This window comes from Salmo salar, chromosome 16 (genome assembly GCF_965601325.2).
Source record: "Salmo salar chromosome 16, fSalSal1, whole genome shotgun sequence".
In the NCBI taxonomy this organism is placed as follows: domain Eukaryota; kingdom Metazoa; phylum Chordata; class Actinopteri; order Salmoniformes; family Salmonidae; genus Salmo; species Salmo salar.
Window position 1 is genome coordinate 3481497 of NC_138306.1, and position 144179 is coordinate 3625675.

At 42.2% G+C, this 144179-nt stretch overlaps 1 protein-coding gene and 1 long non-coding RNA gene across 2 annotated transcripts; both read left to right on the forward strand.

Annotated features, from left to right (window-relative positions):
• Window positions 1–677: 677 nt before the first annotated feature.
• LOC123727752 (uncharacterized) lies at window positions 678–2422 on the forward strand. The gene is made up of 4 exons (XR_006759628.2): window positions 678–942; window positions 1267–1442; window positions 1693–1747; window positions 1922–2422. It is a non-coding gene; the product is annotated as an uncharacterized LOC123727752 (long non-coding RNA).
• A 32953-nt stretch (window positions 2423–35375) lies between these two features.
• Window positions 35376–92568, forward strand: pf21a (PHD finger protein 21A). Its single transcript, NM_001140956.2, is given in 6 exon segments — window positions 35376–35607; window positions 53572–53624; window positions 58236–58334; window positions 63820–63852; window positions 74156–74221; window positions 92184–92568. Coding segments are annotated over 5 exon segments (351 nt in total). The 5' UTR covers window positions 35376–35607; window positions 53572–53582; the 3' UTR covers window positions 92295–92568.
• The last annotated feature ends 51611 nt before the right edge of the window (window positions 92569–144179 follow it).

Consider the following 144179-nt stretch of genomic DNA (forward strand, 5'->3'; position numbering starts at 1 on the left):
AGAACCGTCATTGACGGTGGCCACCCTCCCTTCCCTCCCTTTAGTTTGGGGTTATTGTTTTGTGAGTTTTTGTTTCAGGTGCATTCGCAGTCTGCACCTTTGGGGGTGGGGGGGGGGGGGGGGGTACTGTCACATCCTGACCAGTAAAGGGGGTTATTTGTTGTTGTAGTTTGGTCAGGGCGTGGCAGGGGGTGTTTTGGGGTTTTATTCTATGTCCTTTTTTCTATGTTTTGTATTTCTTTGTTTTGGCCTGGTATGGCTCTCAATCAGGGACAGCTGTACTTCGTTGTCGCTTATTGGGAGCCATACTGAGGTAGCCTGTTTTCCTTTGGGTTTTGTGGGTGGTTCATTTCTGTTTAGTATTGTTACCTGACAGAACTGTTTTGGCTGTCATTCGTTTCTTGTTTTGTTTAAAGTGTTACATTAAAATATTATGATGAGCACTAACCACGCTGCGCCTTGGTCTACTCCAATCAACAGCCGTTACATCTCAACAAATCATCTGAGGGTGATTCGTCAACCAACCATCATTATCGTAGAGCACTCAATTGATTCACTTTATATGTGTGTGCTGTATTGACCTGCTCCCTTATTAATAAGTGGGCCACTATGCACGGAACGGGTTCTACATGGAACCAAAAAGGGTTCTCCTATGGGGAGCATGAAGAATCCTTTTAGGTTGTATCTCAACAATGTTCTAAATCCTATTTGTTTTATTTTCTATGAACAAAGGCTCAGCTTAGTTCAGGTGGTTATAGTAAATATTGGATGTCTTGATAAAATGTGTTAGTGTTAATATTTGTATGAAAATAGCATTTAACAGTTCGCTAGCTTGATGCTTTGCAAAGTTAGATCTCTTTTCACACAACAGCAGCATCCAGGCCTCCAGAGTACTCACCCTATCACCTTCTGTAGGGACGGGAGCCGCAGCTGTTTACTGAGGTAAACAATGCAATTGTATATCCAATTATTGCATATACTGTAGTATTAAACATTTGTGATTGACTTAGTGTTGTCTATTGCTATTTTTGTATAATGTACTTTGAGATCACTGAAACGCCTCCTGATGTCGTGGAAGTTGTCGAACCAGATCAGAACGCTTTCGAGGACCACCTTCAGGCATGGGCTGAGAAGGATTTGGAGGAATTTGACCAGGAAAAATGATTGTCCGCTGTTAATTTATTTTCAGGCCCTCCAAGAGATATGTAACAGATGTATTTGTAATAAGATGAAATATAATTGTATTTATTTCTATTGTCAATGAAGGTGAGCCTGAACATGGACAAGGTTCAGGAGAAACATAAGGAAAACCACCAGAGGAGAATCAAGAAGGGGACCAAGTGCTTCGACATCCGGTCGAATTACTTGGCTTGGAAGAAGGATGAAAGGAAGTCGAGACCTTGCTGCTCTTTCGCTCCTAGCTGGGGCCACGATCCGTTCAGGTGAATATAGAAAATCTCAGATGATAACTATTCGCATTTGCCTCCTCGTTTGTGGGTGGCATCGCCATGTTGTCAGCAGTACCAACACTGGCCCAGGAGTTTCTCCAAATAGTAAATCTTAAAGCTAACCACTGTGTCATGTTAAGTAACCTCCTCTTCCAGGTAGGTGCTGTTAAGGTGTATGACTCCAGTGGTCATAACACCACCCTGGAGTTTCTCTCACAACTCACCTCTCTCTTATCTTTTCCAGGGACCATCCCTCACCTCCCTCATCAACTCCACTGACATAAAAAAAATACAGACAGGTATCCTTTTTTTTCTGTCTGCCGTTAACATTATTGCATGTCTAATCAAACATTTTAAATTCAATAATTAAATAACTGTATTTTTACATATCTGATCAACCTGTAACCTGTGTGTTTGCTTGTTTACATCTCTGTCTCCTACCCTGTTCCCTTTACTCTGCTCCGGTTCTCCAGGACCTAGGGGTACTGCCTAACACCCAGATGTGGATCTACCTGATGTCCTCCATTACCAACCACCCTCCAACTTTTCATTACATCATCTACAGCTACTGTTACTGTCATGTTGTCATTATCTGCTAAGAAAGAGCAAGAAAACTATCATACTGGGAACATAATGTGAGATACAATGATTATCTAAAAACACTAGCACTCAGAACAAAGAGAGCAGCAGTGCATGGACTTCAGTCTCCCTCTTCCAGTCCCCCTTCCGAGACTGACTGTTTGTTGAGAACAGTGACAGACAGAACCTCCCAACCACATAGCACCCACCTCCTCTCTATTCCACACACCAGAATTCAGTATTTCAGTCTATGATTGCCATGTGAGGACAAAAAAGCTAAGTTTTAAATATATAATCGTAAATATTGCCAGGTTGGTTTTCATAGCTTGTTCATTGTTGAAAATATTAATGTATCCCTTGATGATATTTGTTAGGTCAACATTATTCATTGTTGTATCATAGGACCTATAATAGATAAACATTCAACCACAATGAGCTATATAAACTCAGCAAAAAAATAAACGTCCTCTCACTCTCAACTGCGTTTATTTTCAGCAAACTTAACGTGTAAATATTTGTATGAACATAACAAGATTCAACAACTGAGACATAAACTGAACAAGTTCCACAGACATGTGACTAATAGAACTGGAACAATGTGTCCCTGAACAAAGGGGGGTTCAAAATCAAAAGTAACAGTCAGTATCTGGTCTGGCCACCAGCTGCATTAAGTACTGCAGTGCATCTCCTCCTCGTGGACTGCACCAGATTTGCCAGTTCTTGCTGTGAGATGTTACCCCACTCTTCCACCAAGGCACCTGCAAGTTCCCTGACATTTCTGGAGGGAATGGCCCTAGCCCCCACCCTCTGATCATACAGGTCCCAGACGTGCTCAATGGGATTGAGATCCGGGCTCATCGCTGGCCATGGTAGAACACTGACATTCCTGTCTTGCAGGAAATCACACACAGAACGAGCAGTATGGCTAGTGTCATTGTCATGCTGGAGGGTCATGTCAGGATGAGCCTGCAGGAAGGATACCACATGAGGGAGGAGAATGTCTTCCTTGTAACGCACAGCGTTGAGAATTCCTGCAATGACAACAAGCTCAGTCTGATGATGCTGTGACACACCACCCCAGACCATGATGGACCCTCCACATCGATCCCGCTCCAGAGTACAGGCCTCGGTGTAAAGCTCATTCCTTCAACGTGAACGCAAATCCGACCATCACGCCTGGTGAGACAAAACTGCAACTCGTCAGTGAAGAGCACTTTTAGCCAGTCCTGTCTGGTCCAGCGACGGTGGGTTTGTGCCCATAGGCAACGTTGTTGCCGGGGATGTCTGGTGAGCCCTCAGTCCAGCCTCTCTCAGCCTATTGCGGACAGTCTGAGCACTGATGGAGGGATTGTGCATTCCTGGTGTAACTCGGGCAGTTGTTGTTGCCATCCTGTACCTGTCCCGCAGGTGTGATGTTCTGATGTACCGATCCTGTGCAGGTGTTGTTACACGTGGTCTGCCACTGCGAGGACAATCAGCTGTCCGCCCTGTCTCCCTGTAGTGCTGTCTTAGGCGACTCACAGTACGGACATTGTGTAAATCAGCTAGAAAGATGTGTCGGCATCAAGTAATTGTCTCTGGCCCCCTCCCAGTTAGGGGGAGTGATGAGCTCTACAGCAGAGTCTCAAAACTCAATCACTGGTTGAAAACTGTTTTCTGCCCCTACCAAAAGATAGAATTTGTAGATAATTGGTCCTCTTTCTGGGACTCACCCACAAACAGGACCAAGCCTGGCCTGTTGATGAGTGACTGACTCCATCCTAGCTGGAGGGGTGCTCTCATCTTATCTAAGAACATAGACAGGGCTCTAACTTCCCTAGCTCCACAATGAGATAGGGTGCAGGCCAGGCAGCAGGCTGTTAGCCAGCCTGCCAGCCTGCCAGCTTAGTGGAGCCTGCCAGTCAGTGTAGTCAGTTCAGCAATCCCCATTGAGACCGTGTCTGTGCCTCGATCTACGATGGGCAAAACAAAAAATGGCGGTGGTTGGTTTAGCAATCTCACTGGTATAAAGACCTCCTCCATTCCTGCCATTATTGAAAGAGATTGTGATATCTCACATCTCAAAATAGGGCTACTTAATGTTAGATCCCTCAATTCCAAGGCAGTTACAGTCAATGAACTAATCACTGATCATAATCTTGATCTGATTGGCCTGACTGAAACATGGCTTAAGCCTGATGAATTTACTGTGTTAAATGAGGCCTCACCTCCTGGTTACACTAGTGACCATATCGCGCATCCCGCGAAGATGGATGTGTTGCTAACATTTACGATAGCAAATTTCAATTTACAAAAAGAAAAACGACTACGTTTTTGTCTTTTGAGCTTCTAGTCATGAAATCTATGCAGCCTACTCAATCACTTTTTTTAGCTACTGTTTACAGGCCACCTGGGCCTTATACAGCGTTCCTCACTGAGTTCCCTGAATTCCTATCGGACCTTGTAGTCACGGCAGATAATATTCAAATTTTTGGTGACTTTAATATTACATGGAAAGGTCCAAAGACCCACTCCAAAAGGCTTTCAGAGTCATCATCGACTCAGTGGGTTTTGTCCAATATGTCTCTGGACTTACTCACTGCCACAGTCATACTCTAGACCTAGTTTTGTCCCGTGGAATAAATGTTGTGGATCTTAATGTTTTTCCTCATAATCCTGGATTATTGGACCACCAGTTTATTACGTTTACAATCGCAACAAATAATCTGCTCAGACCCCAACCAAGGATCATCAAAAGCGGTGCTATAAATTCTCGAACCAACCAAAGATTCCTAGATGCCCTTCCAGACTCCCTCCACCTACCCGAGGACAGAGTACAAAAATCAGTTAACCACCTAACTGAGGAACTCAATTTAACCTTGCGCAATACCCTAGATGCAGTCGCACTCCTAAAACAAAAAACATTTGTCATAAGAAACTAGCTCCCTGGTATAGAGAAAATACCCAAGCTCTGAAGCAAGCTTCCAGAAAATTGGAACGGAAATGGCGCTACACCAAACTGGAAGTCTTCCGACTAGCTTGGAAAGACAGTACCGTGCAGTATCGAAGAGCCCTCACTGCTGCTTGATCATCCTATTTTCCCAACTTATTTGAGGAAAATAAGAACAATCCAAAATGTATTTTGGATTCTGTCGCAAAGCAAACAAAAAAGCAGCATTCCCCAAGAGAGGATGGTTTTCACTTCAGCAGTGATAAATTCATGACCTTATTTGAGGAAAAGATCATGATCATTAGAAAGCAAATTATGGACTCCTCTAAATCTGTGTATTCCTCCAAAGCTCAGTTGTCCTGAGTCTGCACAATTCTGCCAGGACCTAGGATCAAGGGAGACACTCAAGTTTTTTAATACTATATCCCTTGACCCATTGATGAAAATAATCATGGCCTCTAAACCTTCAAGCTGAATACTGGACCCTATTCCAACTAAACTACTGAAAGAGCTGCTTCCTGTGCTGGGCCCTCCTATGTTGAACACAATAAACGGCTCTCTATCCACCGGATGTGTACCAAACTCACTAAAAGTGGCAGTAATAAAGCTTCTCTTGAAAAAGCCAAACCTTGACCCAGAAAATATAAAAAACTAAATTATCGGCCTATATTGAATCTCCCATTCCTCTCAAAAATTTTAGAAAAAGCTGTTGCGCGGCAACTCACTGACGTCCTGAAGACAAACAATGTATATGAAACGCTTCAGTCTGGTTTTAGACCCTATCATAGCACTGAAACTGCACATGTGAAGGTGGTAAATTACCTTTTAATGGTGTCAGACAGAGGCTCTGCATCTGTCCTCGTGCTCCTAGACCTTAGTGCTGCTTTTGATACCATCGATCACCACATTCTTTTGGAGGGATTGGAAACCCAAATTGGTATACACGGGCAAGTTCTGGCCTGGTTTAGAGCTTATCTATTGGAAAGATATCAGTTTGTCTCTGTGGATGGTTTATCTTCTGACAAATCAACTGTACATTTCGGTGTTCATCAAGGCTCCGTTTTAGGACCACTATTGTTTTCACTATATATTTTACCTCTTGGTGATGTCATTCGGAAACATAATGTTAACTTTCATTGCTATGCGGACGACACACAGCTGTACATTTTGATGAAACATGGTGAAGCCCCAAAATTGCCCTACCTGGAAGCCTGGGTTTCAGACATAAGGAAGTGGATGGCGGCAAATGTTCTACTTTTAAACTCGGACAAAACAGAGATGCTAGTTCTAGGTCCCAACAAATAAATAGATCTTCTGTTGAATGTGACAATTAATCTTGATGGTTGTACAGTCGTCTCAAATAAAACTGAAGGACCTCGGTGTTACTCTGGACCCTGATCTCTCTTTTGACGAACATATCAAGACTGTTTCAAGGACAGCTTTTTTCCATCAACGTAACATTGCAAAAATCAGAAACTTTCTGTCCAAAAATGATGCAGACACATATATCCATGCTTTTGGCACTTCTAGGTTAGACTACTGCAAAGCTCTACTTTCCGGCTACCCGGATAAAGCAATAAATAAACTTCAGTTAGTGCTAAACACGGCTGCTAGAATCTTGACTAGAACCAAAACATTTGATCATATTACTCCAATGCTAGCCTCTCTACATCAGCTTCCTGTTAAGGCAAGGGCTGATTTCAAGGTTCTACTGCTAACCTACAAAGCATTACATGGGCTTGCTCCTACCTCTCTTTCCGATTTGGTCCTGCTGTATATACCTACATGTACGCTACGGTCACAAGACACAGGCCTCCTTACTGTCCCTAGAATTTCTAAGCAAACAGCTGGAGGCAGGGCTTTCTCCTATAGAGCTCAATTTTTATGGAATGGTCTGCCTACCCATGTGAGAGACGCAGACTCGGTCTCAACTTTTAAGTCTTTATTAAAGACTCATCTCTTCAGTTGGTCCTATGATTGAGTGTGAAGGTGAACCAGGAGTGTGGCCCAGGAGTGTGAAGGTGAACGGAAAGGCACTGGAGCAACAAATCGCCCTTCCTGTCTCTGCCTGGCCGGTTCCCCTCTCGCCACTGGGATTCTCTGCCTCAAACCTTATTACAGGGGCTGCGTCACTGGCTTACTGGTGCTCTTCCATGCCATCCCTAGGAGGGGTGCGTCACTTGAGTGGGTTGAGTCACTGACGTGATCTTCCTGTCCGGGTTGGCGTCCCCCCTTGGGTTGTGCCGTGGGGGAGATCTTTGTGGGCTATACTCGGCCTTGTCTCAGGATGGTAAGTTGTTTGGTTGAAGATATCCCTCTAGTGGTGTTGGGGTTGTGCTTTGGCAAAGTGGGTGGGGTTATATCCTGCCTGTTTGGCCCTGTCCGGGGGTATCGTCAGACGGGGCCACAGTGTCTCCCGACCCCTCCTGTCTCAGCATCCAGTATTTATGCTGCAATAGTTTATGTGTCGGGGGCTAGGGTCAGTCTGTTATATCTGGAGTATTTCTCCTATCTTATCCAGTGTCCTGTGTGACTTTAAGTATGCTCTCTCTAATTCTCTCTTTAAAGGGAACACTTGAACAACACATCCTAGATCTGAATGAAATAAATAATCTTATTAAAATCTTTTTTCTTTACATAGTTGAATGTGCTGAGAACAAAATCACACAAAAATAATCAATGGAAATCCAATTTATCAACCCATGGAGGTCTGGATTTGGAGTCACACTCAAAATTAAAGTGGAAAACCATACTACAGGCTGATCCAACTTTGATGTAATGTCCTTAAAACAAGTCAAAATGAGGCTCAGTAGTGTGTGTGGCCTCCACGTGCCTGTATGACCTCCCTACAATGCCTGGGCATGCTCCTGATGAGGTGGCGGATGGTCTCCTGTGGGATCTCCTCCCAGACCTGGACTAAAGCATCTGCCAACTCCTGGACAGTCTGTGGTGCAGCGTGGCATTGGTGGATGGAGCGAGACATGATGTCCCAGATGTGCTCAATTGGATTCAGGTCTGGGGAACGGGCGGGCCAGTCCATAGCATCAATGCCTTCCTCTTGCAGGAACTGCTGACACACTCCAGCCACATGAGGTCTAGCATTGTCTTGCATTAGGAGGAACCCAGGGCCAACCGCACCAGCATATGGTCTCACAAGGGGTCTGAGGATCTCATCTCGGTACCTAATGGCAGTCAGGCTACCTCTGGCGAGCACATGGAGGGCTGTGCGGCCCCCCAAAGAAATGCCACCCCACACCATGACTGACCCACCGTCAAACCGGTCATGCTGGAGGATGTTGCAGGCAGCAGAATGTTCTCCACGGCGTCTCCAGACTCTGTCACGTCTGTCACATGTGCTCAGTGTGAACCTGCTTTCATTTGTGAAGAGCACAGGGCGCCAGTGGCGAATTTGCCAATCTTGGTGTTATCTGGCAAATGCCAAACGTCCTGCACGGTGTTGGGCTGTAAGTACAACCCCCACCTGTGGACGTCGGGCCCTCATACCACCCTCATGGAGTCTGTTTCTGACCGTTTGAGCAGACACATGCACATTTGTGGCCTGCTGGAGGTCATTTTGCAGGGCTCTGGCAGTGCTTCTCCTGCTCCTCCTTGCACAAAGGCGGAGGTAGCGGTCCTGCTGCTGGGTTGTTGCCCTCCTACGGCCTCCTCCACGTCTCCTGATGTACTGGCCTGTCTCCTGGTAGCGCCTCCATGCTCTGGACACTACGATGACAGACACAGCAAACCTTCTTGCCTGAGCTCGCATTGATGTGCCATCCTGGATGAGCTGCACTACCTGAGCCACTTGTGTGGGTTGTAGACTCCGTCTCATGCTACCACTAGAGTGAAAGCACCGCCAGCATTCAAAAGTGACCAAAACATCAGCCAGGAAGCATAGGAACTGAGAAGTGGTCTGGGTCCACACCTGCAGAACCACTCCTTTAATGGGGGTGTCTTGCTAATTGCCTATCATTTCCACCTGTTGTCTATTCCATTTGCACAACAGCATGTGAAATGTATTGTCAATCAGTGTTGCTTCCTAAGTAGACAGTTTGATTTCACAGAAGTGTGATTGACTTGGAGTTACATTGTGTTGTTTAAGTGTTCCCTTTATTTTTTTGAGCAGTGTATATATATATATATATATTTCTCTCTCTCTCTGAGGACCTGAGCCCTAGGACCATGCCTCAGGACTACCTGGCCGGATGATTCCTTGCTGTGCCCAATCCACCTGGTCGGGCTGCTGCTCCAGTTTCAACTGTTCTGCCTGCGGCAGACCTGCTGGGACAGGTAGTACATTTGGTGCCATTGGGATTTTTACGAATTATCTTTGAAAGACAGTGTCCTTAAAAAGGAACATTTATTTTTTTGCTGAGTTTATATATATATATATCAAATCAAATGTATTTATATAGCCCTTACATCAGCTGATATCTCAAAGTGCTGTACAGAAACCCAGCCTAAAACCCCAAACAGCAAGCAATGCAGGTGTAGAAGCACGGTGGCTAGGAAACACTCCCTAGAAAGGCCAAAACCTAGGAAGAAACCTAGAGAGGAACCAGGCTATGAGGGGTGGCCAGTCCTCTTCTGGCTGTGCCGGGTGGAGATCATAACAGCACATGGCCTAAATGTTCAAATGTTCATAAATGACCAGCATTGTCAAATAATAATAATCATAGTAGTTGTCGAGGGTGCAACAAGTCAGTAAGACAAGAGTAAGTGTCAGTTGGCTTTTTCATAGCCGATCTTTGAGAGTATCTCTACCGCTCCTGCTGTCTCTAGAAAGTTGAAAACAGCAGGTCTGGGACAGGTAGCATGTCTGGTGAATAGGTCAGGGTTCCAGCAGGTCTGGGACAACAGGTCTGGGACAACAGGTCTGGGACAGGTACCACGTCCAGTGAACAGGTCAGGGTTCCATAGCTGCAGGCAGAACAGTTGGAACTGGAGCAGCAGCACGGCCAGGTGAACTGGGGACAGCAAGGAGTCATCAAGCAAGGTAGTCCTGAGGCATGGTCCTAGGGCTCAGGTCCTCCGAGAGAGAGAAAGAAAGAAAGAGAAAGAGAGAATTAGAGAGAGCATATTTAAATTCACACAGGACACCGGAAAAGACAAGAGAAATACTCCAGATGTGACAGACTGACCCTAGCCCCCTGACACATAAACTACTGCAGCATAAATACTGGAGGCTGAGACAGGAGGGGTCAGGAGACACTGTGGCCCCATCCGATGAAACCCCCGGACAGGGCCAAACAGGTAGAATATAACCCCACCCACTTTGCCAAAGCACAGCCTCCACACCACTGGAGGGATATCTCCAACCACCAACATATATATATATATATTTTTTTTCTTCATCATAATAGTGGACTTAATGAAATAATATTATTTCAGTGTAGATAAGGGAAGGCCAGCTAAAAATTAAAACATGCCAGCCAGACAAGCCAGTGTATGAATCAAATGTATTTGCAGATTAATGGAATGGAAATTAGCTGACTTTGTGATCTGTAAGGTAAGTAACATTAATGTGTGTGGGGAGTGATTTTTAATTTTTTTACCCCGATACCTGTTTATTCTTAAAGCAGAATATAGTAAATAGCCTATGCAAATGAATAGGAAAACATTAAAAGCTTATTAATAGGACTATATTTAGCCTAAACGGGAACAAATATAACTTGGGGAAAAGTCAAAGGATCCTAGTTGGACTATTGTTTGTCAAATCCAGATTAAATATAGGTCTTCATGTGTATCAAATCTGTAGGCGATTGTGAGCTAAATCAATGACCAATATAGCTGAAATGTTCAGGCTTCATCATGATCTGTGATCAAAACAGGTTGGGGTGTTTTCGGTTCCGTTTAGGCAAATTTTAAGAATGCAACTGCACTGACATTTTTGGTCTTTTGCCTTAGGCATAGCCTACCACTAATATTTTAAATATGCTGAGCATTTAATAAAAGTTCGGCAGAGTGCAACTATGATGTGGGGGACCGGGAGTTGTTAGCGGTGGTAAAAGCCCTGAGGGTGTGGAGACACTGGCTTGAGGGGGCTAAGCACCCTTTTCTCATCTGGACCGACCACCAGAATCTGGAGTATATCCGGGCAGCTAGTAGACTGAATCCGCATCAGGAATGGTGGGCCATGTTCTTCACCTGTTTCAGGTTCACTATTTCCTATAGACCAGGCTCCCTGAGCACGAGGGTCGACGCGTTGTCTCGCCTTTATGACACTGAGGACCGGCCCATCGATCCTACTCCCATCATTCCAGCTTCTAGGCTGGTGGCACCGGTGGTATGGGAGGTGGACTCAGACATTGAGCAGGTGTTAAGGGTGGAACCTGCGCCTTCAGCGTCCCGCGGGTCGCATGTACGTGCCGCTTGATGTCTGTGATCAATTGATTCAGTGGGCCCACACACTACCCTCTTCGGGTCATCCTGGTGTGGCGAGGACAGTGCGGGGTCTCAGGGGGAAGTACTGGTGGCCCACCTTGGCTAAGGACGTGAGGTTCTACGTCTCTTCCTGTTCGGTATGCGCCCAGAGTAAGGCTCCTAGGCATCTCCCGAGAGGGAAGTTACAGCCCCTTCCCGTTCCACAACGGCCATTGTCTCACCTGTCAGTGGACTTCCTGACCGATCTCCCCCCGTCTCAGGGGAGCACTACGGTCCTGGTTGTTGTGGATCGGTTTTCGAAGTCCTGCCGTCTCCTCCCGTTGCCGGTCTCCCTACGGCCCTGCAGACTGTGGAGGCCCTATTTACCCACGTCTTCCAGCACTACGGGGTGCCGGAAGACATTGTCTCTGATCGAGGTTCCCAGTTCACGTCCAGGGTATGGAAGGCGTTTATGGAGCGTCTGGGGGTCTCGGTCAGCTTGACCTCTGGTTATCACCCCGAGAGTAATGGGCAGGCGGAGAGGGTGAACCAGGAGGTGGGCAGGTTTCTGCGGTCGTATTGCCAAGACCGGCCCGGGGAGTGGGCGAGGTACATTCCATGGGCGGAGTTGGCCCAGAACTCACTTCGTCACTCCTCCACTAACCTGTCACCCTTTCAGTGTGTTTTGGGTTACCAGCCGGTCCTGGCACCATGGCACCAGATCCAGAGCCGTCCAGGAATCCCTGAAGCAAGCCAGTGGACGGCAGAAGAGGAGTGCTGACCACCACCGCAGTGAGGCCCCCGTGTTTGTACCGGGGGACAGGGACTGGCTCTCGACCTGGAACCTGCCCCTCCGTTTGCCCTGCCGGAAGCTGGGGCCGCAGTGTGTGGGGCCCTTCAAAGTCCTGAGGAGGATAAACGAGGAGTGTTATAGGTTACAACTCCCTTCCTATTACCGTATTAACCCCTCATTTCATGTGTCTCTCCTCAGACCGGTGGTAGCTGGTCCCCTGCAGGAAGGTGAGGTGCCGGAGGTCCCTCCGCTGCCTCTGGACATCGGAGGGTCCCCGGCATACACCATACGGGCCATTCTGGACTCGAGATGCCGGGTGAGGGGCCTGCAGTACCTCGTGGACTGGGAGGGGTACGGCCCGGAGGAGAGATGCTGGGTACCAGTGGAGGACGTCTTGGACCCGTCCCTGTTGAGGGATTTCCATCGCCTCCACCCGGATCGCCCTGCGCCTCGCCCTCCGGGTTGCCCTTGTTGGCGCGCTGCGGGAGCCGCGCGTCGGGGGGGGGGGGGGGGGGATTGTTACTCTGTATTTTTGCTTGTGTACACGCTGATTGTGTTTTGCTCTAGTGCGTGGTTTTGCGCCGACTGTTTTCGGTCCCCTGTGTTTGGGGCAATTTGTTTTGTGTGCTCTCTGATCGCTGTTGGGGTGGCTTGTGTTTCGCCGTTGTGCTCATTAAAAGCCACTACCCTGTATCGCTGCTTCCTGCGCTTGATTCCTCAACCACTACGCCCAAGCCTTACAGGCTCCCAGGTGTCTTTTATACAGGTAACGAGCTGAGATTAGGGGCACACTCTTAAAGGGAGTGCTCCTAATCTCAGTTTGTTACCTGTATAAAAAGACACATGTCCACAGAAGCAATCAATCAATCAATCAATCAGATTCCAAACTTTCCACCATGGCCAAGACCAAAGAGCTCTCCAATGATGTCAGGGACAAGATTGTAGACCTACACAAGGCTGGAATGGGCTACAAGACCATCGCCAAGCAGCTTGGTGAGAAGGTGACAACAGTTGGTGCGATTATTCGCAAATGGAAGAAACACAAAAGAGCTGTCAATCTCCCTCGGCCTGGGGCTCCATGCAAGATCTCACCTCGTGGAGTTGCAATGATCATGAGAACGGTGAGGAATCAGCCCAGAACTACACGGGAGGATCTTGTCAATTATCTCAAGGCAGCTGGGACCATAGTCACCAAGAAAACAATTGGTAACACACTACGCCGTGAAGGACTGAAATCCTGCAGTGCCCGCAAGGTCCCCCTGCTCAAGAAAGCACATATACATGCCCGTCTGAAGTTTGCCATTGAACATCTGAATGATTCAGAGGACAACTGGGTGAAAGTGTTGCGGTCAGATGAGACTAAAAGGGAGCTCTTTGGCATCAACTCAACTCGCCGTGTTTGGAGGAGGAGGAATGCTGCCTATGACCCCAAGAACACCATCCCCACCGTCAAACATGGAGGTGGAAACATTATGCTTTGGGGGTGTTTTTCTGCTAAGGGGACAGGACAACTTCACCGCATCAAAGAGACGATGGACGGGGCCATGTACCGTCAAATCTTGGGTGAGAACCTCCTTCGCTCAGCCAGGGCATTGAAAATGGGTCGTGGATGGGTATTCCAGCATGACAATGACCCAAAACACACGGCCAAGGCAACAAAGGAGTGGCTGAAGAAGAAGCACATTAAGGTCCTGGAGTGGCCTAGCCAGTCTCCAGACCTTAATCCCATAGAAAATCTGTGGAGGGAGCTGAAGGTTCGAGTTGCCAAACGTCAGCCTCGAAACCTTAATGACTTGGAGAAGATCTGCAAAGAGGAGTGGGACAAAATCCCTCCTGAGATGTGTGCAAACCTGTTGGCCAACTACAAGAAACGTCTGACCTCTGTGATTGCCAACAAGGGTTTTGCCACCAAGTACTAAGCCATGTTTTGCAGAGGGGTCAAATACTTATTTCCCTCATTAAAATGCAAATCATTTTATAACATTTTTGACATGCGTTTCTTTCTGGATTTTTTGTTGTTGTTATTCTGTCTCTCACTGTTCAAATAAACCTACCATTAAAATTATAGACTGATCATTTCTTTGTCAGTGGGCAAACGTACAAAATCAGCAGGGGATCAAATACCTTTTTTCCCTCACTGTATGCCTATTTTAGATAAATCAACAAATAAAATTGATTAGATTACTCTGGCAATGAAAAATATGTTTCACAAAATCATGTACAGTGCCTCCGGCATGATTTTTCAGACCCCTTGACTTTTTCCACATTTTGTTACGTTACAGCCTTATTCTAAAATGGATTAAATTAATACACATTTCTCAGCAATCTACACACAATACCCCATAATGACAAAGCAAAAAAAATGTTTTATATATTTTAGCAAATGTATAAAAAAAAATACAAAATTGAAATGCCTTATTTACGTAAGTATTCAGACCCTTTGCTATGAGTAGAAATTGAGCTCAGGTGCATCCTGTTTCCATTGACCATATTTGAGTTGTTTCTACAACTTGATTGGAATCCACATGTGTTAAATTCAACTGATTGGACATGTTTTGGAAAGGCACACACCTGTCCATATAAAGGTCCCACAGTTGACAGTGAATGTCAGAGCAAAAACCAAACCATTAGGTCGAAGGAACTGTCCGTAGAGTTACGAGAAAGGATTGTGTTGAGGCACAGATCTGGGGAAGGGTACCAAAAATGTCTGCAGGAATGAAGGTCCCCAAGAACACAGTGGCCTCCATCATTCTTAAATGGAAGAAGTTTGGAACCACCAAGGCTCTTCCTAGAGCTGGCCGCCCGGCCAAACTGAGCAATCGGGGGAGAATGGCCTTGGTCAGGGAGGTGACCAAGAACCCAATGGTCACCCTGACAGAGCTCTAGAGTTCCTCTGTGGATATTGGAGAAACCTCCAGAAGGACAACCATCTCTGCAGCACTTCTCCAATCAGGCCTTTATTGTAGAGTGGCCAGACGGAAGCCACTCCTCAGTAAAAGTCTGATGAAACCAAGATTTAACTCTTTGGCCTGAATGCCAAGCTTCACATCTGGAGGAATCCTGGCACCATCCCTACAGTGAAGCATGGTGGTGGCAGCATCATGCTGTGGGGATGTTTTTCAGCGGCAGGGACTGGGAGACTAGTCGGGATCGAGGCAAAGATGAACGGGGAAAAGTACAGAGAGATCCTTGATGAAAACTTGCTCCAGAGCACGCAGGACCTCCTACTGGGGTGAAGGTTCACCTTCCAGAAGGACAACGATCCTAAGAACACAGCCAAAACAATGCAGGAGTGGCTTCTGGACAACTCTCTGAATGTCCTTGAGTGGCCCGGCCAGAGCCCGATCAAACATCTCTGGAGAGACCTGAAAATAGCTGTGCAGCAACTCTCCCCATCCAACCTGACAGAGCTAGAGAGGACCTGCTGAGAAGAATGGGAGAAAGTCACCGAATACCGGTGTGCCTAGCTGGTAGCGTCCTACCCAAGAAGACTCAATGCTGTAATCGCTGTCAAAGGTGCTTCAACAAAGTACTGAGAAAAGGATCTGAATACTTGTGTAAATGTGATATTTCAGTTTTCTATTTGTAATACATTTGCAAAACAATCTAAAAACCCTTTGTTGCTTTGTCATTATGTGGTATTATGTGTAGGTTGATGAGGGAAAAAACTATTTAATCCATTTTAGAATAAGGCTGTAACGTAACAAAATGTCAAAAAAGTCAAGGGGTCTGAATACTTTCCGAAGGCACTGTACATGTAGACGTCAAGGCGTTCATGGTGATATCTTTCATAATAAATAGACACGTGAACAGTTTTTTAAAACTTTAACCTTTATTTAACTTGTCAAGTTAGGGCACGGTGTCCCGTCAGCGGTCCCAGCTACAACATGCATGGTCGTTTTGTTAGAGAAAATCCTTCTTTATATCCCAAAAAGTCAGTTTGGTTGGCGCCATTGATTTCAGTAATCCACTCGTTCAACATGCAGACAAAGGAATCCAAAAAGCTACAGATAAAGTTTGTTAAAACAAGTCAAACTACATTTCTATTAAATCCGCAGGTACCCTAAAATGTAAATAAACTATAATATTTCATAAGGAAAGAAGTATGTTCAATGGAAAAGTAAAATTAGCAATTGCACATCCTCTTCGTCACGCGCCCACAGACTGATTTCCAACTGTGACTCCCGGTATCAAAACTCAAAATTCTTCCTCGTTTTGGAAGAAAGAAGCCTGAAACCTTGAACAAAGACTGTTGACATCTAGTGGAAGCCATAGGAATTGTAATCTGGGAGCTGAAATTCTATAGGACCCATAGCTTTCCATTGAAAGAGCATGGGATCTAAAAAAAAAAGATTCTGGTTTGTTTTTCTATTTTCAGTTAGTTAAATCTAGAATCCTTAGTCGCTACATAAATTTTTGGACATAACTTATAAACTAATGAACGCCTCATGAGCTTAGTTAAACTGTTGTACCCCATCAGAACCCAAAATATAAATGTTTTACAACAATGTTTGTAAACAAGGTAAATGTAAACACTGCATCATTTTTATATCATCGATGGTCAGTCCTTGCGTCGATAGCTCTGTCTATGAATTTGAGAGTGATTACATTTCTCCCGGCCCGTACCTCAGCTTTTGACCAAAACAGAGGTGGGTGCCGCTTTGTTGTTGTTTCACCTGCGGATTATAGCTCTAAGTTAGTTTTGGTCCTCTGTGGCTCAGTTGGTAAAGCATTTTGCTTACAATGCCAGGATTATAGGTTTGATTCCTGCTGGGGCCACCCATACCAAAATATACAGTGCCGTGCGAAAGTACATTTACATTTACATTTAAGTCATTGAGCAGACGCTCTTATCCAGAGCGACTTACAAATTGGTGCATTCACCTTATATCCAGTGGAACAACCACTTTACAATAGTGCATCTAAATCTTTTAAGGGGGGGGGGGGGTTAGAAGGATTACTTTATCCTATCTTAGGTATTCCTTAAAGAGGTGGGGTTTCAGGTGTCTCCGGAAGGTGGTGATTGACTCCGCTGTCCTGGCGTCGTGAGGGAGCTTGTTCCACCATTGGGGTGCCAGAGCAGCGAACAGTTTTGACTGGGCTGAGCGGGAACTGTGCTTCCTCAGAGGTAGGGAGGCGAGCAGGCCAGAGGTGGATGAACGCAGTGCCCTTGTTTGGGTGTAGGGCCTGATCAGAGCCTGAAGGTATGGAGGTGCTGTTCCCCTCACAGCTCCATAGGCAAGCACCATGGTCTTGTAGTGGATGCGAGCTTCAACTAGAAGCCAGTGGAGAGAGAGGAGGAGCGGGGTGACGTGAGAGAACTTGGGAAGGTTGAACACCAGACAGGCTGCGGCGTTCTGGATGAGTTGTAGGGGTTTAATGGCACAGGCAGGGAGCCCAGCCAACAGCGAGTTGCAGTAATCCAGACGGGAGATGACAAGTGCCTGGATTACAACCTGCGCCGCTTCCTGTGTGAGGCAGGGTCGTACTCTGCGAATGTTGTAGAGCATGAACCTACAGGATCGGGTCACCGCCTTGATGTTAGTGGAGAACGACAGGGTGTTGTCCAGGATCACGCCAAGGTTCTTAGCACTCTGGGAGGAGGACACAATGGAGTTGTCAACCGTGATGGCGAGATCATGGAAAGGGCAGTCCTTCCCCGGGAGGAAGAGCAGCTCCGTCTTGCCGAGGTTCAGCTTGAGGTGGTGATCCGTCATCCACACTGATATGTATGCCAGACATGCAGAGATGCGATTCGCCACCTGGTTATCAGAAGGGGGAAAGGAGAAGATTAATTGTGTGTCGTCTGCATAGCAATGATAGGAGAGACCATGTGAGGATATGACAGAGCCAAGTGACTTGGTGTATAGCGAGAATAGGAGAAGGCCTAGAACAGAGCCCTGGGGGACACCAGTGGTGAGAGCACGTGGTGCGGAGACAGATTCTCGCTTCGCCACCTGGTAGGAGCGACCTGTCAGGTAGGATGCAATCCAGGCGTGGGCCGCGCCGGAGATGCCCAACTCGGAGAGGGTGGAGAGGAGGATCTGATGGTTCACAGTATCAAAGGCAGCCGATAGGTCTAGAAGGATGAGAGCAGAGGAGAGAGAGTTAGCTTTAGCAGTGCAGAGTGCCTCCGTGACACAGAGAAGAGCAGTCTCAGTTGAATGACCAGTCTTGAAACCTGACTGATTTTGGATCAAGAAGGTCATTCTGAGAGAGATAGCAGGAGAGCTGGCCAAGGACGGCACGTTCAAGAGTTTTGGAGAGAAAAGAAAGAAGGGATACTGGTCTGTAGTTGTTGACATCGGAGGGATCGAGTGTAGGTTTTTTCAGAAGGGGTGCAACTCTCGCTCTCTTGAAGATGGAAGGGACGTATCCAGCGGTCAAGGATGAGTTGATGAGCGAGGTGAGGTAAGGGAGAAGGTCTCCGGAAATGGTCTGGAGAAGAGAGGAGGGGATAAGGTCAAGCGGGCAGGTTGTTGGGCGGCCGGCCGTCACAAGATGCGAGATTTCATCTGGAGAGAGAGGGGAGAAAGAGGTCAAAGCACAGGGTAGGGGAGTGTGAGCAGAACCAGCGGTGTCGTTTGACTTAGCAAATGAGGATCGGATGTCGTCGACCTTCTTTTCAAAATGGTTGACAAAGTCATCCGCAGAGAGGGAGGAGGGGGGGAGGGGGAGGAGGATTCAGGAGGGAGGAGAAGGTGGCAAAGAGCTTCCTAGGGTTAGAGGCAGATGCTTGGAATTTAGGGTGGTAGAAAGTGGCTTTAGCAGCAGAGACAGAAGAGGAAAATGTAGAGAGGACGGAGTGAAAGGATGCCAGGTCCGCAGGGAGGCGAGTTTTCCTCCATTTCCGCTCGGCTGCCCGGAGCCCTGTTCTGTGAGCTGCAATGAGTCGTCGAGCCACGGAGCAGGAGGGGAGGACCAAGCCGGCCTGGAGGATAGGGGACATAGAGAGTCAAAGGATGCAGAAAGGGAGGAGAGGAGGGTTGAGGAGGCAGAATCAGGAGATAGGTTGGAGAAGGTTTGAGCAGAGGGAAGAGATGATAGGATGGAAGAGGAGAGAGTAGTGGGGGAGAGAGAGCGCAGGTTGGGACGGCGCAATACCATCTGAGTAGGGGCAGAGTGAGAAGTGTTGGATGAGAGCGAGAGGGAAAAGGATACAAGGTAGTGGTCGGAGACTTGGAGGGGAGTTGCAATGAGATTAGTGGAAGAACAGCATCTAGTAAAGATGAGGTCAAGCGTATTGCCTGCCTTGTGAGTAGGGGGGGAAGGTGAGAGGGTGAGGTCAAAAGAGGAGAGGAGTGGAAAGAAGGAGGCAGAGAGGAATGAGTCAAAGGTAGACGTGGGGAGGTTAAAGTCACCCAGAACTGTGAGAGGTGAGCCATCCTCAGGAAAGGAACTTATCAAGGCGTCAAGCTCATTGATGAACTCTCCAAGGGAACCTGGAGGGCGATAAATGATAAGGATGTTAAGCTTGAAAGGACTGGTAACTGTGACAGCATGGAATTCAAAGGAGGCGATAGACAGATGGGTCAGGGGAGAAAGAGAGAATGTCCACTTGGGAGAGATGAGGATCCCAGTGCCACCACCCCGCTGACCAGAAGCTCTCGGGGTGTGCGAGAACACGTGGGCAGACGAGGAGAGAGCAGTAGGAGTAGCAGTGTTATCTGTGGTAATCCATGTTTCCGTCAGCGCCAAGAAGTTGAGGGACTGGAGGGTAGCATAGGCTGAGATGAACTCTGCCTTGTTGGCCGCAGACCGGCAGTTCCAGAGGCTGCCGGAGACCTGGAACTCCACGTGTGTCGTGCGCGCTGGGACCACCAGGTTAGAGTGGCAGCGGCCACGCGGTGTGAAGCGTTTGTATGGCCTGTGCAGAGAGGAGAGAACAGGGATAGACAGACACATAGTTGACAGGCTACAGAAGAGGCTACGCTAATACAAAGGAGATTGGAATGACAAGTGGACTACACGTCTCGAATGTTCAGAAAGTTAAGCTTACGTTGCAAAAATCTTATTGACTAAAATGATTAAAATGATACAGTACTGCTGGCTGGTGAAGTAGGCTAGCTAGCAGTGGCTGCGTTGTTGACTTTGTTTGAAAGTGTAGCTGGCTAGGTAACCTCGATAGTTTCAGTACTACACCTTATCATGATACAAAGGCAACTATGTAGCTAGCTAACATAACACTAATCAAGACGTTCCTTTGTAATGTATTTAGTTTCTACAATGCTGCTCGTCGGTAATAGTTGGCTAGGTTTGGAAATGGCGTCGCGGGGGACGAAAATAGCTGGCCAGCTAACCTCGATAATTACTCGAAACTACACAATTATCAAGCTATGACAAACTATGACAAAGACAACTTATTGACTAAAATGACTAAAATTATACAGTACTGTTGGCTGGTAAAGTAGGCTAGCTAGCAGTGGCTGCGTTGTTGACTTTGTTTGAAAGTGTAGCTGGCTAGGTAACCTCGATAGTTTCAGTACTACACCTCATCATGATACAAAGGCAACTATGTAGCTAGCTAACACTAGCTAACCTGGCTAGCTAACCTCGATAATTACTCTAAACTACACAATTATCTTAGATACAAAGACAGCAAAGACAACTATGTAGCTAGCTAACACTACAATAATCAAATCGTTCCGTTGTAATGTATTAGTTTCTACAGTGCTGCTAGTCGGTAGAAGTTGGCTAGCTAGCTAGCAGTTGTTGACTAAGTAGGAGAACGGTGGCGCGGCGCGGCGGACGAAAATAGCTGGCTAGCTAACCTCGATAATTACTCTAAACTACACAATTATCTTAGATACAAAGACAGCAAAGACAACTATGTAGCTAGCTAACACTACACTAATCAAATCGTTCCGTTGTAATGTATTAGTTTCTACAGTGCTGCTAGTCGGTAAAAGTTGGCTAGCTAGCTAGCAGTTGTTGACTAAGTAGGAGAACGGTGGCGTGGCGTGGCGGACAAAAATAGCTGGCTAGCTAACCTCGATAATTACTCTAAACTACACAATTATCTTTGATACAAAGACAGCTAAGAAGCTAGCTAAAAAATTGCTCAGATCAAACAAATCAAACCGTTGTAATGTAATGAGATGTAATATTACCTGCGGAGCGGAGTGCAGCACGACTACTCGCTCCAAACCCGGAAGAGTATTCACCCCCTTGGCATTTTTCCTATTTTGTTAGGAAAAATGGGGGGTTGTATCATTTGATTTACACAACATGCCTACCACTTTGGTAGATGCTAAATATTTTTTATTGTGAGACAAACAAGACAAAAAAAACAGAACTTGAGTGTGCATAACTATTCACTCCCCCAAAGTCAATACTTTGTAGAGCAACCTTTTGCAGCAATTACAGCTGTCTCTTGAGGTACGTCTCTATAAGCTTGGCATTCGAGGTCGACCGATTATTGGAGGGCCAAAAAATCCGATACCGATTAATCGGACAATTTCTTTTTATTTATTTGTAATAATGACAATTACAACAATACTGAATGAACACTTATTTTAACTTAATATAATAAATACATCAATAAAATCAATTTAGCCTCAAATAAATAATGAAACTTGTTCAATTTGGTTTAAATAATGCAAAAACAAAGTGTTTGAGAATAAAGTAAAAGTGCCATGTGCCATGTAAAAAAGCTAACGTTTAAGTTCCTTGCTCAGAACATGAGAACATATGAAAGCTGTTGGAGGTTCTTATAGGCACTTTAGTATTGCCAGTGTAACAGTATAGCTTCCGTCCCTCTCCTCGCCCCTACCTCAAATCACATTTATTTTTATATAGCCCTTCGTACATCAGCTGATATTCTCAAAGTGCTGTACAGAAACCCAGCCTAAAACCCCAAACAGCAAGCAAAGCATGTGAAAGAAGCACGGTGGCTAGGAAAAACTCCCTAGGAAAAACTCCCTAGAAAGGCCAAAAACCTTGGAAGAAACCTAGAGAGGAACCAGGCTATGAGGGGTGGCCAGTCCTCTTCTGGCTGTGCAGGGTGGATATTATAACAGAACATGGTCAAGATGTTAAAATGTTAAAATGTTCATAAATGACCAGCATGGTCAAATAATAATAATCATAGTAGTTGTCGAGGGTGCAACAAGCACGTCCGGTGAACAGGTCATGGTTCCATAGCCGCAGGCAGAACAGTTGAAACTGGAGCAGCAGCACGGCCAGGTGGACTGGGGACAGCAAGGAGTCATCATACCAGGTAGTCCTGAGGCATGGTCCTAGGGCTCAGGTCCTCCGAGAGAAAGACAGAAAGAGAGAAAGAGAGAATTAGAGAGAGCATATTTAAATACACACAGGACACCGGATAAGACAAGAGAAATACTCCAGATGTAACAGACTGACCCTAGCCCCCCGACACATAAACTACTGCAGCATAAATACTGAAGGCTGAGACAGGAGGGATCAGAAGACACTGTGGCCCCATCCGATGATACCCCCGGACAGGGCCAAACAGGCAGGATATAACCCCACCCACTTTGCCAAAGCACAGCCCCCACACCACTAGAGGGATGTCTCCAACCACCAACTTACCGTCCTAAGACAAGGCCGAGTATAGCCCACAACGATCTCCGCCATGGCACAACCCAAGGGGGGGGCGCCAACCCAGACAGGAAGACCACGTCAGTGACTCAACCCACTCAAGTGACGCACCCCTCCCATGGACGGCATGGAAGAACACCAGTAGGCCAGTGACTCAGCCCCTGTAAAAGGGTTAGAGGCAGAGAATCCCATTGGAAAGAGGGGAACCGGCAAGGCAGAGACAGCAAGGGCGGTTCGTTGCTCCAGCCTTTCCGTTCACCTTCACACTCCTGGGCCAGACTATACTTAATCATAGGACCTACTGAAGAGATAAGTCTTCAGTAAAGACTTAAAGGTTGAGACTGAGTCTGCGTCTCTCACATTGGTAGGCAGACCATTCTATAAAAATGGAGCTCTATAGGAGAAAGCCCTACCTCCAGCCGTTTGCTTAGAAATTCTAGGGACAATTAGGAGGCCTGCGTCTTGTGACCGTAGCGTACGTGTAGGTATGTACGGCAGGACCAAATCGGAAAGATAGGTAGGAGCAAGCCCATGTGATGCTTTGTAGGTTAGCAGTAAAATCTTGAAATCAGCCCTTGCCTTAACAGGAAGCCAGTGTAGGGAGGCTAGCACTGGAGTAATATGATCACATTCTTTGGTTCTAGTCAGGATTCTAGCAGCCGTATTTAGCACTAACTGAAGTTTATTTAGTGCTTTATCCGGGTAGCCGGAAAGTAGAGCATTGCAATAGTCCAGCCTAGAAGTAACAAAAGCATGGATTAATTTTTCTGCGTCAGTTTTGGACAGAAAATGTCTGATTTTTGCAATGTTACGTAGATGGAAAAAAGCTGTCCTTGAAACAGTCTTGATATGTTCTTCAAAAGAGAGATCAGGGTCCAGAGTAACGCCGAGGTCCTTCACAGTTTTATTTGAGACGACTGTACAACCATCCAGATTAATTGTCAGATTCAACAGAAGATCTCTTTGTTTCTTGGGATCTAGAACAAGCATCTCTGTTTTGTCCGAGTTTAAAAGTAGAAAGTTTGCAGCCATCCACTTCTTTATGTCTGAAACACAGGTTTCTAGCGAGGGCAATTTTGGGGCTTCACCATGTTTCATTGAAATGTACAGCTGTGTGTCGTCCTCATAGCAGTGAAATTTAACATTTTGTTTTCGAATGACATCCCCAAGAGGTAAAATATATAGTGAAAACAATAGTGATCCTAAAACGGAACCTTGAGAAACACCGAAATTTACAATTGATTTGTCAGAGGACAAACCATTCACAGAGACAAACTGATATCTTTCCGACAGATAAGATCTAAACCAGGCCCGAACTTGTCCATGTAGACCAATTTTGGGTTTCCAATCTCTCCAAAAGAATGTGGTGATCGATGGTATCAAAAGCGGCACTAAGATCTAGGAGCACGAGGACAGATGCAGAGCCTCGGTCTGACGTCATTAAAAGGTCATTTACCACCTTCACAAGTGCAGTCTCAGTGCTATGATGGGGTCTAAAACCAGACTGAAGCGTTTCGTATACATTGTTTGTCTTCAGGAAGGCAGTGAGTTGCTGTGCAACAGCTTTTTCTAAAATTTTTGAGAGGAATGGAAGATTCGATATAGGCCGATAGTTTTTTATAATTTCTGGATCAAGATTCGGCTTTTTCAAGAGAGGCTTTATTACTGCCACTTTTAGTGAGCTTGGTACACATCCGGTGGATAGAGAGCCGTTTATTATGTTCAACATAGGAGGGCCAAGCACAGGAAGCAGCTCTTTCAGTAGTTTAGTTGGAATAGGGTCTAGTATGCAGCTTGAGGGTTTGGAGGCCATGATTATTTTCATCATTGCGTCAAGAGATATAGTACTAAAACACTTTAGTATCTCCCTTGATCCTAGGTCCTGGCAGAGTTGTGTAGACTCAGGACAATGGAGCTTTGGAGGAATACCCAGATTTAAAGAGGAGTCTGTAATTTGCTTTCTAATGATCATGATCTTTTCCTCAAAGAAGTTCATAAATTTATTACTGCTGAAGTGAAAGCCATCCTCCATTTGCGAAGGCTGCTTTTTAGTTAGCTTTGCGACAGTATCAAAAAGAAATTTCGGATTGTTCTTATTTTCCTCAATTAAGTTGGAAAAATAGGATGATCGAGCAGCAGTAAGGGCTCTTCGATACTGCACGGTACTGTCTTTCCAAGCTAGTCGGAAGACTTCCAGTTTGGTGTGGCGCCATTTCCGTTCCAATTTTCTGGAAGCTTGCTTCAGAGCTCGTGTATTTTCTGTATACCAGGGAGCTAGTTTCTTATGACAGATGTTTTTAGTTTTTAGGGGTGCAACTGCATCTAGGGTATTGCGCAAGGTTAAATTGAGTTCCTCGGTTAGGTGGTTAACTGATTTTTGTCCTCTGACGTCCTTGGGTAGGCAGAGGCAGTCTGGAAGGGCATCAAGGAATCTTTGGGTTGTCTGAGAATTTATAGCACGAGTTTTAATGCTCCTTGGTTGGGGTCTGAGCAGATTATTTGTTGCAATTGCAAACGTAATAAAATGGTGGTCCGATAGTCCAGGATTATGAGGAAAAACATTTAGATCCACAACATTTATTCCATGGGACAAAACTAGGTCCAGAGTATGACTGTGGCAGTGACTAGGTCCAGAGACATGTTGGACAAAACCCACTGAGTCGATGATGGCTCCGAAAGCCTTTTGGAGTGGGTCTGTGGACTTTTCCATGTGAATGTTAAAGTCACCAAAAATTAGAATATTATCTGCTATGACTACAAGATGCGATAGGAATTCAGGGAACTCAGTGAGGAACACTGCATATGGCCCAGGAGGCCTGTAAACAGTAGCTATAAAAAGTGAGTGAGTAGGCTGCATAGATTTCATGACTAGAAGCTCAAAAGACGAAAACGTCATTGTTTTTTTTTTTGTAAATTGAAATTTGCTATCGTAAATGTTAGCAACACCTCCGCCTTTGCCGGATGCACGGGGGGTATGGTCACTAGTGTAACCAGGGGGTGAGGCCTCATTTAACACAGTAAATTCATCAGGCTTAAGCCATGTTTCAGTCAGGCCAATCACATCAAGATTATTATCAGTGATTAGTTCATTGACTATAACTGCCTTGGAAGTGAGGGATCTAACATTAAGTAACCCAATTTTGAGATGTGAGGTATCACAATCTCTTTCAATAATGGCAGGAATGGAGGAGGTCTTTATACTAGTGAGATTGCTAAAGCGAACACCGCCATTTTTAATTTTGCCCAACCTAGATCGAGGCACAGACACGGTCTCAATGGGGAAAGCTGAGCTGACTACGCTGACTGTGCTAGTGGCAGACTCCACTAAGCTGGCAGGCTGGCTAACAGCCTGCTGCCTGGCCTGCACCCTATTTCATTGTGGAGCTAGAGGAGTTAGAGCCCTGTCTATGTTCGTAGATAAGATGAGAGCACCCCTCCAGCTAGGATGGAGTCCGTCACTCCTCAACAGGCCAGGCTTGGTCCTGTTTGTGGGTGAGTCCCAGAAAGAGGGCCAATTATCTACAAATTCTATCTTTTGGGAGGGGCAGAAAACAGTTTTCAACCAGCGATTGAGTTGTGAGACTCTGCTGTAGAGCTCATCACTCCCCCTAACTGGGAGGGGGCCAGAGACAATTAATCGATGCCGACACATCTTTCTAGCTGATTTACACGCTGAAGCTATGTTGCGCTTGGTGACCTCTGACTGTTTCATCCTAACATCGTTGGTGCCGACGTGGATAACAATATCTCTATACTCTCTACACTCGCCAGTTTTAGCTTTAGCCAGCACCGTCTTTAGATTAGCCTTAACGTCGGTAGCCCTGCCCCCTGGTAAACAGTGTATGATCGCTGGATGATTAGTTTTAAGTCTAATACTGCGGGTAATGGAGTCGCCAATGACTAGGGTTTTCAATTTGTAAGAGCTAATGGTGGGAGCCGTCGGCGTCTCAGACCCCACAACGGGAGGAGTAGAGACCAGAGAAGTCTCGGCCTCCGACTCCGACTCGCTTAATGGGGAGAACCGGTTGAAAGTTTCTGTCGGCTGAATAAGTGACACCGGTTGAGCATTCCTACAGCGTTTCCCTCCAGAAGCCATGAGAAAGATGTCCGGCTGCGGGGACCGTGCGAGGGGGTTTATACTAACGTTACTATCTGTACTTACTGGTGGCACAGACGCTGTTTCATCCTTTCCTACACTGAAATTACCCTTGCCTAACGATCGCCTCTGAAGCTGGGCTTGCAGCACAGCTATCCTTGCCGTAAGGCGATCGTTCTCCTGTATATTATAAGTACAACGACTGCAATTAGAAGGCATCATGTTAATGTTACTTAGCTTCGGCTGTTTGAAGTCCTGACGAACCATGTCCAGATAAAACCTCCGGGGTGAAAAAGTTGAATGAAAAAAGTTGAGTGAGGGAAAAAGTAAAAATATACGGTAATGAAAAAGTAAAAAACCGTCAGGTAGCAAAGTAAGATCGGCAACAAAACGCACAGCAGCGTAAACAAGTCTGCAAGTTGTGACCGGAAACAGGAAACAGGAAACTCATGTGGACCTGGGCTCAAACCAGGAACACGTCGACAACAGGCACCCTCGAAGCATCATTAATCATCGCTCCACAAAAGCAGCGGCCCTTGCAGAGCAAGGGGAACAACTACTCCAAGTCTCAGAGCGAGTGACGTCACCAATTGAAACACTATTAGCGTGCACCCCGCTAACTAGCTAGCCATTTCCCAACGGTTACACCATCCTAATCTCGGGAGTTAGGCTTGAAGTCATAAACAGCTCAATGCTTGAAGCACAGCGAAGAGCTGCTGGCAAACGCACAAAAGTGCTGTTTGAATGAATGCTTACGAGCCTGCTGCTTCCTACAATTGCTCAGTCAGACTGCTCTATCAAATCATAGACTTAATTATAACATAATAACACACAGAAATGCGAGCCTTTGGTCATTAATATGGTCGAATCCGGAAACTATAATTTCGAAAACAAAACGTTTATTCTTTCAGTGAAATACGGAACCGTTCCGTATTTTGGCATCCCTAAGTCTAAATATTGCTATTACATTGTACAACCTTCAATGTTATGTCATAATTATGTACAATTCTGGCAAATTAATTATGGTCTTTGTTAGGAATAAATGGACTTCACACAGTTCGCAACGAGCCAGGCGGCCCAAACTGCTGCATATACCCTGACTCCTTGCACGGAACGCAAGAGAAGTGACACAATTTCCCTAGTTATAAGAAATTCATGTTAGCAGGCAATATTAATTAAATATGCAGGTTTAAAAATATATACTTGTGTATTGATTTTAAAGAAAGACATTGATATTTATGGTTAGGTACAAATAGGTGCAACGACAGTGCTTTTTTCGCAAATGCGCTTGTTAAATCATCACCCGTTTGTCAAAGTAGGCTGTGATTCAATGAGAAATTAACAGGCACCGCATCAATAATATGCAACGCAGGACACGCTAGATAAACTAGTAATATCATCAACCATGTGTAGTTAACTAGTGATTATGTTAAGATTGATTGTTTTTTATAAGATAATGCTAGCTAGCAACTTACCTTGGCTTCTTGCTGCCCTCGCGTAACAGGTAGTTACGCAGGCTCCTTGTGGAGTGCAATGTAAGGCAGGTGGTTAGACTGTTGAACTAGTAACCGGAAGGTTGCAAAAACAAATCCCCAAGCTGACAAGGTAAAAATCTGTTCTGCCCCTGAACAAGGCAGTTAACCCACCGTTCCTAGGCCATCATTGAAAATAAGAATGTGTTCTTAACTGACTTGCCTAGTTAAATAAAGGTGTACATTTAAAATATATATATATATATATATATATATATATATATATATATATATATATATATATATATAAAAAAACAATCGGCAACAATTGCTGTCCAAAAATACCGATTACCGATTGTTATGGAAACTTGAAATCGTCCCTAATTAATCGGCCATTCCGATTAATCGGTTGACCTCTACTTGGCACATCTAGCCACTGGAATTTTTGCCCATTCTTCAAGGCAAAACTGCTCCAGCTCCTTGAAGTAGGATGGGTTCCACTGGTGTACAGCAATCTTTAAGTCATACCACAGATTCTCAACTGGATAGAGGTCTAGCCTTTGGCTAGGCCATTCCAATACATTTAAATGTTTTCCTTTCACCTGTATGAGTGTGTTCGTATTGTGTGGTTGTTGTTTGGTCCCGTGTGCGAGAGGTCTCATTTCCAGGGTTCTGGCGAGATCGATAACGGAGCAGATGGTGTGATTCAGACCGATTCCAAGTTCAAACCAGTGGGACGACAAATACCTACCACCGAGTCTGGTGGAGGATTCATTCAATTACGAGGAGCCCATGTTAAATGAGACCATCTTTAATGTTTAGGAAGACTGTATCTTTAAATGAAGATCATAACGAAAATCCTAATCCGAAGTGTTATGATTGGAGATAGGCTTAGAACAGTCATCGATAAGTATGTGTTGACAGTATATGCATTTGTTTTCTTTGATGTCCTGAATTATTTTGATTTTGTGTGACATTTCTGAATTAGTTTGATTCTGTGTGACATTTCTGAATTAGTTTGATTTTGTGTGACATTTCTGAATTAGTTTGATTTTGTGTGAAATTTCTGAATCCAATAAAAATAGATGTATTGTAGTGTATGTGAAATATTTAGCCAATCGGGTGGATTGTAATGGAAATTATATGATTAAAGGTTTGACTAAATGATTTCACTCAGAAACCATATAACCTGTTGAAATGTATTAGTAATTATAAGGCTATAATAATATGTTAAAAACTATAATCCAATACTGTGTGTGAGGAGACTGTTTAAGACTAAGACACTTTTACCACTTCAAAATTAGCAGGGCAGAGTTGATAAGATGACCTTGGGAAAGGAACAGGAGAAGAGGCCTCCCTAAATTAGGGAGAGAAACAACGGCCTGGGAACGGCTTAGTTGGCAGGAGATTAGAAGACAGATGGCAAGGTTTGATAAGGAATGTATGTGTACTGTGGAAAAATACAGCCGCCTAAAGCGGGGTGTAGTTCTCTACTGATGCGAGTTCATTTGGGTGTGTGTGTGTTAAACCTGTTGGGGATAGGGGGCAGTATTTGCACGGCCGGATAAAAAACGTACCCGATTTAATCTGGTTACTACTCCTGCCCAGTAACTAGAATATGCATATAATTAGTAGATTTGGATAGAAAACACTCTAAAGTTTCGAAAACTGTTTGAATGGTGTCTGTGAGTATAACAGAACTCATATGGCATGCCAAAACCTGAGAAGATTCCAAGCAGGAAGTGGAAATCTGATTGTGGAATCACCTTCAACACTTTGCCTATGTAACACACCGTGAGTTAGGATTCATTTAGCACTTCCTAAGGCTTCCACTAGATGTCAACAGTCTTTACAAAGTGGTTTGAGTGTTCTCCTGTAAAAACTGACCGAACAAGAAGCCTGGAAATTTGGTCATAGGCGGATGGCCATGTCTACTATGACGCGCATGCGTGTGGGACCCTTTCTTTCCAAAACGTTTTATAAGACAATGCAATCGTCCGCCTTGAATATTATTGAAGTTCTGATTGAAAAAGGCCCTAAAGACTTATGCTGTACAACGTTTGACATGTTTGAACGAACGTAAATATATTTTTTTTGCTCTTTCGTGGCGACAAGTCCCGCGGGCTTCGGTACATTTTGAGTAGCCTACAGCCTGGTAAACTGGTCGAGATACATTAGGCAAGCTAATGCGCTTAGATCTAAAGGATAACTGATCTAGAGTATATTAGCAGGGAGGGTAGTCGAGATCTAACAGTGCGCAAAAAATGGTCTGACTATTCTATGGAAGAAGGGAAACTTAATATAGCGGAGTGAGATACGGGATATTAAAGTCAACAGTTACAAGGAGTAACAGATAAATAGGCCGTTAAGTAGGGCTTTACGACCCCTGGAAAATAGCTTATAGTTACAGACGTATGCGACCTAATGTCCGATCAACAGACACCTCTATAGAAAAAGTTTTGAGAGAGATAGAATTGGAAGATAATTAGTCGCGTGTGAGATGAATATATTGTTCAGTCAACAGTCACGAGAAAAGACAGGTATTGGTTCGTCTACGCGTGAGATATAAACAATGTGTCAGGGTCCATACGAATAATTATTCTAAAATTCTAGATTGTGAGAAGAAGACACATAGATTGTGAGACACATAGAAGGTTTAAATTGAAACAGAGTAAAAGTACACACACACAGATTAAGGATAATAACAGATTATAGAAACACACGCATAGATTGTGCAACCTAATAACAAATAGTTATTGAATAACCATGGGTGGCAAATCCTCAAAGGAGGTGCAGGAATTAACTGGAGATGAGCGGTATATGGATTTAAAAGTTCTAAAATAAATATTTATTTCGGTCCAATGTGGAGAAGGAAGTATGAATTTGATGGAAGTTTGGACGTAGAAAAGTTGGGACTAATGGTAAGAAAGATACATAAGGTATGTGGGGACAAGACAGGAAAACAGCATGTCGAGGGTTAGACATAGCCAGGGTGTGGCTGTCTGAAGCCCGGAGAAGAAGTCAAGAAGGCAAGCGTAGAGAAAGAGAGAGAGAAGGTTTGAAGAAGGATATCAGCAGGGGAAAAAAATGATGTGCGTGTGAGATAGGGTTATTGACCAGTTAAAACACTTGAGTGTTGCTTTAGCAGTATGCTTAGGGTCATTGTCCTGCTGGAAGGTGAACCTCCGTCCCAGTCTCAAATCTCTGGAAGACTGAAACAGGTTTCCCTCAAGAATTTCCCTGTATTTAGCGCCATCCATCATTCCTTCAATTCTGACCAGTTTCCCAGTCCCTGCCGATGAAAAACATCCCCACAGCATGATGCTGCCACCGCCATTCTTCACTGTGGGGATGGTGTTCTCGAGGTGATGAGAAGTATTGGTTTTGCGCCAGACATAGCATTTTTCTTGATGGCCAAAAAGCTACATTTTAGTCTCATCTGACCAGAGTACCTTCCATATGTTTGGGGAGTCTCCCACATGCCTTTTGGCGAACACCAAACGTGTTTGCTTATTTTTTTCTTTAAGCAATGGCTTTTTTCTGGCGACTCTTCCGTAAAGCCCAGCTCTGTGGAGTGTACGGCTTAAAGTGGTCCTATGGACAGATACTCCGATCTCCGCTGTGGAGCTTTGCAGCTCCTTCAGGGTTATCTTTGGTCTCTTTGTTGCCTCTGATTAATTCTGATTATCTGATTAATTCCCTCCTTGCCTGGTCCGTGAGTTTTGGTGGGCGGCCCTCTCTTGGTAGGTTTGTTGTGGTGCCATGCACTAGCGATTCTGGGGGGGGGGGGGGGGCAGTGCCCCTGTGACAACAATTTTGGACCCCCTTGTGGCCCCCCTAAATGTGGAGTATGAAATCATTTTTACATAACACATTTTTGCTATCGTTCTTTATTTACATCTGTTATTAGACAGTGGCAACGCGGAACATGGTATTTTGCCTGCTAATGCCTGCAATGCAGTGAAGAAAACGATATGACAACAATAACGTCTAATGTAACTGGCCCCTCTAACAGTACAACTGGCCCCAGCTTGGCCCCCCCAGTTGAAATGGTCTAGAACCGCCACTGGTGCCATATTCTTTCAATTTTTTAGTAATGGATTTAATGGTGCTCTGTGGGATGTTCAAAGTAAAAAAAAAGTTATAACCAAACCCTGATCTGTACTTCTCCACAACTTTGTCCCTGACCTGTTTGGAAAGCTTCTTGGTCTTCATGGTGCTGCTTGCTTGGTGGTGCCCCTTGCTTAGTGGTGTTACAGACTCTGGGGCCTTTCAGAACAGGTGTATATATACTGAGATCATGTGACAGATCATGTGAAACTTAGATTGCACACAGGTGGACTTTATTTAACTAATTATGTGACTTCTGAAGGTAACTGGTTGCACCAGATCTTATTTAGGGGCTTCATAGTAAAGGGGGTGAATACATATGCACGCACCATTTTTCTGTTTTTTATTTTTTCGAATTTTTTCAACAAGTAATTTTTTTCATTTCACTTCACCAATTTTGACTATTTTATGTATGTCCATTACATGAAATCCAAATAAAAATCAATTTAAATTACAGGTTGTAATTTAACAATATAGGAAAAACGCCAAGGGGGATGAATACTTTTGCAAGGCAAAAGTATGTCGCTTTGGATAGAACAGAAGCGTCTGCTAAATGGCATATATTATTATTAGTTAAGTGATTTTATTGTTTAGAACACAAAATGCACCAAATGCACATTAGCAAATGTACTTTATATGTAGTTTTACAATAATTTGTTTTTAGTTACTAGTGTGCCATTCAATTACAACTGTATTATTTTGGAGAGCCTTCATGCATGCATTGTAACAAATGGAAATGTTTTTCCTGAATGAGGTACCGTTAGCTTTTGTTCAAAGGTTACTATGAAGTAAAGGTTACTACCTGCTCTTGGAATCTTTTGGGCGTGTTTAAAAAGTAAATTAGCAATGGTGCGTCATTATTTGCCCAATTCAAACCAATCAATATGACACAGTATTATCCCTACAACCACATTGCCCATGATGGTGAAAATAATTTGAACACTTGACTAGCAACTTGTAGCCTCATTAATTTATCATTCAATGTTTTTATTTACAAAACAGGTGACACTAAGTCTATATATTAGTCTATTGAAAGAGAATGTCCTGTGTTTTACTCTCCATAATAATCTAATTTCCCATTAGTATGGTCAAGTAAACGCTGCAGTCCAATTTTGTTGGATTGTGGCTCTGAGATTTTCATTTTAGGTTAATGACAAATTAGATTTCAGAGCGCACAGAATTATTTTACGGTCCAGAGACAATAATGGCCAAAGGGACAAGACGCTTGCTATAGCATGTTTTAAAGTTTGATTATTGTAGTCTAAAGCATTCAGGCCAGGGGGTAGCCCGAACAGGCCTCGAACCTGGGTCCTCACGGCTGTCAGCCCAATACATTTGCCATTACACCAAGCGGTTCAAACCTTTTGCAATATTACAGTTGTATAGATATTTTAACTCATGCAGGGACAAACAAATCAAATTACATGCATGAGAGGATATAAAAGAGATTTATGTTATATCAGTTTGTTTTTACTGTAACTTGTAAGTACAGGGTAGTATGTTTAGCCTTGTAGCGTGCTTAGCCTGCAGTGGTGGAAAAAGTACCCAACTGTCATACTTGAGTAAAAGTAAAGATACCTTAATAGGAAATGGCTCAAGGAAAAGTCACCCAGTAAAATACTACATGAGTAAAAGTCTAAAAGTATTTGGTTTTAAATATACTTAAGTATCAAAAGTAAATGTAATTGGTAAAATATACATAACTATCAAAAGTAAAAGTATAAATCATTTGAAATTACTTATACTAAGCAAACCAGACGGCACAATTTTTGTTTATTTATTTATCGATAGCCAGGGGGACACTCCAACACTCAGACATAATTTACAAACCAAGCATTTGTGTTTAGTGAGTCTGCCAGATCAGAGGCAGTAGGGATTAGCAGGGTTGTTCTCTAGATAAGTACTTGAATTGGACCATTTTCCTGTCCTGCTAAGCATTCAAAATGTAACGGGTACTTTTGGGTGTCAGGTAAAATGTATGGAGTAGTGGTTTACACCATTGTTAGCCTGTTATGCACTATGTCTTGTATCATAAACCTGTGTATTGTATAGGCCTATTATGGAATCCATCGGTTTTTGTAACATCAGTATTATTTTTGACAATTTACATTAGTTATCTATAATAATAATAGTATGTCGTTCTACAATACTTAATAAATATAGATGATATGACATATCATAAACAACTATTTTCTAATTATAATAAAATCATGGCGCACTTGTAAAGTGTCGCTTGCCCACGCCTCACATCAACAGCCAGCCATCACCAGAAAGCATGTACAGTGCAGCGGTTCTGCATAAACGTTTGATACTTGGCATGACCGTTTTATTATGTCGAGCGCCCCTTCAATACTAAAACTGAATTCAGAATGGCTGGCTAGTAAAAGATATGAAAGTAAGTGGTGCTTTTTCATCCATCGACAGTGAGGCGCAGGATATGGGCCGTGGCAAGTCTAAGCAGCAACAAATTGCACCGCGTATTTCTTTGCATCGAGTGCTAGGTTTGCATTAGATAGCACAGTCACAAAGTCAAAATTGGCTGTATCGTACAATTTAACGAAAACATACATTTGCTCCTTTTGGTCGTAATTTAAGGTCAGGGTTAGGCATAGTGCATGGTTAAGTTTTAAATCACATTTTAAGAAGATAGTTATCTGTAGAAATAGGCGGAGTTTATGACTTTGTGACTGTGATAACTAGTGACGACCCGAGTGCTACTTCTCTCCAGATGAGTTTCACCGAGTTTACATCCGGGGTTTTTCCCTAGGCAATGGAAGGCGTAGTGCCCCTGTTCCTTAGGCAAAGTGAAATAAATTCGCCGCACCATGACAAAAAATAGTTCGCTTTTCAAACACATTTTCGTTTCACCTTGCGACGACCCTCGACTCAAAATGTATAACTAACCATATACTATTAATTAATGAATCAATCTGGGATACAACGGCTACAATTGTCACCTTTTAGAAATAGTTTTCCTACCCCTTTCTTATCGCTCCTCATGAGCGCATGGATAACTGTTGTGCTCAGGCTGTGGTGAATGAGATTGAAGAAGAGTTCTTGTTTTGTATCTCAGTTTCTCTCTTTTTGGACAAATTGAATTTAAACAAATACTACGGAGATCTCAGACTAATCAATGGAGGATATTTGAATATTCACATCAATTGTATCGGTGATTTGGTAGAGAGTATTGGGTTGTTTGTAAATATTTCATTAATATCTGAGGAGAGGAGGACTGCTGCTGTTCATGTGAGTGAAGGGTAAGTACACATAGGGATTTAAAAATATATATTATTATTATCATTATTATAAGTTTAATTTTCATTGTTTAGAAACTTTGGTTGTTTTCACATGCGTTTGATCCCTATACCCGCAATTAATCGTGTGTTAGGATAGGCAGGACGGTTTGAAGGATACCGTTTTTGTTCATAGCTATTTCTTATAGGAGTTGGATGATATTCTCTTGCTCAGTGGTTCCCTACCCTTTTCGGTTACTGTACCACCAACTGAATTTTGCTCTGCACGGAGTACCTCTGAAATACTCTCTCATGTGCATTTTTACCAGTAGGCCTATGGTCTCATGAGTCTTCAAGTACCCCCGGGGGTCCTAGTACTCCTGGTTGGGAACACTAGTCTAGCTAGCGAAGTGCACTGCGATTGAAGCCATCCCCAAAATATTGTTCTTATGTTATGCTATTGTTTTATTTTATAAGTTACTTCTCTAGATTGACAGCTAGCTTGTTTGCTACAGTTTTGTGCCCGATGTAGTTAGCTATCGCTAACTATTTTAGAGCTAGCTTGCTCTCTAGTGACTGGTGCACTGTGAAAACTCTCCCTGTGTTAGCTAGCCTCGCAAACTGAAATTACCGGCTAACGTCGTTAGTTGTAGTTGACGAGGATGTCAAGGTATATCAACTGTAGTGATATCTTATTTTAAAAGGAGTTTTAAACTGTGAAATGGAACTGAAGTCTGACTCCTTGCCATTAGCTAGCAAATCATCTGATGATTTTCATTAGCTTGCACCAAATATGTAACAAGAATTTACTAGCTACCTGGCTAACGAACGCGAATTGAACGTGTGCGCGCGGCTGAACTGCGCAACATGGCGATTTGTGCTCTTGTAAATGAAAGTTATAAAACACTCGTTCATGCTGAAATAATATGCATTTTCAGACAAAGACAATGCATCTGGTAGCATGGCATTGTGCAAAGGAGGTCCAAATAGTGCTAAATATGAGTTGTGGCCCTTATGTTAGGAGAACGAATCAATGTTTATGCTCATAGTCATTTTATAGACTGCACGCTAGCCAGCAGATCCAACCGGCTTGCTTACAGCTGCACTAGGGTCAGACAGCAGAGGAGCCGGTTCAAATCAAATTTTAGTTGACACGTGCCGAATACAGTAGGTGTAGATCTTACAGTGAAATGCTTACTTACAAGCCCTTAACCAACGATGCAGTTAAAATAAATAAATTAACATAATTAAAGAGCAGCAGTAAAATAACAATAGCGACGCTATATACAGGGGGTACAGAGTCAATGTGCGGGGGCACTGGTTAGTCGAGGTAATTGAGGTAATATAAACATATGGGTAGAGTTATTAAAGTGACTTATGCATAGATAATAACAGAGAGTAGCAGCAGTGTAAAAGATGGGGGGGGGGGAAGCCTCTTGGACCTAGACTTGACGCTCTGGTACTGCTTGCCATGCGGTAACAGAAAGAACAGTCTGACTAGGGTGGCTGGAGTCTTTTTTTTTTATGGCCTTCCTCTGACACCGCCTGGTATAGAGGTCCTGGATGGCAGTAAGCTTGGCCCCAGTGATGTGCTGAGCCGTATGCACGACCCTCTGTAGTGCCTTGCGGTCGGATGCTGAGCAGTTGCCATACCAGGCAGTGATGCAACCAGTCAGAATGTTCTCGATGGTGCAGCAGTAGAACCTTTTTGAAGATCTGAGGACCCATGCCAAATCTTTTCAGTCAAAGAGGGAGTGGGTCGGGTAGAAGCCTCTTGGACCTAGACTTGGCACTCTAGTACCGCTTGCCTTGCGGTAACAGAGAGAACAGTCTGATTAGGGTGGCTGGAGTCTTTGACAATTTTTATGGCCTTCCTCTGACACCGCCTGGTATAGAGGTCCTGGATGGCAGGAAGCTTGGCCCCAGTGATGTACTGGGCCGTACGCACTACCCTCTGTAGTACCTTGCGTTCGGATGCCGAGCAGTTGCCATTCCAGGCAGTGATTCAACCAGTCAGGATGTTCTCGATGGTGCAGCTGAAGAACCTTTTGAGGATCTGAGGACCCATGCCAAATCTTTTCAGTCTCTTGAGGGGGAATAGGTTTTGTCGTGCCCTCTTCACTACTGTTTTGGTGTGCTTGGACCATGTTAGTTTGGTGATGTGGATACCAAGGAACTTGAAGTTCTCAAACATGCTCCACTACAGCCCCGTCGATGAGAATGGGGGTGTGCTTGGTCCTCCGTAGTCTCGGCCCGTTTGCTCCTCCCCCATTGTTTTCCAAGCAGAGCAGGCAGGCCCGTTGCCTTACGACGCCAGACTCCACACAGATAGTGTGTACACATGCTGCTTCAGAGACAATTTTTTTTTTTTTAATTTAAAATGTATTTAACCAGGTAGGCCAGTTGAGAACAAGTTCTCATTTACAACTGCGACATGGCCAAGATGAAGCAAAGCAGTGCGACACAAACACAGAGTTACACATGGGATAAACAAACGTACAGTCAATAACACAATACAAAAGTCTATATACAGTGTGTGCAAATGTAGTAAGATTAGGGAGGTAAGGCAATAAATAGGCCATAGTGGAGAAATAATTACAATTTAGCAATTAAACACTGGAGTGATAGATGTGCAGAAGATGAATGCGCAAGTAGAGATACTGGGGTGCAAAGGAGCAACAAAAAAAATAACAATATGGGAATGAGGTAGTTGGGTGGGCTATTTACAGATGGGCTGTGTACAGGTGCAATGATCGGTAAGCTGCTCTGACAGCTGATGCTTAAAGTTAATGAGGGAGATGTACGACTCCAGCTTAACCTGTTATGGCTAGGGGGCAGTATTTTCACGGCTGGATAAAAAACGTACCCGATTTAATCTGGTTACTACTCCTGCCCAGTAACTAGAATATGCATATAATTATTGGCTTTGGATATAAAACACTCCAACGTTTCTAAAATTGTTTGAATGGTGTCTGTGAGTATAACAGAACTCAAATGGCAGGTCAAAACCTGAGAGATTCCTTTACAGGAAGTGGCCTGTCTGACCATTTCTTGAACTTCTTTGCCATCTCTATCTTTTACAAAGGATTTCTGCTCTAACGTGACACTTCCTACGTCTTCCATGGGCGCTCAGAGCCCGGGAAAAACCTGAATGTCGTCATCCCAGCACCAGGCTGAAACGCATTATCGCCTTTCTCAAGTGGCCGATCAAGGGACTGTGGGCTTAGGCGTGTGCCCTGGCCGCCCCCGTCTTTGTGATTTTTTTCCCTCTGTTTGCTGAAAAGGAGATTCCCGGTCGGAATATTATCGCTTTTTTACGAGATAAATTGCATAAAAATTGATTTTAAACAGCGGTTGACATGCTTCGAAGTACGGTAATGGAATATTTAGAATTTTTTTGTCACGAATTGCGCCATTCGCGCGAACCTGATTTACCATTTCGGATAGTGTCTGGGACGCACGAACAAAACGCCGCTATTCGGATATAACGATGGATTATTTTGGACCAAACCAACATTTGTTATTGAAGTAGCAGTCCTGGGAGTGCATTCTGACGAAGATAACAAAAGGTAATCAAACTTTTATAATAGTAAATCTGATTTTGGTGAAGGCTAAACTTGCCGGGTGTCTAAATAGCTAGCCCGTGATGGCTGGGCTATGTACTTAGAATATTGCAAAATGTGCTTTCACCAAAAAGCTATTTTAAAATCGGACATATCGAGTGCATAGAGGAGTTCTGTATCTATAATTCTTAAAATAATTGTTATGCTTTTTGTGAACGTTTATCGTGAGTAATTTAGTAAATTGTTAGCAAATTCCCCGAACTAGTATGCTAGTTCTGAACGTCACATGCTAATGTAAAAAGCTGTTTTTTGATATAAATATGAACTTGATTGAACAAAACATGCATGTATTGTATAACATAATGTCCTAGGTGTGTCATCTGATGAAGATCATCAAAGGTTAGTGCTGCATTTAGCTGTCTTCTGGATTTTTGTGACATTATATGCTAGCTTGAAAAATGGGTGTCTGATTATTTCTGGCTTGGTACTCTGCTGACATAATCTAATGTTTTGCTTTCGTTGTAAAGCCTTTTTGAAATCGGACAGTGTGGTTAGATTAACGCGAGTCTTGTCTTTAAATAGCTGTGAAATAGTCATATGTTTGAAAAATTGAAGTTTTTGTTATTTTGAGGAATTTGTAATTCGCGCCATGCCTATCATTGGATATTGGAGCAGGTGTTCCGCTAGCGGAACGTCTAGATGTAAGAGGTTAAGTGATTTTTGCAATTCGTTCCAGTCATTGGCAGCAGAGAACTGGAAGGAAAGGGGATGACCAGTGAAATGTACCTGCTGGAGCGCTTGCTACGGATGGGTGTTGCTGTGGTGACCAGTGAGCTGAGATGAGGTGGAGCTTTACCTAGCAAAGACTTATACATGACCTGGAGCCAGTGGGTCTGGCGACAAATATGTAGCGAGGACCAGCCAACGAGAGCATACAGGTCGCAATGGTGGGTAGTATATGGGGATTTGGTGACAAAACGGATGGCACTGTGATAGACTGCATCCAATTTGTAGAGTATAGTGTTGGAGGCTATTTTGTATATTATTTTGGTATTTTATTAGGATCCTCATTAGCTGTTGCAAAAGCAGCAGCTACTCTTCCTGGGGTCCACGTGAAACATGACATAATACAGAACATCAATAGACAAGAACAGCTACATTATGGTGCATCTTTAGAAGTTTGTGAGAGTCTTATGGGCCAAGCCAAATTTCTTCAGCCTCCTTAGGTTAGAGGCGCTGTTGCGCCTTCTTCAACACGCTGTTAGTGTGAATTTCAGGTCTTCAGTGACGTGCACGCAGAGGAACTTGAAGCTTTTTACCCTCTTCACTGCAGCCCGTCGATGTGGATGGGGGCGTGCTCTCTCTGCTGCGTCCTGTAGTCCACGATCAGCTCCTTTGTTTTGTTGACGCTGAGGGTGAGGTTATTTTCCTGGCACCACTCCGCCAAGGCACTCACCTCATCCCTGTTTTTTTAATTTAATTTATTTTTTATTTCACCTTTATTTAACCAGGTAGGCTAGTTGAGAACAAGTTCTCATTTACAACTGCAACCTGGCCAAGATAAAGCAAAGCAGTGCGACAAAAACAACAACACAGTCTCACTTGTGATAAACAAACGTACAGTCAATAACACAATAGAAAATCTGTATACAGTGTGTGCAAATGAAGTAAGGAAGTAAGGCAATTAATAGGCCGTAGTGGCGAAGTAATTACAATTTAGAAATTAACCCAAATCCAGTCAGCTGATATTCTGAAAGAGCTGCAAAATCGGGACCCCCACAAATCAGCCGGGCTAGATAATCTGGACCCTTTATTTCTAAAATGATCTGCCGAAATTGTTGCAACCCCTATTACTAGCCTGTTCAACCTCTCTTTCGTGTCATCTGAGATTCCCAAAGATTGGAAAGCAGCTGTGGTCATCCCCTTCTTCAAAGGGGGGACACTCTTGACCCAAACTGCTTCAGACCTATATCTATCCTACCCTGCCTTTCTAAGGACTTCGAAAGCCAAGTTAACAAACAGATCACCGACCATTTCGAATCCCGCCGTACCTTCTCCGCTATGCAATCTGGTTTCAGAGCTGGTCATGCACCTCAGCCACGCTCAAGGTCCTAAACGATATCTTAACCGCCATCGATAAGAAACAGTACCGTGCAGCCATATTCATTGACCTGGCCAAGGCTTTCGACTCTGTTAATCACCACATCCTCATCAGCAGACTCAACAGCCTTGGTTTATCAAATGATTGCCTCGACTGGTTCACCAACTACTTCTCCGACAGAGTTCAGTGTGTCAAATCTGAGGGCTTGTTGTCCAGGCCTCTGGCAGTCTCTATGGGGGTGCCACAGGGTTCAATTTTTGGGCCGCCTCTCTTCTCTATATATATCAATGATGTCGCTCTTGCTGTTGGTGAGTCTCTACGCAGATTACACCATTCTGTATACTTCTGGCCCTTCTTTGGACACTGTGTTAACAACCCTCCAGACAAGGTTCAATGCCATACAATTCTCCTTCCGTGGCCTACAACTGCTCTTAAATTCAAGTAAAACTAAATGCATGCTCTTCAACCGACCGTTGTCTGTACCTGCCCGCCCGTCCAGCATCACTACTCTGGACGGTTCTGACTTAGAATATGTGGACAACTACAAATACCTAGGTGTCTGGCTAGACTGTAAACTCTCCTTCCAGACTCACATAAAACATCTCCAATCCAAAGTTAAATCTAGAATTGGCTTCCTGTTTTGCAACAAAGCATCCTTCACTCATGCTGCCAAACATACCCTCGTAAAACTGACCATCTTACCGATCCTCGACTTTGGCGATGTCATTTACAAAATAGCCTCCAACACCCTACTCAACAAATTGGATGCAGTCTATCACAGTGCCATCCGTTTTGTCACCAAAACCCCATATACTACCCACCACTGCGACCTGTACGCGCTTGTTGGCTGGCCTTCGCTTCATACTCGTCTCCAAACCCACTGGTTCCAGGTCATCTACAAGACCCTGCTAGGTAAAGTCCCGCCTTATCTCTGCTCGCTGGTCACCATAGCTGCACCCACCCGTAGCACGCGTTCCAGCAGGTATATTTCACTTGTCACCCCCAAAGCCAATTCCTCCTTTGGCCGCCTCTCCTTCCAGTTCTCTGCTGCCAATGATTGGAACGAACTACAAAAATCTCTGACACTGGAAACACTTATCTCCCTCACTAGCTTTAAGCACCTGCTGTCAGAGCAGCTCACAGATTACTGCACCTGTACATAGCCCATCTATAAATAGCCCAAACAACTACTTCTTCCCCTACTGTATTTATTTATTTATTTTGCTCCTTTGCACCCCAGTATTTCTACTTTGCACACTCATCTACTGTCAAATCTACCATTCCAGTGTTTTAATTGCTATATTGTATTTACTTCGCCACCATGGCCTATTTATTGCCTTTACCTCCCTTATCTCACCTCATTTGCTCACATTGTATATAGACTTATTTTTCTACTGTATTATTGACTGTATGTTTGTTTTACTCCATGTGTAACTTTGTGTTGTTATATGTGTCGAACTACTTTGCTTTATCGTCCCACCGACGCAACAGCCAGTTGAATCCCGTGGCGCGATTTTCAAATACCTTAGAAATGCTATTACTTCAATTTCTCAAACATATGACTATTTTACAGCATTTTAACCTCTTACATCTAGACGTTCCGCTAGCGGAACACCTGCTCCAATATCCAATGATGGGCGTGGCGCGAAATACAAATTCCTCTAAAATCCGAAAACTTCAATTTTTCAAACATATGACTATTTTACAGCATTTTAAAGACACGACTCTCGTTAATCTAACCACACTGTCCGATTTCAAAAAGGCTTTACAACGAAAGCAAAACATTAGATTATGTCAGCAGAGTACCCAGCCAGAAATAATCAGACACCCATTTTTCAAGCTAGCATATGTCACAAAAAACAAAACCACAGCTAAATGCAGCACTAACCTTTGATGATCTTCATCAGATGACAACCCTAGGACATTATGTTATACAATGCATGCATGTTTTGTTCAATCAAGTTCATATTTATATCAAAAACCAGCTTTTTTACATTAGCATGTGACGTTCAGAACTAGCATACCCCCCGCAAACATCCGGTGAATTTACTAAATTACTCACGATAAACGTTCACAAAAAACATAACAATTATTTTAAGAATTATAGATACAGAACTCCTTTGTGCAATCGAGGTGTCCGATTTTAAAATAGCTTTTCGGTGAAAGCACATTTTGCAATATTCTCAGTAGATAGCCCAGCCATCACGGCTAGCCATTTAGACAGCCACCAAGTTTAGCCCTGACCAAAGTCAGATTTACTATTACAAAAGTTTGATTACCTTTGTTGTCTTCGTCAGAATGCACTCCCAGGACTGCTACTTCAATAACAAATGTTGGTTTGGTCCAAAATAATCCATCGTTATATCCAAATAGCGGCGTTTTGTTCGTGCGTTCCAGACACTGTCCGAAATGGTAAATCAGGGTCACGAGCATGGCGCAATTCGTGACGAAAAAATTCTAAATATTCCATTACCGTACTTCGAAGCATGTCAACCGCTGTTTAAAATCCATTTTTATGCCATTTTTCTCGTAAAAAAGCGGTAATATTCCGACCGGTAATCTCCGTTTAGGTAAACAGAGGAAAGAAAACAAAGCATTCGGTCGACGCGGGCACGTGCCTGAGTCTCACAGTACTGTAACAAGCCACTACCCAAACGCGCTACTTTTTTTCAGCCAGAGCCTGCAAAGCCACGATTCAGCTTTTTGCCGCCTTCTGAGAGCCCATGGCAGCCGTAGGAAGTGTCACGTAACAGCAGAGATCCTTTGTAATGGATAGAGATGGCAAAGAAGGCCAAGAAATGGTCAGACAGGGTACTTCCTGTACAGAATCTTCTCAGGTTTTGACCTGCCATTTGAGTTCTGTTATACTCACAGACACCATTCAAACAGTTTTAGAAACTTTGGAGTGTTTTCTATCCAAAGCCAATAATTATATGCATATTCTAGTTACTGGGCAGGAGTAGTAACCAGATTAAATCGGGTACATTTTTTATCCAGCCGTGTCAATACTGCCCCCTAGCCCTAACAGGTTAAATACTTTTTTCTTTACATAGTTGAATGTGCTGACAACAAAATCACACAAAAATAATCAATGGAAATCCAATTTATCAACCCAATGAGGTCTGGATTTGGAGTCACACTCAAAATGAAAGTGGAAAACCACACTACAGGCTGATCCAACTTTGATGTAATGTCCTTACAACAAGTCAAAATGAGGCTCAGTAGTGTGTGTGGCCTCCACGTGCCTGTATGACCTCCCAACAACGCCTGGGCATGCTCCTGATGAGGTGGCGGATGGTCTCCTGAGGGATCTCCTCCCAGACCTGGACTAAAGCATCCGCCAACTCCTGGACAGTCTGTGGTGCAACGTGGCGTTGGTGGATGGAGCGAGACATGATGTCCCAGATGTGCTCAATTGGATTCAGGTCTGGGGAACGGGCGGGCCAGTCCATAGCATCAATGCCTTCCTCTTGCAGGAACTGCTGACACACTCCAGCCACATGAGGTCAGGCATTGTCTTGCATTAGGAGGAACCCAGGACCAACCGCACCAGCATATGGTCTCACAAGGGGTCTGAGGATCTCATCTCGGTACCTAATGGCAGTCAGGCTACCTCTGGCGAGCACATGAAGGGCTGTGCGGCCCCCCCAAAGAAATGCCACCCCACACCATGACTGACCCACCGCCAAACCGGTCATTCTGGAGGATGTTGCAGGCAGCAGAACGTTCTCCACGGCATCTCCAGACTCTGTCACGTCTGTCACGTGCTCAGTGTGAACCTGCTTTCATCTGTGAAGAGCACAGGGCGCCAGTGGTGAATTTGCCTATCTTGGTGTTCTCTGGCAAATGCCAAATGTCCTGCACGGTGTTGGGCTGTAAGCACAACCCCCACCTGTGGACGTCGGGCCCTCATACCACCCTCATGGAGTCTGTTTCTGACCGTTTGAGCAGACACATGCACATTTGTGGCCTGCTGGAGGTCATTTTGCAGGGCTCTGGCAGTGCTTCTCCTGCTCCTCCTTGCACAAAGGCGGAGGTAGCGGTCCTGCTGCTGGGTTGTTGCCCTCCTACGGCCTCCTCCACGTCTCCTGATGTACTGGCCTGTCTCCTGGTAGCGCCTCCATGCTCTGGACACTACACTGACAGACACAGCAAACCTTCTTGCCACAGCTCGCATTGATGTGCCATCCTGGATGAGCTGCACTACCTGAGCCACTTGTGTGGGTTGTAGACTCCGTCTCATGCTACCACTAGAGTGAAAGCACCGCCAGCATTCAAAAGTGACCAAAACATCAGCCAGGAAGCATAGGAACTGAGAAGGGGTCTGTGGTCCCCACCTGCAGAACCACTCCTTTATTGGGGGTGTCTTGCTAATTGCCTATAATTTCCACCTGTTGTCTATTCCATTTGCACAACAGCATGTGAAATTTATTGTCAATCAGTGTTGCTTCCTAAGTGGACAGTTTGATTTCACAGAAGTGTGATTGACTTGGAGTTACATTGTGTTGTTTAAGTGTTCCCTTTATTTTTTTGAGCAGTGTATTTTTGTTAAGCGTATATAAACCAAGTAATGGATTTTTTAATCGTGTCACTCTTCTGTTCTGCTGTTGGTCTGTAGGCTGGCACCTTGCAATAGAATGGCCATTGGAATTTTTATGAAGTGATTCTAGCTTAATTACACATACTCTTACTGTACATGCACAGCTCTTCTAGCTGCATAGAATCAACCTCTATACAGGAAATACAATATTATCATGGACAGTAACTGTAATGTAATAAGTTACTGTACACCTAATGTAATCAGGAAAGCTTACCTAGTTCGTTTCACACCAGTAGGTTTCAAACCAATCTGTGTCATTAGGAATCATGGATTGTACGGGTGGTTTAGTTCAGTAGGGTAGGGAAACTGAAAGTGGCCAAGGGATAGTATTGCCACCCACTGCTACCTATATACTATTACTGTCTGTTATGATCAGAACCATGCATGAAAATTCATGTTTGGTCAAACCACGTTTAGTTGCAAATTATCCTGCACGTTCTCCACCCATGTTTAACATGACTGACTTTACAGGTGAACTTGGCTCGGTTGCTCTGGTAGTTTTTCAATGTTGGGGTGACTTAGCCATCCTGTAAGTCCAATTTGTGGTGGTGGGGAATCTCATGTAGGCCTAGTGGGCTCTGCATCTACTGTCTTGCAGGGAGTCAGAGAGTGGAGACCACTTACACTGCCAGGTGGTGAGTCCTGCAACAGCTCCTGTTGTAATTGTTCTCTTTGCTGGCAGCTTTGGCCCGGAAGTCAATCAGACTGGACGGCTGGGACATTGCCTCGGGCGGACTCGCTGGTTTCCCGGTTCTCACTATTTGTTTGTTGTTGTCCCACGGAACCAGCCAAATGAATGCTTTTGTGAGCTTCACGTCAGTGCCCTGAGAATGTCATTTCCAAGTTGTTTTATTTACTCTTGTGCATGCTAAGAACAAAAATTCTAATTCAGGAGACAGAATTAGACAGATTTATAAGACAGAATTATTGGCTTTCTTTGACGTTGCAAGTTGATCCATAAACCAAGGTGGTTGTGCAGGATTCAAAGTGCCATCCCTTTGAAAGTAATACTATGGGCCTTTGAAACAATGAGCTTTACGCAGATTCATATCATCATTACAGTTAGGCTTGGGCGGTATACCGTGTATATACCCAGGGGTCACATTAGCTTTCAGAAATCAGCATTTTAAAAACACAGACCATCATACAATCTGCGTTTTTAAACCATTTCACTTACGTTTTATATTGAACTTTGACATCTATTTTTGCTTCAATAGAGTGATCCGGGGGCATGCAACTATTAGCTTACAATGAAAAAGACGATGCATGACCATCGTATTTCTGTTTATCATAGAAAGAATGAAGCAAGCTACATTTCGTAGTGTTTTGCTTGAAGGTAATCTTGCATTTTACTGGAGAACAGTAGCTACACATCAGTCAGAGCGCTGTCTGACTGATGAATGACGAGCAAACATTTTTCATCTGAGTGGAGAAGTGCTTAAATTAGTTTGAAGCCAAGCAGAAAATACAATGAGTTACATTTTAGATCTGCATTTATAAAAAGCAGCAAGGTATTTTTATACCTTTTGTCTATGTGACCGGTGAAATGAGGAACACAATCTGCTTTCTCTCCTAACGTATTGCACAAGTTGACTGCAAGTATTCACTTAGAAAGTAGCTACAAATATTCAAAGTTTATAAAATAAAAACTTCAAAGAAATAGTTCCAACGGTATTGATTAACCATCTTGTGGCTATTTCCAAATAACCCAGTTAACGGTATCGGGTTGCATTAACACAGAATTCTGATAACTATTTCTTTGAAGTTTTTAATTTTGGTAGCTACTTTTTAACCTGTTAGGGCTAGGGGGCAGTATTGACACAGCCGGATAAAAAACGTACCCGATTTAATCTGGTTACTACTCCTGCCCAGTAACTAGAATATGCATATCATTATTGGCTTTGGATAGAAAACACCCTAAAGTTTCTAAAACTGTTTGAATGGTGTCTGTGAGTATAACAGAACTCATATGGCAGGCCAAAACCTGAGAAGAGGCCACTTCCTGCATGGAATGTCTGACAAGATGTGTTTCATCTAGGCTGTTTTTATTGAAGATTTAGGATCTTTGCTCTAACGTGACACTTCCTACGGCTCCCATAGGCTCTCAGAGCCCGGGAAAAAGCTGAACGATATCGAGGCAGGCTCTGGCTGAAACACTTTATCGCGTTTGGCAAGTGGCCGCTCAGAGTACTGTGGGCTTAGGCGCGTGCCCGAGTCGACCGAATGCTTTATTTTTTTTCTTCTGTTTACCTAAATGCAGATTCCCGGTCGGAATATTATCGCTTTTTTACGAGAAAAATGGCATAAAAATGGATTTTAAACAGCGGTTGACATGCTTCGAAGTACGGTAATGGAATATTTAGAATTTTTTTGTCACGAATTGCGCCATGCTCGTAACCCTTATTTACCCTTTCGGATAGTGTCTTGAACGCACGAACAAAACGCCGCTGTTTGGATATAACAGTGGATTATTTTGGACCAAACCAACATTTATTATTGAAGTAGAAGTCCTGGGAGTGCATTCTGACGAAGACAGCAAAGGCAATACATTTTTTCTTATAGTAAATCTGACTTTGATGAGTGCTAAACTTGCTGGGTGTCTAAATAGCTAGCCCTGTGATGCCGGGCTATCTACTGAGAATTTTGCAAAATGTGCTTTCACCGAAAAGCTATTTTAAAATCAGACATATCGAGTGCATAGAGGAGTTCTGTATCTATAATTCTTAAAATAATTGTTATGCTTTTTGTGAACGTTTATCGTGAGTAATTTATTAATTTAGTAATTCACCGGCAGTGTTCGGTGGGAATGCTAGTCACATGCTAATGTAAAAAGCTGTTTTTTGATATAAATATGAACTTGATTGAACAAAACATGCATGTATTGTATAACATAATGTCCTAGGGTTGTCATCTGATGAACATCATCAAAGGTTAGTGCTACATTTAGCTGTGGTTTGGGTTTATGTGACATTATATGCTAGCTTGAAAAATGGGTGTCTGATTATTTCTGGCTGGGTACTCTGCTGACATAATCTAATGTTTTGCTTTCGTTGTAAAGCCTTTTTGAAATCGGACAGTGTGGTTAGATTAACGAGAGTCTTATCTTTAAAATGGTGTAAAATAGTCATATATGTTTGAGAAATTGAAGGTTTTGCATTTCTAAGGTTTTTGAATAATGCGCCACGGGATTGCACTGGCTGTTACGTAGGTGGGACGATTTGGTGCCACCTAGCCCAGAGAGGTTAAGTAAATACCTGCAGTTAAACATGTGCAATATGTTAGGAGATAAAGCAGATCACATTCATCATTTTATCCCTCACACATCATTTCATCCCTCACATCATTTCCCTCTCTCACATGGCGTTTGTTTACAAGCACACAAACAAGGAGAGACCAGAGCCTTGTGAGTCACTGACTGTTGTGCTGCATTCGACAGGCAATCTAATTACAGTATGGAATGCGCAACTAAATATTTGCCAGCTAGATACACTATTTATAAATAGTGTATGTTTTTCACTCCTTGAAATTAGTGGATTTGGCTATTTCAGCCACACCTGTCGTATAAAATCGAGCATACAGCCATGCAATCTCCATAGACAAACATTGACAGTAGAATGGCCTTACTGAAGAGCTCAGTGACTTTCAACGTGGCACTGTCATAAGATGCCACCTTTCCAACAAGTCAGTTTGTAAAATGTATGCCCTGCTGGAGCTGCCCCGGTCAACTGTAAGTGTTGTTGTTGTGAAGTGGAAACATCCAGGGGAAACAACGGCTCAGCCGCGAAGTAGTAAGACACACAAGCTCGCAGAATGGGACCGCCGGGTGCTGTAGTGTGGGGGGGGGGGGGGAACAACTCCATATTAATGCCCATGATTTTGGAATGAGATGTTTGACGAGCAGATGTCCACATACTTTTGGTCATGTAGTGTATCTTATACTATTAACCTCTATGGGCTATGTGGGACGCAAGCGTCCCACCCCTGGTACACCCTATCAACAACAGGTGAAATATCAAGAGCGCCAAATTTGAAAACAATTAAAGTCATAATTCAAATTTCTGAAACATACAACTATCTTACACCCTTTGAAAGATAAACATCTCCTTAATCTGCGTGTAATGTTTTGTCAGATTTAAAGACAGGCGTCACCAAAAGCAGAAAACCAGCTAAAATTATGCACTAACCTTTGACAATCTCCATCAGATGACACTCCTAGGACATTATGTTAGACAATACATGCATTTTTTGTTCTATCAAGTTCATATTTATATCCAAAAACAGCGTTTTACTATGGCGTTGATGTTGAGGAAATCGTTTCCCTCCAATAACCGCCAGTCAATCAGCACGACAAATTAAATAATTACTATTCGAAAACATTGGTAAAATATTATATTGTCATTCAAAGAATTATAGATTTACATCTCTTGAACGCAACCGGATTGCCAGATTTAAAAATAACCTTACTGGGAAATCACACTTTGCAATAATCTGAGCACTGCGCCCAGAAAAATACGCTTTGCGATACAGACTAACCGCCATGTTGGAGAGATCTAAAATCGAAAATACTATGTAAATAATCCATTACCTTTGATTCCCTTCATCAGATGTCACTTGCAGGAATCCCAGGTCCATAACAAATGTAGTTTTGTTCGAAAAAGCTCATAATTTATGTCCAAAAAGCTCCGTGTTGTTAGCACATGATCTATGCCCGCCGGACTTCTCGTCATGAACGAGGGGGAAAAAAATATTTACGTTCGTTCAAACATGTCAAACGTTGTATAGCATAAATCATTAGTGCCTTTTTTAACCAGAACATGAATAATATTCAAGGCGGACGATTGCATTCTCTTTTAAAACGTATCGGAACGAGAGTACCCAACATGAACTCGCGCGCCAGAGTCTAATCGGCCACCACCGTTCCAAGGCTCTTGTTCGTTCAGTTCTCACAGTATAAGACTCAAAACACTTTGTAAAGACTGGTGACATCTAGTGGAAGCCATAGGAAGTGCTCAACAATTAATAAGCCCCTGTGTGTTTCAATGGCATAGGCTTAAAGGTAATTCAACACATCAGGTATCCACTTCCTGTCAGAATTTGTCTCAGGGTTTTGACTGCCATATGAGTTCTGTTATACTTACAGACACCATTCAAACAGTTTTAGAAAATTCAGAGTTTTTTTCTATCCAAACCTGAACAATAATATGCATATTCAAGCTTCTGACTTGGTGTAGGAGGCAGTTAAAAATGGGCACATATTTTTTTCAAAATTCTCAATACTGCCCCCTAGCCCCAACAGGTTTTAGGATAACTGTCTATAATGTGCTAAATGCTCTGCAGTTGTGCATTTGGTTTGCTAACTTAGTAGTTATCTAGCTGGTTAGCGTCTTCCAAAATCAGCGTCTTCCGGTATTACCAAAAATCCCGGGACGGCACAAGGTCGGTATGAATGTCTGACAATCTGGATACCGCCCAAGCCTGATTACAGTCCCTTTAGATCTGTCAGGTGGGCAGTTGGAATTAGGGTCAGAGTAGCAGTGAACACAAGTCATATGCCATGTATCAGATTTTCTCACCTCCTGCGTCCTCTATCCTTCGTCCTCTTGCGCCTCCTATTGAAAATGGTCAAAGTGAATCGAGGAAAGTGAACGTGGATGGAAATGCGCTTGCCTGAAATGAGCCGGTCCTTCTCCGTTCACGCGTCGTTTGGTAAACTACGTTTTACAGGGGTGGATCCCTAAATAAATGTGTAAAGTGATAAAAAAAAATGAAGTTAGTTGTGCAAGACATTTTATCGATTAAAACAAATGGCATATTGTTTTTAAACGTGTATGTTTTTCTCCTCTGACAAAACAAAAGCTGACTCAAAGGGGGTGTGGCAGATTTCAAAACTCTTCCACGATAGGATACGCGTGAGTATCCTTGATGAAAGGTGGCTATCAAGGAGGGGAGGACACTTACGTTTGCCTTCTAACGAATTTACATGCTCCTTCTCGACCGCTTATCGGTTTCCGGGTCACAGAGAAGAGGGGACGGAGGACGGTCTTTTGAGAAGCCCATAGGCGACCCTCTTTATCAGGGTCATGTTCATTAGGCACCAAACGGGGGAAAATGGACTGCAACACGGGAGGGACTTCTTCGACTTAACCCCTGGTCGGGCTCGACATCCAGCGAAAAATCCTATCGCCTAACAAAATGTAATATATATATTTTTTCAAATATAGGACTATGTTATATCGTTTTATAGATACACCTCTCCTGAATCGAACCACGTTGTCCGATTTCAAAAGGGCTTTACAGCAAAAGCAAAACATTAGATTGTTAGAGGAGTATATCGTAAAGTAGCCACATAGCCATTTTCCGACCAACCACATGCATCAAAAATAACCAAAAAACAGCTAAATGCAGCACTAACCTTTGACAATCTTCATCAGATGACACACCTAGGACATCATGTTACACAATACATGCATTCTTTTGTTCGATAAAGGTCATATTTATATATAAAAACAGCATTTTACATCGGCGAGTGACGTTGACTAACTATTTTCCCTCAAATGCATCCGGTGAAACAGCGCTACAATTTACTAAATTACTATTCGAAAACATTTTTAAAATGTAATATTGTTATTCTAAGATTTATAGATGAATATCTCTTGAAAGCACCTGTAATGTCAGATTTAAAAATAACTTTACTGGGTAATCACACTTTGCGATAAAAGGGGATGCGATACTCAGAGAAATAGGCTACCGTTACAGGTCAGCGCCATCTTGGAACAATCGCATATCAAATCTACTCTTGTATACTATTGTCAATAATCCCTTACCTTTGATTATCTTTATCAGAAAGCATTTCCAGGAATCCCAGGTCCACAACAAATGTATTTTCGTTCGAAAAAGTTAATCCTTTACGTCCCAATAGCTTGTTCTTGTTAGCGCGTTCTGAAGGCTGCTCCAAAACTTCCGTCGGCTGCGGGACTTCTCTCTCAACAAAATGCATTTTTTTTTTTAAATTTAGGTTCGTTCAAACATGTCAAACGTTGTATAACATAAATCTTTAGGGCCTTTTTCAACCAGAGCTCCAATAAGATTCAAGGGGGACGATTGCATTGTTTCAAAACGTTTCGAAAGGGGAGGGTAGCCAGGGGCACCGGCGTCATAATGGTGATGGCCCTCCTCATGTGACCACTTTCCACAGCGTCTCATTCAGGCAGTTTTCACAGTAGGAGACTCAAACCACTTTGTAAAGACTGGGGACATCTAGTGGAAGCAATAGGAAGTGCTCAATGAACCATTGCTCACGGTGTGATTTATAGGCAAGGTGCTGAAGTTGAGTCCAATTCAGAATTCCACATCCTGTTACGATCGGTCTCGGGGTTTTGACTGCCATATGAGTTCTGTTATACTCACAGACACCATTCAAACAGTTTTAGAAACTTTAGGGTGTTTTCTATCCACAAGTATTAATTATATGCATATCCTAGCTTCTGAGTTTGAGTAGGAGGCCGTTTAAAATGGGCACATTTTTTTCAAAAATCGCTGTAGCGCCCCCTATCCTAGGCGACCGTCAAGAGGTTAAGGCTTATTTTTTTTTTATGTTTCGAAACATTTTTGTCTGTGTGATCCCTAATAGAAATAACTTATTTTTAGTTTTGTTACTGAAAGGTGAATTGTTTCTTTGCTGTTGGAGTAAAGGTCAGTTACTGTGTTTTCTGTTTTGCGTACAGCGGCTCTTTTAATGCTTCAATTGGATGGTATTCAACCTGGAGACAGTGTGAAGGTAAGAGTGGGAGTTAATTATCACATTTCTTCACTATTTTTACTATTCACAAGGTTACAACATTCAGCCGTTTGTACGTCCAAGGCTATGTTGATAAATATCCTAAAAGACTCCAACAAAAAGTGAATAGCTGTTTTTTTTTTTTTCAGGTCGTTTGACTCCTAACTTTGCTTTTTTTGCCAGGATGTACAATGCATTCGGAAAGTATTCAGACCCACATTTTGTTATGTTACAGCCTTATTCTAAAATGGATTACCATTTTTTCCCCCCTCATCAATCTACAAACACTATACTCCATAATGACGAAGCAAAAACAGGTTTTTAGATATTTTTGCAAATGTATAAAAAAAAAGTATCACATTTACGTAAGTATTCAGACCCTTTACTCAGTACTTTGTTGAAGCACCTTTGGCAGTGATTACAGCCTCAAGTCTTCTTGGGTATGACGCTACAAGTTTGACACACCTGTATTTGGGGAGTTTCTCCCTTTCTTCTCTGCAGATCCTCTCAAGCTCTGTCAGGTTGGATGGGGGCGTCGCTGCACAGCTATTTTCAGGTCTCTCCAGACATATTCGATCGTGTTCAAGTCTGGGCTCTGGCTGGGCACCTCAAGGATATTCAGAGACTTGTCTCGAAGCCACTCCTGCGTTGTCTTGGCTGTGTGCTTAGGGTTGTTGTCCTGTTGGAAGGTGAACCTTCGCCCCAGTCTGAGGTCCTTAGCACTCTGAGCAAGTTTTCATCAAGGATCTCTGTTGTCGTGGCTATCATTAACGTGATGACTGTTATCGAATCAACTATGTTTAATTGTTACTCGATTTAAATTAATCATGTAACACATTTGGGGCACCAAAGGAAAGTAAAAAAAAATCAGATTTTTATGAGTTACCATCTCCCGAATTAAACTCTATAGATATCTCTTTCATCAACAACAGTCACCTATTAATCATTACCTCATATCGGTCTCATTTTGAACGTCGCAGACCACTTGAATCCAGAAGAACCCCAGCCTTTTCTGATCATTCAGTACTACACCAATTTGATTTAATTATTTATTAACTAAATAAATAATAACACAGAATACACACACACACTTACATGATATATAAGTCCCTAGTGCTGAAAAGTTATGACGGCTTGTTACACATATGGAGAGGGAGGGGTAGATAAGAGATGGAGAGTCAAATGTATCATACATTTGGAAACTACCCTCAAAATAATAATACTTTGCTCACAAACCACCGCCTGTTTGGGGTAAGGAATGTAATGTATTTACGTGTAGATGTCTTTGTCCTTCGTCTCTCTGAAACAAATCGATCCTTCTATGGGAAGTTGCTCGATGGATGTAAGGCTCTTGTTGTCCACCAGAGGTCATAATGTCCTTAGTTGTTCCGGCTTGTAGTGGATATTTCTTCAGATGCACCAATGATTGTCTGAGATGGGCTCGTCTCCTTCCTTTCTCGGGTAGACAGTTCAGTTCTAGAACCCTTTACATGCACAGCTGCAGACTGTCAAATGTTCTGGTTTAGTCTTTATCTTCACTCGTGTTGAGAGTTCCAGTGTTTCTAACCATTTCAACGTGTGGCCAACGCTCCACACTTTTCTGGTCTGATAGGTGAGGTTATCTTCTCACCTCGTGTTGAGTCTTAGTTTCAACCATTCGTAACATTCAGCTCACGCTGTCTGTCTGCTGGTCTGATATGTTAATTCTTAGCGAGTCCTTTTAAGGTGTCAAAACCTCTTCTGTGGTTAAGAGGGTCTGGTCGTAAGCTATTTACCAAGCTGATCTGAGGCCTTTGATCCTTGACCAGGAGAGTCATGACACTGTACTTTGCTCCTTTCATCTTTGCCTCAATCTTGACTAGTCTACCAGTCCCTGCTGCTGAAAAACATCCCCACAGCATGATGCTGCCACCATGCTTCACTGTAGGTAGGGTGCCAGGTTTCCTCTAGACATGATGCTTGGCATTCATGCCAAAGAGATCAATCTTGGTTTTATAAAACCTTTTCTTGTTTCTCATGGTCAGAGTCCTTTAGGTGCCTTTTGGCAAACTCCAAGCGGGATGTCGTACCTTTTACTGAGGAGTGGCTTCAGTCTGGCCGCTCTACCATAAATGCCTGATTTGGTGGAGTGCTGCAGAGATGGTTGTTATTCTGGAAGGTTGTCCCATCTCCACAGAGGAACTCTGGAGCTCTGTCAAAGTGACCATCGGGTTCTTGGTCACCTCCCTGACCAAGGCCCTTCTCCCCTAGATAGCTCAGTTTGGCCAGGTGGCCCGCTCTACGACGAGTCTTGATGGTTCAAAACTTCTTCCATTTAAGAATGGCAGCCACTGTGTTTTTGGGAACCTTCAATACTGCAGAAATGTTTTGGTACCCTTACCCAGATCTGTGCCTCGACACAATCCTGTCTCAGAGCTCTATGGACAATTCCTTCGACCTCATAGCTTGGTTTTTGATCTGACATGCACTGTCAACTGTGGGGCCTTATATAGACAGGTGTCTGTCTTTCCAAATCATGTCCAATCAATTGAATTTACCCCAGGTGGATGCCAATGAAGTTGTAGATGCATCTCAACGATGATCATTGGAAACAGGATGCACCTGATCTCAATTTTGAGTCTCATGGCAAAGGGTCTGAATAGTTATGTAAATAAGGTCCGTTTTTTTTTTTTTTTTTTTTAATACATTTACAAAAAATGTAAAACCAGTTTTTGCTTTGCCATTATGGGGTATTGTGTGTAGATTGAGGAAAATAATTAATTTAATACATTTTATAAGGCTGTAATGTAATAAAGTGGAAAAAGGGAAGTGGTCTGAATACTTTCCGATTGCACTGTATTCCCTTCAGGACTTATGTAATGTACTGTATTCAATGGACATGATTCTTTAACATGCAGACTAGACTATTAAACCCAAGCCATGATTATCACCTCCAGAGTATTTTGTTCCGAGTCAGATGGGGACAGTGTAATTGTTTGAACTCTGCATATTGCCATTAAAATGTTTTCCCTCATGGATTGTGTGACAGAGCTTTGGAAATGTTGAATCTTCTCTGGTTGCGATGACTGCAAGCTTGAAACCGCTGATTCAACTGTGAGAATTAACCTCTATGGGCAAGGCGGGACGAATTCGTCCCACCTACGTAACAGCCACCTGAATTCAGTGGCGCGATTTTTGAATCGTTTGAAATACTATTACTTCAATTTCTCAAACATGTGACTATTTTACAGCTATTTAAAGACAAGACTCTCCTTAATCTAACCACACTGTCCGATTTCAAAAAGGCTTTACAACGAAAGCAAAACATTAGATTATGTCAGGAGAGTGCCCAGCCAGAAATAATCAGACACCCATTTTTCAAGCTAGCATATAATGTCACAAAAACCCAAACCACAGCTAAATGCAGCACTAACCTTTTATGATCTTCATCAGATGACACACCTAGGACATTATGTTATACAATACATGCATGTCTGTTCAATCAAGTTCATATTTATATCAAAAAACAGCTTTTTACATTAGCTTGTGACGTTCAGAAAAAGCATACCCCCGCAAACTCCCGGGGAATTTACTAACAGTTTGCTAAATTACTCACGATAAACGTTCACAAAAAGCATAACAATTATTTTAAGAATTATAGATACATTGCTCCTCTATGCACTCGATATGTCCGATTTTAAAATAGCTTTTCGGATGAAGCACATTTTGCAATATTCTAAGTACATAGCCCAGCCATCACGGCTAGCTATTTAGACACCCGGCGAGATTAGCCTTCACCAAAATCCTATTTCCTATAAGAAAAATGTTCTTACCTTTCCTGTTCTTCGTCAGAATGCACTCCCAGGACTTTTACTTCAATAACAAATGTAGGTTTGGTCCCAAATAATCCATCGTTATATCCAAATATCCTCTGTTTTGTTCGTGCGTTCTAGACACTATACGAATGGTAAATAACGGTCGTGCGCATGGCGTGACAAAAAATGTCTAAATATTCCATTACCGTACTTCGAAGCATGTCAACCGCTGTTTAAAACCAATTTTTATGCCATTTATCTCGTAGAAAAGCGATAATATTCCGACTGGGAATCTGCAATAAGCTAAACAGCCGAATGAAATTTCTCCACGGGGGCGAATCGTGCACGCGCCTCATTCAATGGTCCTCTGATCGGCCACTTGGATAAGGCGATAATCTGTTTCAGCCAGAGGCTGCCTCGTCATCGTTCAGGTTTTTCCCGGGTTCTGAGAGCCTATTGGAGCCCTGGGAATTGTCACGTTACAGCTAAGATCCTTACTCTTCAATAAACAGATGCAAGACGCACGACTCCTTGTCAGACAGGCCACTTCCTGCATGAAACCTTGTCAGGTTTTTGCCTGCCATAGGAGTTCTGTTATACTCACAGACACCATTCAAACAGTTTTAGAAACTTTAGGGTGTTTTCTATCCAAACCTGAACAATAATATGCATATTCTAGCTTCTGAGTTGGTGTAGGAGGCAGTTAAAAATGGGCACATATTTTTTCCAAAATTCTCAATACTGCCCCCTAGCCCAAACAGGTTAAAGGTGCTGTTTTTTGATGTTTTTAGCATTCTCCTTCTGTCTCTGTACACAGGCTGAACGTTCCCCCGGACTGACTGGCACACTGACTGGCTCAATGATGGAATTACAAACATTACAGGAGGCCTTGAAAGTGGAAATACAAGTCCATCAGGTAGGAGGGGAAAAAAACAAGGTTTTCTCTTGTTCATCAGCTCAGTGTTCAGGCACTTTGTTAGGCCTGCAAATGATGACAAAGTACTCTAATTAACTGGGCTAACTGTCAAGTTGAATCACTGCTATTATTAAGAGTCCTATCAAATAAAGTGAAAATGTATTGGCCGCTTACACAGTTTAGCAGATGGTATGGCAGGTGCAGAGAAATGCGTATTTTCCTATCAATCAATGCAGTAAATGTCCAACAAGCACAGAATGATGAAACATTTTTTCAATGCTAAAAATGTTGTACAGCAGTAGATATGTAAACATTATTAAAGTGACCAGTGTTCAATGACTATGTATGTAGGGCAACTGTCCCTGAGTAGCTGGCTAGTGACAGTGACTAACGGACAGAGTTGGGTACTGGGCGGAGGCCGTCTAGTTTTGGCTGTTTAATAGTCTGATGGCCTAGGGATAGAAGCAATTTATGTAATGTCCTCGCCTTCTAGATGATAGTGGGGTGAACAGTCCTTGATGAGCTTCTTGACCTTACTGTGACACCGGGTGCTGTAGATGTCCTGGAAGGCAGGCAGTGTGCCCCCGATGGTGCGTTGGGCTGACGGCACCACCCTCTAAAGAACCCTGCAGTTGCGGACCATGCAATTGCTGTACCAGGCGGTGATGCAGCCTGACAGGATGCTCAATTATTTTGGTATTTTATTAGGATCCCCATTAGCTGTTGCAAAAGCAGCAGCTACTCTTCCTGGGGTCCACATGAAACATGACACAATACAGAACATCAATAGACAAGAACAGCTACATTATGGTGCATCTTTATAAGTTTGTGAGAGTCTTATGCGCCAAGCCAAATTTCTTCAGCCTCCTTAGGTTAGAGGCGCTGTTGCGCCCTCTTCACCATGCTGTTAGTGTGAATTTCAGGTCTTCAGTGACGTGCACGCAGAGGAACTTGAAGCTTCTTACCCTCTTCACTGCAGCCGGTCGATGTGGATGGGGGCATGCTCTCTCTGCTGTGTCCTGTAGTCCACGATCAGCTCCTTTGTTTTGTTGACGTTGAGGGTGAGGTTATTTTCCTGGCACCACTCCGCCAAGGCACTCACCTCATCCCTGTTTTTATTTATTTATTTAATTTATTTTTTATTTCACCTTTATTTAACCAGGTAGGCTAGTTGAGAACAAGTTCTCATTTACAACTGCAACCTGGCCAAGATAAAGCAAAGCAGTGCGACAAAAACAACAGAGTCTCACATGGGATAAACAAACGTACAGTCAATAACACAATAGAAAATCTTTATACAGTGTGTGCAAATGAGGTAAGGCAATAAATAGGCCGTAGTGGCGAAGTAATTACAATTTAGCAATTAACACTGGAGTGATAGATGTGAGGGAGATATAAGTCTCCAACTTCAATGATTTTCTTTTTTTTTTTGCAATTCGTTTCGGTCATTAGTAGCAGAGAACTGGAAGGAAAGACGGCCAAAGGAGGTGCTGGCTTTGGGGATGACCAGTGAAATATACCTGCTGGAGCGTGTGCTACGGGTGGGTGTTGCTATGGTGACCAGTGAGCTGAGATAAGGTGGAGCTTTACCTAGCAAAGACTAATAGATGACCTTCAGCCAGTGGGTTTGGCGACGCATATGTAGCGAGGACCAGCCAACGAGAGCATACAGGTCGCAATGGTGGGTAGTATATGGGGCTTTGGTGACAAAACGGATTGCACTGTGATAGACTGCACTCAATTTACTGAGTAGAGTGTTGGAGACTATTTTGTAAATGACATCGCCGAAGTTAAGGATCGGCAGGATAGTCCGTTTTTACGAGGGTATGTTTGGCAGCATGAGTGAAGGATGCTTTATTGCGAAATAGGAAGCCGATTCTAGATTTAATTTTGGATTGGAGATGCTTAATATGAGTCTGGAAGGAGAGTTTACAGTCTAGCCAGACACCTAGGTATTTATAGTTGTCCTCATATTCAAGTCAGAACCATCCAGAGTAGTGATGCTAGGCGGGCGGGCAGGTGCTGGTAGCGATCGGTTGAAGAGCATGCATGTCGTTTTTCTAGCATTTAAGAGCAGTTGGAGGCCACGGAAGGAGGGTTGTATGGCATTGAAGCTCGTTTGGAGGTTTGTTAACCTCTATGGGCTAGGTGGGACGCTTGCAAATCGTCCCACCTACTCAACAGCCAGTGTAATCCCGTGGCGCCTTATTCAAATACCTTAGAAATGCAAAACCTTCAATTTTTCAAACATATGACTATTTTACACCATTTTAAAGATAAGACTCTCGTTAATCTAAACACACTGTCCGATTTCAAAAAGGCTTTACAACGAAAGTAAAACAATAGATTATGTCAGCAGAGTACCCAGCCAGAAATAATCAGACACCCATTTTTCAAGCTAGCATATAATGTCACATAAACCCAAACCACAGCTAAATGTAGCACTAACCTTTGATGATCTTCATCAGATGACAACCCTAGGACATTATGTTATACAATACATGCATGTTTTGTTCAATCAAGTTCATATTTCTATCAAAAAACAGCTTTTTACATTAGCATGTGACTAGCATGTGACTGAACACTGCCGGTGAATTTACTAAATTACTCACGATAAACGTTCACAAAAAGCATAACAATTATTTTAAGAATTATAGATACAGAACTCCTTTATGCAATCGCTATGCACATTTTACAATATTCTGAGTACATAGCTCGGCCATCACGGCTAGCTATTTTGACATCCACCAACTTCGGGGTCACCTAAACTCAGAATTGTCCGATTTTAAAATAGCTTTTCGGTGAAAGCACATTTTGCAATATTCTGAGTAGATAACTCGCCATCACAGGCTAGCTATTTTGACACCCACCAAGTTTGACCCTCACCAAACTCCGATTTACTATAAGAAAAATTGGATTACCTTTGCTGTTCTTCGTCAGAATGCACTCCCGGGACTTCTACTTCAATAACAAATGTTGGTTTGGTTCCAAATAATCCATAGTTATATCCAAACAGTGGCGTTTTGTTGTGCTTTCAAGACACTATCCGAAGGGTGACGAAGGGTTACACGCCCGACGCATTTCGTGACAAAAAATGTCAAAATATTCCATTACCGTACTTCGAAGCATGTCAAACGCTGTTTAAAATCAATTTTTATGCGAATTTTCTCGTAAAAAAGCGATAATATTCCAACCGGGAGTCGTTGTTTTCATTCAAAGACGAAAAAATAAAAACATGGTGTCGCCTCGTGCACGCGCCTCCAGTCTCATTGTTCTCTGATCGACCACTTACCAAATGCGCTACTGTTTTTCAGCCAGGGCCTGCAAAGGCATCATTCAGCGGTTTGCTGCCTTCTGAGAGCCTATGGGAGCCGTAGGAAGTGTCACGTTACAGCAGAGATCCTCAGTTTTTAATAAAGGGAGTGTAGAAGGCCAAGAAATGGTCAGAGAGGGCACTTCCTGTGTGGAATCTTCTCAGGTTTTGGCCTGCCAAATGAGTTCTGTTATACTCACAGACACCATTCAAACAGTTTTAGAAACTTTGGAGTGTTTTCTATCCAAAGCTAATAATTATATGCATATTCTAGTTTCTGGGCAGGAGTAATAATCAGATTAAATCGGGTACGTTTTTTATCCGGCCGTGAAAATACTGCCCCCTAGCCATAACAGGTTAATGTAGCCTGTGAGAAAGACCCGATCACGTGACTGAGAGCAATGTGAGTGAGAGACGCTTCAGATTGAGCACACATGGGGAGAAGGGCACAACGAAGTAGTCCGGGCCGCAAAAGGCATGGATTTCTTTAGGGTGCATTGCGGCCATAAAGGGGATGCCGCTGTGAAATTCGAGGCAATATCAAGTCCTTGTCAAATTGTGAATGAGAGACTATTGGAGTGTTTACAGCCTGTGCAAAAAAATTATGGGGTATTGTGTGAAGATGGAGGGGTAAAAAATAAACAATTTAATTCATTTCTTAAGTCTGTAACGTAACAAAATGTGGAAATGGTTAAGTCTGAATACTTTCAGAATGCACTATTTGTGTCAACTTCAAGCATCCATTTTCATGACATGTTTGTTAGTCAGTAAGCATGAGTGTGCTAGATAATGTCTGCATCCCAAATGACACCCTATTCACTACGCAGGCCAGGTCTTCAGCCTCCTTGCTGTTGAGCACCAGTGGGGTCAGGCCAGTATCTTCAATTGAGCTCAGTCCCTAATGTCCCATAACCACACTCCCAGCACATTGAACAGGACTCTCCCAGAGGAGTGGTCAGCCACATAGAGTTGACCTGGCCACAGCGCTTTGAAAGGCCAGTTTAGTAAGTCCTCTGCCTAGTAATGTCCCACGTCACCTCATAGCAATAGGAACCAGACGTTTAGCACCCAGTTAATGAAGGTATGTGGTTCTTTAGCGTGTTAGGGTTATTTTTATACTTTGTTGTCGATTACAGCTCTTATCAACTCTAGTTCATTTATCAATTTGTTTTAGTTATCTTCAGGATGAGTAGGCAATTTTTAACTCGGCATACTGTAGGCCTATAGTATGTCTTTATAAAGTTCAATGTAAATACTGTATGTAAAATGTACGAGTATGTAATTTACATGCAAGTCATATTTCAGTATTTTATAAAGTCATAACCTACTGTAATTTCCGGACTATTAAGCGCACCTGAATATAAGCCGCACCCACTGAATGAAAAAAAATATATTATTTTGATCATAAATAAGCCGCACATGTCTATAAGCCGCAGGTGCCTACCTGTACATTGAAACAAATTAACTTTACACAGGCTTTAACGAAACACGGCTTGTAACAACATAAATATGCTTTAAAGAAACACGGCTTGTAACAAAAAATAAAAAATTAGCAGTAAACAGTAGCCTACCAAGGAAGTCATTGGTCACTACTCCTCCTCCTGTGCACTGAAACCATCTCCTTCGGTGTCGGAGTTGAATAGCCTCAGAATTGCTTCATCCGATATTGGATCGTTTTCATTGTCGCTCTCGTCACCTTTCATCCGGAGGCAAATCCCCCGCTGAGCTCTCTTCAACACGTAGCAGTCCAGCCTTTCGAAACCCGTTAATGATAGTGGATTTTTTGACAACGCTCCACGCTGTCAGGACCCACAAATTTGAAAGCGGGAAAAATCCATATATTAGCCGCGTCATTGTTTAAGCCGCGAAGTTCAAAGCGTGGCAAAAAAGTTGCGGCTTATAGTCCGGAATTTACGGTAATCAAATATTCAAATGATAATAATCATATACTATAATGATGAACATACAAAGTGTTGTATATGCTATTCAATTTTATGCTTGCTCAGACTGAATGATTGCTACTGTCACATTTGGGTATGGGACAGGTGCACTGGGTTCAATACAGTTTAATGTTTTGCCTATAAGTTTCACTGTCCACAGGCTGAAGTAGTCATGCAGAATGTCCCTGAATGCATTTGTTATCCTACCCACATGTATCTCTTTCTTCTACAGAAACTGGTCACCCAGATGAAACAGGACCCACAGGTAAATACAATTTCAGTTAATAATTGTTTGGTTTTGTTTGTTTTCAGTAGACTGATGGTGCCGATAGAAATTGCAGCTCTGTTTAGGTCCTAAGCAACTTTGGAGAATATATTTAGTAGTTATTTCTTACATTATTAGCCCAGAACATTTTTTGAATTATTACATACAGCCGGAAATAACTTTTGGATATCAGAGCGGCAGTAACTCCTCAGCATTCCGATCAGAAATACGACTTTCCCGAGTTGGATCCTTTGTTCGTAAACCCAAGGCAATTTAACTTATCCCCGAGGCTGCTCCAAGACACCGCCGGTAGAGAAGAGGTATTCGGAATGGACTTGTAGTCTGACTCAAGCCGTGCACACCATCCAACGCTTCCGAGTCTATTACTTGCTAATGTTCAGTCCATGGACAATAAAGTAGACAAGCTCAGGGTGAGGAGCTCCTTCCAGAGAGACATCAGGGACTGTAACATACTCTGTTTCACGTAATCATGGCGCTCTCAGGATATACTGTACTCATCCGTACAGCAGCTGAAATGGGCTTCTTCTTTGTGAGTTAATGAGGAAGCGGAACACCTCTCTGTTCAAATTTTTGTTAGAAAATTAAACTGGTTGGAAAATAATTCGAAATTGACAAAAACAGCCTATAGATCATTAGCAGGCAGTGTGTGTTAACTGTCCTGTTGCGTAACAGTCACATTTTGAAACAGTGAGTGCATTTTGACATCACGTGCATAAAATAACTCACACTGGGGTGACCGTTAGAGATATTTGGAACCCACAAAAGGTTAACTATGCATGGTGTGATTGTGGTAGCATACAGGAACTCAAGCCCTTTTGCTCACCCGACCTAGAGTACCTCACAATCAAATGCCGATCGCATTACCTCCCCAAAGAATTCTCTTCGGTTATCGTCACAGCCTTGTATATTCTTCCCCAAGCCGTTACCACGACGGCCCTCAAGGAACTAAACTGGACTTTGTGCAAACTGGAAACCGCATATACTGAGGCCGCATTTATTGTAGCTGGGGATTTTAACAAAGTATATCTAAGAAAACTCTGGTAGCATTTATATCAACCAATTGCCTGTAGTACTCACGCTATTGTTTTGATCACGTGGACTGGGATATGTTCTGGCTTGCCTCTGTGAGAATAACATTGATGTATACACTGACACGGTGACCAAGTTCATAAGGAAGTGTATAGGGGATGTTGTTCCCACTGACGATTTAAAACCTACCCAAACCAAAAATTGTGGATAGATGGCACTATACACAAAACTGAAAGCGCGAACCACCGCATTTAACCACAGCAAGGTGACTGGGAATATGGTCGATACAAACAGTCCAGTTATGCCCTCCATTAACCTGTTAGGGCTAGGGGGCAGTATTGACACGGCCGGATAAAAAACGTACCCGATTTAATCTGGTTACTACTCCTGCCCAGTAACTAGAATATGCATATAATTAGTAGATTTGGATAGAAAACACTCTAAAGTCTCTAAAACTGTTTGAATGGTGTCTGTGAGTATAACAGAACTCAAATGGCAGGCCAAAACCTGAGAAGATTCCATACAGGAAGTGCCCTGTCTGACAATTTGTTGTCCTTCTGTTGCATCTCTATCGAAAATACTGTGCTGTTATGTGACATTTTCTAAGGCTTCCATTGGCTCTCTAAAGCCGCCAGAAAGTGGAATGGGGTGTCTACTGTCTCTGGGCAAAGTACAGCAGCAGAGTTTGTAAGTGGCCTGCCTGGGGACAGTGAGACTGAGATGCGCATTCACGAGACTTCTCCATTTTTTTCTTTCAGTCTTTGAATGAATACAACGTTGTCCGGTTGGAATATTATCGCTATTTTACGAGAAAAATAGCATAAACATTGATTTTAAACAGCGTTTGACATGCTTCTAAGTATGGTAATGGAATATTTTGAATTTTTTTGTCACGAAATGCACTCGCGTGTTACCCTTCGGATAGTGACCTGAACTCACAAACAAAACGGAGGTATTTGGATATAACTATGGATTATTTGGAACCAAAACAACATTTGTTGTTGAAGTAGAAGTCCTGGGAGTGCATTCTGACGAAGAACAGCAAAGGTAATCCAATTTTTCTTATAGTAATTCTGAGTTTAGGTTGCCCCAAACTTGGTGGGTGTCAAATTAGCTAGCCTGTGATGGCCGAGCTATGTACTCAGAATATTGCAAAATGTGCTTTCGCCGAAAAGCTATTTTAACCTCTTATGGCTAGGGGGCAGTATTTTCACGGCTGGATAAAAAACGTAACCGATTTAATCTGGTTACTAATCCTACCCAGTAACTAGAATATGCATATACTTATTATATATGGATAGAAAACACCCTAAAGTTTCTAAAACTGTTTGAATGGTGTCTGTGAGTATAACAGAACTCAAATGGCAGGTCAAAACCTGAGAGATTCCTTTACAGGAAGTGGCCTGTCTGACCATTTCTGGAACTTCTTTGCCATCTCTATCTTTTACAAAGGATCTCTGCTCTAACGTGACACTTCCTACGTCGTCCATGGGCGCTCAGAGCCCGGGAAAAAACAGAATGTCGTCATCCCAGCCCCAGGCTGAAACACATTATCGCCTTTCTCAAGTGGCCGATCAAGGGACTGTGGGCTTAGGCGCGTGACCTGGCCGCCCCCGTCTTTGTGATTTTTTTTTTTCCCCTCTGTTTGCTGAAAAGGAGATTCCCGGTCGGAATATTATCGCTTTTCTACGAGAAAAATGGCATAAAAATTGATTTTAAACAGCGGTTGACATGCTTCGAAGTACGGTAATGGAATATTTAGAATTTGTTTGTCACGAATTGCGCCATGCGCGCGACCCTTCTTTACCATTCGGATAGTGTCTGGGACGCACGAACAAAACGCCGCTATTCGGATATAACGATGGATTATTTTGGACCAACCCAACATTTGTTATTGAAGTGGCAGTCCTGGCAGTGCATTCTGACGAAGACAACAAAAGGTAATCAAACTTTTATAATAGTAAATATGATTATGGTGAGTGCTAAACTTGCCGGGTGTCTAAATAGCGAGCCCGTGATGCCTGGGCTATGTACTTAGAATATTGCAAAATGTGCTTTCACCAAAAAGCTATTTTAAAATCGGACATATCGAGTGCATAGAGGAGGTCTGTATCTATAATTCTTAAAATAATTGTTATGCTTTTTGTGAACGTTTATCGTGAGTAATTTAGTAAAATGTTAGCGAATTCCCCGGAAGTTTGCGGGGGGTATGCTAGTTCTGAACGTCACATGCTAATGTAAAAAGCTGTTTTTTGATATAAATATGAACTTGATTGAACAAAACATGCATGTATTGTATAACATAATGTCCTAGGGTTGTCATCTGATGAAGATCATCAAAGGTGAGTGCTGCATTTAGCTGTCTTCTGGGTTTTGGTGACATTATATGCTGGCTTGAAAAATGGGTGTCTGATTATTTCTGGCTTGGTACTCTGCTGACATAATCTAATGTTTTGCTTTCGTTGTAAAGCCTTTTTGAAATCGGACAGTGTGGTTAGATTAACGAGAGTCTTATCTTTAAATGGCTGTAAAATAGTCATATGTTTGAGAAATTGAAGTAATAGGATTTTTAAGGTTTTGAAAATCGCGCCACAGGATAGATGTGGCTGTTACGTAGGTGGGACGAATTCGTCCCGCCTAGCCTAGAGAGGTTAACCTGTTTGGGCTAGGGGGCAGTATTGAGAATTTTGGAAAAAATATGTGCCCATTTTTAACTGCCTCCTACACCAACTCAGAAGCTAGAATATGCATATTATTGTTCAGGTTTGGATAGAAAACACCCTAAAGTTTCTAAAACTGTTTGAATGGTGTCTGTGAGTATAACAGAACTCCTATGGCAGGCAAAAACCTGACAATGTTTCATGCAGGAAGTGGCCTGTTTGACAAGGAGTCGTGCGTCTTGCATCTGTTTATTGAAGAGTAAGGATCTTAGCTGTAACGTGACAATTCCCAGGGCTCCAATAGGCTCTCAGGACCTTGGAAAATCATGAAGGTTGACGAGGCAGCCTCAGGCTGAAACAGATTATCACCTTATCCAAGTGTCCCATTAGGTGACAATGGAATGAGGCGCGTGCGCGATTAGCCCCCGTGGAGTATTTTAATTCGGCTGTTTAGTTTATTGTAGATTCCCGGTCGGAATATTATCGCTTTTCTACGAGATAAATGGCATAAAAATTGGTTTTAAACAGCGGTTGACATGCTTCGAAGTACGGTAATGGAATATTTAGATTTTTTTTTGTCACGCCATGCGCCATGCACGCGACCGTGGATTACCATTCGTATAGTGTCTAGAATGCACGAACAAAACAGACGCTATTTGGATATAACTATGGATTATTTGGGACCAAACCTACATTTGTTATTGAAGTAGAAGTCCTCGGCGTGCATTCTGACGAAGAACAGGAAAGGTAAGAACATTTTTCTTATAGGAAATGTTATTATGGTGAAGGCTAATCTTGCCGGGTGTCTAAATAGCTAGCCGTGATGGCTGGGCTATGTACTTAGAATATTGCAAAATGTGCTTAAGGACATATCGAGTGCATAGAGGAGTAATGTATCTATAATTCTTAAAATAATTGTTATGCTTTTTGTGAACGTTTATCGTGAGTAATTTAGCAAACTGTTAGTAAATTCCCCGGAAGTATGCTTCTTTCTGAACGTCACATGCTAATGTAAAAACCTGTTTTTTGATATAAATATGAACTTGATTGAACAGACATGCATGTATTGTATAACATAATGTACTAGGTGTGTCATCTGATGAAGATCATAAAAGGTTAGTGCTGCATTTAGCTGTGGTTTGGGTTTTGGTGACATTATATGCTAGCTTGAAAAATGGGTGTCTGATTATTTCTGGCTGGGCACTCTCCTGACATCTAATGTTTTGCTTTCGTTGTAAAGCCTTTTTGAAATCGGACAGTGTGGTTAGATAAACGAGAGTCTTGTCTTTAAATAGCTGTAAAATAGTCATATGTTTGAGAAATTGAAGTAATAGTATTTCAAACGATTCAAAAATCGCGCCGCTGGATTAGACTGGCTGTTACGTAGGTGGGACGAATTCGTCCCGCCTAGCCCATAGAGGTTAAAATGCTGTGAAATAGTCATATGTTTGAAAAATTGAAGTTTTTGTATTTTTGAGGAATTTGTAATTCGCGCCACGCCTATCATTGGATATTGGAGCAGGTGTTCCGCTAGCGGAACGTCTAGATGTAAGAGGTTAAAATCTGACATAGCGCTTGCATAAAGGAGTTCTGTGTCTATAATTCTTAAAATAATATATGTATTTTGTCAGCGTTTATCATGAGTAATTTAGTAAATTCACCGGAAGTTTTCGGTGGGTATGCTAGTTCTGAACATCACATGCTAATGTAAAAAGCTGGTTTATGATATAAATATGAACTTGATTGACCAAAACATGCATGCATTGTATAACATAATGGCCTAGGAGTGTCATCATATGAAGATCATCAAAGGTTAGTGCTGCATTTAGCTGTGGTTTTGGTTTTTGTGACACATATGCTTGCTTTGAAAATGGCTGTGTGATTATTTTTGGCAGGGTACTCCTGACATAATCTAATGTTTTGCTTTCGCTGTAAAGCCTTTTTGAAATCGTACAATGTGGTTAGATTAACGAGAGTCTTGTCTTTAAAATGGTGTAAAATAGTCATATGTTTGAGAAATTGAAGTTATAGCATTTTTGAGGTATTTGTATTTCGCGCCACGCGATTCCACTGGCTGTTGAATAGAGTTGGACGCTAACGTCCCACCTAGCCCAGAGAGGTTATTGAAGCTGCCAGTTGAGGACTTGTGAGGCATCTGTTTCTCAAACTAGACACTAATGTACTTGCCCTCTTGCTCAGTTGTGCACCGGGGCCTCCCACTCTTTCTATTCTGGTTAGGGCCAGTTTGCGCTGTTCTGTGAAGGTGGTAGTAGTACACAGCGTTGTACGAGATCTTCAGTTTCTTGGCAATTTCTCGCATGAAATAGCCTTCATTTCTCAGAACAAGAATAGACTGAGTTTCAGAAGAAAGTTATTTGTTTCTGGCCATTTTGAGCCTGTAATCGAACCCACAAATGCTGATGCTCCAGATACTCAACTAGTCTAAAGAAGGCCAGTTTTATTGCTTCTTTAATCAGAACAACAGTTTTCATCTGTGCTAACATAATTGCAAAAGGATTTTCTAGTGATCAATTAGCCTTTTAAATGATAAACTTGGATTAGCTAAGAACATGCCATTGGAACACAGGAGTGATGGTTGCTGATAATGGGCCTATGTACGCCTATTAAGATATTCCAGCTACAGTTTCAATAGTCATTTACAACATTAACAATGTCTACACTGTTTCTGATCAATTTGATGTTATTTTAATGGACAAAAAATGTGCTTTTCTTTAAAAAACAAGGACATTTCGAAGAGACCCCAAACTTTTGAGCAGTATTGTGTTTGTGATATTTTCTTCACAATGAATGGAAGATAAAACGTTGGTTGACGCTCAAATGGTTTACTTACATTTTTTTGATTTTAGGAACAGCCTCCAAGATCTGATGCTAAGGGAGGATTGATAGATTTCCAATCCAATAACATCTGTCTGTGGGCTAATGGGGAGGCAAAGGCAATGGCATGCAGCTGTCTATTTGTCAGCGAATGATTGCTGTTTGGTACTCCAAAAAAAACATTTCTGCACTTGGCTGCAACTTTATATCAAATGATTCAGATAGGGTTTTAAAAGTAGTAAAGTAAATAAAATGGAGAATACTCAATCTCTGATATTCCAGTTGAAGTTTGCTGATTAGGGGAGGAAAGTTATCCATAATGGAGTGAAGACAAGGTATGGGTGATATTGAACCCCTAAATATTTAAAGCTGGACTTGGACATATGAAATGGAATAGTATCCCGTGGAATTAGTAATGCTAGTTCATTAATAGGGAAACATTCACTTTTTGAGAAATTCAATTTTTACCCCCGAAAACACACCAAACCTACGCATTAGGCCCACTACCACAGGGACACACGCTTCAGGGTCTGAGATATATAAAAGCAAGTTATCTGCATACAAGGAAACTTTGTGGTCCAGTCCCCATCTGTAGATACCATGTATTGAGGGTGTGGCCTTTAGCACAATGGAAAGGGGTTCTATCGCCAGGGCAAATAACAGAGGTCACATTGGATATCCCTGGCGTGTGGCCCTTGATAATGGGAAATACTGTGAACAGTTTTTTTCTAAGTACTGATGCCTTGGGTGATAAGTACAACAGTCGGACCCAGGAAATTAAGTTTGCACCAATAAATATTCCCATTCTACCCTGTCAAATACAGTTTAGCAGCAAACATATTGTAGAATTCAATTGGGTAGCCATCTAGGTCAGCGATTTCTCACTTTGCATTGCTGTTATTGAATTAATAATCTCCTCTAACTGCGAAGATTGATCAATTTCCTCTCTTCTCTGTAGTAATGGTAGGAGTTTCCAAATTGTCAAAATCATTAATCAGAATAAAAATTTGAAAGTAGTATTGATTTCAGAAGGACTAACTGTTAAAACACTCGAGGTGTTGTGAATTTGAGGGATCAGCTGTGAGGCAGATTTGCACTTGAGTGGATGAGCTAGAAGTCGACCAGCCTTTTCTCTATATTCTTAAACAGAACAAGTACTGTAATTTCCGGACTATTAAGCGTACCTGAATATAAGCCGCACCCACTGAATAAAAAAAAATAAAAAAAGATTGGAACATAAATAAGCCGCACATGTCTATAAGCCGCAGGTGCCTACCGGTACATTGAAACAAATTAACTTTACACAGGCTTTAACGAAACACGGCTTGTAACAAAAAATAAAAAATGTGCAGTAAACAGTAGCCTACCAAGAAAGTCATTGGTCACCATTTTCCTCCTCCTGTGCACTGAAACCGTCTCCTTCGGTGTCGGAGTTGAATAGCCTCAGAATTGCTTCATCCGATATTGGATCGTTTTCATTGTCGCTCTCGTCACTTTCATCCGGAGGCAAATCCCCCGCTGAGCCCTCGTCAACACGCAGCAGTCCAGCCTTTCGAAACCCGTTGATGATAGTGGATTTTTTGACAATGCTCCACGCTGTCAGGACCCACTGGCAGACTTGACCATAAGTTGCTCTTCGCATGCGGCCCGTTTTAGTGAAGGATTTCTCCCAACTTGTCATCCAAGCCTCCCGCTGAACACGGAGCGCCACCTTAAATGCACGATTTACACTGATGTCGAGTGGCTCCAAATACTTTCTTGTGCCCCCAGGAATCAGGGTGACAAAATGTAAAAAGCTGGTTTTTGATATAAATATGAACTTGATTGAACAAAACATGCATGTATTGTATAACATAATGTCCTAGGGTTGTCATCTGATGAAGATCATCAAAGGTTAGTGCTACATTTAGCTGTGGTTTGGGTTTATGTGACATTATATGCTAGCTTGAAAAATGGGTGTCTGATTATTTCTGGCTGGGTACTCTGCTGACATAATCTAATGCAGTGGTTCTTAACCTGGGTTCGATCGCAGGGGTTCGGCGGAGGTCAAGACACACACCCGACTCATATGATTCGTGATGACACGCCCCGCTTGGCCATCATTGGCTGCAGGTGATCACGCAACATCGCTTGGCCTATCTGTGCTGCAGGGAATTTGGCGCGCTCAGTAGTCGAATTGTGACTGTCGTGATGGTACGTCGTGTGATTTCTTTGTTAATATTTTAATCCCTTCATACTATGTCGAGCGAAAAAAGAAAGTGGTCGGACGAATATGTACAATATGGATTCACATGTATAACAGAACGTGATGAGAGTCAGCGTCCTAACTGCATGATTTGCAATGCCAAGTTGAGCAATTCTAGTCTAGCACCGGCAAAACTAAGAGAACACTTCCTTAAGCTGCATGGAGATGGACAATACAAGAACACAACGCTCGCTGAATTCAAGGTGAAGAGAGCCAGATTCGATGAAAAGGCTACTCTGCCTGTTCTCGGCTTTGTACCCATCAACAAACCGATCCTCACAGCATCGTACGAAGTTGCTTACCTGATCGCAAAGCAGGGCAAACCACACACCATTGGTGAAACACTCATAAAACCAGCTGTGTTGAAGATGGCGAATATCATGCTGGGAAAAGCGGCTGAAGTTAAGTTATCCTGAATTCCTCTTTCAAATGACACCATTAGCGACAGAATAGAGGACATGAACAAAGACATCTTGGCTCAAGTAGTTGCAGATCTGATTTCAAGCCCGGCAAAATTCAGCCTTCAACTCGACGAGACCACAGACGTTCCCAATCTAAGCCAGCTTGCTGTATTTGTGCGCTATGTGAAAGACGACGTGATAAAGGAAGATTTTTTTTATTTTGTAAGCCTCTTACGACAACAACGAAGGCAGCCGATGTGAAGAAACTTGTGGATGACTTCCTCAAAGACAACAATCTTTCGTGGGATATGGTTTCTGCAGTTTGTTCGGACGGAGCTCCAGTCATGCTGGGAAGAAAGTCTGGTTTTGGTGCGCTAGTGAAAGCCGATGCACCACACATCATTGTTACGCATTGTATTCTGCACAGGCATGCGTTGGCAACAAAAACCTTGCCTCCAAAACTGGCAGAAGTATTAAAAATTGTAGTGGAATGCGTGAACTATGACGCAAGCGTCCCACCTAGCCCATAGAGGTTAACACTTTTTTTGGTTATCGCATGATGCCAAATGTATTATTTCATAGTTTTTGATGTCTTCACTATTATTCTACAATGTAGAAAATGGGTGTCCAAACATGACTGGTAGTGTGTGTATGATTTGTTTGTGTGTATGTATGTATGTATGTATGTTTTATTTATATATATATTTCTCCAGACTATGCCAATAGCTCGTCCTAATATTATATATCTTAATTCCTTTATTATTACTGCCCTGTTGAATCTAGGAACACAAACATTTTCCCACACCGGCAATAGCATCTGATAAATGTGTATGCGACCAATAAAATGTGATTTGAAATGTTTCCACAAAATTGTGACTAGCTCCAAATGGTGTTTTGACACCTGGATAGTTTGATAAAATAAATGTTTGTACTGATTTCCGTTCATTTGGAGATGTATGTGCATGCATCAGTGTGGAGACATAAATATTCCAATTTGAAATAAAGTAGTTTTGGTTGAAATGAACCTAACTGCCATTTTAAGTGAACCTGGATGCAAATTATTGGAACTTGGTATGAAAGTGCCCTAAAAAGAGCTTTGCCTTCCTTTGCAGAATGCTGATCTGAAGAAGCAGCTCCATGAACTTCAGGCTAAGATCACAGCGCTTAGCGAGAAGCAGGTATTTCAGGAGATGATGCTGACACAACACAAGGCTGTCCCAGGTTGCCCTATATGAGAGCAGACACACCAATATTGATATGCGTTTGAAACGCATGATTTTTACAAATTAAAATGTGTAACAAGTTGGTCCTTTTAGACTCATTTGTTTCTTTAAACATCATATTCGAAGATACACACAAATGAATCATGCATGTTTAAATGTTTTTCGTTTTAAGGCTTTATAAATCCCAATGAGTAATTTGTCACTCCCTCTGTGCAGAGCTGTGTGCATGGGCAAGTGAACACGGAATAGACACGCACACAAACATACTGTTTACACGGCTAATGTCTTGTGATGGATGCTCTGAGACAAAAATGAAAGCACATTATTATTTGGAATGTGTGTTCTCTTCCCAATGTGCTCTGTCTCTGTTAGCAGTATTCTGCCCACTGTGAGACTCACCTAGTGTGACTTCCACAACGACTTGTTTTCCTGCTGCTTTCTCCATCCTGTCAAGGGAGCTGATTTAATCAGTGTGGTTTGTGACACACTGACTGTTCTCTGGAACAATTCAAAGAACCTGGAATATATTCAATATATAGAGTGGTGGCTCTTTTAGTTAAAGGGATACTTCGGGATCTACTTCCCCAGAGTCAGATGAACTTGTGGATCCCAGTTTTATGTTTCTGTCCAGTATGAAGGATCAGATACCCATAGACTTCCAGCCATTGCACTAGTTAGCATTGGCTTGCAATACTACCTCTAACATCCTTCATACTGGACACAGAGACTTAAAAATGGTATCCATGAGTTTTTCTGAGAGGGGTAGTAGATACTTTTTCTTGCCACTGTATGTGAACCCTTTGGAATTACCTGGATTTCTGCATAAATTGGTCATCAAATTTGATCTGATCTTCATCTAAGTCACAACAATAGACAAACCTAGTGTGCTTAAAATAACACACATTATTGTATTCAATATAGACAAGAAAAATACATAATTTAAACATTCACAGTGTAGGTTGGAAAAAGTATGTGAACGTCTAGGCTAATGAGTTCTCCAAAATCAAATTGGCGTCAGCTAACCTGGAGTCTAATCAATGAGACGAGATTGGAGATGTTGGTTAGAGCTGCCTTGCCCTTTATAAAAAATACTTACAAAATCTGAGTTTGCTATTCACAAGAAGCATTGCCTGATGTGAACCATGCCTCAAACAAAAGAGATCTCGGAAGACCTAAGATTAAGAATTGTTGACTTGCATAAAGCTTGGAAGGGTTACAAAAGTATGACTAAAAGCTCAATGAGGTTAAGAAGAATCCTAGAGTGTCAGCTAAAAACTTAAAATAAATCTCTGGAACATGCTAACATCTCTGTTGACGAGTCTACGATTCGTAAAACACTTAACAAGAATGGTGTTCATGGGAGGACACCACAGAAGAAGCCACTGCTCTCCAAAGAAAACATTGCTGTGCATCTGAAGTTTTCAAAAGTGCACCTGAATGTTCTACAGTGCCACTGGAAAAATATTCTGTGGGCGGATTAAACTAAAGTTGAGTTGTTTGGAAGGAACACACAATACTATGTGTGGAGAGAAAAAAGGCACAGCACACCAACATCAAAACCCCATCCCAACTGTAAAGTATGGTGGAGGGAACATCATGGTTTGGGCTGCTTTGCTGCCCCAGGGCCTGGACATCTTGCTATCATCGACGGAAAAATGAATTCCCATGTTTATCCTAACATTCTCCTGCAAAATGTATTGATATCTGTCCGCCAGTTGAAGCTCGACAGATGGGTGATGCAACAGGACAACGACCCAAAACACAGTAGTCCTGACCTCAACCCGATTTGAGATGCTGTGGCATAACCTTGAGAGCTGTTCACACCAGACATCCCAAGAATATTGCTGAACTGAAACAGTTTTGTAAAGAGGAATGGTCCAAAAATTCCTCCTGACCGTTGTGCAGGTCTGATCCGCAACTACAGAAAATGTTTGCTTGAGGTTATTGCTGCCAAAGGAGGGTCAACCAGTTATTAAATCCAAGAGTTCACATATACTTTTTCCACCCAGCACTGGAAGTGTTTACACTGTGTGATTTAATAAATACATGAAAACGTATACTTGTTTGTGTTATTAGTTTAAGCAGACTGACTATTGTTGTGACCTAGATGAAGATCAGATAACATTTCCTGAACAATTTCTTTCAGAAATCCAAAGGGTTTACATACTTTTTCTTGCCACTGTAAATGGCCTAATTGCAAAAATCACAAAGTATCCCTTTTACGATCCAGGCTGTATCACATCCGGCCGTGATTGGGAGTCCCATAGGGCGGCGCACAATTGGCCCAGCGTCGTCCAGGTTTTGCTGGGGTAGGCCGTCATTGTAAATAAGAATTTGTTCTTAACTGACTTGCCTAGTTAAATAAAGGTGGGAAAAAATTTTTTTAGTGTTGGGCTGTCACTGGAAAATAATTGGATCTTGGTTGACCGAAAGTTGTCTGTTCTTTCGACCAATCTAAGATGTATTTTTCCTTATGTAGACACACCTTTAATAAACTCAACTATATGCATTGAGCTTGTCTGAGGGTTTAAGTGCACTGTGTGATGAAATAAGACACACATGACTCAAAAGAGGGAGCCAGAGATCAAGATAACCAGAAGAAAAAAATCCAATTTGTAAGTCGCTCTGGATAAGAGCGTCTGCTAAATGACTTAAATGTAAATGTTAACCTGACCCAATCATCCTTCTCCTGCTGGCTTTCTAACGTTACACTCCTGAAGTTGCTGGTAATAAGCTACACGAGTAGTCGGCAACTTTTTCTCACATGGAATGCCAATTTATCTTACCATATCCACTGATCTGCGTGCCAGTTATGGTTTTCATATGCACATTTTTATGGAACAGTTTATTTTATAATGACGTCTTCTTATCAAAATCATTGTCGTGTTTAATCAAAATTAGATCCAAATGAAAATGATTCAAACCTAAAATAACTTATATTGCCATCTATGTAAAAATAGCCTACATTAAAGCCAACAAATAAAAACATTACAGCCTGCAGGCAGAAAATATCCTGATTTAATAGAGAGAATGATTTATTTAAGTTTTTTTTTATATCTTTCATCACATTCCCAATGGGTCAAAAGTTTGCATGCTACCAAATACTAATTGAGTGTATTGCCTTTAAATTGTTTAACCTGGGTCAAATGTTTCGGGTATCCTTCCACAAGCTTCCCACAATAAGTTGGGTGAATTTTGGCCCATTCCTCCTGACAGAGCTGGTGTAACTGAGTCAGGTTTGTAGGCCTCCTTGCTCGCACATGCTTTTTCAGTTCTGCCCACAAATGTTCTATGGGATTGAGGTCAGGGCTTTGTGATGGCCACTCCAATACCTTGACTTTGTTGTCCTTAAGCCATTTTGCCACAACTTTGGAAGTATGCTTGGGGTCATTGTCAATTTGGAAGACCTATTTGTGACCAAGCATCACCTTCCTGACTGATGTCTTGAGATGTTGCTTCAATATATCTACATTTTCCTTTCTCATGATGCCATATATTTTGTGAAGTGCACCAGAGCCCGGATCTCAACCACATTGAGCACGTCTGGGACCTGTTGGATCGAGGGGTGAGGGCTAGGGCCATTCCACCCAGAATGCAGCTGGTGGCCACACCAGATACTTACTGTTACTTTTGATTTTGACCCCACCTTTGTTCAGGGACACATCATTCCATTTCTGTTAGTCACATGTCTGTGGAACTTGTTCAGGTTTTCTCAGTTGTTGAATCTTATGTTCATGAAAATATTTGCACATTTTAAATTTGCTGAAAATTAACACAGGTGACAGTGAGAGGACATTTCCTTTTTTATTTATTTATTTATATATATATATATATATATATATATATATATATATATATATATATATATATATATATATATATATATATATATATATATTACACACACACACCTTTAAAAAATATATATTTCCTTTATTACCCTACCTACCCTCCCCCAATTGGAGCAAACTAGTCAACAACAATGCTTTAGGCCTTTACCTCCAGCTTATACATACTATATGCATTTTATGGACAGTCTATTTTACAATAGTTTTATTTTGTTTGTTTTTAACTCTTGTCCTTCCTCTACCCTCAACCTCTCCCATATATTTATGATGTCCATCCGGTTTGATTTCCTTTTGCCAAACAATTTCCTAACCTATATACGTTTTACGGGCACAGTACACATTAGTTATCTTGTTGTTATTAGTCTCAACCTTCAGCTTCATTCAACCCCTCCCATCTGTCTCTTAACACTATCCATATTGGATTTCTATTTGCCATGTTTTTCAACTGTGCTGTGATGTTTCACAGAAGCTCTGAACCTTTCCATTCTCATTGTTTCTACAGATTGTAAATTGAAAATATTTTTCGTTGCTAAAAGTATTATATTATTTATCGATTGACTATGACTTTTCAGATCGCCCATTAGTGCTATCTGCAGGGTTAGCTCCAGGTAAATATTGCAATTCTTAAGCCATTCCTGGACCTGTGACCAAAAACAAGCTATATATGGACAATACCAAATCAAATGATCTAATGTTTCTGCCTCTTCGCAGCAAAATCTGCAGAGCTGGGAAGGTTGTATTCCCCCATATAAATAACATTCTGTTGGTTGCAGGAATTCTGTATTATAATTGATATTGAAAAATTCTGCGTTTTGAATCCTGCGTCGTTTTGCGTATCAGTTCATAAACCATGTGCCATGGAATCGGTACGTCAAAAAATCTAGGGCCAACAGACAAGTTCCTTACTTTTTGAGTGAAATACAGAATCGTTTCGTATTTTATCGAACGGGTGGCAACCCTAAGTCTAAATATTGCTGTTACATTGCACAACCTTCAATGTTATGTCATAATTATGTATAATTCTGGCAAATGAATTACGGTCTTTCCGCCATTCCTCCATTTCCTCCATTTTTTAAAAGTTTTTCCTCTAACTTACTCTGAGCCTCTATGGTACAGCTTTTATTGCTATCAATCTGTTCTGTTAGATCTTCTATTTCCTTTGTAAGTATGGACTCCTTTGACCTAACTTGCTTTTGTTTTAGAGATGAGTACTGAATTCCATGACCTCTAAATGCACATTTAAAAGTGTCCCATACAATAAGCGGATTTGCTGTACCTATGTTATGTCGGGAAAAATTCAGTTATAAATTCCTCTGTCCTAGTTAAAAACAAGTTATCATCCAATAGGCTTTTATTCAATTTCCAATATCTTCGCCCACGTGGAAATTCAGTAAGAGTAATGTATATGCCAATTATCTGATGGTCCGACCACATTCTATCCCCTTTCAATTAGAGCTGGGCGATTTTATATTGAGTTTTTTCAATATAATCAAGTTTGTTTTGCGCGATATGGAAAATGCCTGTATCGCAAGAATCGAGGTTCTGTTATAATGTTGTGACGATTTACAAATGCAGCATCTCACTGTCTCTTCTCTGTCAGCCCAGTGTTGAATCATGTCCCAATTGCTTGACAACACATGCACAGAGGTTACCCACCAATCACAACCCTAGACAGCCTTTCACAAATTGTAACCATGCTGAAGAAGTGTAGCGGCGGTAAGAGTTCCACCAAAATGGAAAGCGATGAAGCCAACTCAGCCTCTCGTGAGGATGAAATCAACCCCAAAAAGGGCAGCAATGTTTTTTAGTAATATGCATTTTTAGTGAAATGTATGAAATGTATGCATTCACTACTGTAAGTCGCTCTGGATAAGAGCGTCTGCTAAATGACTAAAATGTAAATGTAAAATGTTCAGGTTTAAGAGGTCTGCTGTTCAGCAAACAAATGTCCTGTGCAAAATGTGTCTAAAGACAATTGCTACGAAAAGCAGCAGCACAACCAACCCCTTGCATCACCTGCAACTGAAACATGCGGTGGAATGGGAGGAATGCGTGAGACTACGCAATGCCGATTCCAGTCGCCCGATTCCCAAAATGTCTGCTAAAAGACAAACTACCATAGCTGTATCCTTTTCAAACATAATCGCTTATGACAAGAAAAGTTTGAGGTGGAAGGAGATAACGGATGCAGTGACCAATTACATAGCGAAAGACATGGTTCCAATCTTTACAGTAGAAAAGCCAGCCTTTAGAAATCTGCTAGGTACAGTTGACCACAAATATCAGCTGCCAAGCCGCAAGTATTTCACGGAAGAAGCCCTGCCGCGATTATACACTGCTACCCGCGAAAGAGTCGCAGAGAAGCTGGCTAGTGTTTCTTATTAGAGCCGTAACTAAGTTTGACAGTCCACTACATAAATGAAGACTAGAAATTGCAAAATGTCTGCCTCCGGACATCTTATTTCCCTGATGGTCATACGGGTGAAGTAATAGCCCAGGGTCTCAAAGACTCTCTGGCATCGTGGAAGATGAGCGAATACTGACAGGTGTGCATGACAACTGACAGCGGGAGCAACATGATAAAAGCATTGCGCTTGAACAACTGGACCCGCCTGCAGTGCTTTGGGCACAGGCTTCACCTCGCCATCGGTAAGTGTGACATTGGATAATTAAAGTGCATTCAAAAAGGTTATGTTCAGGCCAGCTGTAGGCTAATGTATTAGTACAGGGTTATATCCTGCCTGTTTGGCCCTGTCCGGGGGTATCATTGGATGGGGCCACAGTGTCTTCTGATCCCTCCTATCTCAGCCTCCAGTATTTATGCAGCAGTAGTTTATGTGTCGCGGGGCTAGGGTCAGTCTGTTACATCTGGAGTATTTCTCTTGTCTTATCCGGTGTCCCGTGTGAATTTAAATATGCTCTCTCTAATTCTCTCTTTCTGTCTTTCTCTCGGAGGACCTGAGCCCTAGGACCATGCCTCAGGACTACCTGCATGATGACTACCTGGCATGATGACTCCTTGCTGTCCCCAGTCCACCTGGCTGTGCTGCTGCTCCAGTTTCAACTGTTCTGCCTGCGGCTATGGAACCCTGACCTGTTCACTGGACGTGCTTGTTGCACCCTCGACAACTACTATGATTATTATTATTTGACCATGCTGGTCATTTATGAACATTTTAACATCTTGACCATGTTCTGTTATAATATCCACCCTGCACAGCCAGAAGAGGACTGGCCACCCCTCATAGCCTGGTTCCTCTCTAGGTTTGTTCCTAGGTTTTTGGCCTTTCTAGGGAGTTTCTCCTAGGGAGTTTTTCCTAGCCACCGTGCTTCTTTCACATGCATTGCTTGCTGTTTGGGGTTTTAGGCTGGGTTTCTGTACAGCACTTTGAGATATCAGCTGATGTACGAAGGGCTATATAAATACATTTGATTTGATATAGTAGTTGTGTCATTCTGCCAATCCAATAGCAAATAACCACAGGCTGTTTTAATAATAACAACAAATTAACTAATTAATGCATTTTAAATCAAATTATTATATAAGTGACATATTCAAATGGCTAGTGGTCAAACATTTCTAAACAATAGAATAGAAGTGTGGGTGTGTGTTGTTAATTTGTGTTGCACAAATAGGCTTTGAGGCCTTGTATATTTTTTAACATTTTAATTAAGAAAATTAAATTAAGAATTATGTCTTGGCCTTTTTTAAATTTGTTTAGAGAAAAATAAGAAATCGAGATTAGAGGTCGACCGATTATGATTTTTCAACACCGATACCGATTATTGGAAGACCAAAAAAAGCCAATACTGATTAATCAGACGATTTTTAAAAATAAAATAAAAAATAACAAAATGTATATATTTGTAATAATGACAATTACAACAATACTGAATGAACAATGAACCCTTTTATTTTAACTTAATATAATACATAAAATCTATTTAATCTCAAATAAATAATGAAACATGTTCAATTTGGTTTAAATAATGCAAAAAAACAGTGTTGGAGAAGAAAGTAAAAGTGCAATATGTGCCATGTAAAAAAGCTAACGTTTAAGTTCCTTGCTCAGAACATGAGAACATATGAAAGCTGGTGGTTCAATATTCCCAGTTCTTCAATATTCCCAGTTAAGAAGTTTAGGTTGTAGTTATAGGAATTATGACTCGTTGACTATTTCTCTCTACCATTTGTATTTCATATACCTTTGACTAATGGATGTTCTTATAGGCACTTTACTATTGCCAGCCAAATCTCGGGAGTTGATAGGCTTGAAGTCATAAACAGCGCTGTGCATCAAGCATTGCTAAGAGCTGCTCGCAAACGCGGTAAAGTGCTGTTTGAATGAATGCTTACGAGCCTGCTGTTGCCTCCCACCGCTCAGTCAGACTGCTCTGTCAAATGTCAAATCATAGACTTAATTGTAATACACACATAAATACGAGCCTTTGGTCATTAATATGGTCAAATTCGGAAACTATCATTTCGAAAACAAAATGTTTATTTTTTCAGTGAAATACAGAATCGTTTCGTATTTTATCGAACGGGTGGCAACCCTAAGTCTAAATATTGCTGTTACATTGCACAACCTTCAATGTTATGTCATAATTATGTATAATTCTGGCAAATTAATTACGGTCTTTGTCAGGAAGAAACAGTCGCAACGAGCCAGGCGGCCCAAACTGTTGCATATACCCTGACTCTGCTTGCACTGAACGCAAGAGAAGTGACACAATTTCCCTTGTTAATATTGCCTGCTAACATGCATTTATTTTAACTAAATATGCAGGTTTAAAAAAATATACTTCTGTGTATTGATTTTAAGAAAGGCATTGATCTTTATGGTTAGGTACATTTGTGCAACGAATGTGATTTTTTTCGCGAATGCGCTTTTGTTAAATCATCACTCATTTGGCGAAGTTGAAGTAGGCTGTGACTCGTTGATAAATTAACAGGCACCGCATTGATTATCTGCAACACAGAACAAGCAAGTTAACCTAGTAATATCATCAACCATGTGTAGTTAACTAGAGATTATGTGAAGATTGATTTTTTTATAAGATAAGTTTAATGCTAGCTAGCAACTTACCTTGGCTCCTTGCAGCCACAAGGTCCTTTTGACGCTGCACTCGCGTAACAGGTGGTCAGCCTGCCATGCAGTTTCCTCATGGATTGCAATGTAATTGGCCATAATCGGCATGCAAAATTGTTGTCAATTACCGATTGTTATGAAAACTTGAAATCGGCCCTAATTAATCGGTCATCCTCTAATCGAGAATTGAATCGTCCAAACCTTTGAAAAAAAATTGAGATATTACTTTTATTCCATATCGTCCAGCCCTACTTTCAACACTTTTTAAAACACTTTTGGTGCCAACGAGAATGACATAAGAAAGAAGTCAAGATGACTAGCTTGATTGAGCCTCCGCCATGTATATCTCACTAGGTCAGGATATTTAAGCCTCCATATATCTATTAGTTCCAATATATCCGTGACATTCATGATTTCCTTAAGAGCATGAGGGTGCTAGTATGTAATGTGATTTCCTTTGCGGTCCATTTAGGAATTTAAAACAGTATTATAATCTCCCACCATAATAGTCTTGTATTGCTTGTAGGATTGATAATTTGTTATATATATTTTCAAAGAAGCGTTGATCATCATTATTTGGTCCGTAAAGGTTAATGAGCCATAATCTGTTTCAGGTCCAATAACATATTTAAAATAATCGATGTACCTTGTGGATCTGTTTGGACAATTTGCACATTCGGATCAAAATTACTGTTAATTAATATCGTCACCCCTTTTGAGTTTCCCCAAATTGTTTATTTACTAACTAACTAAATAATTGCACATAATTACATAAACACACACACAGAATACTTTACACATTGATTGCTACATAATGCAATGAAAAGTCCCTTGTGGACTGAACCCAATATGACGGCTTGGTAGACAATGGAAAGGGGTGGTTGACAGAATGCACCCACTACATACATACAGCTGAGAACTATGCTCATGGAAATGCGAATACTTTGCAGATGAAGTACTTAAACAGCTGCAGACTGAATGTTCCTGTGTAGTCTTCATTTTCTTCACTCAAGAAAGTTTCAGATTGTCTAGCCATTCCGTACCTTTCAGCTCACACTGTTGGTCTCGCTGGCCTATAGAGTGGTAACCATTTCATTGTGGGACGCACGTCCTCACGTTCTCTGGTCTTTAGTTTTGTAGATTTCGTGACATTGTCCGCTTGCTTGGTCTCTAGTTTTAAACCATTTCTCAGCCATGTAGCCACCGCTTCACGCTGTCTGGTCTAATGTACATTTTCATTAGAAGTGGGTTTTATTGCGAAAAGTGGGCATTCCATGACACCGACATAATGTCTGTGCTCACGTAGGTGTGGTCGCTGACTGGGTAAGACTTTACATGAAAAACAATTCTCTCATTTATAAGGCTAACATCACGTTGAATCTTTTCACAAATAGTTTAATATTTAATCATATAAGTTCCCAAACATTTGGATGTGAATCTGATCACTGGGAAATATACGCATTCAGAGATGTTGTTATACTGTCCTTAGTTACATCACAAATTAGAACAAATTCGACAGGATTGTTTAAGCCCCCCTCCATTTCCAACTGTTTGGATTACAGAAATATTGTTTCACTATTCAACCTTTTTTATTTTACTGTTTTGGTGGGAGGAATCTCCTTGTAAAAGAGGTTTCTTCCCCTCAATCCTGCCAATTGGGGGGGGGGGGGGGAATCTGGCACCTATGATTCTCACCCAAAAGGGCAAGTCATGACACATCCTTACCCCCTTGCAACAGATGTGGGATACACACACACACACTCAACCCCTTTCCCCCACACTCAACCATAAGCTCAGGTTGTTACATCCCAGATCCCAACTCAAGAAAATACCTGATTTATGATCGAATATACAGTTACAGCTGTTTGAGAAAGCATGCAAGATTGTGCAAAAATGTGAAAAAATATGCCATTGTCAAGTCCAAGGTGGAGATCAGATCCACCCCGCTTCCCTGAAACACAGACGCTGGTCCCCCGTTTGTGACCATTTCCCCAAACATCTCTGTGCAGTCAGACCTTTGATTATTTTGTGCCACCAGGGCCACAATAGTATGACCCCTATCTTACTGCAGCTAGTGTTGCCGGCACTGCCACTTCCTTGGTGGAGGCACCCCACCGGAATCCCCACCGGCTAGGTACAAGGTCGTCAAGATTCTCATTAGCAGCTTTGAGAATTTCCTTGTATATTATGCTCTCCCATCAGGGGGCTTTGGCTTTGTAGGAGCAACCTTGCCAGGCAGGCTCAGTAGGTCTCTGACCGCATTTATCTTTCTGTTTTGGCTACATATAGGCAGCTTACAGCAAGCCCGTAAAACAGATAGCGACTTCTCTTTAGTGTATGGGTCATTCAGGTGGGTGTCTACGGTATAGGGTTGTGGACCATTCCCTCATCATAGGACAATAAATAAATTAGATGTATAATTCATTTTCAAATGTATATCCCTCATCTGCACAAAATTGAAAGCTCTCTCTCACAACCCTTGCTCACAGACACACATTGGTTCTGGGATATGCAACCATTTCCTTTGTCACTCACTTAGCGCCACACTTTTCCAAACATCAAAAACGCACATCACACCACAGCAGTAAACATATACTTTGCACACGAATAGCCGCCCACTTTGAGCAAGAAATCGTGAATGTATTTACGTGAAATACCTGGGTTCGCCGGGCATGTCTCGGTGAATGGGGCAGCCTTGGAAATGGGTTTGGGCCCTTTCGCAGCACGCTTGTAAGGCTCTGTTTCAAGCAGACCAACATAGTCCCTGTGCCCAAGGAAGCGAAGGTAACCTGCCGAAATGATTACCGCCCCGTAGCACTCGCATCGGTAGCCATGAAGTGCTTTGAAAGGCTGGTAATGGCTCACATCAACAGCATCATCCCGGATACCCTAGACCACAGATCCACAGATGACGCAATCGCACTCCACACTGCCCTTTCCCACCTGGACAAGAGGAACACCTATGTGAGGTTGCTGTTTTTTATTTATTTACCTAGGCAAGTCGGTGAAGAACAAATTCTTATGTTCAATGATGGCCTAGGAACAGTGGGTTAACTGCCTTGCTCAGGGGCAGAAGGACAGACTATTACCTTGTCAGCTCAGGGATTCGATCTTGCAACCTTTCGGTTGCTAGTCCAACGCTCTAACCACTAGGCTACCTGCTGCCCCATGTTCATTAACTTCAGCTCAGTGTTCAACACCATAGTACGCACAAAGCTCATCACTAAGCTTAGGACCCTTGGACTAAACACCTCCTTTTGCAACTGGATCCTGGACTTCCTGATGGGCCGCCCACAGGTGGTGAGGGTAGACTACAACACATCTGCCATGCTGATCCTCAACACTGGGGCCCCTCAGGGGTGCGTGCTTAGTCCCCTCCTGTACTCCGTGTTCACCCACGACTGCGTGGCCAAACACGACTCCAACACCATTACGTTTGCTGATGACACAACAGTAGTAGGCCTGATTACCGACAACGATGAGACAGCCTATAGAGAGGTCAGAGACCTGGCAGTGTGGTGCCAGGACAAAAACCTCTCCCTCAATGTGAGCAAGACAAAGGAGCTGATCGTGGACTACAGGAAAAGGTGGGCCTAACAGGCCCCCATTATCATCAACAGGGTGTAGTGGAGTGAACTACAGTGGTTCCTCCTTTAAAAGTTGTGTCATACTGCAGCACACATTGCGGGCTGCAGCAGCATCCTATGGCACGTTATTTAATTGTCAGACATTCTTTACATTAATGCAAGTTAGTGCTAGGTTGACCACCAGAGGGCATCTTTGAGAAGCATTTGATACTCTGCCTTATTGGCATTACTAGGGAATTTAAAACCTTTTTTGTAATAACATAGTACATGGGATTGAGTTTAAGAAATTTGGCTTAATTAATTTGATTAATATTATGGTGTTTCTATTCTGAGAATATTTTTAAACGAAACCCTCAGGGTTTCCATTAGGATGGATTGGAAAATATTGCGCTGTACAACGTGGTGGTCAGGAGTAGGCGACAACATAAGAGGATTGGAGGATTCTAAATTAATTTCTAAGTGGCATAACATTTCCTCACCCTAATTGTAGTGTTACCAATACTCATTTCACCTATGGTAGGCCTACAGGGTATCTAAAAAAAAAAATTCAATGATTTGATTCTCCGCCAATAATAAATTAATATCTAAGGGGCATTTTCCGTTAGGATCTGTGAGAACATCTGAGAATATTTAAGGGGCTTTTATATCATTCTAAATGAATTAATAATAATAATAATTGCTTTGTTGAAAAAGTAAGGATATTTTGGAGATTGCATTTTCTTTTAACCTAGAGGGAGCGAGAAAGGCAATTCTTCAACATGGGGTGAGACATTCTCACTAATTTGTAAATAAAGCCAGTTTGTTATTTAGAACTATTTATTTCTAGAGAAACCTAACTTGATTATTTAGCAGAGATCACTTTCTTATATTCAGTCAACACATATTTTAAGAATATCATGGAATATTTGAACATTTTAGTTTCTCCATGCTTGTCTTGGAGCAATGCGAAACAGTGCTGAAATAGACGTCCACAGCGGGAAGGCTATACACGTATATAACGATATTTTGGAGATTATTTTGTTTCCAAAAAAACGAAAGGGAGCAATTGTAATCTGAATAAAGGCCAAAATAATATTTATAAGGGCCAAAATATAGCCCTGCTAATAGCCATAATGATGCTGTACAATGTGACCATGTGTGTTTGAAATAGTTTTCCAGTAAGCAACAATGTTTGCATTCATTAGACAACTTTGTTCCAATAATTCTGTAATTCAGTGATATTTATTCCCATAGTAATTCATTATGGATCCATAACTAAATCAACATCTGCATTTTTAAAGAGTATTTTTATCATTATTTTATTAACCTCTATGGGCCAGTGTAATCCCGTGGCGCGATATTCAAATACCTTAGAAATGCTATTACTTCAATTTCTCAAACATATGACTATTTTACACCATTTTAAAGACAAGACTCTCGTTAATCTAACCACACTGTCCGATTTCAAAAAAGGCTTTACAACGAAAGCAAAACATTAGATTATGTCAGCAGAGTACCCAGCCAGAAATAATCAGACACCCATTTTTCAAGCTAGCATATAATGTCACAAAAACCCAGAAGACAGCTAAATGCAGCACTAACCTTTGATGATCTTCATATGATGACACCCCTAGGACATTATGTTATACAATACATGCATGTTTTGTTCAATCAAGTTCATATTTATATCAAAAAACAGCTTTTTACATTAGCATGTGACTAGCATGTGACTAGCATTCCCACCGAACACTTCCGGTGAATTTACTAAATTACTCACGATAAACGTTCACAAAAAGCATAACAATTATTTTAAGAATTATAGATACAGAACTCCTCTATGCACTCGATATGTCCGATTTTAAAATAGCTTTTCGGTGAAAGCACATTTTGCAATATTCTCAGTAGATAGCCCGGCATCACAGGGCTAGCTATTTAGACACCCAGCAAGTTTAGCACTCACCAAAGTCAGATTTACTATAAGAAAAATGTTATTACCGTTGCTGTTCTTCGTCAGAATGCACTCCCAGGACTTCTACTTCAATAACAAATGTTGGTTTGGTCCCAAATAATCCATAGTTATATCCAAATAGCGGCGTTTTGTTCGTGCGTTCAAGACACTATCTGAAGGGTAAATAAGGGTGACGCGCCCGACGCGTTTCGTGACAAAAGAAATCTAAATATTACATTACCGTACTTCGAAGCATGTCAACCGCTGTTTAAAATCAATTTTTATGCCATTTTTCTCGTAAAAAAAGCGATAATATTCCGACCGGGAAAGCGTCTTTACGTTCAAAGAGAGAGAAAATAAAAACATCTCGTGCACGAGCCCCAGTCTGATGGTCCTCTGACAGGCCACTATCCAAACGCGCTAATGTGTTTCAGCCAGGGGCTGCCTCGATATCATTCAGCTTTTTCCCGGGTTCTGAGAGTCTATGGGAGCCGTAGGAAGTGTCACGTTACAGCAAAGATCCTCAGTCTTCAATAAACAGAGCCAAGATGAACAAGAACTTGTCAGACAGGCCACTTCCTGTAAGGAATCTTCTCAGGTTTTTGCCTGACATATGAGTTCTGTTATACTCACAGACACCATTCAAACAGTTTTAGAAACTTTGGGGTGTTTTCTATCCAAAGCCAATAATTATATGCATATTCTAGTTACTGGGCAGGAGTAGTAACCAGATTAAATCGGGTACGTTTTTTTCCGGCCGTGTAAATACTGCCCCCTATCCCCAACAGGTTAACAGATGTCACAGTATCCAACGAAGGTGGCGCCCCTCGGTCAGGCGGCGCTCGGCGGTCGTCGTCGCCGGCCTATTAGCTGCCACCGATTTATGTTTCTGTGTCTGTTGGTTTTGTCTGTCTATCCCGCACCTGTTTCGTGTCTGTCATTAGTGGAGGGTTATTTAGTGTGTATTTTCAGTTTGGGTTCTCTTGCGGGATTGTTTATTGTCCACTCAGGACAGTTGTGTGTTTGGCCTGTTTCGCTGGCATGTGTACAATTTATTGCCGGGCTGCGCCCCGTGCGCTTTTCTTCGTGTTTTCTTTTGGGAATGTGTTTCCCGGGCGGACCTATTTAAGCGCCCTGTGCCTTTCGGCTATTGTGTTTTGTTTCCCGTGGCATTAAAACACTGTTGCTCCGGGCCTCTGTCTCCTGCGCCTGATTCCGCATCTCCACTGGTCCTAGAATTCTGTGATAACAGAAGCATAAAGATGCTGATGAAGAAATACATTACTGTACAGTATATGCTTTTACATTTGGATAATAAAGCATTTTGAAGATATAAGCCACCTGCATTTGTTTATTTGGGAACTGTGCAGTCTGACAAGTAAACATAGCCTACAATACATATTGTAATAAACATAGGGAAAGTGTCTAATTCCTTACATAAGGGAGAGCAGTCCATGTCCAGACTTTCTCGGTGATCTCAAGTACCTTCAATAATGGCTGTACTAAAGAATGCGGATACGTGGGAGACTGGGGTTCAATTCCCCGACAGGGAGGAAGGAGTATGCTATCCTTGTAAATAAGAATTTGTTCTTAACTGATTCCATATGTGTTATTTCATAGTTGTGATGTCTTCACTAATATTCTACAATGTAGAAAATAGTAAAAATAAAGAAACATCCTGGAATGAGTAGGTGTGTTCAAACCTTTGACTGGTACTTGCTTAATTAATTTGATTAATATTATGGTGTTTCTATTCCAAGAAAAATAAAAAACCCTAGAAAATATGGCGCTGTACAACGTGATGGTCGGCAGTACAGTACTGGGCTGTTTAGCTAAAGAATCCCCGTGTCGTGCGTGGGCAGGGCACGCGTGCGACTGTGGTTCAATTCCCCGACAGGGAGGAAGGAGTAGGCTGTCCTTGTAAATAAGAATTTGTTCTTAACTTACTTCTCTAGTTAAATAAAGGTTACACTAAGAGCATTTAGGCACCCAAATGTTTTAAATTCTAGTCTAACCAATACCCAAATGGAGATTAAGTGAAAATAAAAATCTCATTGATTTATCAAGACCAGTCGCCATGCTTGTCTCAGAGCAGCGTGAAACGGTGCTAAAATAGTTGTATGCTTTTTCTTCAAATCCTATTGACGTGACTCTCCGCCAATAATTACATATGAAGGATTGGAGGATTCTAAATAAAAACCAAAAGCCGCCTCATGGGTCTCCCGGTGGCGGCCGGCACGGGTATCGAACCTGCATCAGCCAGTTATATAATATAGCTCTAGGCTCCGAAGAAATAGAGTCCAATTAAGCCCTCTTGTTGTTTGTAAAGTCAAATTAAAATGAAGATTATTGTTGAAATGAATTGCTCGACTGGTGTAAGTTTTCTCCATCTGTTGGTGTGCAACACTTGCATAACAAGTTTGCTATATTTTCCACACCAGCCACTGTTCACCTCCTATTGATTGCGCTGCGGTTGTCGCCATTTTTATTTTTATTTAACTAGGCAAGTCGGGTAAGAACAAATTATTTTATCCAAGGCGGCTTACCCTGGCCAAACCCAGATGACGCTGGGCCAATTGTACACCGCCCTATGGCACTCCCAATCACGGTCGGATGTGACAAAGCCTGTATTCAAACCAGGAACCGTAGTAATCCCTTTTGGACTGAGATGCAGTGCCTTAGAAAGGTCAGAAACATTTATTTGTTGCAAGTTGGGGGGGGGTTCACACCTAGCTCGGCTATTAGACAATTCTTTAGTAAAGGTTGAATAGTCTATTGTTCAGCTAATAGCCCTTCCTAGAAACATTGTTTGCAGAATTCACAGCCTGCTACAGTACGCTTGTGGAAAACAAAATGCCTCCAGCTGTCGAAACACTAAATATCTAAGGGGCTTTTATATAATTATAATGCAGGGTTAATGATGATAATAATAATACTTTTCCCCTTTTCCACTTAAATGGAAAGGGGGAATGGCCTGGATTGTTACTCCCATCTCGTTCCTCGCCCTCTTCCACATTTCATTGTCTGCCAGAGTGGCTCGCTTGCTGGCAGGATATGGCAGCACATTCAGTTGTGAGTCAAGAATACAGCATAGCAAGTTTGTATGAAGGTCTGGTTATTCACAGGCAATAGTAATATGCTCTAAACTGCTCTGGTGACAAACAAACTTTGCTGCCCTTTTTTCAATCGTCCACATGGCTGGGAGAACCTATTCAAGGTTGTAGAAACAATGTATTATTAGCTACAGTGCATTTGAACTCAATTGAGCTGCTAACGTAGCTAGCTAGTTTACATACTGTATAGATAGCTAGCTAAGTTAATTACATTGGACCAGCTACCTAACTTCATATTAGCTAGCTATCTTGATTATATTTGTATTTTATGATGACTGACCGTGTTGGAATAAAAAAAAAACAAAGCTTAATTATGCTCTCTCTCTATCCATCTGTCTCTCGTCTGCAGGTATGTTTTGATGTGAGAGAGGAAGCCAGTTCCATCATCGCCACCTCACCCGCTCTTAAGATAACCTTCGGGCCAACTGGGGGCCAAAGGCTGGCTAGGAGACACCGCTAGAGACACAGGCACTGTAGCACTGTATTTCATTAATCATATGCTGTATTTCATTAATCTGCTCCTCTGCTCTTACCTCTTTCCCTTTCTCTCTTCTACACCTCTCTTCCACCTCGTCTTTCTTTCTCTTTTTTTATAATGCACACCATATGTGCATTGAAGTGTACAGATTGAACTTGTATTTTAGAATATGATGTTACAATTATAATATTTATAATGCATGTATGTATTTATAACACCTGGATAATGAACTTTCAATAAAGTGTTTCACATTCCCCACTGGTTGAAATTAAGTATCTCTTTGAAATACTATCCTGTGTCCTCAGATTAATGCAGATGAAGGGAGTTAGATATGCATAGGAAGTGAAGTGTACTGTTTTTTTTTCTTCTCGCTATATATGAATTACAAATAAGCCTTTACTTAAATCATGTCTCTAGTCTATTGCATGTGTAATCATTGCAATGTGTAATCATTGATGTCCTAGGAGCAGGAGTGGTAAACACTGTTGAAGTGTATAAATGTAATACATACTTGCAGACACACCATCATTCAAAGAATGGAGTTTGATACACCTGGTATTGGATATGACTGAAAAAGAATGTCTCACAGAGATTCATACCTGAACCTCACCTTTATTTGCCAAGTAAGAGTACATGATCAGTGAATATATTCAATGTACAGGCTACAATGTGGGGATCTCATGCGTGGGAATAACTGCATGTATATAGGACTTGCATCCTTGGCACAATAAAGTTATTATATTCTACTCAATCAATAGACTTCATTAATGTCATTCAGTCTTGAAGTCAATACAACAACTATGATAGCTGAGGTTCATAGGTTCTGAACTAATATTCATACCACACGTTTTAGGGTCCATACGCAGATCGGCTACACATCCATAGGCATACATTTATTTTCATCCTCCACTACACAATAAGCAAGTAAATAGTTAGCTAGCGATGTTACTTCAGCTGCATTGCTTGGCAAGTATAAGCAAGGCAAGCTTACACAATTGTACATTCAATTTGCAGTAAATGCTTTAGCTAGCTAGATTCTTTACATCCACTGTTTCACAAGACGACAGCCTGGTTTGATGGTTTTCTCTGGAGTCCCTAAAACACTAAACAACACGAATTACAATTTCATACTCATATCATAACACTAGCTAGTTAGCTGGCTAATATTAGCTAGTCAGCTAACTTGCTAAATAGCGATTTTCGTAAATTAACTTTGTGACAAATAAATATGTTTGTCTCTACATTAACATATTCCTCTCAATTGTGCGTTTTTTGCTTGACTCGTTATGTTATAATTACTTACATTTGCTTCCACTGTAATGTTTTGTCAGCCATCTTTCCTGAAGAAAGTCACCAGGGACGGGGGGCTTGCGTCAAATTCGTCATTGGAACTACTCGATATGATTGGTCATATAAAAACCTTGGGACCCAAATGCATAATGAGTGCTCTAACTCCCCTTGCGGTGGTCTGGAGCAATGAAGCTGTGACGCTAGGTAACTCTAAGACCTGCGGTGTAAGCTCGCAACTTTTAAAGGAGGAACCACTGTATCATGGTCCAAACACACCAAGACAGTCGTAAAGAGGGCACGACAACACCTGTTCCACCTCAGGAGACAAAACATTTGGCATGGGTCCCCAAATCCTCAAAAAAAGTCTACAGCTGCACCATCGAGAGCATCCTGACCGGTTGCATCACTGTGGCAACTGCTCGGCAGTTGCTCGGTAAGGTGCTCCAGGGGGTAGTGCATACAGCCCAGTACATCACTGGGGCCAAGCTTCCTGCCATCCAGGACCTATATACTAGGCGGTGTCAGAGGAAAGTCACAAAAATTGTCCAAGACTCCAGTCACCCAAGTCATAGACATTTCTCTCTGCTACCGCATGGCAAGCGATACCAAAATGCCAAGTATAAGACCAAAAGGCTCCTTAATCTTACATCTAGACGTTCCGCTAGCGGAACACCTGCTCCAATATCCAATGATGGGCGTGGCGCGAAATACAAACTCCTCTAAAATACAAAAACTTCAATTTTTCAAACATATGACTATTTCACAGCATTTTAAAGATAAGACTCTCCTTTATCTAACCACACTGTCCGATTTCAAAAAGGCTTTACAACGAAAGCAAAACATTAGATTATGTCAGCAGAGTACCAAGCCAGAAATAATCAGACACCCATTTTTCAAGCTAGCATATAATGTCACAAAAACCCAGAAGACAGCTAAATGCAGCACTAACCTTTTATGATCTTCATCAGATGACAACCCTAGGACATTATGTTATACAATACATGCATGTTTTGTTCAATCAAGTTCATATTTATATCAAAAACCAGCTTTTTACATTAGCTTGTGACGTTCAGAACTAGCATACTTCCGGGGAATTTACTAACAATTTACTAAATTACTCACGATAAACGTTCACAAAAAACATAACAATTATTTTAAGAATTATAGATACAGAACTCCTTTGTGCAATCGAGGTGTCCGATTTTAAAATAGCTTTTTGGTGAAAGCACATTTTGCAATATTCTAAGTACATAGCCCAGGCATCACGGGCTAGCTATTTAGACACCCGGCAAGTTTAGCACTCACCAATATCAGCTTTACTATTATAAAAGTTTCATTACCTTTTGTTGTCTTCGTCAGAATGCACTCCCAGGACTGCTACTTCAATAACAAATGTTGGTTTGGTCCAAAATAATCCATCGTTATATCCGAATAGCGGCGTTTTGTTTGTGCGTTCCAGACACTATCCGAAATGGTAAAGAAGGGTCCCGCGCATGGCGCAATTCGTGACAAAAAAATTCTAAATATTCCATTACCGTACTTCGAAGCATGTCAACCGCTGTTTAAAATCAATTTTTACGCCATTTTTCTCGTAGAAAAGCGATAATATTCCGACAGGGAATCTCCTTTTCGGCAAACAGAGGAAAAAATCACAAAGGCGGGGGCGGTCGGGTCACGCGCCTAAGCCCAGAGTCCCTTGATCGGCCACTTGAGAAAGGCGATAATGTGTTTCAGCCTGGGGCTGGGATGACGACATTCTGTTTTTTCCCGGGCTCTGAGCGCCTATGGACGACGTAGGAAGTGTCACGTTAGAGCAGAGATCCTTAGTAAAAGATAGAGATGGAAAAGAAGTTCAAGAAATGGTCAGACAGGCCACTTCCTGTAAAGGAATCTCTCAGGTTTTGACCTGCCATTTGAGTTCTGTTATACTCACAGACACCATTCAAACAGTTTTAGAAACTTTAGGGTGTTTTCTATCCATATGTAATAAGTATATGCATATTCTAGTTACTGGGTAGGAGTGGTAACCAGATTAAATCGGGTATGTTTTTTATCCAGCCGTGAAAATACTGCCCCCTAGCCATAACAGGTTAACAGCTTCTACCCCCAAGCCATAAGACTTTTATTTATTTAACCTTTATTTAGCTAGGCAAGTCAGTTAAGAACAAATTCGTATTTACAATGACGGCCTACCAGGGAACAGTGGGTTAACTGCCTTGTTCAAGTGCAGAACGACAGATTTTTACCTTGGCAGCTCAGGTATTCAATCCAGCAACCTTTCGGTTACTGTCCCAACACTAACCACTAAGCAACCTGCCACTGAACAGTTAATCAAATGGCTATCCGGATTATTTACATTGACCCCCTCCATTTGTTTTTACACTGCTGCTACTCGCTGTTTATTATCTATGCATAGTCACTTTACCCCTACCTAAATGTACAAATTACCTCGACTAACCTGTACCCCCGCACATTGACTCAGTACCGGTACTCCCTGTATTTAGCCTCGCTATTTTATTGTTACATTTTATAATTTTTTTTACTTTAGTTTATTTGGTATATTTTTTTCTTAACCTCTATGGGGCAGGCGGGACGAATTCGTCCCACCTACGTAACAGCCAGTTGAATCCTGTGGCGCGATTTTCAAATACCTTAAAAATCCTATTACTTCAATTTCTCAAACATATGACTATTTTACAGCTATTTAAAGACAAGACTCTCGTTAATCTAACCACACTGTCCGATTTCAAAAAGGCTTTACAACGAAAGCAAAACATTAGATTATGTCAGCAGAGTACCCAGCCAGAAATAATCAGACACCCATTTTTCAAGCTAGCATATAATGTCACAAAAACCCAGAAGACAGCTAAATGCAGCACTAACCTTTGATGATCTTCATCAGATGACACACCTAGGACATTATGTTATACAATACATGCATGTTTTGTTCAATCAAGTTCATATTTATATCAAAAACCAGCTTTTTACATTAGCATGTGACTAGCATTCCCACCGAACACTTCCGGTGAATTTACTAAATTACTCACGATAAACGTTCACAAAAAGCATAACAATTATTTTAAGAATTATAGATACAGAACTCCTCTATGCACTCGATATGTCTGATTTTAAAATAGCTTTTCGGTGAAAGCACATTTTGCAATATTCTCAGTAGATAGCCCGGCATCACAGGGCTAGCTATTTAGACACCCAGCAAGTTTAGCACTCAGAAAAGTCACATTTACTATAAGAAAAATGTTATTACCTTTGCTGTCTTCGTCAGAATGCACTCCCAGGACTTCTACTTCAATAACAAATGTTGGTTTGGTTCAAAATAATCCATAGTTATATCCAAACAGCGGCGTTTTGTTCGTGCGTTCAAGACACTATCCGAAAGGGTAAAGAAGGGTGACGAGCACGACGCATTTCGTGACAAAATATTTCGAAATATTCCATTACCGTACTTCGAATCATGTCAACCGCTGTTTAAAATCAATTTTTATGCCATTTTTCTCGTAAAAAAAGCGATAATATTCCGACCGGGAATCTGCGTTTAGGTAAAAAGACGAAAGAAAATAAAGCATGGGGTCGACTCGTGCACGCGCCTAAGCCCATTGTCCTCTGATCGGCCACTTGCCAAAAGCGCAAATGTGTTTCAGCCTGGGGCTGCCTCGATATCATTCAGCTTTTTCCCGGGCTCTGAGAGCCTATGGGAGCCGTAGGAAGTGTCACGTTACAGCAAAGATCCTCAGTCTTCAATAAACAGAGACAAGAAGAACAAGATCTTGTCAGAGAGGGCACTTCCTGTAAGGAATCTTCTCAGGTTTTTGCCTGTCATATGAGTTCTGTTATACTCACAGACACCATTCAAACAGTTTTAGAAACTTTAGGGTGTTTTCTATCCAAAGCCAATAATTATATGCATATTCTAGTTACTGGGCAGGAGTAGTAACCAGATTAAATCGGGTATGTTTTTTATCCGGCCGTGTCAGTACTGCCCCCTACCCCCAACAGGTTAACATCCCATCCAAAAGACGGCACCCTATGGAGGGGAATGTCCCCAAATGTAATCAAGGTTTGGTCAAATATTATATCTGTTTAGGCTTCTTGAAGTCAATTTGCCATCTATTTGTTTTATTATGTTCTGGCCCCCTGACCATCCGCTAAAAAAAAAATTGGCCCGTGGCTGAATCTAGTTTATCACTGGTTATGACCATCAACGGTCACTTTACTTGGACAAAGAAAATACACTTTATGACACTGTCAAGAAGCATTATGACCAACATAATCATATAAGCCAGATAGGCCTATCACGTACATGCCCTTATGTCAGTCATCAGTCAAAAAGAGGGTGTTTCGTCCTGCTCCTGAAATCTGCTCCTCTATTCATCCCAGTCATCAGCAACAGAGCATTGGGGTAGGGATGTCTGACATCAATTTGTGCACAATTACAATGATAATTTAATATGGTCAGTTTCAGAAAATGTTATATAACATAAACAGACTGTTGATAAGTAAGCTATGGTGTGGTAGGTTTTGTGGGTTTTGTCACTTATGTAGGGGTCGTAACCAGCCATAAGATAATGCCATATGTCACAACAGGTTTAAATGTGTCATGACAGTGTTATTACCATATTATGACAGGTTATGACAATGTCTCAGATAACGTGTTATGCCACTGGGTGTCAAGTAAAGTGTGAAAGGCAGCTCTATGTATACTGGAGCTAATATGATGAGCAAAACAAAACAAAGAGAAGCAGCTGGAAGTATGCACACATTGGTTTGACACAGTGAATGCATATTCAATGGCCTAAGCCCTGTTCCATGCGTTAATATTTACTAGAAAAATGAGAGTACTGCAACAGTACTTATTTCATACTTGCCTGTTCCTCTGCTCCCCAGTCTCTACCCCTCCTCAGAGCAGGTCTAATTCCCTGTCGGGAAGATCGTTTCGTGTTAGCGTAGTAGCGGAATTAGCTATTGAAATGACTTGGCATTGCTAATTTGGTATTTTGCTCTTGTGAGAACTGCAGTTGTCAAAGCGAAAGTCCCCGGCCTCAAATTTAAGTCACAAAAGTTGGTTTGATCTTAAAGCCACATTTCGGTATTCTTAACATGAATTAATCAACCATGTCAACGTGGAACAATGAAAGTGATTTGATTTGACGACCAATTGTTAGCAAATGTTGATATAAGAGACTTTTGAGTAGTTACCATAATACATTGTTTATCACCAGTTGGGGTAATGGCCAAAAAAGGGTACAGAATATTTAAAGGGAACAGTGACACTAAACTCAATTGGAGTTTTATTCAATCCGCTTTCCTTCATCCCCTCTTCTCTCCCCATCCTCTACACCCCTCCCTCTCTCGCCCTCTTCTCACTCCCCATGCTTTTCACCGCTCTTTTCCCACTCTTCTCTCACCATCCTTCACCCCTCTTTGACTCCCCCTCTTTCTCTCCCCCTCTCACTTCTGTCCTCCAGAAAAGCGTTGTGGAGCAGCTGAGGAAGGACCTGCTGGTGAAACAGGAGCCAGAGGTGACGGTGCAGGTGCCGGCTCCAGACAAACACATCCTCCAGATCCCCTCCTCTGCCACTCTGCTGGCCCTACAGCAGACCACACACACCCAGGCCCTGCAGCAGGTAGCCACACAAGTCCACAGACAATGTCAACCTTAGCTCAACTCAGCTGCTTGTTATGTTGCACAAAGGCTTGTTGTGTCATAACTTTGCAGTAGCCTAGAAGAATTCCTGAAACTTTCCCAGGTTTTTCAGAAATACCATTTTGATGATTCCTTGTTGGATAACTTATTCTCTCCTGCTTATTCCCTCCTGATTCAAGGAATCCTCCAACCAGGATTTCTGGAAAACCTAGGCACTTTGGGAAAGTTTGCAACACTAGCCTGCTCTGAAAAGCCCCAAACCTGTCAGTGTTCACAATCGTATACTACTATAAAGATAGAGAGTGAAGAATCATGGTAAGAAAAAGTCCCTGATACTCTGGATGGTTCTCTGTACTGGCATTAGCTACGTTATCAGATGTCCTTCAGCCATGCCAGTTCTTTCAGGTTGTACTTCTTCGTTCCTATGACCTCGCGGACCACGTTCCCCAACAAACACAGCCATGTTGTAAGCCCTCCGTCATTCATGGCTCTGTAGATTTATCTCCAGCTCTTAGTGAGATGTACGTGCTTGGTTGGCAGATTTCCTGTGGCGTTTGATATAATCGGGAGGAAAGATTCCCTCCTCCAGGGAATGGTTTCATAAAGGTAGCCTTAGTAGTGAGTCAATAGGCTTCACATTAGTTCATATTTGTTGGATTTAGCAATATTATGCTCACTTTTCCACTCCCTTTTTTGACCCCATCTCATCTCATTTCTCTCTCTTCTGTCTCTCAGCACTCCGATTTATCAACTATTTATTTATTTGTATTTTTTCTCTCCTCTCGCTGTCAGAAGATGCTGACAGTCACCCCAGTCATCACCACTAAGACTCTACCTCTAGTGCTGAAAGCTGCCACTCCCACCATGCCTGCCTCTGTCGTGGTGCAGCTCCCCTCCACGGTCACTGCCATCAGCCACACCTCCAAGCCCGGTGCCATCATCTCTGACAACTCCAACTCCCGAAACACACCAGTCAACCTACAGGTGGCCAGCAATTTGACCAATCAGGGTTCAGAGTCCGTTCGTCTGGTGTCAAAGAATCCACTTGTGGTAAGGGGCATTCACTTCCTGTACATTTTACAGTACTATTATTGTCATCCTTTGTAGTTCAACACTTTCAAACTCTTTCTCTTGTAACTGGTGGCATTTTGAGATCCCCAGAGTGTGTTCAAATTAAGCAGTAAATATTCAACCAGTTTTTTTCTGTTTTACAAAGTCTCTTAGAGCAAGGTGGGTTGAACATGTTTGTATGGAAATATGCATGGTCAAAATTGAGAATGTCTCTTAATGAGGAGGTGCTTTGAGGCAGTGGTGGCACTTGGCACAAAGTCATCTTTCTCTCTGTAAAACTACCTGCGGAATTCAAATATTTTTTCAGATCTAACTGTTGTCTGCAGCTCCAGTAGGGAATACAGTATTTGCTGTGGTTTTGTCTCAGGTGCAGGCCACCACCACCCCCACCTCAGCACAGCCAGTCAAAGTTCCTCAGTTTGTCTCTTCTAGAATGACGCCTCAACCCACCTTTCAACCACAGTTGCGTCCTAGTAAGACCTGTCCCCTAACCCTAATCCCCACCAATACTTTCCAATGTGTGAGTGGACACGAGGCATTTAACTCAGACGTCACTAGAGGGCGACAGTGTACACAAGGACACAAACCCAGTGCAGTCACAGTCTTGGCTCCAAGCTACTGTTTGCATTGTGCTGCTTTGGTCATACCCTTTCCTCTAGTCTTATTCTGCTTTCAGAATGATGTGTGCTCATGTTGTTGCTTTGGTCTGTGTTAATACCTTCCTTTGCGGCTGTTGTGTCTTTATGGTGAAAACCCGTTGTTTTGGCTGTCAGTGTGATAACCTGTTTTTAACCCTAGGTGTGAATGTGTGATTTAATGCCCTGCTATTAAGGTGTGTAAAGCCCCTGGGATCTCAGAGTCCCTCAACACTGGGCTCATTCTTACAGTTACACAAAAAAATAAACCCTGGAATGAGTAGGTGTGTCCAAACCTTTGACTGGTACTGTAGAAAATAGTAAAAAATAAAGAAAAACCCTGCAGTGAGTAATTGTGTTAAAACTTTTGACTGGTACTGTATCTATATATGTACTTTAACCTTATTTATAGGGATATACAATTGCTCCTGTAGCAGATTATACATTATTGGAGCCTCCCCCCACGGGTTAAACAAGTTTTTTCTGCCCAGAGGATCAATACAGCTGCATTAGACAAAAACATTTTCACGCAAGCACTGATTTTTAACCGTTCCTCATAGTCTGAGTCTCCTCCTACCCATCTGTACAAACATCGTTCTTTACTGCTAGGCAGGACACTAGTGATACGGGCCATAAACTTTTATTTCTCCCTTAAGGTGACCTGGACCTGACCTCAACCCCCCTCCATCACCAATCCATGGCTCTCTCTCCTTATCAATGCCTGCCACATGTAATTGCGTCCCTGCACTCAACACATTCCAAGCTTAGTTGCACACACTATATACCGTCCTCCTATAACCATTAACTTCTGGTGTAGACCCTCTGAACCTCAGAACCCTCTGAACCTCCATCAGTGACATAAGTATATTTTCATATTCTCAGAACCCAACAGTCCCCCCTGTTGAACAATAGCTTCCTACTGTTCAACTTACATACACTTGGAAATTACTTATAAATGAACATAACAATGATAACAGAACATTAGCAAAAAATAAATAAAACATGATTATAAATGAACAAACAATGATAACAAACATTCACCGTGAGGTTCACAAACTCAGAGACTTATGGTCTCTGTTCTATGATCACACCATACACAATCATATTTCCATCTCTCATCACACAACAGAATGACATTCCAGATGAAGCTGGTGGCTTCCTCCACTTCAGCTGGAGCTGCTTTTAGTTTCCCCACTTTCTCCTTCTGGTTCCTAAGAGAGTGATAGCATAAGACTTGGAAAGACATACAAGTGTTATACATCGGCTTAAAGATTAACTTCTTGTTAATCCAACCACGGTGTCAGATTTAAAAAAGGCTTTACGGCGAAAGCATACCATAGGATTATCTGAAGACAGCACCCAGCACACAAAATATTACAAACAGTTACCAGCCAAGTATTGGAGTTATAAAAGTCAGAAATAGCAATAAAATTAATCACTTACCTTGGATCTTCATATGGTTGCACTCACAGACTCCCAGTTTCACAATAAATGTTCGTTTTGTTCGATAAAGTCCCTCTTTATATCCAAAAACCTCAGTTTTGTTGGCGCGTTTTGTTTAGTAATCCAATGGCTCAAAGGCAGTCACAACAGGCAGATGAAAAATCCAAATAGTATCAGTAAAGTTCGTAGAAACATGTCAAACGATGTTTATAATCAATCCTCAGGTTGTTTTTAGTAATAATAATCAATCATATTTCAACCGGACAATAGCTTCGTCAATATAAAACAAAAACAAGAATGGGGCGCTCTCGGTCGTGCGCAGAAAACAGGTCTGGGGACTTCCCAGGGTCCACTCACTCAGAGTGGTCTTACTCCCTCCTGTTTCAGAATACAAGCCTGAAACAATTTCTAAAGACTGTTGACATCTAGCGGAAGCCATTGGAAGTGCAATTTGAGTGCTAAGTCATGGGATACTGTATAGGCATTCAATATAAAACTACACCTACATTTTTCTCAGGTTTTCGCCTGCCATATCAGTTCTGTTATACTCACAGACATTATTTTAACTGTTTTGGAAACTTTAGAGTGTTTTCTATCCAATTATATGCATATCCTAGCTTCTGGGCCTGAGTAACAGGCAGTTTACTTTGGGCACGCTTTTCATCCGGAGGTGAAAATAGTGCCCCCTAGCCTAGTGAGGATAACAATGTGGTAAGCTGTGCATAATTATAATAGCATGAAAGCCAAAGTTTGAGACCATGACAATTCCCACTCTCTCTTCACCTGACTCCATACCTCCAGGATACTTTACTGCTGGATTCCACAAAAATGAAGGCCCTAAAAAGCCTCCTCATGCTTTCGCCCAGTCTTCCCCTTTCCGGCCCCAGGTTCTGAGAGGTGTTCCCAAGCTATGTCATTTTCACTTTGTTCCCCATCTCCTCCATTGCCACCTGATAGGCACGTCACCTGATAGGCAAGTGCGTATCCCTAATCAACTCTACATCCTCTTGAGGTAACACAGCACTGTATATGCTTTCACATCAATGCCTTCAAAATGTTGTTTATAGTACAATTACCCCAACATCTATCCTCTTTCATATGATGCATTAACCAATAAAGCAGCTAACCCAACCCAACTTTGATGTTTAAAGTAGCTCCCAGCCCCAATCCATCTGCATGTCTTACAGTGGAATCTAGCTCTCTCTCTCTCTCTCTCTCTCTCTTAGCTCCGCTTCCTCTGTCATGGTGTCTTCAAGCTCATCCATTATGCAGCAGGACCTCACTTCATGTGAGAACTATGCACCCACCAAGGAGAAACATAATGATCTTTACCGTTGCAGGTGCTGTATGGAGTACTGTGTGTGGACCAGACCAACGCTGTCCCAACACCCCCGCCTGGTGTATCTTGATGTACACTCAATCTCCAGAATTCAGCCCATGCCCTTGGTTATCTCTGGCTCCTTATGTGCTGCTTTCACCTGAGGTTATACACAGTGCAACACATGGGTCATTTCCTGACAACATAAACTCTCCTGTTATGGCAAGATCACTAATTTGTGACATTTGAATAATAGCCTCCCCTGTACTCCCATCGGTCTCCCAGTTACCAGTTACCAATCCATGTGGCACGAGTCTTCATAAACTGATATCCCAACAATGCCACTAAAGTAACCCCTGCAACTACTAACATGGCCCATGACTATAGCCTCCTTCAATTACGGTCCCTACAGCAACTGCCGTGAGAATAACTACTGCATGTAATCTGTCAAGTGTTTTCCGGCTGTTAGAAATTGGGAAAGAGATTCATGAGTTGGAAGAATATCCAATCTAACAAAACACTGAGTTACAGGTTTCTTGAAAGTTTACCATAGTGTCTGAAATGCTACCACTATCTTTTCTACTCTCACCATGACTTGGGTATGTGTAATGTTCAATTTAACTTAACAGTTAGCTGTCCTCCCTCCTATGAGCTATCTCCTGTAACAATATACATAGTCTCTGGGAATGATACCCCTCTACCACCACGACTTTAATTTATGAGCCCCCACAGATCTCCACTGCAGTCACGTTCCATCCCACTTAACAGCCCTATGTAAACATTCTGTCTCAAACACCTCGCCTCCTGCTACAGATACATTTGCACAAATATCAGTCCATCGAACCCATAACACACTAGTCACTAATCCCAATGCACTTCTACAGTTATAAACATACTAAAAGATTCTCAAATCAATTAGTCAATATACATCAGTCCCTCCTCTGGAACAATGATCACTAAACATATTGACTTAAAAAGGAAAGATAAAAAAGACACGTTTTATAATTTCACACCACCCTTGATGTTTATGTATCGTTTGTTTAGCATGTACTATTCTCTACAACCACTGAACCACAATGTTCATGAACTAACTAAAAAAAAGTTAATTTCAGGTTTAGTAACCCCTTTGCTAATTCTTCGTTACCCCTCCACCCTTTCGTACATTCTAGAAATCTATTTCAGAATAAGACGATAAAATGTAAATCTATTTCAAAATAAAACCACATAAAATGTCTCATGAGATCAAAATAAAAACAAGGCTTTCTGAGTTTGCAAATTTGTTACCTCTAGAATCCATTCCCCTGGCATTTCGCCTAGATTCTTCAACCCAAAGTACGTTTTCCTCTACGTTTCTTTGTCTTACCTTGGCCATTGAAACCGCTGTTATTGACTTTCACTGTGGCCGTATTAACCCCTCTTATGTCTGCGAAGTGAGCGGAGTTATATTCCACTCTCAAAACATCTTCCTCTATTATATCCACAACCCCCACAACTGTTGTTTTGATCACAGGTTTCAAACCTGCCATCAACGCCGAAGTACAAATTCTATCAATGTACTCACGTACCCAGGCTTTTTGTAGCTAAGTACATCTATTAATTCCCCATATTCGAGCCGAATTGGTAGAATTCTCGTGCGCTTCTTTCAGCGACTCCATGGCTTTATTAAAATCCTCTAGATTCGCTTGGAGAATCGGGGCCGTCTGTCGCCATATGAATTAGAGGTCGACCGATTATGATTTTTCATCATTGCCGATACCGATTATTGGAGGACCATAAACCTCCGATACCGATTAATCGGCCTATTTATTTATTTATATATATATTTGTAATAATGACAATTACAACAATACTGAATGAACAACGATCACTTTTATTTTAACTTAATATAATACATAAATAAAATCAATTTAGTCTCAAATAAGTAATGAAAGATGTTCAATTTGGTTTAAATAATGCAAAAACACAGTGTTGGAGAAGAAAGTAAAAGTGCAATATGTGCCATGTAAAAAAGCTAACGTTTAAGTTCCTTGCTCAGAACATGAGAACATATGAAAGCTGGTGGTTCCTTTTTAACATGAGTCTTCAATATTCCCAATTAAGAAGTTTTAGGTTGTAGTTATTATAGGACTTATTGGACTATTTCTCTCTATACCATTTGTATTTCATAGACCATTTGTATTTCATAGACTATTGGATGTTCTTATAGACACTTTAGTATTCCCAGCCTAATCTCGGGAGTTGATAGGCTTGAAGTCATAAACAGCGCTGTGCCTGAAGCATTGCTAACACGAAACCCAAACAGGCTGCGCGCGTGTGCCATCGTGCATAAATGTATTTTGTCCACCCACACCAAACGCAATCACGACACGCAGGTTAAAATATCAAAACAAACTTTGAAACAATTATATTAATTTGAAAACAGGTCGAAAAGCATTAAACATTTATGGCAATTTAGCTTGCACTTGATAGCTCATTTGTCCTTTTTAGCTACAGTGGGGGAAAAAAGTATTTGATCCCCTGCTGATTTTGTACGTTTGCCCACTGGTAAAGAAAGGATCAGTCTATAATTTTAATGGTAGGTTTATTTGAACAGTGAGAGACAGAAAAACAACAAAAATATCCAGAAAAACGCATGTCAAAAATGTTATAAATTGATTTGCATTTTAATGAGGCAAATAAGTATTTGACCCCCTCTCAATCAGAAAGATTTCTGGCTCCCAGGTGTCTTTTATACAGGTAACGAGCTGAGATTAGGAGCACACTCTTAAAGGGAGTAAAAAAGACACCTGTCCACAGAAGCAATCAATCAATCAATCAGATTCCAAACTCTCCACCATGGCCAAGACCAAAGAGCTCTCCAAGGATGTCAGGGACAAGATTGTAGACTTACACAAGGCTGGAATGGGCTACAAGACCATGGCCAAGCAGCTTGGTGAGAAGGTGACAACATTTGGTGTGATTATTCGCAAATGGAAGAAACACAAAACAACTGTCAATATCCCTTGGCCTGGGGCTCCATGCAAGATCTCACCTTGTGGGGTTGCAATGATCATGAGAACGGTGAGGAATCAGCCCAGAACTACACGGGAGGATCTTGTCAATGATCTCAAGGCAACTGGGACCATAGTCACCAAGAAAACAATTGGTAACACACTACGCCGTGAAGGACTGAAATACTGCAGCGCCCGCAAGGTCCCCCTGCTCAAGAATGCATATACATGCCCGTCTGAAGTTTGCCAATGAACATCTGAATGATTCAGAGGACAACTGGTGAAACTGTTGTGGTCAGATGAGACCAAAATGGAGCTCTTTGGCATCAACTCAGCTCACCGTGTTTGGAGGAGGAGGAATGCTGCCTATGACCCCAAGAACACCATCTACTCCGTCAAACATGGAGGTGGAAACATTATGCTTTGGGGGTGTTTTTCTGCTAAGGGGACAGGACAACTTCACTGCATCATTTGATGGGGCCATGTACTGTCAAATCTTGGGTGAGAACCTCCTTCCCTCAGCCAGGGCATTGAAAATGGGTCGTGGATGGGTATTCCAGCATGACAATGACCCAAAACACACGGCCAAGTCAATAAAGGAGTGGCTCAAGAAGAAGCACATTAAGGTCCAGGAGTGGCCTAGCCAGTCTCCAGACCTTAATCCCATAGAAAATCTGTGGAGAGAGCTGAAGGTTCGAGTTGCCAAACGTCAGCCTCGAAACCTTAATGACTTGGAGAAGATCCGCAAAGAGGAGTGGGACAAAATCCCTCCTGAGATGTGTGCAAACCTGGTGGCCAACTACAAGAAACGTCTGACCTCTGTGATTGCCACCAAGTACTAAGTCATGTTTTGCAGAGGGGTCAAATACTTATTTCCCTCATTAAAATGCAAATCATTTTATAACATTTTTGACATGTGTTTTTCTGGATTTTTTTGTTGTCATTCTGTCTCTCACTGTTCAAATAAACCTACCATTAAAATTATAGACTGATAATTTCTTTGCAAGTGGGCAAACGTACAAAATCAGCAGGGGATCAAATACTTTTTTCCCCCACTGTAGCTTGCTGTTGCTAGATCATTTGTCCTGGGATATAAACATTGAGTTGTTATTTTACCTGAAATGCACAAGGTCCTCTACTCCGCCAATTAATCCACACATAAAACGGTCAACCAAATCTTTTCTAGTCATCTCTCTTCCTTCCAGGCTTTTTCTTCTCTTTACTTTATATTGCGATTGGCAACTTTCTTAAATTAGGTGCATTACCGCCAATGACCTCGTTCGTCTTTCAGTCACCCATGTGAGTGTAACCAATGAGGAGATGGCACGTGGGTACCTGCTTTTACAAACCGATGAGGAGATGGGAGAGGCAGGACTTGCAGCGCGATCTGCGTCAGAAATAGAAATTACTTCTATTTTAGTCCTTGGCAACGCAGACGCTTGTTGGCGCGCGCGAGCAGTGTGGGTGCAATAATTGAATAACATGTATGTCTACATTTATTTTGCAACACTCGCTCACGCGATGCGAGCGGTGTAGTCGGCCTGTAAGAGCTGCTGGCAAACTCAGTAAAGTGATGTTTGACTGAATGCTTACGAGCCTGCTGCTGCCTACCACCTCTCAGTCAGACTGCTCTATCAAATATCAAATCATATACTTAATTATAATATAATAAACACACATAAATACGAGCCTTTGGTCATTAATATTGTAAAATCCAAGATGGCATAGCAGTCAGACGTCTTTGTCCTCATCTTGTCGTGTCCCATGTATGTATCTTTTTATATCTTTTTTTCTGGTTAGTGATTATTGTCTTATTTTACTGTAGAGCCTCTAGCCCTGCTCAATATGCCTTAGCTAACCCTTTAGTTCTACCTCCCACACATGCGGTGACATCACCTGGTTTAAACTATGTTTCTAGAGACAATATCTCTCTCATCATCACTCAATGCCTAGGTTTACCTCCACTGTATTCACATCCTACCATACCTTTGTCTGTACATTATACCTTGAAGCTATTATATCGCCCCCAGAAACCTGCTCCTTTTACTCTCTATTCCGGACGTCATAGATGACCAATTCTCATAGCTTTTAGCCGTACCCTTATCCTACTCCTCCTCTGTTCCTCTGGTGATGTAGAGGTGAATCCAGGCCCTGCAGTGCCTAGCTCCACTCCTATTCCCCAGGTGCTCTCATTTGTTGACTTCTGTAACCGTAAAAGCCTTGGTTTCATGCATGTTAACTTCTCTAGGGTAGGGGGCATTATTTTGACGTCCGGATGAAAGGCATGCCCAAATTAAACTGCCTGCTACTCAGGCTCAGAAGGTAGGATATGCATATTACTAGTAGATTTGGATAGAAAACACTCTGAAGTTTCTAAAACTGTTTGAATGATATCTGTGAGTATAACAGAACTCATACGGCAGGCAAAAACCTGAGAAAAACCCAACCAGGAAGTGTGGAAATCTGAGGTTTGTAGTCTTTTCAAGTGATTGCCTATACAGTATACAGTGACTTAGGGTTAATTTTGCTCTTAAGGCTTCCACTAGATGTCAACAGTCTTTAGAACGTTGTTTCATGCTTCTACTGTGAATATGGATAGAGTAAGAGCTCCTGGAAGTAGATGAGTGAGAAAATGACATGAGCTTAGAGGCGCGTGCTCACGTGAGAGTTAACTGTGTTCCTTTTCTTTTCTGAAGACATTGGAATTGTCCGGTTGGAATATTACTGAAGATTTATGTTAAAAACATGCTAAAGATTGATGCTATACATCGTTTGACATATTTCTATGAACGTAAATATATCTTTTTTTTACTTTTTGTCGTGACATTTTGCGCGTGCTTCCTGCATTTGGAGTAGTGGACTGAACACGTGAACAAAAAGGAGGTATTTGGACATAAATTATGGACTTTATCGAACAAAACAAACATTTTTTGTGGACCTGGGATTCCTGGGAGTGCATTCTGATGAAGATCATCAAAGGTAAGTGAATATTTATAATATTATTTCTGAGTTTTGTTGACTCCACAAAATGGCGGGTTTGGTTTCGTGTCTGAACGCTGTACTAAGATTATTGCAAAGTGTGCTTACGCTGTAAAGTTTTTTTGAAATCTGACACAGCGATTGCATTAAGGAGAAGTGTATCTATAACTTCTTGGCTCGTTGGCTCAGTTGGTAGAGCATGGTGTTTGCAACGCCAGGGTTGTGGGTTCGATTCCCACGGGGGACCATTATGGAAAGAAATGTATGAAATGTATGCATTCACTACTGTAAGTCGCTCTGGATAAGAGCGTCTGCTAAATGACTAAAATGTAAATGTGAAATGTAACAGTTTAATATTTTATCAACGTTTATGATGAGTATTTCTGTAAATTGATGTGCTCATTCACCGGCAGTTTTGGGAGGCAAAACATTTCTGAACATTACACGCCAATGTAAAATGGGGTTTTTGGATATAAAAAATATTAACTTTATCGAGCAAAACATACATGTATTGTGTAACATGAAGTCCTTTGAGTGCCATCTGATGAAGATCATCAAAGGTTAGTGATTAATTTTAGCTGTATTTCTGGTTTTTGTGACGACTCTCCTTGCTTGGAAAATGGCTGTTGGCAGTGTGTCCCATAGGTGGGACGCACATACCCCAGAGAGGTTAATATTAGAAGCCTCCTCCCTAAATTTGTTTTATTTACTGCTTTAGCACACTCCGCCAACCCGGTTGTCCTAGCCGTGTCTGAATCCTGGCTTAGGAAGACCACCAAAAACCCTGACATTTCCATCCCTAACTATAACATTTTCCGACAAGATAGAACTGCCAAAGGGGGCGGAGTTGCAATCTACTGCACAGATAGCCTGCCGAGTTCTGTCTTACTATCCAGGTCTGTACCCAAACAATTCGAGCTTCTACTTATAAAAATCCACCTTTCCAGAAACAAGTTTCTCACCGTTGCCGCTTGCTATAGACCACACTCTGCCCCCAGCTGTGCCCTGGACACCATATGTGAATTGATTGCCCCCCCATCTATCTTCAGACCTTGTGCTGCTAGGTGACCTAAACTGGGACATGCTTAACACCCCGGCCATCCTACAATCTAAGCTTGATGCCCTCAATCTCACACAAATTATCAATGAACCTACAAGGTACAACCCCAAATCCGTAAACACGAGCACCCTCATAGATATCATCCTAACCAACTTGCCCTCCAAATACACCTCTCCTGTCTTCTGTCTGTCTTCAACCAAGATCTTAGCTATCATTGCCTCATTGCCTGGATCCGTAATGGGTCTGCGGTCAAACGACCACTCCTCATCACTGTCAAACGCTCCCTAAAACACTTCAGCGAGCAGGCTTTTCTAATCGACTTGGCCCAGGTATCCTGGAAGGATATTGACCTCATCCCGTCAGTAGAGGATGCCTGGTTATTCTTTAAAAGTGCCTTCCTGACCATCTTAAATAAGCATGCCCCATTCAGAAAATGTTGAACCAGGAACAGATATAGCCCTTGGTTCACTCCAGACCTGACTGCCCTTGACCAGCACAAAAACATCCTGTGGCGTACTGCATTAGCATCGAATAGCCCCCATGATATGCAACTTTTCAGGGAAGTTAGGAACCAACAGGCAGTTAGGAAAGCTAAGGCTAGCTTTTTCAAACAGAAATTTGTATCCTGTAGCACAAACACAAAAAAATTGGAGAAAGCTGCTCACTGCACTGAGGCTAGGAAACAATGTCTCCACCGATAAATCCACTATAATTGAGAATTTCAATAAGCCTTTTTCTACGGCTGGCCATGCTTTCCACCTGGCGACCCCTACTCTGGTCAACAGCCTTGCACCCCCCACAGCAACTCGCCCAAGCCTCCCCCATTTCTCCTTCACCCAATTCCAGATAGCTGATGTTCTGAAAGACCTTAAATCTGGACCCCTACAAATCAGCTGGGCTTGACAATCTGGACCCTCTCTTTCTAAAATGTTCTGCCGAAATTGTTGCAACCCCTATTACTAGCCTATTCAACATCTCTGTCGTATAGTCTGAGATCCCCAAAGATTGGAAAGCTGCCGCCGTCATCCCCCTCTTCAAAGGGGAGACACTCTAGACCCAAACTGCTACAGACCTATATCTATCCTACCCTGCCTTTCCAAGGTCTTCGAAAGCCAAGTTAACCTGTCTGGGCGTTTGCGTCCCACCCTAGTCAACAGCCAGTGGAATCGCGTCGCGCGAAATACAAAACCTCATAAATGCTAAAACTTCAATTTCTCAAACATATTACTATTTTACACCATTTTATAGATACACCTCTCCTGAATCGAACCACGTTGTCCGATTTCAAAAAGGCTTTACAGCAAAAGCAAAACATTAGATTATGTTAGGAGAGTACCCTGCCAAAAAAAATCACACTGCCATTTTCAAAGCAACTAGATGCATCACAAATACCCAAAACACAGCTAAATGCAGCACTAACCTTTGACAATCTTCATCAGATGACGCTCCTAGGACATCATGTTACACAATACATGCATTTTTTGTTCGATAAAGTTCATATTTATATATAAAAACAGCATTTTACATCGGCGCGTGACGTTCAGAAAATATTTTCCCGGTGAATCAGGGCTACAATTTACAAAATTACTATTCGAAAACATTGTTAAAATGTAATATTGTCATTCAAAGAATTATAGATGAACATCTCGTGAATGCAACTGCATTGCCAGATTTAAAAATAACTTTACTGGGAAATCACACTTTGCAATAAACGACGTGGTATGCTCAGAAAAATAGGCTAGGCGATACATGTTAGCGCCATCTTGGAACCATCTAAAGTCAAAAATACTATTGTAAATATTCCCTTACCTTTGATTAGCTTCATCAGAAGGCACTTCCTGAAATCCCAGGTCCACAACAAATGTAGTTTTGTTCGAAAAAGTTAATAATTTATGTCCCAATAGTTCCTTCTTGTTAGCGCGTTTTGAAGGCTACTCATAATGTACTGAAGCGCGCGGGACTTGTCGTCACGAATGTGCAAAAAAAATATATTTACGTTCGTTCGAACATGTCAAACGTTGTATAACATAAATCTTTAGGGCCTATTTCAACCAGAGCTTCAATAATATTCAAGGCGGACGATTGCATTGTCTTACTAAACGTTTCGTAACAAAAGGGTTCCCATGGGCGCCCGCGTCATCGTAGTAATGGCCCTCCCCCTGTGACCAACTTCCCAAGCCTCTCTTTGGGTCAGTTTCTACCGGAGAAGACTCAAACCACTTTGTAAAGACTGTTGACATCTAGTGGAAGCCTTAGGGACTTATTAATCATTTAGCACTTCCTGTGTGTTTCAATGGCAAAGGTTTGAAGTGATTCCACACATCAGATTTCCACTTCCTGTTAGGATTTGTCTCAGGGTTTTGACTGCCATATGAGTTCTGTTATACTCACAGACACCATTCAAACAGTTTTAGAAACTTTAGAGTGTTTTCTATCCAAATCTACTAATTATATGCATATTCTAGTTACTGGGCAGGAGTAGTAACCAGATTAAATCAGGTACATTTTTTATCCGGCCGTGCAAATACTGCACCCTATCCCCAACAGGTTAACAAATAGATTACCGACCATTTCGAATCCCACCGTACCTTCTCCGCTATGCAATCTGGTTTCAGAGCATGTCATGGGTGCTCCTCAGCCATGCTCAAGGTCCTAAACGATATCATAACCGCCATCGATAGCAGACAATACTGTGCAGCTGTATTCATCGACCTGGCCAAGGCTTTTGATTCTGTCAATCACCACATTATTATCGTCAGACTCGGCAGAATGACTGCCTCGCCTGGTTCACCAACTACTTCTCAGATAGAGTTCAGTGTGTCAAATCGGAGGGCCTGTTGTCCGGACTTCTGGCAGTCTCTATGGGGTGCCACATTGTTCAATTCTTGGGCCTACTCCTTTCTCTGTATACATCAATGATGTTGCTCTTGCTGCTGGTGATTCTCTAATCCACCTCTACGCAGACAACATTGTTCTGTATACTTTTGGCCCTTCTTTGGACACTGTGTTAACCTCTTGGGGCTAGGTGGGACGCTAGCGTGCCACCCGTGGTGCACTCCATCAACAGCAGGTGCATTTCAAGAGCGGCAAATTTGAATCCAAATAAATGTCAAAATTCAAATTTTTCAAAAATACAACTATGTTACACCATTTGAAAGATAAACATCTCCTTAATCTAACCACGTTTTACGATTTCAAAAAGGTTTTACGGCGAAAGCATAAATTTAGAGTATGTTAGGACAGTACATTTACAAGAGTTGTGTGTAATGTTTTGTCAAGTCAAAGACAGGGTCACCAAAACCATAAAACCAGCTAAAATGATACACTAACCTTTTACAATCTCCATCAGATGACACTCCTAGGACATTATGTTAGACAATGCATGCATTTTTAGTTCTATCAAGTTCATATTTATATACAAAAACAGCGTTTTACTATGGCATTGATGTTGAGGAAATCGTTTCCCTCCAATAACCGGCAGTCAAGTCAGCGTCACAAATTAAATAATTAAAATTAGAAAACATTGGTAAAATATTATATTGTCATTTAAAGAATTATAGATTTACATCTTTTGAACGCAATCAACTTGCCAGATTTAAAAATAACCTTACTGGGAAATCACACTTTGCAATAATCTGAGCACTGTGCCCAGAAAAATACGCGTTGCGATACAGACTAGACGTCATGTTGGGGAGATCTAAAATCGAAAATACTATGTAAATAATCCATTACCTTTGATTCTCTTCATCAGATGTCACTTCCAGGTATCACAGGTCCATAACGAATGTAGTTTTGTTCAAAAAAGCTCATCATTTATGTCCAAAAATCTCCGTCTCGTTAGCACATGATGTAAGCCAGCCGGACTTCTCGTCATGAACGAGGGGAAAAAATATATTTCCGTTCGTTCAAACATGTCAAACGTTGTATAGCATAAATCATTAGGGCCTTTTTTAACCAGAACATGAATAATATTCAAGGTGGACGAATGCATAGCCTTTTATAACGTATTGGAACGAGGGTACCCAACATGAAGTAGCGCGCCAGGTGTCTAATGGGACATCACCGTTCCATGGCTCTTGTTCGGTCAGATCTCCCTCCAGAAGACTCAAAACACTTTGTAAAGGCTGGTGACATCTAGTGGAAGCAATAGGAAGTGCCAAAATATTCCTAAACCCCTGTGTTTTTCAATGGGATAGGTTTAAACTCAATACAACACATCAGGTATCCACTTCCTGTCAGAAAATGTCTCAGGGTTTTGCCTGCCAAATGAGTTCTGTTATACTCACAGACACCATTCAAACAGTTTTGGAAACTTTAGAGTGTTTTCTATCCATATATAATAAGTATATGCATATTCTAGTTACTGGGTAGGATTAGTAACCAGATTAAATCGGGTACATTTTTTTTATCCAGACGTGCAAATGCTGCCCCCTAGACCCAACAGGTTAACTAACCTCCAGACAAGCTTCAAAGCCATACAACTCTCCTTCTGTGGCCTACAACTGCTCTTAAATGCAAATAAAACTAGATGCATGCTCTTCAACCGATCGCTGTCCGCACCTGCCCGCCCGTCCAGCATCACTACTCTGGACGGTTCTGACTTAGAATATGTGGACAACTACAAATACCTAGGTGTCTGGTTAGACTGTAAACTCTCCTTCCAGACTCACATTAAGCATCTCCAATCCAAAATTAAATCTAGAATCGGCTTCCTGTTTCACAACAAAGCATTCTTCACTCATGCTGCCAAACATACCCTCGTAAAACTGACCATCCTACCGATCCTCGATTTCGGCAACGTCATTTACAAAATAGCCTCCAACACTCTACTCAACAAACTGGATGCAGTCTATCACAGTGCCATCCGTTTTGTCACCAAAGCCCCATATACTACCCACCACTCTCGTTGGCTGGATCTCGCTTCATACTCGTCGCCAAACCCACTGGCTCCAGGTAATCTGCAAGTTTTTGCTAGGTAAAGCCCCGCCTTATCTCAGCTCACTGGTCACCATAGCAGCACCCATCCGTAGCATGCGCTCCAGCAGGTATATTTCACTGGTCACCCCCAAAGCCAATTCCTCCTTTGGCCGCTTTTCCTTCCAGTTCTCTGCTGCCAATGACTGGAACGAACTGCAAAAATCACTGAAGCTGGAGACTCATATCTCCCTCACTAACTTTACAAACCAGCTGTCAGAGCAGCTCACAGATCACTGCACCTGTACATTGCCCATCTGTAAATATCCCATCCAACTACCTCATCCCCATACTGTATTTATTTATTTATCTTGCTCCTTTGCACCCCAGTATCCCTACTTGCACATTCATCTTTTGCACGTCTATCACTCCAGTGTTTAATTGGTATTTTTTAATTACTTCGCCACCATGGCCTATTTATTGCCTTACCTCCCTTATCTTACCTCATTTGCACACACTGTATATAGACTTTTTGCTACATTATTATTGACTGTATGTTTGTTTATTCCATGTGTAACTCTGTTGTTGTATATGTCGAACTGCTTTGCTTTATCTTGGCCAGGTCGCAGTTGTAAATGAGAACTTGTTCTCAACTAGCCTACCTGGTTAAATAAAGGTGAAATAAAATGTAAAAAATAAAATCTGGAAATTATAAATTCGAAAACAAATCGTTTATTCTTTCAGTGAAATACGTAACCGTTCTGTTTTTTATCGATCGGGTGGCAACCCTAAGTCTAAATATTGCTGTTACATTGCACAACCTTCAATGTTATGTCATAATTATGTACAATTCTGGCAAATTAATTACGGTCTTTGTTAGGAAGAAATGGTCTTAACACAGTTCGCACGAGCCAGGCGGTCCAAACTGCTGCATATACCCTGACTCTGCTTGCACTGAACGCAAGAGAAGTGACACAATTTCCTGCTAACATGAATTTCTTTTAACTACATACGCAGGTTTAAAAAAATATACTTGTATATTGATTTTAAGAAAGGCATTGATGTTTATGGTTAGGTACATTTGTGCGACGATTGTGTTTTTTTCACGAATGCGCTTTTGTTAAATCATCACCCATTTTGCGAAGTTGAAGTAGGCTGTGATTCGATGATAAATTAACAGGCACCGCATTGATTTTATGCAACACAGAACAAGCTAGATAACCTAGTAATACCATCAACCATGTGTAGTTAACTAGTGATGTGAAGATTGATTGTTTTTTAAAAAATAGGTTTAATACTATCCAGCAACTTACCTTGGCTCCTGATGCTGCACTCGGGTAACAGGTGGTCAGCCTGCCACGCAGTCTCCTCGTGGATTGCAATGTAATCGGCCATAATCGGCATCCAAAAAGGCTGATTACCAATTGTTATGAAAACTTGAAATCGCCCCTAATTAATCAGCCATGACGATTATTCCATCGACCTCTAATATGAATAGTTATTCCCAAACCTCTCCCGACTGTGTCTAGGGTGTTTCAGATTTCTTCACTCCCGTCTATAATAGACACCTACTATTAACCATTTTCCAAGGTAGTGCTGCCCACTTCCCCGGATAATAATTCATTGGTCACGGCACTTAATACCTTGTATTAGAACCTAGCGTCTGCAAATGTATTACTGGGGAATACGGATGACTTCATGTTTTATTCAAGTATTGCACCTCAAATATCACTGTTGTTGATAACCCACATTACCAAAATGATTCACACTTTGTCTTCCTATTTCAACATAATCTTTCATGGTTCCCCCTCCCCATAGGGCATAAACCAACCTCTCTCCATATTGCTACTGCTACTACACGTAACTCAAACAGTGTTCAAATATATATATATATATATTTGCTCACTAGCTTCTAAACTCTCATCTTCCTAAAACTCACTAGCTTCTAGAACTCTCGTCTTACAAAAACTCACTGCAGCTGGGACTTTTGTCCCTTTTACAGATCTCGCAGGGGAATACCCCCACTAGGGACCTATCCAATTCGGAACCTACCCTGCACTGTATTGTCACTCCTGGATCTCGCAGAGGAAAACCTCCACTCGGGACCTACCCTTGAAGGATCCCACCCTAGGCCTGTTTTTTAACTGGATCTCACAGAGGAAAACCTCCACTCGGGACCTATCCTTATGGAACCTACCCTACACCGGGCTGTATCACAGCTTGGTATGGCAACTGCTCTGCCCACAACCGTAAGGCTCTCCAGAAGGTGGTGCGGGCTGCACAACGCATCACTGGGGGCAAACTACCTGCCCTCCAGGACACCTACATCACCCGATATCACAGGAAGGCCAAAAATGCTGCTGCCACCATACAGGCTCAAATCTCTAGCCACTTTAATAATTAATAATTGGATGTAATAAATGTATCACTAGTCACTTTAAACAATGCCACATTACATAATGTTTACATACCCTACATTACTCATCTCATATGTATATACTGTACTCTATACCATCTACTGCATCTTGCCTATGCCGCACGGCCATTGATCGTCCAAATATTTAAATGTACATATTCTTATCCATCCCTTTACATTTGTGTGTATAAGGTAGTTGTTGTGTTATTGTTAGATTACTTGTGAGATATTACTGCACTGTCAGAACTAGAAGCACAACCATTTCGCTACACTCACATTAACATCTGCTAACCATGTGTATGTGACCAATAAAATTACATCTGCTCCACGCATCTGGACTCTCTGGTTTGACTACAAATCGTGGTGAACCCTGCTCGTGATGCCAACTGTTAGGTTCTAATTCTCGAAGTAAAAAACTTTACGAACACTATGAAAGCTTAACCTCTCTTGGCCAGGTGGGATGCTACCACCCACGGGACACACTATTCAACAGCCAGTGAAAAAGACAAATTCAAAACAACAAAATGTCATAATTCAAAGTTCTCAAACATACGACTATTTTACACCATTTTAAAGGTACACTTCTCCTTAATGTAACCACATTGTCTGATTTCAAAAAGGCTTTATGGCGAAAGCATAAAGTTAGATTATGTTAGGACAGGTACAACACAAGAAAAACCACACAGCCATTTTCCAAGCAGGAGAGGGGTTACAAATACCAGAAATTCAGCTAAAATTAAGCACTAACCTTTGACGATCTTCATCAGATGACACTCCTAGGACTCAATGTTAGACAATACATGTATGTTTTGTTCGATAAAGTTCATATTTATATCCGAAAACAGCATTTTACATTGGCACGTGATGTTCAGAAAATATTTTGCCTCCAATACTACCGGTGAATCAGCACAAAAATTTACAAAAATACTCATCATAAATGTTGATAAAATATTAAACTGTTATTCAAAGAATTATAGATAACCATCTCCTTTATGCAACCGCTGTGACAGATTTCAAAAAAGCTTCACGGGAAAGCACACTTTGCAATAATCTGAGTACTGCGCTCAGAAACATACACCAGGCAATACAGATACCCGCCATTTTGGAGTCATCTAAAATCATAAATAGCATTATAAATATTCACTTACCTTTGATGATCTTCATCAGAAGGCACTTCCAGGAATCCCAGGTCCACAATAAATGTTGTTTTGTTTGATAAAGTCCATAATTTCTGTCCAAATACCTCCTTGTTGTTTGCGCGTTCTGTAAGCTACTCCAAATGTAGGAAGCGCGCCCAAAATTTCATGACGAAAAGTAAAACAAGGTTATATTTACGTTCGTTGAAACATGTCAAACGTTGTATAGCATCAATCTTTAGGGCCTTTTTAACATAAAACTTCAATAATATTCCAACCGGACGATTCCAATGTCTTGAAAAACGTTTTGGAACACAGCTACCTCATCATGTGAATGCGCACCACAAAACTCATGTCATTTTGTGAGTCACCAACTTCCCGGCCTTCTTGTTCGCTCTTTGTTCACTGCAAAAGCCTGAAACTAGGTTCTAAAGACTGTTGACATCTAGTGGAAGCCATATGAGTTCTGTTATACTCACAGACACCATTCAAACAATTTTAAAAACTTCAGAGTGGTTTCTATCCACATCTACTAATAATATGCATATTCTAGTTCCTGGGCCCGAGTAGTAGGCCATTTAATTTGCGTACATTTTTCATCTGGCTGTGAAAATACTGCCCCCTACCCTAGAGAAGTTAACCTGTTATGGATAGGGGGCAGTATTTCACCGCCGGATAAAAAACGTACCCGATTGAATCTGTTTATTACTCCTGCCCAGAAACTAGAATATGCATATAATTGTTTGATTTGGATAGAAAACACCCTAAAGTTTCTAAAACTGTTTGAATGGTGTCTGTGAGTATAACAGAACTCATATGGCAGGCCAAAACCTGAGAAGATTCCAAACAGGAAGTGCCCTCTCTGACCATTTCTTGGCCTTCTTTAGCCTCTTTATTGAAAACAGAGGATCTCTGCTGTAACGTGACACTTTCTAAGGCTCTCAGAAGGCGCCAGAACGTTGAATGATGACTCTGCAGCCCCTGGCTGAAAAACAGTAGCGCATTTGGATAGTGGTCGATCTGAGAACAATGAGACGGGTGTGCGCGTGCACGTGAAGAGTCCATTTTACATTTTCAGTCTTTGAACGAAAACGACTTCTCCCGGTCGGAATAGTATCGCTATTTTACGAGAAAAATCACATAAAAATTGATTTTAAACAGCGTTTGACATGCTTCGAAGTACGGTAATGGAATATTTTGAATTTTTTTGTCACGATATGCGCCGGCGCGTCACCCTTCGATACCCTTCGGATAGTGTCTTGAACGCACGAACAAAACGCCGCTATTTGGATATAACTATGGATTATTTGGAACCAAACCAACATTTGTTGTTGAAGTAGAAGTCCTGGGAGTGCATTCTGACGAAGAACAGCAAAGGTAATCCAATTTTTGTTATAGTAAATCTGAGTTTGGTGAGTACCAAACTTGGTGGGTGTCAAAATAGCTAGCCTGTGATGGCCGGGCTATCTACTCAGAATATTGCAAAATGTGCATTCACCGAAAAGCTATTTTAAAATCTGACATAGCGATTGCATAAAGGAGTTCTGTATCTATAATTCTTAAAATAATTGTTATGTTTTTTGTGAACGTTTATCGTGAGTAATTTAGTAAATTCACCGGAAGTGTTCGGTGGGTATGCTAGTTCTGAGCATGACATGCTAATGTAAAAAGTTGTTTTTTGATATAATTATGAACTTGATTGAACAAAACATGCATGTATTGTATAACATAATGTCCTAGGAGTGTCATCTGATGAAGATCATCAAAGGTTAGTGCTACATTTAGCTGTGGTTTTGGTTTTTGTGACATTATATGCTAGCTTGAAAAATGGGTGTCTGATTATTTCTGGCTGGGTACTCTCCTGACAATCTAATATTTTGCTTTCGTTGTAAAGCCTTTTTGAAATCGGACAGTGTGGTTAGATAAAGGAGAGTCTTGTCTTTAAAATGGTGTAAAATAGTAATATGTTTGAAAAAATGAAGTTTTCTGATTTTCAAGGACTTTGTAATTCGCGCCACGCCCTATCATTGGATATTGGAGCGGTGTTCCGCTACCGGAACATCTAGATGTAAGAGGTTAACCAAGTTTATTCTGCACAGATGTTCAATACAGCTGCATTAGACAAAAACATATTCACACAGGCACTGATATTTAACCTTTCATCATTGGCTGAGTCTCCTACCCATATGTACAAACATCATTCTTTACTGCTAGGCAGGAGACTAGTGATACCGGCCATAAACTTTTATTTATCCCTTAAGCTGACCTGACCTCAACCCCCCTCCATCACCAATCCATGGCTCTCTCCCCTTATCAATGCCTGCCACATGTAATCGCTTCCCTGCACTCAACACAAAATGTCAGTTGCACACACTGTGCTTAGTTGCACACACTATATACAGTGGGGGGAAAAAGTATTTGATCCCCTGCTGATTTTGTACGTTTGCCCACTGATAAAAAAGGATCAGTCTATAATTTTAATGGTAGGTTTATTTGAACAGTGAGCGACAGAATAACAACAAAAATATTGAGAAAAACACGTCAAAAATGTTATAAATTGATTTGCATTTTAATGAGGGAAATAAGTATTTGACCCCCTCTCAATCAGAAAGATTTCTGTCTCCCAGGTGTCTTTTATACAGGTAACAAGCTGAGATTAGGAGCACACTCTTAAAACCTCTCTAGGATAGGTGGCACCAAATCGTCCCACCTACATAACAGCCAGTGTAATCCCGTGGCGCGTTATTCAAAAACCTTAGAAATGCAAAAACTTCAATTTTTCAAACATATGACTATTTTACACCATTTTAAAGACAAGACTCTCGTTAATCTAACCACACTGTCCGATTTCAAAAAGGCTTTACAACGAAAGCAAAACATTAGATTATGTCAGCAGAGTACCCAGCCAGAAATAATCAGACACCCATTTTTCAAGCTAGCATATGTCACATAAACCCAAACCACAGCTAAATGCAGCACTAACCTTTGATGATCTTCATCAGATGACAACCCTAGGACATTATGTTATACAATACATGCATGTTTTGTTCAATCAAGTTCATATTTATATCAAAAACCAGCTTTTTACATTAGCATGTGACTAGCATTCCCACCGAACACTTCCGGTGAATTTACTAAATTACTCACGATAAACGTTCACAAAAAGCATAACAATTATTTTAAGAATTATAGATACAGAACTACTCTATGCACTCGATATGTCTGATTTTAAAATAGCTTTTCGGTGAAAGCACATTTTGCAATATTCTCAGTAGATAGCCCGGCATCACAGGGCTAGCTATTTAGACACCCAGCAAGTTTAGCACTCAGAAAAGTCACATTTACTATAAGAAAAATGTTATTACCTTTGCTGTCTTCGTCAGAATGCACTCCCAGGACTTCTACTTCAATAACAAATGTTGGTTTGGTTCAAAATAATCCATAGTTATATCCAAACAGCGGCGTTTTGTTCGTGCGTTCAAGACACACGAGCATGGCGCAATTCGTGACAAAAAAATTCTAAATATTCCATTACCGTACTTCGAAGCATGTCAACTGCTGTTTAAAATCAATTTTTATGTCATTTTTCTCGTAAAAAAGCGATAATATTCCGACCGGGAATCTGCATTTAGGTAAACAGAGGAAAGAAAATAAAGCATTCGGTCGACTCGGGCACGCGCCTAAGCCCACAGTACTCTGAGCGGCCACTTGCCAAACGCGATAATGTGTTTCAGCCAGAGCCTGCCTTGATATCCTTCAGCTTTTTCCCGGGCTCTGAGAGCCTATGGGAGCCGTAGGAAGTGTCACGTTATTGCAAAGATCCTAAGTCTTCAATAAAAAGAGCCCAGATGAAACACAACTTGTCAGACAGGCCACGTCCTGCATGGAATCTTCTCAGGTTTTGGCCTGCCATATGAGTTCTGTTATACTCACAGACACCATTCAAACAGTTTTAGAAACTTTAGGGTGTTTTCTATCCAAAGCCAATAATTATATGCGTATTCTAGTTACTGGGCAGGAGTAGTAACCAGATTAAATCGGGTACGTTTTTTATCCAGCCGTGTCAATACTGCCCCCTAGCCCTAACAGGTTAAAGGGAGTGCTCCTAACCGCAGCTTATTACCTGTAAAAAAGACACCTGTCCACAGAAGCAATCAATCAATCAGATTCCAAACTCTCCACCATGGCCAAGACCAAAGAGCTCTCCAAGGATGTCAGGGACAAGATTGTAGACCTACACAAGGCTGGAATGGGCTACAAGACCATCGCCAAGCAGCTTGGTGAGAAGGTGACAACATTTGGTGCGATTATTCGCAAATGGAAGAAACACAAAAGAACTGTCAATATCCCTCAGCCTGGGGCTCCATGCAAGATCTCACCTCGTGGGGTTGCAATGATCATGAGAACGGTGAGGAATCAGCCCAGAACTACACGGGAGGATCTTGTCAATGATCTCAAGGCAGCTGGGACCATAGTCACCAAGAAAACAATTGGTAACACACTACACCGTGAAGGACTGAAATCCTGCAGCGCCCGCAAGGTCCCCCTGCTCAAGAATACATATACATGCCCGTCTGAAGTTTGCCAATGAACATCTGAATGATTCAGAGGACAACTGGTGAAAGTGTTGTGGTCAGATGAGACCAAAATGGAGCTCTTTGGCATTATCTCAACTCACCGTGTTTGGAGGAGGAGGAATGCTGCCTATGACACCAAGAACACCATCTCCACCGTCCAACATGAAGGTGGAAACATTATGCTTTGGGGGTGTTTTTCTGCTAAGGGGACAGGACAACTTCACCGCATTTTGACGGGGCCATTGTACTGTCAAATCTTGGGTGAGAACCTCCTTCCCTCAGCCAGGGCATTGAAAATGGGTCGTAGATGGGTATTCCAGCATGACAATGACCCAAAACACACGGACAAGGCAACAAAGGAGTTGCTCAAGAAGAAGCACATTAAGGTCTTGGAGTGGCCTAGCCAGTCTCCAGACCTTAATCCCATAGAAAATCTGTGGAGGGAGCTGAAGGTTCGAGTTGCCAAACGTCAGCCTCGAAACCTTAATGACTTGGAGAAGATCTGCAAAGAGGAGTGGGACAAAATCCCTCCTGAGATGTGTGCAAACCTGGTGGCCAACTACAAGAAACGTCTGACCTCTGTGATTGCCAACAAGGGTTTTGCCACCAAGTACTAAGTCATGTTTTGCAGAGGGGTCAAATACTTATTTCCCTCATTAAAATGCAAATCATTTAATAACATTTTTGATATGCGTTTTTCTGGATTTTTTTGTTGTTATTCTGTCTCTCACTGTTCAAATAAACCTACCATTAAAATTATAGACTGATCATTTCTTTGTAAGTGGGTAAATGTACAAAATCAGCAGGGGATTAAATACTTTTTTCCCCCACTGTACCTTGCTCTTATAACCCTTAACTTCTGGTGTAGACCCTCTAAACCTCAGCACTCCATCAGTGACTTAAGTATATTTTCATATTCTCAGAACCAAACACTACATTGTGGTCTTGATTTCTGATGTGTCTTGTTCAATATTTTGGGTGGACAAACAAATTGCTCTGATTTCGGAGGCAAGAAAGGTCAGAGTGGGCTCGCAAGTTGCAGTGTCTGGCATATCTAGGCAGCCTCAATTTCCTTGCTAAGCTTGGACAGTTGTGTCTGCAGTGATTCCTTTGCACGCTGTCATTTGCGGCTATCCAGTTTAGAACTGTTAATTTTGGTTGTAACAAAAATCTGCCTTTCACTTGTATAACTATGCCCCAAAATGGGTAAATAGCATTGCCAAAATCAATTCAGTTCCACGGAGCTCCTCAACTACACAGCCATCCTCGTCAAGAGCACACGTGACCTCTTGCTTGTAAGGGTTAGGAACACCAGCAAAGCCAAAAGGAACATCAGCAAAACCACCAAGGTCACCATTTTTTTCTGGTTTGGATGGTGGTCCTTTTAGAAATGAATGACCGCTTACATTTCACAACCTATCGCAGGTTCATTTAACAGCTCAATCTTTGGGTTGTCACTTTTACTGACAACTTCCTTACCTAAGTGTTCATAGTTAAGTAGAGACTGATTATATAACCTGCTCAAAAAAATAAAGGGAACACTTAAACAACACAATGTAACTCCAAGTCAATCACACTTCTGTGAAATCAAACTGTCCACTTAGGAAGCAACACTGATTGACAATACATTTCACATGCTGTTGTGCAAATGGAATAGACAACAGGTGGAAATTATAGGCAATTAGCAAGACACCCCCAATAAAGGAGTGGTTCTGCAGGTGGTGACCACAGACCACTTCTCAGTTCCTATGCTTCCTGGCTGATGTTTTGGTCACTTTTGAATGCTGGCGGTGCTTTCACTCTAGTGGTAGCATGAGACGGAGTCTACAACCCACACAAGTGGCTCAGGTAGTGCAGCTCATCCAGGATGGCACATCAATGCGAGCTGTGGCAAGAAGGTTTGCTGTGTTTGTCAGCGTAGTGTCCAGAACATGGAGGCACTACCAGGAGACAGGCCAGTACATCAGGAGATGTGGAGGAGGCCGTAGGAGCGCAACAACCCAGCAGCAGGACCGCTACCTCCGCCTTTGTGCAAGGAGGAGCAGGAGAAGCACTGCCAGAGCCCTGCAAAATGACCTCCAGCAGGCCACAAATGTGCATGTGTCTGCTCAAACGGTCAGAAACAGACTCCATGAGGGTGGTATGAGGGCCCGACGTCCACAGGTGGGGGATGTGCTTACAGCCCAACACCGTGCAGGACGTTTGGCATTTGCCAGAGAACACCAAGATTGGCAAATTCGCCACTGGCGCCCTGTGCTCTTCATAGATGAAAGCAGGTTCACACTGAGCACATGTGACAGAGTCTGGAGACGCCGTGGAGAACGTTCTGCTGCCTGCAACATCCTCCAGCATGACCGGTTTGGCGGTGGGTCAGTCATGGTGTGGGGTGGCATTTCTTTGGGGGGCCGCACAGCCCTCCATGTGCTCGCCAGAGGTAGCCTGACTGCCATTAGGTACTGAGATGAGATCCTCAGACCCCTTGTGAGACCATATGCTGGTGCGGTTGGCCCTGGGTTCCTCCTAATGCAAGACAATGCTAGACCTCATGTGGCTGGAGTGTGTCAGCAGTTCCTGCAAGAGGAAGGCATTGATGCTATGGACTGGCCCGTCCGTTCCCCAGACCTGAATCCAATTGAGCACATCTGGGACATCATGTCTCGCTCCATCCACCAACGCCACGTTGCACCACAGACTGTCCAGGAGTTGGCAGATGCTTTAGTCTAGGTCTGGGAGGAGATCCCTCAGGAGACCATCCGCCACCTCATCAGGAGCATGCCCAGGCGTTGTAGGGAGGTCATACAGGCACGTGGAGGCCACACACACTACTGAGCCTCATTTTGACTTGTTTTACGGACATTACATCAAAGTTGGATCAGCCTGTAGTGTGGTTTTCCACTTTAGTTTTGAGTGTGGCTCCAAATCCAGACCTCCATGGGTTGATAAATTCGATTTCCATTGATTATTTTTGTGTGATTTTGTTGTCAGCACATTCAACTATGTAAAGATAAAAGTATTTAATAAGATTATTTCATTCATTCAGATCTAGGATGTGTTATTTTAGTGTTCCCTTTATTTTTTTGAGCAGTTTAGTATGCCTCCATCTACAGTGATATCTCAGAGCACCACATTGGAATTACCTTTCCCTGGTCGGTCTCTTTTACACACATTTGTGAAGACCCCTAAGCTCCAATATGACACCTGATGAATGATTGGCTAACCTCTGACCCCTATCCTTCCGACTCAGGTCCGGGCCAAGCCCAACAGCGTGCCTATCGCCCCAGCGCCCCTTCGGCCCATGATGACGGCGCTCCAGCTGCTCCAGCGGGGCCCGGTGATGCTGACCAACAAGCTGAGCCCCTCCTCGCTGCCCTCCAGCGCCGGGCTCATTCACCAGGTGCGCATCATCAATGGCCAGCCCTGCGCCGCAAAGAGCGGCCAGCCCACAGGCATGTTGACGGGCATTGTCATCACGGCCCCGGCATCGGTGCAGACACTGCAAATCAGCGGCCTCGCCTCCGACACCAAGGTCAGCACCACGGTTTGGGTGGGAAGTTACGACACTATAATTGTATTGTCCATTTTCAGGGAAATTAATTAATTTTGTGAGGTCAGCAGGACAGTTTGGATGGGAAAGTGACTTGTTCGCTTTTCATAATTGAAGTAATTCTACATGAATAACTCTGTTACTTTCATCGTTCATGTTTTAAGAGCTTTGTTTTCCTCCCTCTGTTTCCAGACTGTTAAAGCACGGGGGGGATTGGGGCAGAAGATGTTGGTGAGCAGGACCCCTCCTCTGTCTCCAGCACCCAGACTAAAGAGAGAGGACAATCCTCAGGTACACTGGAGATGGAGCCTATGCTTTATTCTGAATTTGGGGTTAAACCTGCATAACAAATACATACCATACTTTTTTGAATGTCAGCCTACTGATAGAACCTTAAAGTTCTTCACAGATGACTCTGTAACGGGAGGCATGCTTTGCCAAATTTGTAGTTTAAACATATAAAGTAATTTATAGATACAGTATACACTACATGACAAAGTAGAGTGGCAAGAAAAAGTATGTGAACCCTTTGGAAATACCTGGATTTCTGCATAAATTGGTCATACAATTTGATCTGATCTTCATCTAAGTCACAACAATATACAAACACAGTTTGCTTAAACTAATAACACACAAACAATTATACGTTTTCATGTCTTTATTGAACACACTGTCTAAACATTCACAGTGCAGGGTGGGGAAAGGTATGTGAACCCTTGGATTTAATAACTGGTTGACCCTCCTTTGGCAGCAATAACCTCAACCAAACGTTTTCTGTAGTTGCGGATCAGACTTGCACAACGGTCAGGAGGAGCTTTGGACCATTCCTCTTCACAAAATTGTTTCAGTTCAGCAATATTCTTGGGATGTCTGGTGTGAACTGCTCTCCTGGGGTCATGCCACAGCATCTCAATCGGGTTGAGGTCAGGACGCTGACTGGTCCACTCCAGAAGGCGTATTTTCTTCTTTTGAAGCCATTCTGTTGTTGATTTACTTCTGTGTTTTGGGTCGTTGTCCTGTTGCATCACCCAACTTCTGTTGAGCTTCAATTGGCGGACAGGTAGCCTAACATTCTCTTGCAAAATGTCTTGATAAACTTTGGAATTCATTTCTCCGTCAATGATAGCAAGCTGTCCAAGCCCTGAGGCAGCAAAGCAGCCCCAAACCTCGATGCTCCCTCCACCATACTTTACAGTTGGGATGAGGTTTTGATGTAGGTGTGCTGTGCCTTTTTTTCTCCACACATAGTGTTGTGTGTTCCTTCCAAACAACTCAACTTTAGTTTAATCTGTCCACAGAATAACATCCAGGTGTACTTTTGCAAACTTCAGACATGTAGCAATGTTTGTTGGACAGCAGTGGCTTCTTCCGTAGTGTCCTCCCATGAACACCATTCTTGATTAGTGTTTTACGTATTGTAGACTCATCAACAGAGATGTTAGCATATTCCAGAGATTTCTGTTAGGCTTTAGCTGACACTCTAGGTTTCTTCTTAACCTCATTGAGCATTCTGCGCTGTGCTCTTGCAGTCATCTTTGCAGGATGGCCACTCCTAGGGAGAGTAGCAACAGTGCTGAACTTTTTCCATTCATAGACAGTTTGTCTTACCATGGACTGATGAACATCAAGGCTTTTAGAGATACTTTTGTAACCCTTTCCAGCTTCATGCAAGTCAACAATTCTTAGTCTAAGGCCTTCTGAGATCTCCTTTGTTCGAGGCATGGTTCACATCAAGCAATGCTTCTTGTGAATAGCAAACTCAAATTTTGTGAGTGTTTTTTATAGGGCAAGGCAGCTCCAACCAACATATCCAATCTCATCTCATTGATTGGAATCCAGGTTAGCTGACTCCTGACTCCAATTAGCTTTTGGAGAAGTCATTAGCCGAGGGGTTACATTTTCCAAACTAAATATATTTTCCAACCTACACTGTGAATGTTTAAGTGATGTATTCAATATAGACATGAAAAATACAAGAATTTGTCTGTTATTAGTTTAACCACACTATGTTTGTCTATTGTTGTGACTTAGATGAAGATCAGACCAAATTTGATGACCAATTAATGCAGAAATCCAGGTAATTCCAAAGGGTTCACATACTTTTTTTGGCCACTGTTATAGATATCTGCTCATCAAACATCTCATTCCAAAATCATGGGCATTAATATGGAGTTGGTCACCCCTTTGATACTATAACAGCCTCCACTCTTCTGGGAAGGCTTTCCACTAGATGTTGGAACATTGCTGTGGGGACTTGTTTCCATTCAGCTAAATTCAAATGTATTTATTTTTATAGCCTTTCTTACATCAGCTGATATATCAAAGTGCTGTACTGAAACCCAGCCTAAAACCCCAAACAGCAAGTAATGCAGGTGTAGAAGCACGGTGGCTAGGAAAAACTCCCTAGAAAGGCCAAAACCTAGGAAGAAACCTAGAGAGGAACCAGGCTGTGAGGGGTGGCCAGTCCTCTTTTGGCTGTGCCGGGTGGAGATTATAACAGAACATGGCCAAGATGTTCAAATGTTCATAAGTGACCAGCATGGTCAAATAATAGTAATCACAGTGAACAGGTCAGGGTTCCATAGCCGCAGGCAGAACAGTTGAAACTGGAGCAGCAGCACGGCCAGGTAGACTGGGGACAACAAGGAGTCATCATGCCAGGTAGGCATGGTCCTAGGGCTCAGGTCCTCTGAGAGAAAAAAAGAGAGAATTAGAGAAAGCATACTTAAATTCACACAGGACACCGGATAAGACAGGAGAAATACTCCAGATATAACAGACTGACCCTAGCCCCCCGACACATAAACTACGGCAGCATAAATACTGGAGGCTGAGACAGGAGGGGTCAGGAGACACTGTGTCCCCTCCACAAGAGCATTAGTGAGGTTGGGCACTGATGTTAGGCGATTAGTAGCTTTCTCCTGGCATCCACCAAAGCCAGATTCGTCCGTCGGACTGCCAGATGGTGAAGCGTGATTCATCACTCCAGAGAACTGCTCTAGAATCCAATGGCGGCGAGCTTTACACCACTCCAGCCGACGCTTGGCATTGTGCATGGTGATCTTAGGCTTGCTCGGCCATGGAAACCCATTTCATGAAGCTCCCAACGAACAGTTATTGTGCTGACGTTGCTTGGAACTCGGTAGTGGGTGTTGCAGCCGAGGACCGACTATATTTTTACGCGTTTCAGCACTTGTCGGTCCAGTTCTGTGAGTTTGTGTGGCCTACCATTTTGTCGCTAAGCCGTTGTTGCTCCTAGAAGTTTCCACTTCACAATAACAGCACTTAGAGTTGACCGGGGCAGCTCTAGCAGGGCAGAAATTTGACGAACTAGAGAGGTGGCATCCTATGACGTTTCCACGTTGAAAGTCACTGCGCTCTTCAGTAAGGCAATTCTATGATGATTGCATGGCTGTGTGCTGGATTTTTTTATTACCTTGTCAGCAAGGATGTGGCTGAAATAGCCGAATCCACTAATTTGAAGGGACGTCCACATACTTTTTTATATATAGTGTATATGTTCATGTTAGGAATTCTCCTCACAGAGGGCACCATTTATGGAGGGGGTTGTCCTAATACTCTTTTATTGTTTCCCCCCAGAAACTTGCCTTCATGGTGTCCCTCGGACTTGTTACCCATGACCATTTGGAAGGTAAGCACTGCCAGTTTCGCCTGAAGTAAATTCCAGTTCCTACATTCACCTGCATTCCCTAGGAGTGTATACTGCAATGCCTGTATTATTATACTACTCTGTCGTTATAGAAATTCAGAGGAGGAGGCAGGAGCGTAAGCGAAGAACAACGGCCAATCCGGTGTACAGTGGAGCTGTGTTTGAGCCTGAGGTATGGACTTACACTGCTGTTCTTCTACTTATCAAATATTTTTGATAGTGTAACCACACATTATTACAACAGCCGATACACAATGTGTTTCTTATTAAATTGGATGCCAGTGCACATGCTTTTTAAAATGTGAGCATAATACGCACTGTTTTCAATATGCATATCTGAATTAATGAAGGTAGGATCTGACCCTGTGTAGCATATGAATACCAAACAGGTTTTCTTTTTGAGTGAGTGACATGATAAACTTGCAGTCAAATCACAGCGGTATTTCTTCTCCCACATACGTGTTCCTATCAACGCTGTGCAGAGGAAGAAGAGTGCAGTGACCTACCTAAACACTCCGCTCCACCAGGGCACCAGGAAGAGAGGTCAGTATCCACTCAACAACTGCACATACTCCTTCTCCAATGCCCAGGACATATACAGGTCACTGCCAAAATAATGGAATCACCAACATAACGTGTCTCAATAGGGCCACCACGAGCCACCAGAACAGCTTCAAAGCAACTTGACATAGATAAAAATTGATTTTACCTCCGGTGAATTTACTAAATTACTCACGATAAACGTTCACAAAAAACATAACAATTATTTTAAGAATTATAGATACAGAACTCCTTTGTGCAATCGAGGTGTCCGATTTTAAAATAGCTTTTCGGTGAAAGCACATTTTGCAATATTCTGAGTAGATAGCCCAGCCATCACGGCTAGCTATTTAGACACCCACCAAGTTTAGCCCTGACCAAACTCCGATTTACTATTAGAAAAGTTTGATTACCTTTGGTGTTCTTCGTCAGAATGCACTCCCAGGACTGCTACTTCAATAACAAATGTTGGTTTGGTTCAAAATAATCCATTGTTATATCCAAATAGCGGCATTTTGTTCGTGCGTTCAAGACACTATCCGAAGTGTAAATAAGGGTCACGAGCATGGCGCATTTCGTGACAAAAGATTTCTAAATATTCCATTACCGTACTTCGAAGCATGTCAACCGCTGTTTAAAATCAATTTTTATGCCATTTTTCTCGTAAAAAAGCGATAATATTCCGACCGGGAATCTGCGTTTAGGTAAAAAGACGAAAGAAAATAAAGCATGGGGTCGACTCGGGCACGAGCCTGAGTCTCACAGTACTGTGACCAGCCACCATCCAAACGCGCTACTTTTTTTTCAGCCAGAGCCTGCAAAGCCACGATTCAGCTTTTTGCCGCCTTCTGAGAGCCCATGGGAGCCGTAGGAAGTGTCACGTAACAGCAGAGATCCCCTGTATTGGATAGAGATAATCAAGAAGGGCAAGAAATTGTCAGACAGGGCACTTCCTGCATGGAATCTTCTCAGGTTTTGGCCTGCCAAATGAGTTCTGTTATACTCACAGACACCATTCAAACAGTTTTAGAAACATTGGAGTGTTTTCTATCCAAAGCTAATAATTATATGCATATTCTAGTTTCTGGGCAGGAGTAATAATCAGATTAAATCGGGTACGTTTTTTATCCGACCATGAAAATACTGCCCCCTAGCCATAACAGGTTAAGTGTTTAATTGGGTTCAATCAGTACCACTGTTCCTCTTGAAACACAGCAAGTTGAGCAGTCTTCATCACTGAAGCTCCTGCCAAACGTGCCCCAACAATCACCCCTCTTTCAATGTCACCGAAATCTCTTCTTCTAGCCATGGTAGCCAAAGTAATGGGCAAGTGGGCCTGCCCAGCATTTTTATACATGACCCTAAGCATGGTGGGATGTTAATTGCTTAATTAACTCAGGAACCACACCTGTGTGGAAGCATCTGCTTACTTTGTATCCCTCATTTACTCAAGTGTTTCCTTTATTTTGGCAGTTCCATGTACATGTTAATATAGATTCCTGAGCTGGCCTATATTTGATGCTTGTCTGTTCTAATCTATACAATGTAAATGGTACGAAAGGCTGTGAGTCTCTCTCTCACACACACACACACACACACACCACACAACTTTTCTGCTGATCCCTCTTTGCTTGCTGGCTGAATCCTGCACAGGGACACTTAATCATGAAACACACAAGAATCTCACTGTCGATAGACTGCCAATAGGTACGTATCACAGTGAGAGGCCATTCCTTCTCTTGCTAGAATAAAACTGGTACGAGCTGCTTGCCGACCTGGTATCGACGAACATGCCTTTTCTACTTGTAGAATTGCAATTCTCGGCAGTGGCCAACAACTTGACTTTGAGCTAATCATTCTAAAATGTATTAAATAAGAAATATGTCTTCAGCGATCTGCACACAATACCCCATAATGACAAAGCGAAAACAGGTTTTTAGAAATGTTTCAAAAATAAAAAACACATAAATACCTTATTTATATAAGTATGATTTGCTATGAGACTCGAAATTGAGTTTCCATTGATCTGTGGTAAATTCTGTTGATTGGACATGATTAGACACCTGTCTGAATAAGGTCCCACAGTTGACAGTGCATGTCAGAGCATAAATCAAGCAATGAGGTCGTCTATAGAAATTGCCCGTATACCTCTGAGACAGGATTGTGTCGATGCACAGATCTGGGGAAGGGTACGAATACATTTCTGCAGCATTGAATGTCCCCAAGAACACAGAGCAATTGGGGGAGAAGGGCCTTGGTCAGGGAGGCCTTTATGATAGAGTGGCCAGACGGAAGCCCCTCCTCAGTAAAAGGCACATGACAGCCCGCTTGGAGTTGCCAAAAGGCACTTAAGTGACTCTCAAACCATGAGAAACAAGATTTTCTCATCTGATGAAACCAAGATTAAACTCTTTGGCCTGGAATGCCAAGCGTCACATCTGGAAGAAACCTGGCACCATCCCTACGGTGAAGCATGGTGGTGGCAGCATCATGCTGTGGGCTTGTTTTTCAGCGGCAGGGACTGGGAGACTAGTAAGGATTGAAGGAAAGATGAACAGAGAAAAGTACAGAGATCCTTGATGAAAACCTGCTCCAGAGCGCTCAGGACCTCAGACTGGAGTGAAGGTTCACCTTTCAACTGGACAAGCACACAGCCAAGACAACTCAGGAGTGGCTTCGGGACAAGTCTCTTAATGTCCAGGAGTGGCCCAACCCGATCGAACATCTCTGGAGAGACCTGAAAATAGCTGTGCAGCGACTCTCCCCATCCAACTTGACAGACCTTGAGAGGATCTGCAGAGAAGAATTGGAGATACTCCCTAAATACAGGTGTGTCAAGCTTGTAGCGTCATACCCAAGAAGACTCGAGGCTGTAATCGCTGCCAAAGGTGCTTCAGCAAAGTACTGAGTAAAGAGTCTGAATACTGATGATATTTCCTTCTTTTTTTTATACATTTGCAAAAAAATCGAGACCTGTTTTTGCTTCGTCATTATGGGGTATTGTGTGAAGATTGAGGGGGAAAAAATATTTTATACATTTTAGAATAAGGCTGTAACGTAACAAAATGTGGAAAAATTCAAGGGGTCTGAATACTTTCCGAATGCACTGCATTAAATCACAATGGATTAGTTTCCATGAAACGGCTGCCGAGTTAGTGCAGTGTCCTTAGCTAGTTATGTGTGTCCCCCTGCACTTACTGAGAGACTTCTATTCTGACCTTGAAGACTTGATTATAAAGACCGCTTTTTCTTTATCCCGAGTGGGGCTCCTGAGGTTACACACACACACACACACCACTGACCAGAAAGTTATTTTGTTGGCATTTACGTATGTCCCCATTACCAGGAAAACATAATCAAAACCTATTTCTTTCATTTACTTGCTGTGCTGTTTCGTTGTTCATTTGTTCAGTCGTTTCATTCTCAACCAGGATTTCTAAGGAACGCTGTTTGGGTCTTTGCGTGTTAAAAAAGATACACGTCAAATAAGCTTGTTGACCATTCAGGACCTGAATATGACTGCACGTCACATAATAATTTTACGAGTTCGTACATTTTTTATGTAGTTATTACACATTGATTACACTATCACTTGTATTTCATATGTCACAACGATTCATCGATACGTATGCTACGATGCTGGTAAAGTTGTCTCGCGCACCTACAGTGCTGGTCATAAAAAAAAGCTAGCTAGCTCATGGATGCAAACAATGTTCTTCCTGAAAAACATAGCAAAACGACATAATCTGTTTCAGTATCTATAGTTGGCTAACAAACTTTATAGCTAGGTGTCATCATCTAACATTACCCTAATTTATAAGACAGTTCTTATTTGATTATTAATGGTGGTCGGACCCATCTTTGTGAAGCTAGCCACAATAGGGGAATTTGTGGTTAGCCTTCAAAATAAAAGTATGTAATTGACAGTGATGCAAATAAATACAAATAGTAGAATTATGCCATTATTAAATAGATCATGCTAAACGAGTTTGGAATGTTGTTTATATGAAATCAACAAAAGATAATTAGTTAATCTAACAAAAATCTGTTGAAATCACACTGGATTTATTATACTTTAGAATTGCATTGGGGGCATACTTCTTTCACTGTACAGCCTTACCTATGGATTGTGGATCAATGACATGGGGTATCAGTCTTCTCAGTGACACCCAGAGAACATTAGCGTTGTAGCTCTTTTTGCGGGACTCTGAAACAACTGTGAATTGAGCAACATTTATTGTCAAACTATGTGTATTGAACATTATTCCAGAGGATGTTTTGGAGTCTGATAACTCTGAGGAGGACGTTGGGAAAAAATATATTGGGTATTGAGTAGACTAATACCCCATTTCATTGATCCCCAATCGTTAGGTAAAGCTGTACAGTGCAATATGAATGTCAATACACACAATAAGCTGACTGGGGAGGTGATTTCACAGAGTCACAGTCCTGCGATAAGAGCTACAAAGCTAATATTTGCGTAAACTCTTCACAGTTGTGTTCTGTGGGTGTCACCGAGTAGACTGATACCCCATTTCATTGCTTCACATTCCAACCTTGTTTAACATTATTTAGTCTAAATATGGCATGATTCCACCAATTGTAACCTTCTGCATCACTTTCAAAGAGGTACTTTTATTTTGAAGACACACCGCAAATTCCACTATTGTGCCTAATCCTCATTGTGGCTAGCTTCACAACACACAACCCGGTCCAGTCGAGCCTCACTAGCCAGATGAAGCTAGCAGGCTGCTTATTACATTAACTTTGGTCAACAGGGTTAAGTAGCTGGCTAGCTATTTATTTTCATGAACTGAAGTTCAATTTCAATAGGCGAACAACAAGTGGCTACCAAGCTAATACTTAATCACAAGGATTCCTTAATCATTGCTAAGAATAATGAAAATGACTGCAGTTTCTACTGGTCATTGTTTTCAGGCTGGTTGTATTGGTGCTAGCTAGGTACCAAGCTAAAGCTAGTTAGCTACCCCAGAAGTTGCGGTCAAAAAATAATGCTTTATTACCAACGTGATATTGTAATACATCGTTCGAGGGCGGTGTTTGCTTGTTTGCAGACTTTTTTGTACCGCTTTGACAGTGCTACTGATAGTAGTGGTGGCACTTGGCTTGCACGTGCAAATTCAGAACACACAACATTCTATAATAGAACTGTGTTATTTGATGTGTCAAAGGCTTATTTAACGCGTTAAATAGTGTTATTGTCAAATAGTGTTATTTTACGTGTATCTTTTTTGACACGCAAAGACCCAAACGGCGTTCCATAGTATGTCATGAAGTTAATAGCAGTGACGCTATCTGTGTAACTCCGGTAGGGCAACATCTGAAAAATAGCGCACTTGGTAGTGTGTACCGGTGCTCGACCAGTCGCGAAAGCCAACATCACTCACGACAGAGAACGGTTGATTGTCAAGGGCATTGTATTCTATTATCTTGGCGTTAATGGATTTTGCCTTTGAGCTGTCTCGCTGAAATGTTCTTAGTCTTTCAAATGACTGCTCGACTTGTTGACTGCTCGATCCACACAGCAGACATTGTGGGCTAGGTTAGGAATTCTGTGTTGCACTTGAAGCGCAAAATTTTACGTGGCGTCATTACGTCATCTACCTACGTTATATAGGTATGCACGTCAGCTTTGACATCAGTTTTGCACATCGGCGTTAAACTAGACATCGGGCCGATACCGATGTTGGCATTTTTAGTTAATATCGGCCGATTCCAATATGTTCACCGATATATCGTGCATCCCTAGTAAAAATAATGTAATTGAACTTAGCTGAATAAAATAAAGGATATTATCCCTATTAAGGAGCGAGTAAGGTTATGAAATGGCTAAGTTGAGCGTAAACGTGAGCTTTTGAAATGGGTCCTATATTCTAGATTTGGAGTTTTTTGGCAACTTTAGTTGGGAATGATACAAACCTTACAATGTCCTTAGAAATCAAAACATATATGGGCTGCATGATGCGACTATAGGCTATTGAGAAAGTCGCAAAAGAAAGCTTGCGCACTGTTCCTTGCCTCAGGCTGCACACTCTGTTCTCTCAAGTGATCATATTTTCAGCCATCAGACTATTCTCAATTGAATCTTGCCTTTACTAATATGTAACATTTGTTTCTAAATAGAATGGCCCATTACCAAATGGGCAGGAACATGGGCAGGGGAAAAAAAACATGTCATCCTTATGCACGCAAATAGCTTTTTCAATCATGCCTGGTAGGCAATGTTTATTTCACTCCACCCATCAACCACTGAGGAGCCTGCAGCCTCTCGCTGTGCGACAGGTGATATTCCGCCCAACTCTGTATGCCATTGGCTCTCCAACGCTGTTCCTGTAGTTAACCTTGCTAATTTGGCAAACCAAGTGAAATCTGTTCGGGAACATTGATAGTTACATGTTTTCACAACGAAACATATTTCATTAAACTATTGACAGCCCCCCTCTGCACGCTCAAGAAAGGAATGAAGGAGAGAGGGGAGAAGACGGAAATGCATGGTGGTGAGATATTCTGTAGCTAAAGGTAATGTGTCAGCCTATTAATTATGAAAATATAAAAAATGCCCTATTACTAGGCTATTCAAAATCGAATACAAATTCACTATAATTGTAGGCTAACTCTGTAAGCTGCCCGGCACTATCAATTAACCAACAGCATCGCCTATATACGTTCTCTCCCAGACTCATGGATAGAAAGTTTGGACTGGTTTAACTTCTTTGGGATAGGGGGCAGTATTTTGATGTCCGGATGAAAAGCGTGCCCAAAGTAAACTGCCTGCTACTCAGGCCCAGAAGCTAGGATATGCATATAATTGGTAGAGTTGGATAGAAAACACTCTAAAGTTTCTAAAACTGTTAAAATAATGTCTGTAAGTATAACAGAACTGAAATGGCAGGCGAAACCCCGAGGACAAACCCCCCCCCCCCCCCCCCCCCCAAAAAAAACCCCACTAGATGTCAACATCACGACTGTCTTTAGAAAGTCTTTAGTCTTTAGAAAAATTAGCCAGAAATTGTAGTTTTTCTAGGTGGCTCCCATTTTGGCTGTAGTGTTTCCAAGCGCGTGAATGAGAGCGCGTTCTTTGGTATTTTTCTCCGGTAAAGACAATAACGATTCTCCGTCTTAAATTTTATCATTTATTTGCGTATTAGGGTACCTAAGGTTTGATTATAAACGTTGATTGACCTGTTTGGATAAGTTTATTGGTACCGTTTAGGCTTCATTTTGTATGCATTTTGAAGGAGGGAAACCAAGTGGATTATTGACTGAAGCGCGCCAGCTAAACTGAGTTTTTATGGGTATAAAGAAGGACTTAATCGAATAAAAGGAATATTTGTAATGTAACTGGGACCTTTTGGAGTGCCAGCAGAAGAAGATCTTCAAAGGTAAGGCATATACACTGCTCAAAAAAACAAAGGGAACACTTAAACAACACAATGTAACTCCAAGTCAATCACACTTCTGTGAAATCAAACTGTCCACTTAGGAAGCAACACCGATTGACAATAAATTTCACATGCTGTTGTGCAAATGGAATAGACAACAGGTGGAAATGATAGGCAATTAGCAAGACACCCCCAATAAAGGAGTGGTTCTGCAGGTGGGGACCACAGACCACTTCTCAGTTCCTATGCTTCCTGGCTGATGTTTTGGTCACTTTTGAATGCTGGCGGTGCTTTCACTCTAGTGGTAGCATGAGATGGAGTCTACAACCCACACAAGTGGCTCAGGTAGTGCAGCTCATCCAGGATGGCACATCAATGCGAGCTGTGGCAAGAAGGTTTGCTATGTCTGTCAGCGTAGTGTCCAGAGCATGGAGGCGCTACCAGGAGACAGGCCAGTACATCAGGAGACGTGGAGGAGGCCGTAGGAGGGCAACAACCCAGCAGCAGGACCGCTACCTGCCTTTGTGCAAGGAGGAGCAGGAGAAGCACTGCCAGAGCCCTGCAAAATGACCTCCAGCAGGCCACAAATGTGCATGTGTCTGCTCAAACGGTCAGAAACAGACTCCTTGAGGGTGGTATGAGGGCCCAACGTCCACAGGTGGGGGTTGTGCCCTGTTTGCCAAGATGAAAGCAGGTTCACACTGAAGAGCACGGCGCCCTGTGCTCTTCACAGATGAAAGCAGGTTCACACTGAGCACGTGACAGAGTCTGGAGACGCCGTGGAGAACGTTCTGCTGCCTGCACCATCCTCCAGCATGACCGGTTTGGCGGTGGGTCAGTCATGGTGTGGGGTGGCATTTCTTTGGGGGGCCGCACAGCCCTCCATGTGCTCGCCAGAGGGAGCCTGACTGCCATTAGGTACCGAGATGAGATCCTCAGACCCCTTGTGAGACCATATGCTGGTGCGGTTGGCCCTGGGTTCCTCCTAATGCAAGACAATGCTAGACCTCATGTGGCTGGAGTGTGTCAGCAGTTCCTGCAAGAGGAAGGCATTGATGCTATGGACTGGCCCGCCCGTTCCCCAGACCTGAATCCAATTGAGCACATCTGGGACATCATGTCTCGCTCCATCCACCAACGCCACGTTGCACCACAGACTGTCCAGGAGTTGGCGGATGCTTTAGTCCAGGTCTGGGAGGAGATCCCTCAGGAGACCATCCACCACCTCATCAGGAGCATGCCCAGGCATTGTAGGGAGGTCATACAGGCACGTGGAGGCCACACACACTACTGAGCCTCATTTTGACTTGTTTTAAGGGCATTACATCAAAGTTGGATCAGCCTGTAGTGTGGTTTTCCACTTTAATTTTGAGTGTGACTCCAAATCCAGACCTCCATGGGTTGATAAATTGGATTTCCATTGATTATTTTTGTGTGATTTTGTTCTCAGCACATTCAACTATGTAAAGAAAAAAGTATTTAATAAGATTATTTCTTTTATTCAGATCTAGGATGTGTTGTTTTTGTGATTTCATGAAAGTTTAATATTTATAGTAATTTGAGTTTGGCGCTCTGCAATGTCACCGGAAGGTGTCGAAATGGGTAGCGTCCCACTAATCCACGAGAAGTTAAGGTGGACTGGTATAATAATACAGTCCACACTTAAAGGCGATACTAGAATTTTAATTTTGGAGTATAGCCTAGACCAGCGGTCCCCAACCTTTTTTGGGCCACGGACCGGTTTAATGTCAGACAATATTTTCACGGACCGGCCTTTAAGGTGTGGCGGATAAATACACAAAATAAAATGATACGACCGGCATATAAACTGTGGTATTTATTAAATATAATCCACTGTGTACTCGTATGCAACTTTATTAGCAGCGTCCTCGTAACATCGCACCAACAACATAACATGAGTAACATCCTCTCTGCCCCCTAACGCTCTCTGGTCGCTATGGTAACATTTAAACATACCTTAAAAATAAGATACAACACAAAAACAAATATAAAGTGCATGAAAAATACAACTCACCATAACGCTAAATCAGTGGGAGCCCTGAGCTTGTTTCTCTGCAACGAGACGGTCCCATCTAGGGGTAATGGGAGACAAATGACACCCGAAGTGTGTTGCTTTATGTCCAGTCTACTCCGTAATTTTGTTTTGGTTGCTGTCACTGCAGAAAATCCCACTTCACACAAATAGGATGTCGGAAATGGCAACAGGGTTTTCAATGCTGTTGTGGCGATCTCAGGGTATTCTGCCGTGACTTTAATCCAGAACACCGGCAGAGTTTTTGTCTCGAACATACTTTTAAGGCCACCGTCATTTGCGATCTCCAGCAGTTGATCTTCTTCTTGCATAGACATGCTGGATTCACCTGGTTTGTTGACAAATGGGTCGCAGATCCATTCTTTGGCAGTTCGTGGGTCTTTTGTGGTTGGGAAGTAGCGCTCAAACTCTTTTAAAAGCAAAGACAGGTGATCGTGCACCAGCTGGGACAATGAAGGCTCGGGCTCAGTCTCTTCCAAAATCCCCACGAATGTTTGAAACATGTCAAATATACCTCTGTTCACGCGCCGTCCCCACAAATCCAGTTTGGCTTTAAGTACAGCTACTTTATCTGCCAACTTGAAGACAGTTGTCATTTTCCCCTGAAGTGACAGATTGAGTTCATTGAGCAGGTTGAATATGTCGCACAGGTAAGCGAGTTTTGCGACCTATTCCTCGTCACTGAAATGTGCTGCCAGCGGTGACTTTTTTTTCTGAGAGAAATCTCTGCAGCGGCTCTCATAATTCAAACACTCTGGCCAGCGATCTCCCTCGGGATAACCATCTTATATCTGTGTATAAGAGAAGGTGTCTGTGCTCCGCGTTCATTTTTCAAAATAAAACATCGTTCAGACTCAGATAATAAATAAAACGGAAATAATGTAAGTTATTTATTCTTTCTCTGCGGCCCGGTACCAAATGACCCACGGACCGGTACCGGTCGGGGGTTGGGGACCGCTGGCCTAGACCATGGGTGGGCAACTCCAGTCCTTGAGGGCCTGATTGGTGTCCATCCCTAGCAAACACAGCTGATTAATCAAATTGAATTCTAAACTGAAGATCATGATTAGGTGATTATTGGAGTCAGGTGTGTTAGCTGGAGCTGGGGCAAAACTGTGACACCAATCAGGCACTCGAAGACTGGAATTGCCCAGCTCTGGCATAGACCATGGGTCACCAACCTTTTCTAGCATGAGAGCTACTATAAAAAAAATGTATGTCGCGAGCTACAATTTCTTAATTTTTTTATAGCTTTCAAAGTCTAGCTAGTTCTCTTCTCCTCTCCCCTTCCGGGTCCTTTCTGTCAATATACCTGGTAAAATAATGGTTAATAAACAACTGCAAAGGGGGCCCTATAAAATCTGTCATTCTTTTCCCCAAATGTTTTATATTTTCCCAAATTATGTTACATTTTTTCACTCTTAAAATTACAATTGTTCATAGAGAACCAATGAAATTGGATGTTCTGAGTCCACGTCAACTCTTAAATCACATCGGTATCTAAAATGGAGCCGGAAGAAATGGCAGTAGTTTTACGGACGTCTAACCAATTGTGCTATTATGTGTTTTTTTTCTTCGTTATTTGTAATTTATTTTGTACATAAGTTTCTGCCACCATATCTTACAGCAAAAAAAGAATTTCTGGATATCAGGACAGCGATCACTCCTCGGATTAGACAAATAATTTTTCTTCAACAAGCAGGAAGCACAGGATATAATGCGAACACCCAACAAGGCCGACATCCCGTTATTGGAAAGAGAAAGAGACGCAGGTACAGAGGACACAGAGTGGGGTGCCTCGTGAGGATCCGGAGAAGGCGAGTGGAAAAGCTTCCGTTACCGTCAATATTACTCGCCAACGTACAATCATTGGAAAATTAATTAGACGATGTACGATCACGAATATCCTACCAACGGGACATCAAAAACTGTAGCATCTTATGTCTCATGGAATCGTGGGTGAATGATGACATGGACATTCAGCTAGCAGGATATACGCTGCACCGGCTAGATAGAACTGCACACTCCGGTAAGACGGGGGGAGGGGGTCCGTGCATATTTGTAAACAACAGTTGGTGCACAAAATCTAAGGAAGTGTCTAGATTTTGCTCGCCTGATGTAGAGTTGCTTATGATAAACTGTAGACCACGCTATTTGCCAAGAGAGTTTTCATCTATACTTTTCGTGGCTGATTATTTACCATCGCAGACGGACACTGGCACTAAGACCGCACTCAGTCAGCTGTATAAGGTAATAAGCAAACAGGAAACCGCTCACCCAGAGGTGGCGCTCCTAGTATCTGGGAACTTTAATGCAAGGAAACTTAAATCAGTGTTACCTCATTTCCATCAACATAGAGGACAAAAAATCTAGATCACCTGTACTCCACACACAGAGACGCATAAAAAGCTCTTCCTCACCCTCCATTTGGTAAATCTGACCACATTTCTATCCTCCTGATTCCTGCTTACAAGCAAACATTAAAGCAAGAAGCACCAGTGACTCGGTCTATAAAAAAAGTGGTCAGATGAAGCAGATGCTAAACTACAGGACTGTTTTGTAATCACAGACTGGAGTATGTTCCGGGATTCTTCTGATTGCATTGAGGAGTACACCACATCAGTCACTGGCTTTATCAATAAGTGCATCGAGGACGTCATCCCCAAAGTGACTGTGCGTACATACACCAACCAGAAGCCATGGATTACAGGCAACATTCGCACTGAGCTAAAGGGTAGAGCTGCCACTTTCAAGGTGCGGGACTCTAACCCGGAAGCTTGTAAGAAATCCTGCTATGCCCTCTGACGAACCATCAAACAGGCAAAGCTCCAATACAGGGCTAAGATTGAATCGTACTACACCGATTCCAATGCTCGTCTTATGTGGCAGGGCTTGCAAACTATTACAGACTACAAAGGGAAGCACAGCTGCGAGCTGCCCAGTGACACGAGCCTACCAGACCAGCTAAATCACTTCTATGCTCTCTTCGAGGCAAGCAACACTGAGGCATGCATGAGAGCATCAGCTGTTCCGGACGACTGTGTGATCACACTCTCTGTAGCCGACCTTTAAACAGGTCAACATTCACAAGGCCGCAAGGCCAGGCGGATTACCAGGACTTGTGCTCCGGGCATGTGCTGACCAACTGGCAGGTGCCTTCACTGAC